General features: G+C 59.6%; 6 protein-coding genes across 12 annotated transcripts in view; 4 read left to right on the top strand and 2 right to left on the bottom strand.

Annotated features, from left to right (window-relative positions):
- Positions 1-2,873: 2,873 nt before the first annotated feature.
- Positions 2,874-24,184, top strand: C19H19orf47 (chromosome 19 C19orf47 homolog). Of its 7 annotated transcripts, none has more exons than XM_062177977.1 (11): positions 2,874-2,927; positions 4,422-4,543; positions 6,757-6,808; positions 11,938-12,025; positions 12,101-12,215; positions 13,268-13,349; positions 15,703-15,840; positions 18,026-18,178; positions 21,078-21,148; positions 23,049-23,394; positions 23,926-24,184. In XM_062177977.1, exons 3-11 carry the CDS (start codon positions 6,790-6,792, stop codon positions 24,000-24,002), a joined length of 1,089 nt encoding a protein of 362 aa, XP_062033961.1. In that variant the 5' UTR covers positions 2,874-2,927; positions 4,422-4,543; positions 6,757-6,789; the 3' UTR covers positions 24,003-24,184. The 7 variants fall into 7 exon arrangements, with proteins under 7 accessions (XP_062033961.1, XP_062033962.1, XP_062033958.1 ...); XM_062177978.1 differs by having other exon boundaries at positions 18,029-18,178; XM_062177974.1 differs by lacking the exon at positions 23,926-24,184 and having other exon boundaries at positions 23,049-23,545.
- A 9,778-nt stretch (positions 24,185-33,962) lies between these two features.
- AKT2 (AKT serine/threonine kinase 2) lies at positions 33,963-70,206 on the top strand. Its single transcript, XM_062177973.1, has 14 exons — positions 33,963-34,123; positions 48,783-48,912; positions 55,880-56,008; positions 57,270-57,381; positions 64,247-64,400; positions 64,796-64,927; positions 65,849-65,914; positions 66,309-66,377; positions 66,472-66,594; positions 67,423-67,551; positions 67,680-67,894; positions 68,092-68,179; positions 68,267-68,369; positions 68,796-70,206. The coding sequence occupies exons 2-14, from the start codon at positions 48,867-48,869 to the stop codon at positions 68,873-68,875; spliced, it is 1,446 nt and encodes a 481-aa protein (XP_062033957.1). The 5' UTR covers positions 33,963-34,123; positions 48,783-48,866; the 3' UTR covers positions 68,876-70,206.
- Positions 70,207-76,246: 6,040 nt separating this feature from the next.
- Positions 76,247-80,606, top strand: CCNP (cyclin P). The gene is made up of 8 exons (XM_062175962.1): positions 76,247-76,277; positions 76,556-76,671; positions 77,622-77,807; positions 78,881-78,970; positions 79,048-79,203; positions 79,641-79,799; positions 79,868-80,019; positions 80,423-80,606. Exons 1-8 carry the CDS (start codon positions 76,247-76,249, stop codon positions 80,604-80,606), a joined length of 1,074 nt encoding a protein of 357 aa, XP_062031946.1.
- Positions 80,607-82,513: 1,907 nt separating this feature from the next.
- TTC9B (tetratricopeptide repeat domain 9B) lies at positions 82,514-84,275 on the top strand. The gene is made up of 3 exons (XM_062175963.1): positions 82,514-82,934; positions 83,523-83,705; positions 84,175-84,275. The coding sequence occupies exons 1-3, from the start codon at positions 82,514-82,516 to the stop codon at positions 84,273-84,275; spliced, it is 705 nt and encodes a 234-aa protein (XP_062031947.1).
- Positions 84,276-84,519: 244 nt separating this feature from the next.
- On the bottom strand, positions 84,520-101,882 carry MAP3K10 (mitogen-activated protein kinase kinase kinase 10). The gene is made up of 10 exons (XM_062177971.1): positions 100,797-101,882; positions 93,695-93,875; positions 91,162-91,310; positions 90,584-90,759; positions 89,958-90,204; positions 87,990-88,106; positions 86,695-86,872; positions 86,496-86,608; positions 85,568-86,257; positions 84,520-85,108 (listed from the first exon to the last, which is right to left on the bottom strand). Exons 1-10 carry the CDS (start codon positions 101,479-101,481, stop codon positions 84,786-84,788), a joined length of 2,859 nt encoding a protein of 952 aa, XP_062033955.1. The 5' UTR covers positions 101,482-101,882; the 3' UTR covers positions 84,520-84,785.
- A 26,912-nt stretch (positions 101,883-128,794) lies between these two features.
- Positions 128,795-135,769, bottom strand: part of PSMC4 (proteasome 26S subunit, ATPase 4) — a 9,607-nt gene continuing 2,632 nt past the window's right edge. The window contains exons 4-11 of the mRNA XM_062176152.1: positions 135,042-135,188; positions 134,853-134,962; positions 134,677-134,770; positions 129,797-129,964; positions 129,636-129,712; positions 129,377-129,545; positions 129,123-129,178; positions 128,795-129,015 (exon numbers count right to left, since the gene is read on the bottom strand). Of these exons, the coding sequence (XP_062032136.1) occupies positions 128,902-129,015; positions 129,123-129,178; positions 129,377-129,545; positions 129,636-129,712; positions 129,797-129,964; positions 134,677-134,770; positions 134,853-134,962; positions 135,042-135,188 (935 nt within the window). The 3' untranslated portion in view covers positions 128,795-128,901. The remainder of the gene's footprint in view (positions 129,016-129,122; positions 129,179-129,376; positions 129,546-129,635; positions 129,713-129,796; positions 129,965-134,676; positions 134,771-134,852; positions 134,963-135,041; positions 135,189-135,769) is intronic.

Genomic DNA, 135,769 nt, shown 5'->3' on the forward strand with positions numbered 1-135,769 from the left:
GGTGCCCCTTCCAACACAGCTGCCTCTCGCCAGCCCATCCCTGTGCCCGCCCTCTGCCCCCAACCCTGCCATGGGCCCCCTCACTCAGAGCCAGCCTGCCTCACACTCACGAGGCCCCACACCACCTACTCCACCATCGCCCTGAACCCATCTCCCACCCTCTCCTTTGCCCGCCTCCCTGCTGTACCTGCAGTACTCAAGCATGCTCCGCCTCGGGGCCTTGCTGTTCCCAAACCCTCTTCCCCTGGGCAGCCCCGTCACCCTCTCCTTTCTCCAAGGCTTTGCTCAAATGATTTTTTTTTTTTTTTTTTTTTTTACTTTTTGACAGGCAGAGTGGACAGTGAGAGAGAGAGACAGAGAGAAAGGTCTTCCTTTTGCCATGGTTCACCCTCCAATGGCCGCTGTGGCCGGCGCACCGCGCTGATCTGAAGCCAGGAGCCAGGTGCTTCTCCTGGTCTCCCATGCGGGTGCAGGGCCCAAGCACTTGGGCCATCCTCCACTGCCTGCCCAGGCCACAGCAGAGAGCTGGCCTGGAAGAGGGGCAGCCGGGATAGAATCCGGCGCCCCGACCGGGACTAGAACCCGGTGTGCCGGCGCCGCAAGGCGGAGGATTAGCTTGTTAAGCCACGGTGCCGGCCTCAAATGACTTCTCACCAAACCTCTTTGCATCAGTGTTTTTCCGACCGTGACTGGGGCAGGTGTGGGGGCTCCATGTGTCGAGCCACAGCTTGGAACACCTGGGATTAAGTCCCGCTCTGCTTTCGATCCAGGTTCCTGATAATGTGCACCATGGGAGGCGGCAGGTGATAGCTCAAGTATTGGGGTCCCAGCCACCCACACAGGAGACCCGGATGGAGCTCCTGGCTCCTGGCTTTGGCCTGGCCCAGCGGTGGCTGTTGTGGGCCTTTGGGGAGTGAACCAGCGGGTGGAAGATCTCTGTCTCCCCAGTAAAGAACTATTTTTAAAAATCTGCAACCTTGGGGTGGGCAGTTGGTGCAACAGTTAAGGCGCCACTTGGGACGCCCACACCCTTCAGCAGAGTGCCCAGCTCTGCCTCCAATGCCATCTTCCTGCTAACGCACACCTTTGGAGATGATGGCTCGAATACTCATGTATTTGAGTACAAATACACCCGTGTGGGAGTCCTCAGTTGACTTCTGGGCTCCTGGCCCAGTCCCGGCTCTTGTGGGCGCTTGGGAAGGGAACCAGCAGATGAGACAAAAACCCTGCGACCTTGACCCTGTATGTCCCACCCCCCTTCTACGACACCACATAATCTACTTACCCGTTTGCCCACCGTCTCTGACCCCGTGAGAATGCAAACCCTAGGAGGCTCGGGCTGCTTGTCCGTTCAGTTCACTGCTGTACTCCCAATGCCTAGCAGCGGTGGGTGTACAGCGCCACACGCAAGAAATGTTTGTTGAATGAGTAACTTGTTTTCATTCTCATACTGCAGACGTAGTACCTGAGGCATAGCGCGGTCACCTGAGCAGGGTCGTGCAGCTAGTTAAGTAGCAGGTGGTAGAACCAAGATTGGATCAGGGCAATCCTGGCCCCAGGCTCCTACTGCCACCCCCTGTGTTACCCGTCTCCCTGAGATCTGCTGGGAGAGACCCTGACCTCTCCCCCTGGGGGCTCGGGACTGCAAGGACCCACCCAAGTGGGAGGGGTCTCATCTCTCCGTACCCCCAATTCTAGAAGCCCACCGAAGGCCTTGGCTACCTTTGGGCTCCCCCTCCCCCTACTTCCGGAGGGCAGGGGTCACCCGACCCAATAAGGTAAGGAGATAGGGGCTCCGTATGCACCGAAGCAAGCTTCGTGACAGCTGATGGACCACCCCTCAGGTACAGCGACACGGCAGACGAGAGAGCGACATGGCGATGGCGGGGTGGCCTGGCCACCGTGGTGCAGGTGACGCAAGCTGTGTGACCACACCAGGGGGACAGCGACTGTGGGCAGGTGATGAAGGTGACTGGGTGCCTGAGTGACCCGGTGAACAACAGGAGCCCCAAACGCCGCATCCAGCTGAGCGGGACCCGCAGGATCTCCGCACTCATCCCGGGCACGCGGAGCAGGGGCTGGAAAGGTGTGGAGCGATGGCCAAGGTTACCCCGGGATTGTGGCGCTGCCCGCGGCACGGGCTCCAGGACCCCACTCTGGGGAATGACGGGGACTCGGACGCAAGACGCGTGGCTCCTTGTGGAGAAAGCAATCACGAGGCGTGGAGGGTGCCGTCAGAGGGCGACACGGGAGGCAGCACCGTGAGGGCGGTGTGGGCGCGCTGGACGGGGGCTGTGGTGACCGCGGGAGAGGAGGAGGGCTTTGCAAAGGAGACATGGCAGCGAAAGAGCAGTGCGGGCGACACAGGAAGGAGACGACGATACACTGTGGCAATGAGGGCTCAAGGAGTTCAGGGAGCTGATTGATGTAAGAGGAGGGGTCACGACAGAAAGACCAAGGGCGACATAAGGGGAGGGACGCACTATAGACGTGGGGGAAAACACAAGGAGGACGGCCGAGACGCCGCGCCGCGAGGTCGCACGGTACCTGCGCTCCACGGCCCCCACTCCGGGCCCCAGCCCCGCACGAACCGTCCGGGCTGGAGCCCCGCCTGGCCGCCCCCACCTGCGCGCAGGCGCACTCCTGATAGACGGCGAGCCGGTGGGGGCGAGGCATGCGTCCTTCTCATTGGCCGCGCTCGTTGCCTGCGGGGCGGAGAATGGGAGGTCACGTGACGGTCGCCGCTCGTACTCTCGCTGGTGGCGGCCCGGCGGGCTAGAGCGGCCGCGGACGAGTCAGTCCGACTTCCGGCGGCGAGGGCAGCACTTCCGGGGCGGGCTGCCCGAGCCAAGGGAGGAGTGTCTGACAGTTGGCGCCGCCGGGAGGGAGGGCGGGCAGCGCGAGTGGGCGCGGGCCGGGTGGCCCAGGTGAGGCGCGGGCCAGGGGGGCGACGGGACTGGGCCGGATGCGGTGGGGATGGGTGGCATCTGGGGTCACAGTCCGGGTTCCACACCGCGGCTCGGGGCCAGCGATTTCTTTTCTTTGAGCCTCAGTTTCCTCCTCTGTAGGATGGGGGTCAGGATCCGCCTGTAGCCCCCGCATCCTGGGCTGTGCGTGAGAAGTCGGCCCGTGCACGTGGGCGCCCCCAGAGCCGCCCCTGCACAGCGTGCTCTCTTCGCTCCCGTGCTGTTACTGTTGGTACTGAGGATGTTGGCGCTGGGCGTGAGAGATGGCTGGGCTCGGAGGCCGGCGGACTGGGATCCAGGTCGCAGCTCCAGTGTGCGGCGCGGGCCTGTGCCTTCACCCCGCCGAAGCTCATTGTCTCTACAGCAAGGGCCCCTAGTGCCAGTTTCATCCGGTCATGGCGAGGACTCAGGCTCTGCGCGGCCCTGCAGGAGCTCCGCAGATAGGGACGACGGTGGTGGTGAGGTGCACTCATTGGTGTAGCTGGAAATTTCGAGGAAGTGGAGGGAGGAGGCGGCTCAGAGACAGCAGTAGGACACAGTTAGACTTGGAGCCGGGAAAAACGGACATCCCGTCACTATTCGGCCCCTGTTGCCAAACCTTGCACTGTTAGATTTTTTTTTGCTTGCTTTCTCTTGGAAACAACGGTTGCATTTTCCTCCCTTGATTTGAGAAGGAAAAGTTGCATTGCTACCCTAACGGAAATATCCCCATAGCGTGGCTGGCCATCGGAAGAAGGAACATTTAAGCTGCAGTACAATGGAGACCGAACAGTCCGTAAAATCATGGACAGAAACTGGAAGATTACTGAAAAGCGAATAGCTTGTGCATAGGAGTTCGTGTGGCAAGAACCCTTGGATGCAGTCAAGTTGTCTTGTGCTTGGTTGCCAGCTCACGCTACGCATATGACTGGCGTTGGGTGAGGGAGGCCCCGCTCTCGCCCTAGCTCACTGGAGATTTCTTTCCCTTAGTGCCCAAACATTCTCAGGCTGTGAGTTTACCAACTCGCTCAATCCCTGTAACGCCTCAGACTAGGAACTCCTGTCGTTCTTGGGCACCCTGGGGAAATGAAGTCGAGAACAATGAAGCCGCTTGCCCAGGGTCAAGGTTAGGAAGTGGTGAAAAATGGGATTTGGATCCAAGACTTCTAAGAGCTTAGTCCAAAGAGCGCTGGCGTTTTAGAAGTCACTCTTAGGTTATTTCCGCTATTCGGAGATGGAGATGGGCTTCCCAGATGGCGGAGAGAGGAGGCCGAGTTGAGCAGGGAACTCTGTAGGAGCAGGGGCGAGTACTGCACCTAGTGGTTCCGGAAGCATCCACTGAGCCCTCGCGACGGAGAACTCTGGATCTAGTGCCGGGCAGCACCTGGAGTAGCCTGCCTGGGGCCGTGGGCCCTGCCTCCTGACGCTGGACCTGCCTCTCTCTGCAACCCGGGCTAAGTGTTCCTCTCTCCCCAGGGTGGCTGTGCGGAGTCCCTGCGATGTGTATATTCTCAGTTCCTGGCACGTAGTAGACGCTCAACAGCACCTACCTCACGGCATCACGATCAAGGAGAACTTGGTTTCGAATCCCATTTAAGGTCAGTGGCTAGATGTGGCGTTGGGCTAATGGGCACTCTGTAGTGAGTCGGTTTCCTTCACTGATCGAAAGGGACGAATAATAGGCCCCACTCGGGAGGCTGTCGGGAGGCATCAGCGTGAGGCCTGGCTCTTTTCCTGGCACGTGGTATGTGAGTCATTCATTTGAAAGGCAGAGTGAGACAGAAATCTTCCATCTGCCATTTCACTCCCCAGTGCGGCTGCACCAGCCAGGTCTGGGTCAGGCCGAAGTCAGGAGCCAGGAACTCCATCCGGGTCTCCCACATGGGTGGCAGGGGCCCAGGCACTTGGGCCCTCTTCTGCTTCCCCAGGTGCATTAGCAGGGAGCTGGATCGGAAGCAGAGCAGCCAGGATGCAGACTGGCCCTCTGATGTGAGATGCTGGTACCACAAGCTGTGGCTTAACCTGCTGTGCGCCGTGCTGGCTTCTCTAACTTCCTGAGAGATGCCTGTCGTGGAGTCTTTGTCCCATGGTACACTGCAGAAGGGCAGGTGGGTCTGAGTGTCCGGTGCAGGGCTGAGTGATGTCTGTGCTCCTGTGTGATCCGTCAGACTCCACAGAAGCCGGAGCGGGCAGAGGAGTCTCACATGGGGGGGACTTAGGAAGAGAGTCACAAAGCAGGTGGCAGCCGAGCAGAGGGGAGGAGGTCTTGCCAGGAGGACTCGAGGCGCAGGCGACATCCTGTGTAAAAACCAGGAGGCAGGCAAGGCCCCTGGTTGGGAGGGAGGGCCGGAGGCTGGGGGTGAGACCAGGCACAGCTGAGTACGCACCAAGCACTGTCTCAGGTACCTTCTGCGTGGAAGCCACGTAGCCCTCACAGCTGTCTTTGAAGGTAAGTCATGTTCGTGCGGTCCCATTTCACAGGTGGGAACACTGAGTCCCGACTCGTGCAGTGACTTGCCAAGGCTACACAGCTAGTGAGTGGCAGAGCTGGGCTTGAACGCTGCAGCCTGGTTCCAGAGTCCCTACTCTTTACAGCTCTGTTATTCCATCAGAGGGGTGGGAGAGGTGGGCTCGGTGGGGGAGGGGGGATGGTGAATGCAAAGTGCTGGGCTGGGGGCTCCTGTAGCCCGAGGACAGGGAGGGGGAGGCTCGCTCCTGGGCTGGAGTGGGTGCAGGGGAGCGGAGTGAAGTGAAAGAGCAAGGGGTGAGGCGAGGGGCTCTGTCAGGAAGAGGAGAGGCTTGGCTTGAGGGTCCTGGCATCTGGGGTCACGGGTTGAATCCTCACCAGTGGAAGTTGTGTCTTTGGTTTCCTTGCAACACTGCTGTTCACAGCCAGAGGACGTCTCCATGGGCGCTCATGGGTCTCCGACAATCTGTAGCATCTGCTGATCTCAGCCAAGTGAAAATTGGTTTTCTGTTTCTGCTCTGGGAGCCCATGTCTCTGACCTGTCTCCTCCCTCGCTCGCGCGCCTGTGGCCACACTGGCTCCTCGCTGTCCCTGAGAGCTGGCTCCTGGCTCGGGGCACTGGGCTTGTGTGTTCTAGAAGAGCCTTCTTCCAGAAAACCGCGTGGCTCACTGCCTCCCTCGCCAGGTCTCTGAATGGCGCTTGAGGTCTTCCCCGATCACTCCAGGGACGGTGGCAGCCTCCTGCCCAGCCCTGCACGTCGCTCTGTGACATGATGGGTCTCCTGACGTTGCGCTGTTAGCTGTTTGCGTGGTTGCTTTCCCTCTCCTCCTCTGTCCCCAAACGGATGCTAAGTTCCATGCTTTTTGTTCATCCCAGTGTCCCAAAGTGCTGCACACTTTGTAGGTTCTAGTGTGTGTGTGTGCGTGCGTGTGTGTCTTTGTTTCCTTCTGATTTGAGAGGCAGAGAGACAGAGCTCGCACCTGCTGGTTCACTCCGAAAATGCCTGCAGTGGCCGGGGACTGAAGCCAGGACCCTGGAGCTCAGTCACGGTCTCCTGGGTGGGTGGCAGGAACCCAACTCTGCAGGGGTGTCTTTTTTATCTGTGGGGTGTGTGGGGACAGAGCTGTGGACACTTGCTGTCCCTGGGCCTCGTCCCGGGCACAGGCGACAGTTGTGGCAGCTCTGTCGCACGCTGACTTCCTGCCAGCTGCCCCAGCTATTCTTAGGCGGTGAGCCCCCAGCCCAGGAACGCTCCTCTGGCCCACGGACAGCCGGGCCCTGGGCGCGGGACACACGGCGGCCGGCAGCCACTCATGGCCCTTTCTCCGCGTTGTGTCTTCCAGGCTCCGGGGAGCAGCACCAGGGCGGGGGACACGATGGTGTCGGTGACTATGGGTGAGTCTCAGGCCTCTCCCCAGGGTTCTTCTCCCCACTGCCCTCTTTGAGGTGTGGCCTTGGCGAGGGGGAGGTGCGGGGGGGGCCGGATCACTGGCAGGGACAGCTGTGCTGGGAGGAACGTGGGGGCGGGGCGGGGCCTTCCCGGGGCCTCCTGACTGTGGGCTTTGGCCAGCAAGAACTTGAGTTGTGAACTCCGGTCTTGCAGAGCCTCAGTTTTCTCACCGTGCCCCCGCCACGTCCTGGGGTCAGGGAGGTTGTTCCATGTGAAATCTTGGGCAAAATTCTCTACAGTTGGTCGCTGCTGTTGTCATTGGGTGCCTTATTGTCAGGCTCCCTTTAGGTCTGTGTTTGCGTGTTGCCAGGACATAGAGATGAGCTGGTGGCTTTGAATAGTTTTTGGGATCTATTGGACGTGCAGAAGAGTGCATGAAACATACTTGGGTTGTTTTGAGAGCAGTTGGAAGGCAGGTGTCGGAGGGAATCGCGTAGGATTCCATCGCTGGAATCAGAGGCAGGACAGCCGGTGTGTTCTGTTGGAAGGTGGTAGCTGCCGGTGGGAAAGGGCAGTGAGCAGTGACAACAAAGCCAACAGGAGGGGCTGCTGAGTGGCTTTCTAGCTCATTTAGTTTTTTATATTTATTTGAAAAGCCAAGTGATGGAGTGACAGGGAGAGGCACAGAGAATCTTCCATCTGCTGGTTCATTCGCCAAATGCCTGCATCAGCTGGGGCTGGGCCAGGCCGAAGCCAGGAATCAGGAATTCTATCTAGGTCTCCTACATGGGTGGCAGGGCCCACATTCTTGGGCCATTATCTGCTGCCTCTGAGACGCATTAGCAGGGGGCTGAATCAGAATTGGGGGCCGACGCCGTGGCACAGTAGGTTGATCCTCCGCCTGCACCGCTGGCATCCCATTTGGGTGCTGGTTCTAGTCCTGGCTGCTGCACTTCCGATCCAGCTCTCTGCTATGGCCTGGGAAAGCAGCAGAAGATGGCCCAAGTCCTGGGGCCCCTGCACCCGTGTGGGAAACATGGAAGAAGCTCCTGGCTCCTGGCTTTGGATCAGCTCAGCTCAGGCTGTTGTGGCCAAGAGGGGAGTGAACCAGTGGATGGACGGAAGACCTTTCTCTCTGTCTCTCCCTCTCACTGTCTGTAACTCTACCTCCCAAATAAATAAATAAAATCTTAAAAAAAAAAAAAGGTGGAAGTAGGCCTGCGTTCCATGTACTTCGATAGAGATGCAGGTATCCAAGTGTCGGCTTAACCCATTGTGCCATGAAGGGTGCCCCTGAATGTTTGCAAATTCGTGAAATCAAGAAGGAAAGCGAGAGAGAGGGATTATGTGCTCCTACTGCTGATTCGCTGCCCAAATACCTGAACCGGCAGAGGGGAAGCTGGGAGTGGGGAACTCAGCCTCGGCCTCCCATGTGGGCGGAGTTGTCACTGCTGCCTCTCAGCATCTGTGTGAGCGAGGACGGGGAGACCAGGATCAGACCCAGGCGCGCCAACGTGGGCCAGCAACGCGCGCCCTGAGACCAGCCAGCCAGCTTGCTTCCTCCCTTCCTTCCTCTCTTTCTTCCCTCCCACCCTCCCTCCTTCCTTCCTTAGATTTATTTATTTAGAAGGCAGAGTTCCAGGGGCTGGCGCTGTGGCCTGCAGTGCCGGCATCCCAAATGGGCGCCAGTTCAAGTCCCAGCTGCTCCTCTTCCGATCCAGCTCCCTGCTAATGGCTTGGGAAAGCAGTAGAAGATGGCCCAAGTGCTTTGGCCCCTGCACCCACGTGGGAGACCTGGAAGAAGCTCCTGGCTCCTGGCCTTAGATTGGTGCAGCTCTGGCTGTTACAGCCATTTGGAGAGTGAACCAGCAGATGGAAGACCTCTCTCTCTGCCTCTGCCTCTCTGTGACACTGCCTTTCAAATAAATAAATAATTATTTAAAAGATAAATAAATAAAAGGCAGAGTTCCAGAGAGACAAGGAGAGACAGAGAAAGATATCTTCCATCCACTGGTTCACTTCCCGAATGGCCACAATGGCCAGGGCTGGGCCAGGCTGAATCAGGAGCTTCATCTGGGTCTCCCACCTGGGTAGTAGGGACCCAAGTATTTGGGCCATCTTTCCCAGGGAGCTGGATCAGAAGTGGACCAGGCGGGACGTGAACCGGTACCCATATGGGATCCTGGCATCACAGCTGATGGCTTAACCTTCTGCACCACAGTGCCAGCCCTGAAGGTTTATTTCTTGTTCTCAGTTCTAGTTAACAGGGCTTTGTTTGGATAGGAGGCTGTGTTGACGTGCATGCATTATAGCTGAATGAGAAGGCTGAGAAAACCACGTGAGACAGAGTGCTTGGGGTGGATGTTGTGGCGCGGCGGGTCCAGCCCTGCTTGGGACACCTGCATCCCATGTTGGAGTGCAGATCAAGTCCCAGCTGCTCCACTTCTGATGCGGCTCCCTGCTGATGCATGCTGGGAGGCAGTGAGTGATGGCCCAAGTGCCCAGGCCCCTGCCACCCACGTGGGAGACCCGGCTGGAGCTCCTGTCCTCTGGCTTTAAGCCAGCCCAGCCCTGGCTGTTGTGGGCATTTGGGGAAGTGAAGCAGTGGGTGGCAGACGCTCCTCTACCTCCCTGTGTCCTTCTGCCTTTCAAGTAGATGAGAAGAAACAAAGCATAAGAGGACACAGAACCTTGCCGGTTCGGGGAGAGTCCTGTTCCAGTAGCCTGCCCACTCCTGCCGTGTTTGTGCACCTGCTCCCTTGGGTTGTGTCCCCACTGGGAGCATCCTTGGTCTGTGGGCTCCGGCTTTGAGCTCACACGAATGAGACCGCCCCCTGTGCTCTCTTGTGTCTGATTGCTTTTGCGCCACATCCCATTGGAGGGTCGCCTTGGCTGCCAGGCGTAGCTGCACTGTCCTGTCCTTGCCCCTGCCAGGTCGCACTTGACCGTGTGCGTGACGGCCCTGTGCTTGTGGGGGCCGCCCTCAGTGGCTGTTGCTTGGTTTGCAGCAGGAGCACTTGTAGGTGCGCTGCGGGGAGTGTTCTGTGCGTGTCTGCCAGCTCACAGTCACAGCTCGCCAACGCCGAGGCGCACGCTGGCTGGCAATGGGACGTTTGTCCTGTGGGGTCACTGTTACAGCCGGCCCGTGTGAGATGGTGGCATGGGCCAGACGTGGGAGCTTCTGCACCACCGGGACCCTAGGTTTCAGTAACCTCGTGGTGAAAATCCCAGCCCAAGTCAGAGGCAGAAGGATCCCCTGTCCTGTGTCACACTCGTCACTCGCTTACTAGTGGCGGAGATCCGACCGCCTGTGACACGTTGTCCCTGCTGAAGGGCACAGTCCAGTGGCCTTTAGAGTCTTTCTTCAGAGCGGGCAGCCAGCACCACAGTGTTTCCACACATTCTTGTCACTTCCCTCATTACCCACCCCTGCCAGCCCCCTGCCCCAGCAACCCCACGTCTCCTTGCTGTCTCTCGAGCTGCCTGCTCTGGACACCCCGTATACCTGGGGTCGTTAGAGGGTGCTCCCTGATGCTGCGACAAAGGGGCCTGTGGCCGGGCAGGCAGACGGCGTCTGTGTGCAGCAAGGGCCCTTCCCTCTAGGCTGGTGCGTGCGCTCTCGTCTTTACCCAGTCCCCGAGGGTTGGGGCCAGACAGCACCCTGGTGGAGGAGCTGCTGCGCACTGGGCAGGGTCCTCGTTGTGAGAGGCCTGGCCCACGGCCCTGCCAGTGCCCCATGCGGGCTCCCCCCCTTACCTGGAGGCCGGCCCTCCCCAGCTCGGAGCCTCACTTGGCCTAAATCCAAGTCTTCTTCGGCAATAGCAGGGAGTGCTAAATACCAGGAGCAAGGAAGAAAGGGACTCCTCGCACCACGTCCCCCCCTCAGCCATGGGGTAGGTCCGAGAGCCTAGTGTCGCAGACGTTCAAGTGTGGGAGGCAAGCGATCCCCATGGACCCAGGCTTTTCTCCAACACCCAGCACCGGCCCCGCAGGGCTCCTGCCTGATTGGCCAGGGAGACGCTCGGACACAGGAAGGTTCATGGGTGGGGTCTGCCTGGCCTCGGCCCGGCCCGTGTTGATGGTGGTGGTAATGGTCCGGAGAGTCTGCCAGGCACCACGGAAAGTCGCTTGGTGAGATTTTTCATGGCGTCGGCACCGTGATCCAAGGACACGGGCACCAAAACGTCAGCTCTGAGGGCCGAGGCCCGGGCCGCGTGATGGCCCCGGTGCGAGGATAGGACCTAACCCGTGCCAGGTGCTCATGGGATGCTTGTTAAACGTGTTGTCCCCAGTGTGCAGATGAGGTCACTGAGGCCCCATGGGCTAACCTGCCCAAAGTCCCTCAGACAGGAAGTGGCAGAGCTGGGATTTGAACCCAAGCTCCAAAGCCTGTGTCAGCAGCTCCCACGGCTCTCTGTGAGGCAGGGCTGTGCCTGAGGCAGGGAGTGGGCTGTCTGAGGCTCGTGGGCTGGCTCTGTGACTTCTCTTTCCATCCTCTGGCTGTTGGGGACCGGGAGCCGTGAGCAGAGGGTGGTGCTTTGGGAGCTTTGCCCTGGTTAGCCTGTGACCTGGGGTGAGCTGCCCAACTTCCCCCTGCCGGTTTCCTTACTAGAAAATCAAGGGAGCCTTAAAGCTTTATTTATTTATTTATTTCAAATGCAGAGTACACAGAGAGAGAGAGATAGACAGAAAGGGAGGTCTCCCATCCACTGACTCACTCCCCAGATGGCTGCGATGGCTGGGGCCAGGCTGAAGTCGGGAGCCTGAAACTCGATCTGCGTCTCCCAGGTGGGAGCAGGGGCCCAGGCAGTCGGTCCGTCTCCCACTGGTTTCCCAGTTGCATCCGCAGGGAGCCCGATCGGAAGTGGAGCAGCCGGGACTCAAACTTGCGCTCATATGGGATGTTGACATTGCAGGCAGCCGCTTAACCCGCTACACCACAGCGCTGGCCTCCTCCAGGGGGCCATAATACCACTTAACACCCGGTGTAGAGAGTGCTTTGTTCCCTGTGGAGCATTCACTGAGCCTAGCACGTGATGGGCGTTTAATCTGTGGGAGCCGCTGCTGTTGCGGTTTTGCCACTGTGGTCTCTAAGGAGGATGCTGGGAATAACGAGCCCTGTCCAACCGCACAGCCACTTCCGAGTGGATCCAGTTCTTCAAGGAAGCCGGCATTCCTGCAGGACCTGCTGTCAACTACGCCGTGATGTTTGTGGACAACAGGTGAGGGTCGGGGCTCGGGAGCTGGCCGGCCCCGCGGGCGGGCTCTCTCGGCCTCACCGCTGCCCCCGCCCGCAGGATCCAGAAGAGCATGCTGCTGGACCTCAACAAGGAGATCATGAACGAGCTGGGTGTGACCGTGGTGGGCGACATCATTGCCATCCTCAAGCATGCCAAGGTGGTGCACCGCCAGGTGGGTGCCCTGCCGGCCCTGTCCCTGGCTGGGCTATGCGGGGGGCAGTTACAGAGCCGGGGAGGCTGGCAGCAAGTGCAGGCTGACCTGGTGCCGGGGCTGCTTCGTTCACGTGCTGTGTGACATCGGGCGTGTCACCTGACCTCTCTGAGACTAACTTCTCCGTCTGTAAACCAGAGAGGAAGACCTGCCTTGGAGGATTTGTACGTATGTATACGTGGGAGCCATTCCAGTCTTGCCCCTGCACCTACGGTCACCCCCCATCCGGTCTCTCTGAAACTCGGCTGCGTGGAGTGGCCCTGACTGTATGTGCCCAGCCTGCAGCACAGCGCTTATTACATTAAAATGGCAAACCTTTGCGAGCGCACGCTGTGACCTGCCACGCCCCGTCCCCGCCCCGCGTGCCCTGAGCCCCTCGGCCAAGGGAAGCGCACTGCAGAGCTGCACTCGCGGGCTCCCCCAACCCCCGAGCTGCGGCCCCTGCCACTGTGTGTCATCCAGGACGGGACCCCCCAGGGAGGGCTGTCTCGTGCCACTTGTCATGGAGAAGGCCACCAAGTGAAGCAGTTCTTTTCTGTAAGTTTCTTAACGTGGAGCCGCATTTAGATTTGTGGAAGAGAGCCAGCACCAGTGCAGGTGGTGTCTGTGGCTCCTCGGCCTGGTGTCCCTGGTGTTAACACCGTACACGGCCGTGATACGTGTGCTGAGACCAAGACGTGAGCGTGAGTGCGCAGCTGGTAACTAAGCTGCAGGCCCTGGATTTCTTCTGCTTTTCCCCCAGTGTGTGCCAAGATCCAGGCCAGATACCACTGCATGGCACTTCCCACGTCTCCCGGGTCCCTCCTGGGACGGGGTCACTTGTTTTTTGGTGACCCTCGCAGCTCTGGGGCGTCCTGGCCATGCATTTTCCGGGACACCCTTCCCTCCGAGTGGGCCCGATGCCGCCTCCTCTTTGGAGCCACGCGTGTTAAACACTCCTTTTCATCATCTTGGTGTCACCAGATCCCTGGGTCCCTGACTGCTGTGCTAACCCAGGTCCCTCTCTGTGACAGGACATGTGCAGAGCTGCCACTGAGTCTGTGCCCTGTAGCCCCAGCCCCCTCCCAGGCGACATCCGCCGAGGCGCCTCCAGTGGTGAGTCCCGTTGGTTCCGGCCGCTTGCACTCCAGGGAGGAGACACTGGGGTCATCCTGTAGGTGGCAGAGGGGACGAGGGTCCCCGGGGAGTGAGTGGCACACACACGGATCCTCCGTGTGGTACCTGGGTTCTGTGACATCACAGGCCCGAGCCATTGCTCCTGGGGGCACACGGGCTCAGGTTCCAACCAGCCTCGGGGAACAACATTTCCACACACAGCCTTCTTTTTTTTTTTTTTTTTGATAGGCAGAGTGGATAGTGAGAGAGAGAGAGAGACAGAGAGAAAGGTCTTCCTTTTTGCCATTGGTTCACCCTCCAATGGCCGCTGCAGCCGGCACATCGTGCTGATCCTAAGCCAAGAGCCAGGTGCTTCTCCTGGTCTCCCATGTGGGTGCAGGGCCCAAGGACTTGGGCCATCCTCCACTGCCTTCCCAGGCCATAGCAGAGAGCTGGCCTGGAAGAGGGGCAACCGGGATAGAATCCGGCGCCCCAACCGGGACTAGAACCTGGTGTGCCGGCGCCGCAAGGTGGAGGATTAGCCTGTTAAGCCACGGCACCGGCCACACAGCCTTCCTTTTTAATACTTGGATTTATTTGAAGGCAGAGAGACAGGGATCGTCCGTCAGGCGGTCCACATGCCCCACATGCCCAGAACCCACAGATGGCTTCTCAAATAAGATAACTAAGAAATGGGAAAAAATGCAATTAAAAAAGGTTTGACTTGGGCCGGTGCCGTGGCTCAACAGGCTAATCCTCTGCCTTGCGGCACCGGCACACCGGGTTCTAGTCCCGGTTGGGGTGCCGGATTCTATCCCGGTTGCCCCTCTTCCAGGCCAGCTCTCTGCTATGGCCTGGGAAGGCAGTGGAGGATGGCCCAAGTGCTTGGGCCCTGCACCCACATGGGAGACCAGGAGAAGCACCTGGCTCCTGGCTTCGGATCAGCGAGATGCGCTGGCTGCAGTGGCCATTGGAGGGTGAACCAACGGCAAAAAGGAAGACCTTTCTCTCTGTCTCTCTCTCTCATTATCCACTCTGCCTGTCAAAAAAAAAAGGTTTGACTGTACAGACTCCACTCTGTGGTTTAAAGCCCAGACGTTTATTTCATGATGGCATGAGCTGGCCGGTCACTTCTGCCCTGGGCCGGCTCAGTGGTGTGTGTCACCTGCGCCAGCAGGAAGGACCGGTCACGAGCTTCCCCCATCCTGCGGGCTGGCTCGGGCTTGTTCACCCGCTGGAGGCTGCCCATCCGAAAAGCAGCAGCCAAGGACAAAGCACCTGTTGAGTCTCTGCTTATGGAACAGTTGCCGCCATCCCATTGGGCGAAGCAAGTCACGTGGCTAGGCCCAGCGTCGGAGGTGGACAAGGCCCATGACCATGTCCAGCTGACTTCTGTGAGAGCTCCCCACGACAGCCAGGAAAGGGGTCACTGCTGCAGCTGGCTGTGGATGGCACGGCAGGCGGGACGCTGCTGTAGCCAGCAGCCAGGTCTAGAGCCAGAAACGTGACCCACCGCCTAGAATTCCCTCCAGATCACGCCCTCTCTATGGTTCCTGATTGACCAGATTTTAAAAAATAAAAATTCATTTGAGAGGCAGAGAGCACGTGCTCCCCACCTGCTGGTTCAATGGCCAAATGCCTGCAACAGCCAAGGCCGAGCCCAGCGGGGGGCTGGGAGCTGGACTCAGTCTGGGTTCCCGTGTGCGCCGCCAGGCCCGGCCACTTGAGCCATCGCTGCAGCCTCCCGCTCTGGGTGTCAGCAGGAAGCTGGAATTGGGAGCGGAGCGCGGAGTGAACCCCAGACGTCCCAGCCAGGCGCCTGCCCCATGGTCTTCGGGCATTTACTGAGGGCCTAGAAAGGGCCAGAAGCCGTCCTACGTGCTGGGGCTATGCAGGACTCCGGCCCTGCCTCCTCCTCAGCTGCTGGTCTTGGACTGGGCAGGAGGCCACCAGCAAACAAGCCCACCTCGGTGCCGGGTGTGATGAGGGTGGGTGGTGGGGTGGACAGGAGCTGCTCAGGGCGGCACTGCCGTCAGCCAGGAACCCCGGCGAGCCTGTGGTTCCCCACCAGAGGGGCCGCGGATGCCCTGAGTGGTGGTGCCTGTGGGGCAAAGAAGAGGGGCTGCTGCGATGTGGGTGGGGCGGGCGAGGTGTGTTGGGAGCCAGGCTGTACGGGGCCTCAGGGATACCCCAGGGCAGGGAGGGTGGGCTAGTTCCCAGGAGGAGTAAGTCACCCCCACCACCCAGTATCTCCCTCCTGGGGACAGTGCGGCTGCACGGGTGGCGCAGGCTGCCCTTCCTCCTTCAGTCCTGGGACCCTGCCCAACCGGCTTCTCCCTCTCGCCCTCCCCAGCCGCCTCCCGGATGATTGCCAACAGCCTGAACCGCGACTCCCCGCCTGGCACGCCCGCCCGGCGGCCGGACACCAGCACCTCCAACATCTCTGTCACTGTGTCCAACAAGATGGCAGCGAAGAGCGCCAAGGCCGCTGGTGAGGGGCTCAGGCAGCAGGGTGGGGGGCGGGGAGCAAGGTACCCAGGGCACTGGTGCCCCACCTTGCAAAGTGCTGTGACAGCCGCAGGGTGCACAGAGCATGATGGGCTTGGGCGCCTCTGAACTTGTCACGGCCGTGGGCGACGGCAGCAGCTCCTGAGGAGATGCAGGAAGAACCATGTCCCACACCCACTCAGTGCTCCAGTCTTCTTTTAAATTTAAAGACTGATTTATTTATTAGAAGGGGAGAATGGCAGAGAGAGAGAGAGTGAGAGAGAGAGAGATCTCCCATCTGCTGGTTCACTCCCCCAGATAGCCACAATGGACAAGGCTGTGCCAGGAGCCTGGAACTCCATCTGGGTCTCAGGTGGGGAGCAGGGGCCCAAGCACTTGGGCCATCTTCCAGTGCTTTCCAGGCACCTTAGCAGGGAGCTGGGTCAGAAGCATTGCAGCTGGGCCTGGAGCTGTCACTGATGTGGATGCTGGCATTGCAGGGCAGCCCAGCTCCCTGTCCGCATGGCTGGCCCAGTCTTCTGAGACAGATGTTGCCCGCTGAGTTGCACCTGAGGCCTGGGCTCAAAGATGGAGAACTCATGGCATCCCCTGAGCACCAGCGACTCCTTTGAGGCCTCCAGGGTGTCCCTGAGACGTTGTCTGCGACCCCCAGGGCTGCCTGAGACTTGGGGTGTCAACTCCAGACTCCCACGACCATCTGGGGTCCTGCTCTGCTCGCCTCCTTTCCCTCCGGGGCTTTGCTGCTCAAGCTGCCTTCCCCTGCTCCTCTTCCAGGTCTCAGCTCAGGCGCTCAGGTCCTCCCCCTGCTGCGTGGCCTGTGCCTCGCCCTGCCCACCCCATCCCTCAGGCATGGTGAGGAGCCGAGGCCACGGCCACGGGGCTTCAGTTTTCCACGCCCCTTCCTGTCACTCCTGTCCCCCTCCTGGCTGTTGGTTGGTGTGCTGTGAGCCCTGAGCAAGAAAGTTCAGGTTCATGTGTAAAGTGTTGGAAAGATGGCGAATCTTGGAGGGAGCTCTTTCACCCCTTGACCCATTTGAGGGGATTATTTTTTTATTTATTTATATTTATTTATTTATTTATTTGACAGGTAGAGCTATAGACAGTGAGAGAGAGACAGAGAGAAAGGTCTTCCCTCTGTTGGTTCAACCCCCAAATGGCCGCCACGGCCGGTGCTGCGCCGATCCGAAGCCAGGAGCCAGGTGCTTCCTCCTGGTCTCCAATGCGGGTGCAGGGCCCAAGCACCTGGGCCATCCTCCACTGCCTTCCCAGGCCACAGCAGAGAGCTGGACTGGAAGAGGAGCAACCAGGACTAGTACCTGCCGCCCCAACTGGGACTAGAACCCGGGGTGCCGGCGCCGCAGGTGGAGGATTAGCCAAGTGAGCCACAGTGCCAGCCATGGGGGGATTATTTTCATAAACGCTGAGGTACAATATAATTTGTTCCAATTTTTAGTATATGTGCTGCTGAAGCGAGCACAAGGTACAATATAATTTGTGCATTGTATTCTTTTTGAAAACTGGGCATGCCTGGGACCAGCACTCTGGCTCAGCAGGTAAAGCTGCTGCCTGCAGTGCCGGCATCCCATATGGGTGCCAGTTGGAGTCCCGGCTGCTCTACTTCTGATCCAGCTCTCTGCTATGGCCTAGAAAAACAGTGGAAGATGGCCCGAGTCCTTGGACCCTGCACCTGTGTGGGAGACCCTGAAGAAGCTCCTGGCTCCTAGATTCAAATAAGCCCAGCTCCCGTCTTGCGGCCATTTGGGAGTGAACCAGGAGATGGACGATCTCTCTCTCTCTCTCTCTGCCTCTCTGTAACTCTGTCTTTCAAATAAATAAATGTTAAAAAAAAAAGAAAACTGGGCATGCCTGTGAAAGCAGGGCCTAGACGGGTTCTAGAATGTTCCACCACCCCACAGCTTCCTTGTCTGAGGCGATTAGGGCTGGGGTGGGTGTGAGCCTGCTTGGGGTAGGGGACGGAGCCACAGAGAGCGTGGGGGTGGGTACAACCTGGGGACCTGGAGCCCTTTCTGTGACCCCATCTTATCCAGAGTTCGGAGTTTCTCGGTGGTTCCGTCTGTGGGAAGGTAGGGGATCCCAGGGCGGTCAAGGGCACCATGACCAGGAGAACCTCCCGTCCCAGACGGCTGACCCTCTCCCCTCCATCCCAGCAGCCCTGGCCCGCAGGGAGGAGGAGGGCCTGGCGATCCCCACCAAGCGGCGCCGGGTCACGGCCGAGATGGAGGGGAAGTACATCATCAACATGCCCAAGGGCACCACGCCACGCACCCGCAAGATCCTGGAGCAGCAGCAGGCGGCGAAAGGTACCGGCCCGGCGGGCATGCCTTGGTGGGGGCCATATCGCATGGCCAGGGCGCGGCGGGGTCCGCGGGGGCGGGGTCGGCCTGAGAGCGCTGGGCGGGGTCGTGTTGCGCTGCAGAGCCCTGGTTGAGATTCGCTCCTCGCCAGGGTTTGTGACCGGCGTAGGTGGTCTTCCTTGCGTAGGAGCGTTGTAGAACGTGCGGCCTGTTCGCACGGAGAGACTGTGGAAGGGTGCGCAAGTGGAGACTCAGGGTTCCCACCGGTGTCCCCTCGCTGCCGCATCCCACCTCTGCCGATGCCAGTCCACACCAGCACCTGTGGACTTGCGTGCGTTTTGCACAGGTACGATAGCATCCTCCTCTAGGTACTGTTCTGTAACTGTTTTATCAAGAGGTTTAACATTAGGGCATGTAGATCTACTTCAGTCTTTTCTTTAACATGTTTATTTATTTGAGATGCAGAGAGATTTCCCATCCTCTGGTTCACTTCTCAAACGCCCGCAATGGCTGGGCCTGAGCCGGGAGCCAGAAGCAATCCAGGTCCTCCATGTGGGCCCCAGCCACTTGAGCCGCTGCCCTCAAGGTGTGGGTTAGCAGGAAGCTGGAATTGGAAGGTCGGGACTCGAATCCGGGATTTTTTATTTTTATTTTTTTAAAGATTTATTTATTAATTTAAAGTCAGAATTACACACACAGAGAGGAGACAGCTGGTAAACTCCCCAAATGGCCAATGATGGGGACTGGGCCAAGCTGAAGCCAGGAACCAGGAGCTTCTTCTGAGTCTCCCACAGGGTGCAGAAGCCCAAGGACTTGGGCCATCTCCCGCTGCTCTCCCAGGCACATCAGCAGGGAGCTGGATCAGAAGAGGAGCAGCCAGGTCTTAAACCAGCGCCCATATGGGATGCCGGCCCAGCAGACAGTGGCTTAACCCACTGTACCACGGCACTGGCCCTGAATCCAGGCATTTCGATATGGGATGCTGGCATCCCAACTGGTATTTTAACCAGTAGGCCAAGGGCCTGCCCCGATGTCGTTCTTTGCTAATGATCATTTGTTATTTCCCTGGTATTTACACACAGTAATTCACTGAGCACTCCCTGTCTGTGGCTATTTATGTCGTTATGTAGGGAGCACTCGGCACCCGCAGAGCCTCTCGGAGGCCCACGACCCCTGGACACAGAGCAGAAAGAGTAGGGATGAAGAGTTCTTCCATGTGGTGGGCACAGTGGTGAAGACGCCACTCGGATGCCCGGTGCTGGGGGCCTGCTCCAAGTCCCGGCTCCACTTCCGACCTGAGTACTAGCAGGTGATGGTTCAAGTACCTGGGAGACCCAGACTGAGTTCCTGGCTCCCCGGTCCTAGCTGTTGTGTGTGGGTTTGGGAAGTAAATCAGCAGAGAGACTGCTGCTGTCTCTAATAACGAAAAAAGAAGATAAGTAAATATTTAAAGAAAGTGCTCTCCCATACTCATTTCGTGAACTTTTTTCTTTTCTTTTTTTTTTTTTCTAAGAAAGATGTATTTATTTATTTGAAAGTCAGAGTTACACACAGAGAGAAGGAGAGGCAGAGAGAGAGAGAAGTCTTCTATCCGCTGGTTCACTCCCCAGTTGGCCGTAATGGCTGGAGCTGCACCAATCCAAAGCCAGGAGCCAGGAGCTTCTTCCAAGTCTCTCACAGGGGTGTAGGGGCCCAAAGGACTTGCGCCATCTTCTGCTGCTTTCCCAGGCCATAGCAGGGAGCTGGATCAGAAGTGGAGCAGCCAGGACTAAACCGGCGCCCATATGGGATGCTGACACTGCAGGTGGCGGCTTTACCTGCCATGCCACAGTGCGCCCCCGCCCTTTAAGATTTATTTATAGGGCTGGCATTTAGGCAAAGTCCTTTGGTCCCCTACACCCGTGTGAGAGACTTGAAAGAAGCTCCTGGCTCCTGGCTTCTGATTGGCGTAGTTCCAGCCGGTGTGGCCAACTAGAGAGTGAACCAGTGGATAGAAAACCTGTCTCTCTCTTTCTCTCTCTATCGCTAACTCTGCTTCTGACTCTCTTTAACTCTGACTTTCAAATATACTTATTTGAAATAATTAGAGGGGCTGGCACTGTGGCGCAGCAGGTTAAAGCCCTGGCCTCAAGCGCCAGCATCACATATGGGCACCAGTTCTAGTCCCGGCTGCTCCTTTTCCAATCCAGCTCTCTGATATGGCCTGGGAAAGCAGTAGAAGATGGCCCAAGTGCTTGGGCCCCTGCACCCTCATGGGAGACCCAGAAGAAGCTCCTGGCTCCTGGCTTTGGATCAGCACAGCTCCGGCCATTGCGGCCATCTGGGGAGTGAACCAGCGGATGGAAGGCTTCTCTCTTTGTCTCTACCTCTCTTTGTAACTCTGTCTTTCAAATAAATAAGATAAATCTTTAAAAAAAAAAAAAAAAGAATTGGAGAGATAAAGAAAGACAGAGAGATCTTCCTTCCACTGGTTCACTCTACAAATGTCCTCAATCCCCAGAGCTGGGCCAGGCTGAAGCCAGGAGCCAGGAGCTTCTTCTGTGTCTCCATGTGGGTACAGGGGCTCAAATACTTGGGCCATCTTCCGCTGCTTTCCCAGGCGCATTGTTAGGGAGTTGGATCAGAAGTAGAGCAGCTGGGACTTGAATTGGTGCCCTTATGGGACGCCTGCGCTGCAGACAACAGTTTAACCCGCTGCGCCACGGCACCTGCCACATTTCGTGAAGTTGTACAAAGGTGCAAGGAGAGTGTCAGCTGTTGCTCTTTCCCGCGCTTGAGGCCAGCCAGGGCCGTGTGGGTCACGGTGAGTGTCAGGCAGCAGAACAGACACCTGTGGCGACGCGGCACAGCCTGCCCTGCCCGAAGCAGAGCTGATGGCGTCTGGGCCGCGTCTTGTCTCCTCCAGGGCTCCACAGGACGTCCGTGTTTGACCGCCTCGGCGCCGAGACCAAGGCAGACACGACAACAGGGAATAAAGTGAGTTGGGAACGGGTGGCGGTGCTGGACTGGCAAGCCCTTGTCTTTCCCGGGCTGCCTCCTGACGCCCCTGCGCTCTCTGCCCCCCGGCCGTCCCAGCCTCAGTTTCCCCTGTCTTCTGCCCTTTCCTGTCTCCTGACTTCAGTGCCAGGGCTCCAGCAGACTTTTGGATGCTGCCCACCCACCACGTCCCGCACTGGCCTCAGGGTCTTCCCCCGCCGCAGCCCCCTCCCGGCCCTGGCCCAGGGACGCCCGTCTCTGCCTGCTGTGCCACCTGGCTCTGTTTGGACAGCGCGACCGCTGCCCCCTGCTCCAGCCCCGCCCCCACCACAGCCGTGGTGCAGCCACAGGGCGGGCCCATCCTCCCACGCTGCAGACCCTCAGGAGACCCCCCCTTCTCGCTGTGGCCTGTAGTCCCATGAGCCCCAGGTACAGCGAGTGGTTAGAACACACCCAAGCGCCCATGCCGCCTGCACGTGTGGCCTCGGCCGTGTCATCTCTCCAGTGCTCAGCCCGTAGAGGGGTTGTGCGTTCCCCGCTGCGTCCCCTCCCTCCCCTGCCCACCAGGCACTGCCCCTCTGGCTTTCTCTCGCTTCCTGGACTCTCATCACGGGGATGAGAATAACACTCAAGCTCGAAGATGCAGTCACCTGAAGGGCTTGGCTCTTCGGGCTCAGTAAATGTGACCCCGTCCCCACCTGAGTGGCAGGCACCTGCTCTTCCCGCGGGGTCCCAGAGGACATGCGCCCGCCTCCTGCCCTCCAGCACTCTGCCCCCGGCTGCACAGGCCACTGTCTTGGGGTCAGCGTCCTTTCTGATTTCTGACCCTTGCCCCCATCCCCCCCGGACTGTGAGTGCCCTAAGGGTGGGGCCGGGGCTGTCTGAGTCACCACTGTGTCCCCAGCCTGCCCAGGACCGCGTGCAGAGCTGGAACTCAGGAAGTACTTGTGCAGTAAGTGACCAGGCTGGTCCTCTGCTCCTGCTCTCTCACGCACCCTGCGGTGACCTGCCCTCCGTGTGCTGTATGCCTTCTTCCCTCTCTTTTTTAAAGATTTATTTATTGATTTGAAAGAGTTACAGAGGGGCTGGCACTGTGGTGTAGTGGGTAAAGCCGCCACCTGCAGTGCCGGCATCCCATATGGGCGCCAGTTCAAGTCCTGGCTGCTCCACTTCCGATCCAGCTTTCTGCTGTGACCTGGGGAAGCAATAGAAGATGGCTCAAGTCCTTGGGCCCCTGCACTGCATTGGAGGCCGGGAGGAAGCTCTTGGCTTCAGATCAGCTCAGCTCTGGCTATTATGGCCAATTGGGGAGTGAACCAGAGGATGGAAGACCTCTCTCTCTGTCTCTCCTTCTCTCTCTGTAACTCTGATTTCCAGATAAATAAATAAATCTTTTTTTAAAAAAAAGTTATATAGAGAGAAGAGAGAGAGAGAGAGAGAGAGAGAGAGAGGTCTTCCATCCGCTGGTTTACTACCTCAATGGCCACAACAGCCAGTGCCGGGCCAGGCTGAAGCCAGGAGCCAGGAGCTCCATCTTGATCTTCCATGTGGGTGCAGGGGTCCAAGCATTTGATCCATCTTCCACTGCTTTCCCAGGCCAGTAGCAGAGAGCTGGGTTGGAAGTGGAGCAGCTGGGATACCAACTGGTGCCCACGTGGGATGCCGGCATCGTGGGATGCCGGCATCGCAGGCGGCTTAACCCGCTTAACCTGTTGGATCACAGCGCCGGCCCCTCTTCCCTCTCTTTACTGGACCCAGCTCCGTTGTCCCCTCCCCTCCCACAGGGAGCCTCCCCCAGGCCCTCCCTGCCGGGTGGGGGTCACCGGTGTGAGGCCAGGCACAGAGCGGGGATGTGGTGAGTGACCGCGTGGCTCACTCGTCCTGTCTCTGACCTCCGCAGCCCACGGGAGTCTTCAGCCGCCTGGGGGCCACCTCGGAGCTGGATGAGGACGTGGCTTGGGACAGTGACAACGACAGCAGCAGCTCTGTCTTACAGTACGCCGGGGTCCTGAAGAAGCTGGGGCGGGGCCCGGCCAAGGCCAGTCCCCAGCCAGCTCTGACTGTCAAAGCCAAGGCCACCAGCTCGGCAGCGAGCACCACCCCAACGCTGCGGCGCCTGTCGCTGTCCGCACGCCCCGGACTCGAGAGGAAGCCGGAGCCCCTGGCCAAAGTCAGCATCATCCAGAGACTGGGCAAGACTGCCCTCGCGCCGGAGGCCCAGGACAGCCAGGTCACGAGCACCAAGAGTAAGTCCTCCGCCGAAGTCAAGGTCACCATTAAGAGGACTCTGGTGGGGCCCCGGAGCAGCGGCTCCAGTGAGGGCCTTGGTGCCCAGATGGATCACGCCGGCAGCGTGAGCGTGTTCAAAAGACTGGGCCGCCGGACCTTCTAGCCCACATGGGGCGGGGGGGGGGGGGGGGGCGGCAGCTCCGCAGGGGTGCACCCCGTGCTCCTGGGCTGAGCCTTGCTGTGAGGCCTCCCTTGCCCTCCCGCCGGCTCCTGGACGTCGAACTTGCCACCCGACAGGGAGGGTGGGACCCGGCCTCATCCGCACTGGGACTCTCCCCCTCTCGTGCCCTCTGCTCTCTTCTCTGGCCATGGCCGTGGCCTTTTCTACCTCTCCCAGCGCCGGGTGCCCTGCCCTTGCCTCCATCCCCCTCCTCCCACCTGGAGGAGCTGCCCTGCGCCCGCCTCCCCCTCCCCGCGGCCGTAACTGCGCCCCGGCTGCCTCTGTCTCCTCTGCTCATTTCTCTTCTGTTTTCTGTCCCTGTGGCAAGGCCCGACTGTGCGCTGCGTCCTGCCTGACCCTCCTGCACCTGCGGCCTCCCGGCGGCCCCGGCGACGGTGGCGCTGAGCCTGTAGAGCCTGTAGAGCCTGTGGCCGCCCTCCGCTGCCCAGACCCTGGGCTGCGGCCGTGGCACCTCCGTTTTCCCGCCTGGGGCGTCTTGTTCTCCGAAGGTCCGTGCCGGTGGCGGGCGAGGGGCGCTGGGAAGGGAGGGCGGTGCCGAGAGCGGAGACCACGGCTGGTTTAATAGATTTTTGTGACTTCCAAACCGTTTCCTTCCCCTCCTTCATGGTGAGTCAGGCACAGGGTGGGTGGGTGGGGAGCTCTGTCCCCCACAGAGCAGCCTCCTCCCCCAGCAAGGCCTCGCTGCTGTCACTCGCCCCCCCCCCCCCCCGACTGCACCTGTTGCTGCCACTCTCCCTGCTGGCGTTGGCGGCTTTCCACCTGTGGGCTCCGTGTGCGAAGAGCTGGATTTCTGTCAGTTTGGGCCTCAGGCCCTGACTGCTGCACAGCCCCCACTCTGTGCTGGGAGCCCACACATGGCTGAGCTCCAGTGAGGGAGTCAGTGTGCAGGAGCCAAGGGTTGGTGGCACTGGTGGGCAGGGTCAGGTGTAAGAGGGCCTATGAGAGCAGGTGACGCCCAGGCTGAGTGGGAGCAGGTGGGGTGGACAGGAAGAGGTCAGCCAGTGTAAAGGCCCACAAGTGAGGGGCCTGCTGTCCAGCCCAGCGGTGAGTGATGGACAGGAAGCAGGTGCCCTGGGGCTCTGTGGGAAGTGGACTTGGCCTGAGAGCGAGGAGCTCGGGAGGGTCTGAGGCAGGGGCGATGGCCAAATTCCTGTTGTGACCGTGGCTCTGGCTGCTGTGAGGACAGCGAGGTGGTCGCCTCTGCAGTGTCCAGGCAGAACACAAGGGTGGTGTGGGGGGAGAGCAGCAGGAGGCGCTGGTGGGGAGGGTGTTGGGAGTCACTTCCTGTGTGGTTTAGACCTGAGCACCTGGTGGAAGGGTTGTTGGCTGGGATGGGGGCCGGGGTGGGGGGACGGGGACAGGAGCAGGTCATGGAGGCGGGAGCTCTGTTCTGACCGTGCTGAGGGGGTGCCCCCCGGGGCTCCAGGTGAACAGGTGGAGCCAGCAGGTCGGGGTGCAGCTGGAGTCAAAGCCAAGGCCTGGAGAGCCGAGCACAGGGACCGGGACCCCGGCCGGGCATTGGGGGTGTGATCAGGGAGGCAGCCAGGTGGTCGTCAGGAGAAAATGAGCTCAGACCTCATCCACTGATGGCGTTTTATTGTGGGATAACATGCACAACATAAAATTGACCATTTTAACCATGGAAATTTAGAAGGATTATTTGAAAGGCAGAGAAACAGAGACAGACGGAGACCTTCCCATGTGCTGGTTCATTCCCCAAATGCCCACGACAGCCAGGGCTGAAGTCAGGAGCCAGGAACTCAGTCCAGGTCTCTGTGTGGGTGGCTGGAACCCGAGCACTGGAGCCGTCACCTGCTGCCTCCCGGGGTGCGCGTTAGCAGGAGGCTGGACGGGGAGCGGAGGGGCCAGGACTCGGGTGAGGGCGTCCCTAGCAGCAACTTAACCGCTCCGTTTCGGTTGTTTTGAGGGCGTGGTTCCCTGCCATTCCGGGCCTTGTCACGTCCGTCACCTCCAGGATGTTCATCTTCCCAACCGGTCACCTGTTTATTTATGTCCAGATGCTGCGCATGGGGTGTGAAGGGCTGGACTTCAGGATGGAGGAAAGAGCAGAGAGCAGTGACAGACGCCCCTCCCGGTGAGGGCCCAGGCTGGACCCTCCCGGGACTGACCGGTTGAAGCTGTCATTTCAGAGTCTGCGCCTTCCTGTCAGTGCCACCAGGGGGCGCTCACACATGCCTGCGCTCCTTGCAGTGTGTCAGCCCTTATGGTTTCCCTAATTTCTTGGGTTCCACGGCATGGTAATTTTAACAGCAGCTTGGATCAACTGGAAGAGCCCCAGTGACTAAATTTAAGAGCATGCGGTAATTTCTTTATGTGTAACAGAAGCTACAGTGACATAAAACACCACAGACAGACACAGTTTAAAAGGTCACGGAGGGGAGGGCGTTTGGCGTGGCAGTGGTCAAGGTGCCCCTGTGGCCGCTCACCTCCCGAGCAGGACCACCTGTGCTCAGGGCCTGGCTCTCCCATCCAGCTTCCTGCTGATGTGCGTCCTGGGAGGCAGCAGGTGACGGCTCAAGGGCTGGGGCCCCTTGGCCCGAGAGCGAGATGGACGGCTCTCATGGGAGAATGGATGGAATTCCTGGCCCCTGGCTCTGGGCTGGCTCCACCTGAGCTGTTGCAGGCCTTTTGGAGAGAGAACCAGCAGATGGAAGATCTTTCTCTGTCTGTCTCCTACTCTCTTTCAAATAAAAATGAAAATGAAATTTTTTAAGTGCTGTCTTTAAAAGAAAATATATTTTTAAAAAAGCTCATGGAAAATGGAGCTAGAAGATAAGTTTATTTTGGTGCAAAATTTTTGAAATTTTTTTTTTCGTAACATGCACCTTTTATGAATTTTTGGAAGATTGTTGTCTACCTGACTTTGGAAGGCTCACCTACGCCAGGTGAGTTCTGCCAGTGTTGCTCTTTTTTTATTTCAATAACTTTTTTTTTTTTTTTAATTTTTTTATTTGTTTTATTTTTGACAGACAGAGTGGACAGTAGAGGGAGACAGAGAGAAAGGTCTTCCTTTTTGCCGTTGGTTCACCCTCCAATGGCCGCCGCGGTAGGCGCGCTGCGGCCGGCGCACCGTGCTGTTCCGATGGCAGGAGCCAGGTGCTTATCCTGGTCTCCCATGGGGTGCAGGGCCCAAGCACTTGGGCCATCCTCCACTGCACTCCCGGGCCACAGCAGAGAGCTGGCCTGGAAGAGGGGCAACCGGGACAGAATCCAGCGCCCCGACCGGGACTAGAACCCGGTGTGCCGGCGCCGCAAGGTGGAGGATTAGCCTACTGAGCCACGGCGCCGGCCCAATAATTTTTTTAAAAAAAGATTTACTTATTGATTTGAAAGGCAAAGTTACAGAGAGAGGGAGAGACAGAGAGAGAGAGATCTTCCATCCACTGGTTCTCTCCCCAGATGGCTACAATGGCCGGAGCTGAGCCGATCTGAAGCCAGGAGCCAGGTGCTTCTTCTGGGTCTCCCACATGGGTGCAGGAGCCCAAGGACTTGAGCTATTTATTCTTCACTGTTTTCTCAGGCCATAGCAGGGAACTGGATCAGAAGTGGAGCAGCCGGGTCTTGAACTGGTGCCCATATCTTCTTTTTTTTTTGTTTTTTTTTTTTTGACAGGCAGAGTGGACAGTGAGAGAGAGAGACAGAGAGAAAGGTCTTTCTTTGCCATTGGTTCACCCTCCAATGGCCGCCGCGGCCGGCGCACCGCACTGATCTGAAGGCAGGAGCCAGGTGCTTTTCCTGGTCTCCCATGGGGTGCAGGGCCCAAGCACTTGGGCCATCCTCCACTGCACTCCCTGGCCACAGCAGAGAGCTGGCCTGGAAGTGGGGCAACCGGGATAGAATCCGGCGCCCCGACCGGGACTAGAACCCGGTGTGCTGGCGCCGCAAGGCGGAGGATTAACCTATTGAGCCGCAGCGCCGTGCCCATATAGGATGCCAGCACTGCAGGCGGAGGCTTAGCCTACTACACCACAGTGCCAGCCCGTCTTTCAAGAATTTTTAAAACTATTTGAAAGGCAGAGTTACAGAGAGAGAACCCCACGGTCTGCCCCTGGTGTGTCCGTCCCGCAGCGCCTCGTGTGTACACCATGTTCCATTCACTGGGGGTGATCTCACCCCCAGTGAGAGTGGGAAGAGAGCCACAGGGCCCAAGGGAGCGTGCTTCTATTTTGCAAGGTTGAGTCCATAGTGTCTGTGTTGTGAGAAGTGGATGCTGGCCACAGCAGGTCTGTCTGAAGATGCTTCTGGTCTTTCCCCCAGCAACAGTGGCCAGCTGTCCAGTCACCTGGCGCCCGGCTGCCCCCTCATTTCCCTGTTTTGTTTTGGTGAAAGCTGGCATAAACCGACACTCATGGCTGCACAGATTTGAATGCTGGGCTGAGGCGGGGGCTTGGAGCCTGTGAACCTGCAGTGGCTGGAGCGGAGGTCCTCCTAACGCTGCCTCTTCACCCTGCACGTGCTTTGTAGCATAGCAAGTCCTGGGAGAGAAGCGGGGGCCAGGAACTCAATCCAGGTCTCCCGCGTGGGTGGCAGGGAGGCAGGGTCTTGTGCCGCCACCTGCTGCCTTCCAGGGTGCGCATTAGCAGGAAGCAGGGACCTGTGGGGAGCTGGGACTTGAACCCAGGCGCTCTGACACGGAACCGTGGGCATCTTAACGCCTCGGCCAAACACTGCTGCTTTTTGCCTTTTGATGGAGTGTAACGATGCAGAACTTGTGCCCTAGAGCTGTGTGGTCATGGGCAAGTTACCCAACTTCTCTGTTTCAGTTTCTTCTGCACTAACATGGGAACGATAATAGCAGCCACCCCATGGGGATGACTGCGGGTTGAATGAGTTGATTCCCACAAATGGCTAAAACCCCTGCTTGGGGCCATCTCAGATACAGCAGGTTAAGCTGCCCCCCTGCAGTGCCGGCATCCAAATGGGCACCGATTCAAATTCTGGCTGCTCCACTTCCAGTCCATCTCCCAGCTAATATGCCTGGGAAAGCAGCAGAAGATGGCCCAAGTGCTTGGGCCCCTGCACCTGCGTGGGAGACCCAGACGGAGGTCCAGGCTCCTAGCTTTGGCCTGGCCCAGCCCCGGCTGTTGCGGCCATCTGGGGAGTGAACTAGTGGATGGAATGTCTCTCTCTGTCTCCCTGTAACTTTGTCTTTCAAATAAATAAAATGAATCTTGTTATTTAATTTTATCTCTGAGAGGCCAGCATCGTGGTACAGCGTGCTAAGCCTGCACACCGACATCCCACACGGGCGCCGCTTTGAGTCTCAGCCGGCTCTACTTCTGATCCAGCCCCCTGCAGTGCGCCTGGGCAAGCAGCAGAAGACAGCCCCCCAAGTCGTTGCTGCCCTGCCACCCTGGCTCCTGGCTTCCTCCTGACCCCATCCCAGCTGTTGCAGCCATTTTGGGGGATGAACCAGTAGATGGAAGATTCTCTCTGCCCTTCAAATAAATAAGTAATCTTTCATTTTGTCTCTGCAGTCCGTGACTGCCAGCACCAGCATTAGCATCACTGTGGCAGGAACCCGAGAGCAGCATTCTTAGGGCTGTAGGAGGCGCTGCTGGTAACTCTTCACCACAGTTGTAAACTTGATGCAAAGTAGCAAGAGTGTCCCCATTCTTATACACTGTGTGCGCCTTACCCAGACCCGGCCACTGCTTAACCCTCTGCTGCCCTGACTTCCTCGGCGTCTCTCCACTGAGAGGCGGACATGGGCAGTGGGTCGGGGGGCACCATGCCCTTCTACATGGCAGTGCCAATGAGAACATCCTCTCGTACAAGCACAGTGCAACTCCGAGAATCAAGGAATATAGCAGGGGTACAACACTCATCCAGTGCACAGTTCACCTCCCCCCCACTCAGAGTCCAATTCAGAACCACCTGCCACGCGTGGTTGTCATTTCCACTAATCCCGTGTAGGCGTCACGCTTTAATTTTAACAGGAAATGTTAAGAAGCAGCACAAAGGTGCCCCAAAGTGCTCTAGAAAACACCAATTCTGGTGCCCGCGGGGCCGTGGCGCCATCTTGTGGCAGTTGCGGGAAGAGTCGGCTGTGACATGATTTTTTTTTTTAACTGAACATTGCATAGCCTAAGTATTATTTCATTTTTTCCTAGTAACACAAGAGATTGTTTTCAGTTGTTCAGTCTTCCAAACTTAGCATAAAACAGGCCTCTGCATACGTCCAGTCTGGGCCCACAGCTGAGTCCATGGGTAAAAGCGTGATGAGCATGGCCTGCACCTGCTTTGGGAACAGATCCGGAGCCGCACTTCTGGCTGTGAGAGCTCCGGCAAGAGATGTCACTCACACACACATAGACACAGACACACACACACACTCATACAGACACACACATAGACACAGACACACACACACTCATACAGACACACACAGACACACACGCACACCATTGAGAAGCAGAGAGACAAACAGAGCTCCCCTGTGCTGGTTCACTCCCTAAATGCCTGTAGAAGCTGAGGCTGGGCCAGGGCCAGGAACTCAATCCAGGTGTCCTGCGCGAGTGACAGGAAGTTCAGTGCGGGCGCCATCGCTGCTGCCGCCCAGTGCGTGCTGCAGCAGGCAGCTGGAATCAGCTTGGGGGGGGGGGAGCGGACCTCTTACCTGCCAGGCCGGGGGCTGCCCCCCAGGTCCTGGCTCGGCCAGGCGTTAATTCCACCTTCTAGAGTTAACCACCAGGGCCTGGGGTGGCCGAGGAAGCTCTCTACGGGGAGGAGCTCTGTGCAGACAAGAAGGGGCTGCTCGGGCGAAAGTCAGGGCCTGGGGGTGATGGGCCTGGGCAGAGGAAGCCACGGTGCAAAGGCCCTGGGGTGACGACAGACTCGTCTTGTTGGAGAGACAGGAGTGAGGGTGTCCGGAACATGGGTTAAGGGCAAGAGTAGCTGGGGATGAAGTCAGGACAGGCAGAGGCAGCTCACCCAGGGCCCAGCGGGCCATGCCAAGGCCGCTGGCTCCCATTGCGCACCCGCCGGGAAGCCATATATGGCTTCCGGAGAACAGAGCGAGTGGCACGGCACGGCGTCTGCCCATGGCACCGTAGCCACTGCTGCGCCTCGGGACTCGCCGCTGCAGGGCAAGGCTGCCTCGTGCGTGGCATCCCCCATGAACCCTTTCGCGAGTGAGGCACAGCTTGTATAAAGAGGAAACCAGAAACAACATTTACGGATTCCCCAGGCTGCTCCGTACCTGTGCCAAACATGTCACACTGCTCCAAAGGATGTTCCCAGCCCAGGAGTGGCTGTGGAGGTTAGAGAACCAAAAGACAGCATTTCAACATCTCTCAAGAGCATGGGAAATTCTTTTAAATTAAAAAAAAATTCTATTTCTTTAGTTTTACTTTATTTGAAAGACGGGGTGTGTGGGGGTCTTCCAGTCCTTGGTTCACTCCCCAGATATCCGTAACAGTCTGGGGTAGGCCAGGCTGAAGCCAGGGACCGAGTTCAATCTGGCTGTCCCATGTGGGTGGGAAGGACGCACGTACTTGAGCCGCCAATGCTGCCTTAGCTGGGAGCTGGACCAGAGGTGGAGGAGCCGGGACTCAAGACAGGCACTGCAGTACGGGCTGCAGGTGCCCTAACCATTGCACCCAATGCCCACCCACTCCATTTTTTAATGGTTTTAGAGCTCTGGGACCGATGCTGTGGGCTTTCTTCTCCCCTGAAGCATGTGCTGGGGGCGGGGTGGGGGATGAGCACCTGCCCATATGGAAGGGAGGGGTCCTCGCCCCATGGCCACCTCCCCCACTGCCAGGGCCAGACCCCAGACCTCACAGCCGTGAGTGGGCTGCTGAGAGGGCTTTGGGGCTCGTCTGATCTCAGAAGGGCTGGACCAGGCTCTGGGTCATGTTTCCTGCCCCTGGGGACAAGAGGGCTTGGGGAGAGGTCCTCCCTGCCCCTCAGCCAAGGGCCCTGCATCGAGAAGTCTTTTCAGACCTCAGACGACACGCGCCCGGCACCCTTTCCCGGGATGCAGTGATGGGTGGGAGTTCAGGGAATGGAGGGGAGGGCGGGACTGGGGCTTCAGGGACTTGTCCATCAGTCTTGATGTTGAACTTGAGAGCCTTTGAGATAACCAAATACCGGGCACGGGGTGGGATCCAGACTCTCCATCCCCTAGTGCGGCGGGGTTAACAGCAGAGGCCTCGGTGCCTGCCTGCTGGGGTCAAACCTTGTTTCTTTCCTTTTTTAAGATTTATTTATGGGGTACAAAAAAAAAAGACAAAAAAAAAAAAAAGATTTATGGGGCCCGTGCTGTGGTGCAGCGGGTTAATGTCCTGGCCTGAAGCACTGGCATCCTATATGGGCGCCGGTTCGAGACTGGCCGCTCCACTTCCAATCCAGCTCTCTGCTATGGCCTGGGATAGCAGCAGAAGATGGCCCAAGTGCCTGGGCCCCTGCTCCCACGTGGGAGACCCAGAAGAAGCTCCTGGCTCCTGGCTTCGGATTGGCGCAGCTCCAGCCGTTGCAGCCATCTGGGGAGTGAACCAGCAGGTGAAAGACCGCTCTTTTTTTTTAAAGATTTATTTATTTGTTTGAAAGGCCCAGTTACACAGAGGAGAGGCAAATGGTCACAACAGCCAGGGCTGGGCCAGGCTAAAGCCAGGAGATTCCTCTGGGTCTTCTACACGGTGCAGGGACCCAAGCACTTGGACCATCCTCTGCTGCTTTCCCTGGCGCGTCAGCAGGGAGCTGGATCGGAAGTGGAGCAGCCAGGGCTCGAACCAGTCAGTGCCTATATGGGATGCTGGTGTTGCAGGTGGCGGCCTCGCCCACTGTGCTACAGCACCGCACAGTGCCCCCCATCCCATTTCTACCCGTAACCTGTCCTAGGAGCTGGGCAAGCCCCCCAGCGTCCTGCCGGCCTTGACCTCCGGGATAACTGCACAGCACCGTGGGCCCGTAGCACTAGCTAAATCCTGTAGCATTGGCTAAATCAATGCTATTGACACTGCTTTGCAATGCAGAAATGCAGGCTCCAGAGAAGTTATTCTGCCAAGCGTACGGAAGAAATGTGATTAGAACTTGGGCCCGCGGCTCCCAAGGCCCCTGAAGCCCTGTTTTTTCAGATCGCAGGGCACAGCTTCTTGGTGGGTCAGAAAATCAGTTCAGCCGTCTCAGCACTGAGGGCGGGGCGGGGGGGGGCGTTAACCATGAGAGCGTCACACAGGTGAACACCACTGGCTGACACTGCTCGTCCACGGGGTCTGATACACGAGTCTGTGTCTGCACACACCAGGGCTTAAGGTTTGACAGGCGTGGCCCTTGGCTGCCAGGCTGCGAGGGAGAGAGCTCGGGTGTGCCCTCCACCAGTGCCCGGGGAGACCGCGGCTCGGGCAGGAGGGCCTGGGAGCCAGGCGCCCCGCAGCTGTCCGCGGCACTAGCCGATGCACGGGCCAGAGCCGCGCGGGGCCGCCGTGGGGCCGGGCTGCCCCCGGGAAATCGGGAATCCCGCGTTGCTTGCTGTGTCTTAGGTAGCAAGGGAGACGTTAGCCCACGTGTGCGACAGGGGCCGAAGACAAAACCAGGGAGGCCTGGGCGCGGGGTGAGAGGAGGCACCGGCCCGGCGCGCACACGCGGAAGGTCCCGCCACGGCCCCCGGCCCTCCGCCGGCGCCAGCGGACCCTCTGGGCGCGGGAGGGACTGCTCGAATTCCACGGCCGGCGACACCCCAGCAGCGGGAGGCGCGGAGGACGGGGCGCCCACGCCCACGGAGCCGCGCCGCTCCGCCGAGGCGACGCTCGTCACGCCGCCTGCCCCTGTCGCCCACGTCCGAGGGCCTCCACTCCGCAGGTGGGACACTGAGGCCCACGAGGCGGCCGCGCCCGCTGCCCACAGCCACCCGCGAGGCGGGCACGCATTGTCTGGGGCCGTGAGGCTTCAGGGCCCGAGCTCAGCCGCGACGCACACGCAGAAATTCCCGCGGCCGGGCCCTTTAAGAGCCTGGGCGCCGCGAGCCAAGGCGAGCGGGAGATCAAAGCGTATGTAAATCAGGAGCAGGGGCTGCCGGGAAGTAATCGCCGCGGCCGGCCTCGAGGGAAAGCGGGCGGCGGAGCCCTGCCGCGCCTGCGCATTCCGGTCTCCCCTTTCCGCCCGGCGCCGGAGCCAGGCCCAGCTCTTAGCCACACCGCCCCCAGCCGCCGAGTGTACGCAGGCGCCCCGCTGTGAGCCCGCCTCCTTCCCGGGCCCGCGCTTGCGCTGTCGCGCGCTCCGGGCCCGTCGCTCGCTCTTCGTACGTCAGTTCCTGTTTGTGGCGGCATTTCCGGTCGGAGGGTGGGAGGGGGCGGTGAGCGGGGGCCGGGGGGAGGGGGCGGGGGGGCCGCGCCGCGCGAGCCGTTGGGCCTGGCTCGGAGAAGGCGTCGCTGCCGCAGCCTTTGCCATCGCTTGGGAACAGAAGTAGCGGGAGCAAGCGCAGCGTGGCGATGGGCGGGAGCAGCGGCCCGCCGGAGAGGCTGGGCGGCCACCGGTGACAGGTGAGTGCGCCAGCGCGTGTGCCGAGCGTCCCCCACATGCGATGGTCGCGTCCGGGCCCCCCGCGGGGCCGCGCTGGGCCGTACCACCCGTGCCCGCCGGGCGGGGGCCACGGTCCGCGAGCCCCCCCTTCCGGAACTGAGAGGGGCGGCTGCGCGGGGGCGCCTGGACGGGCCCTGAGGGGCCGGGCGGGGGCGGCGGGCTGTACCACTGGAGCGGCCTGGGGGAGCAAGCCGAGTGTGCGAGGCCCGAGCCCCGGACGTGTGCGGGCTGGGAGGCCGAACCCGAAGAGTACGGGGAGACGGGGTGTGCGATGGCCCAGCCGTGAAGGGGGCGCCCCGCACCCAGAGTGTGCCGCGTGGGGGCCGTGGGAGCCGTTCCTCTAGTGTGTTCCGAGGCGTGGGGGCTGTACCAAGTGTGGCCGCGTTGGGGGGGGGCCTGGGTTGTACCATCCAGGCTCGGGGGGAGCCCTCCGTGGAAGCCGGGCTGTGATGTTTACGCTCCGAGGGGCGGGACGGGCTCCAGCGGGTGTCGAGGGGCGTACTTGGGAGGACCCTGGTGCCCGGAGAAGAGGAGGGGCTTCTGCTGTCTCTACTTGAAGTGTGGGGCTTTACCCTGAGCCCACTCTTGATTGGTTTTGGGGAGAACTGGGTGATCACGGGGCTGCCTTGAACAATGGGATCGCCAGTTCTCGACTCCCAGAACCCTTTTAAAGAAAGCTGGTTTCACCTGATTCTAAGGAATCTTTGGACGAGGGGTTGCGGCGGAGGGAGTCCTAGGAGTCACCGAGGTTTTCTGCTTTAGGCTCCGTCTTAGGGAGAGGGTCCTGGGTTCGAGGAGCTGTGCCCCGGATCTGCTCGTTAAGACTTGGGAGGAGGGGGTGTCCCCGGGGCACCGTGATCCTCGGCCTTCCCACGACCCCTGTTTCTCATTTCTTGGGGCTCAGCAAGAGGCCTGGGCTGGAGTAGTTAGGACTTCCCTGAGGCTGCTGTCCAGCCTGGGCCACTCTCCCCTGCCCAGAGAAGCAGAGAGTTTGGTCCCGGCCTGACTTTGATTGGCAGTGCTGTGAAGGGCCAGTCCTCTGGACCCCTGAGTGGGGGGCTGTGTGCGCTCCGGGTTACCAGCCCAGCCGGCCAGTGTTTGCGTTCTCCACCAGCTGAGCGATAACAGTTGGCCTCGCATGGAGGCTGAGGGCTGTTTTCTCAGCTGTTCTTCTATACATAGGTCAAGGGGACTTGGAAGGGGGTGTCCCTGGCCCAGCCCGGCCCAAGGCCGAAGTCTGCTCTGAAGGGCTTGGGGCAGCCGGCTCCCCCCACGCATGTAGTTTGTCGTTGTGGCTGCTGGATAGGTGCTTGGAGCAGCCAACCCTGGAAGCAAGTGGCCAGTGCCCCTGTTCCCCGGGCCAGCTTGTGACCTTGGCTTGCCCTGTAACCTTTGCCCTAGGTCTGGCGTACCTGGGAGACCGGCTACTTTTCCTGATTGACCAACCTGAGCTGGGCTGGTGATGGGGTCGGGGGGCAGCCGGGTGCTGAGCTCCCCGGCGTCCGGGGGTCATGGCTGCTGGACAGACGGGTCCCTGAGTCTGTGAGAGGACAGGGGGGAGCTCTCGGATTTTCCTCCACCAGGGGTTTGCTCCCAGCTTGACAGCAGCGGCAGAGGCTGTCCGAGGGCGTCCCGTGGGCCACACGCCGTTCAGAAAATGCTCCACTTCCGGAGTGGGGCGCGCCGTGGGTGTCATCTCCCGACTCCCTGGGCCCCAGGCAGGCAGAGCCTTCCCAGAGCGGCCTCCCTGCTGGGCCTTCTGCACACCTGAGCTCGTTTACGTCTTGAAATAATACACATGGTTAGCCGTCCTGAGAGAGACAGAGGCAGGCTCTGACGGCAGGTCTCGGAGCTGGAAGCGTGGAGCTGGGATGCAGGCCCTCAGCGCGCCTTGGCCTCCGGCTTCCTGGAGCACAGGGGCTTGTCTGAGCTGTGTGCCCAGCCCTGGGCCCACCAGGGCTTTGCAGGGTGCAGAACCAGAAACGGAGCCTCAGAGGAAGAATTGTCTTCCCCAGATCCTGTGGGACCCTCGGGGGCCAGGTTGGGGGTTTGAGCCCAGGTCCGTGAGCCCCTGGTGCCACGCGCTGTGCCCACAGAGCCCTAGGCAGGGGTGTCTGCCACCTCTGACCCGGGTCCTGGGCGTCTGAGTCTGGGGCTGACAGAGCGCTCCCTCCTGCACATGGCTGTGGGAAGCGGGCAATCTCTCTGCCGTGCGACCTTGCGCCAGCCATCGTCTTCACGCAGTGGGCTCAGCGAGGCAGGCGCCTCGCACTGCTCTGAGGGTCAGATGAGTCATTGGACGAGAAGCTCCAGCATGGTGCCCGGCACTGTTGTGGGACCCAGGCACCCAGCTTCCTCCACACCCCTCCGGTGTCCCGAGATCCAGCTCCCTCGCTGAGCCCAGCCAGCACGCAGGAATTTGATGTCTCTGAAGATCTGCACTGAAGAGGTTCAGAGCACAGGGTTCAAATCCAGCCCTGAGCAGACTCCTCCACCCCTCTGAGCTCATCTTGTCATCCGTTCCGACAGCTCCACCTGGAGGGGCTCCTGTGCGGGGGATGGGGGTCGATTGCGGAGGACTTGTGTGGCTGCTGGCCTAACGGTGACCCTCGGCCTGATCACGGCCTCTCCCTGTTCAGAGTGGTGGATGGGTGGACACGGTGAGCCCCAGCCTGTCCGGGATGTTGGGGTTCTCATTTCTGCGTGGACGCCGAAGTCTCTGGCTGCCTTGGAGAGCGCCCCAGGACGCCAGGACTGAATTAGCGTCTCTGTTTTCCAGCTGCGGCAACAGGTGGGGGCGCTCTGACGCGCCTGATCTCCTGCTGGGTAGAGATCCTAGACCTGACCCTCAGACCGGGGCTTGGGCCTGGGGCGGGGAGCGTGCTCCCTGGAGCCAGCTGGGCTGGTGGGCTGGTGGGCTGCTGAGCTGTGGCTTTGTGCCAGAGGCCACTGTGGAGCTGAGGCAAGTGAGGTTTCATTCAGCCACCAGCATTGATTGAGCGCCTGCTGTGTGCACTTGCCAAAGTCCCTATCTCCTTAGAGCTGTAATAGGTTAACGAGCAGGGAGCAGGTTAGCGGGGAGGTGCTGGCCGTGAGTTCAGATCGGGTGCTAGAAATTGCCTGGGACTTTGTCAGACGCGTCAGATGGGCACAGCAAGGTGGTCGCTCGGGATGGGAGAGGGCCCAGGGTGCCCAGGTCCCAAGGGAGGACGGAGCTTGGTGAGGGCTGGGCTGTGTGGTGGGAGAGAGGGGCGGGCAGGGCCTGGGTCACCCCGGGTCGGTTGAGGTGCCAGGAGAGGGTCTCGGGCTTCTGGGGTGGGGTGGGCAGGGAGTTCCCTGTGTCTCCCACGCACCCTGGGGCGTGGCTGCCTGCCTCTCCTGTGATCCCCTGCCTGTTCCCGGGATCCATGGCTGCTCCCCTCAGGGAGACAGGCGCGAGGCTCTCCAGGCTGCCTTTCCTGCCCGGTCCTCCTTCCCCAAGCCAGCCTGCTGGGCTGGCGTCAGGTGGCAGTCACACCTGGGGAACACAGACCTTGCTGACCCCGCCTTCTGCCAAGTTGCTGTCTCCTGGGCTTGCCTTCTAATGAAGACAGGTGCCGGCAGAAGGCGGGTCGGGGGTCGGGGGTCAGGGAAGGAAGTGAGGGGCAGTTACTCTCTTCTAGCTAATCAAGGAGGGCCTCCCTGAGGCGGTGACCCGTGGGCAGGGCCTGGAGTGCAGTGAGGGAGCTGTGGGGTGACCTGGGCGAGGAGCCTGCAGACCCTGGAAGAACTGGCTCTGATTGCCAGTTCGGGGGGCGGGGGGTACAGGCCCTGCAGCCAGGCAGTCAGCTGCAGCGTTCCCCAGCACGTGGAGCTGCTTGGCAGCCCCAGGTGAGGATGACGCTGGTCCCACGCGCCCACTCGCCCGGAGGGTTTAGTGCAGTAAGTGGGAGCCTGGTGTTTGTCTTTCTGGAAGCAGAGTGCCCTCAGAGGGACCCCCGGGACGGTGAGGGGAGGGTGTGTGTCCTGCAGCCGAGCTCAGCCGCGAGAGCACTGGGGCCACCCCTCCCCGGGCCTCATGCAGCCTCCCAGCACTCGGCGGAAGGCCCTCCACCGGCGGCCTCTGGGCTGACGCGGGTGGTTCCGTGGCAGGCTCTTCTGGACAGGCAGCCAAGCAGAGAGGCCCAGCTGGGGGAGCCGACGGGAGCGGGAGCGGGACCAGGAGGGAGGGAGCGGGCGTGGGAGGGGCGCGGGCTGGGATCTCGGCCTGGCCCCCTGGGGCAGGACCCACTGCCAACTCGGCACCCACGGCAGGGCCCGGGTGCCCCGGGGCACGCCGGGCGGGCTGAGGGGAGCCCACACGGGAGAGTTGGTGCAGGAAGCTGTTGGAGCCCCCACCGTCCTGCCCGGGAAGCGTGGCCGGCCGCAGACGTTTCTGAGGGTGAGGCCAGAAACCCGGGCTGTGCTCGGTTTGCCCCATCGCGGGCCCGCTCCCAGCACACTGGCATGGCTGCCGCGGCCTCGCTCCCCACCCCGCCCAGTTCCAGGCTCTACGTGGTCTGGTGGGCTGCTGGGCTCTCCCGCCCCGCCTGGACTGCTCAGTGAGCCGGGCAGTGCCCTGGCACTGCTGCCTGGGGCCTTGCTCACCGCCCTGGGGTGCACGAGACTGCGGGGTTGCAGGAGCCAGCATGGCCTCCTGGGAAGGACGTTGCTTGGTGAGGTGACCCTGAGGGCCGAGGGGCGCGGGGCTGGGGCTGACCAGCTGAGGGGCCTTCCCGGGGGCTCTAGAGGGGAAAGGGAACCGGCCCCACATGTTAGCCTGTGGGGTGGGGGGGTCTCGCCCCCGTTTTACAGCTGCGAGACGGGCACAGCAGGCTGCCTTGGAGTGGTTGCTGGTGCCGGGCACTGCTCCAGAGCGTAGCCTCTGTTCTCTGCACCCCATTTTACAGGTGAGAGAACCGAGCATAGGGGCCTTACCGGGTTTGCCCAGAGTTGAGGGGTTTCCAAGTGACAGACGGGAAACTTACACCCCGCTCTGTGTGGGCTGGAGTCTGCCTTTCAGGGTGGGCCCTTCTGCTTGAGCCCACAGCCCCGGGACTGGGGCATTGCTCTCCTCTCTCAAGTAGAGCTGGCGCAGGGCCGGCCTCAGTCAGCCCAGGAAGGGCTCCATGGGGGTTGGCTGTGTGCCCCCTCCCCCACCAGTGCTCCCGGAGCCCTGGCCTTGGCCCTTTCTCTCTCCAGTGAGCAGGGGGAGTTTCCCCCGCCTTGGGGTCAGATTCCTGAAGGCCTCTGGGCCCCGGGAGCCAGCCTTGGCGATCTTGGGCTGTTCGAACGTTCTGTCCTGGCTCCAGATAGTAGCCCTGAGTTCCTACAGCCCGTGTGCCGTTCTGGGCACCGGGTGCCCGCCCTGTGAGTGCTGGCTGTGGCTGGGGAAGGGTGCAGCCATGGAGCTGGCCTTGGCGCCTTGGTGACAGCCCTGTGGCGGGAGAGCCCGGGTGTTGCTGTGAGCCAGAGCGGGCCCTGTGGCTGGAGCTGGGGGCGGGGACAGAGCAGTGTGGCAGAGTGGCAAAGCCCCACCTGGCTGGGGCTTTGATGCCCCTAGGAGGGCCCGTGTGGGACAGCACTGGCCCTGGGGGGGTAGGAGTGGGAGCAGACCCTGCCTGCTGTGCTCACACAGGAGCAGAAGCCTTGCACTGCCTAGCAGTTGATGTGTTCAGGGTGCCAGCCATCAGGGCGATTCCTCCGTGACCGGGGGTGGGGTCGTGTTGACCTGGGCTGCCCTGCAGCTCGCTGACGGAGCCGCACGGAGGCCTTGGTGTTGGAGTTCACTTTTCCCTGATTGCCACCCCAAGCGCTGCCTTCACCCCCACCCCCACCCCGGGGCCTGTCTCCCTGGGTCCCACAACAACCCTGGCTTGTGCAGAGAATTGTCTTTGGAGATGACAAGCCACGCTCGGTGGGATGGTATTAGCGTGGGACAGGCAAGGCAGCTGAGATTGACACAGGTCTGCGGCGCGCCCAGAGGACAGGAGTCGGGATTTGAGCTGACGCGGGTTGGGAGAGATGGGTACAGCAGGGGCTTCTCCCCCGGCGGCCCTGGCCCCTCTCAGGTCCACGGAGGTCACCCCCAGCCCATCCCCTCCTGCCTTCAGCTCCCGGCCCTGGGAGCACCGCACCTCCACGTGGTAGCTGCTGGCCACGTAGTCCGTCTTGTTAACCGCGTTCAGATGTTAGTGACCTCACCGCCGCAGCTACGGCTCTGTGAGCTCTCACTGAGATCAGCCACGGTTAGGGCCCTGCCGTGAGCTCCTCGTGCGTCCAGGTGGTGGTGACAGCAGCCCGTGTCGGGAGGTGCTGTTCAGATGGGGGTCCTGCTCCCGTGAGTGGGAGTGTGCTGGGGGCCACTCAAGCCTGCAGGGCCTCAGAGAGGGAGGGCCGGTCAGAGGGGAGAAGGCGGCTATGAGCGATGGCCATGTAGAGGAAGGCTGTGACCCAGCCTCTGCCTCACAGAGGGCCCCGCCCCGCACGGCCCTCGCACCTGCCGCTGTCAAGCCAGCTGCTCCCCTTGTCGCCCAGGCAGGAGCCACAGCCCTCACCTCAGTCCCTGAGGCCCTGCCCAGTGAGACCCCAGCCTCCTGTGGCCACACCTCCTACCTCTCCCCACGCTCCCACTCTGCCTGGAGCTCTCCCTGGGGCTCAGAGAGACCCACCCTGCCCCGTGGGCCTTGGCCCTCCACCTGCCACTTCATCCTTCCGTGGGCCAGCTGTGGCCGTGGCCTTGGTGTGCCTAAATAGCTGCCTGTGCCCCCGCCCCCAGCGTAAACACCCCAACAGCAGAGAGTTCCCTCTGGTACGCAGTGTGGCCAAGATGAGTCGGGGCCATCCTGTTCATCTTTGCCCAGCAGAGCTCTGAGCACGGAGGCGGGATTCGGTTAGCCACCCCCACCTGGGGTGGGTTAAAGCCCCGGGCCCAGGCTGCACGGTGCTGTGGACACAGACTCCGCACCTGCCCAGTGGAGCCCAGGCCAGAGTCCAGGTGATTGGACGGTAGAGGCCAGTGCTGTGAGGGGCGGGAGGCTGAGCTCTGTGGGACAGGGCGCACAGTCAGGAAAGACGCCCACGAGGGAGCAGGGGTTTGGCATGTGAAGGTGGGCACTGGGGAGAGAGCAGAGCCCCTGAGGGACCCAGAGAAGGGGGAATTGTGTGTGTGGGCTGAGAGCGGGCGGGACGGAGGCAGGTGGGGCCTGCGACCTGGGGCCTGCTGCCTGTGTATGGCGGAGACGGAGCTGGAGCCCAGGGCTAGGCAGTCTGGGACGCCTGACATGATCTCTGTGGGTGCCGAAAGGCCCTGGGCGGGGTGGCCGTGGGGAGAAGGAAGTGTGTTCGGTGCGTGTTCTTGTCCCAGTTTCTTTGCAGCCTGCTCCGTCTCCGTGCTGCTCCAGTAGACAGATGGGGCCGGTGGGTGCGTGTGTGGTGTGGAAGAGAAAATCTCAGCACATCTCCTCACCAAGGAGGCGGAGAAGGTGAAAACGCGTCCAGAAATACCCAGCGTAGGAAGTGCGGCTCCCACATCCCCAGCCGCAGCGGACGTGGGCATCACACCTGTCTGCCCTGCGGGGCTTTGTGTGGATGAGCTCGCTCAGCCTTGGGGGTGTCCCGTCACCGTCCCTCAGCCCCGGAGGAGGCAACCGAGGTGAACGAAGACCCCAGAGCGGGGGCAGGAGTGGCAGAGCACAATGTGGGGTGTGGTTCCGGAGCCCACCTTGCCTCCCGTGCCCACCCCGCCCACCCACGTGTCTCCTGTTTTCCCCTGCCGCCACCTCCCCTGAAGTCCAAGGCACCGCGCCCCGGAAGGCGCACCGTGGAGCCCGTGGCGGTTGGCGGGCTGTGGGAGCAGGTGGCCCAGGGCACACGTTGGCGTTTCAGGGGCTTTTTGTGCTTAGGCTGCATTGTGACCCTCTCCGTGGGCTGGGGGCCGTGCTGCGCCCTTGCCTGCACGAGGCGGGATCCCTACTGCACAGGGGCTCGGGGAGCACAGTGTAAAGACGAGTGATACGGCACGGCGAGGCCGGGCTGCCTGGGCCGCGTCCCCGCTCCCCACCGCTGGGCTGGCCTGAGCGTCTCGCGGCTGCGCCTGTTTCCACAGTCAGGTAAAGACAGGGGTGACACAGGCTTGTTGTGAGGGTTAGACTTGTACGTACGAGGCACGCAGTGGGCCGTGCACGTGGCTTCAGTGGTTGTGGGATTTGTCTTTGTGGTAGCAGCCCCCGTGTGGCGTGGAGGCATTGCCAGGTGTTTGTTGATGGAGCGAGGTTCTTGGCGGGGACGGTCATGTCTGAGACGGGCTTTGACCACCACAGCTCGGGGAGGAAGCGCTGTTGGTGTTGGTGTGCAGTCCCCGGGGTGCCGTGGATGGGGCAGCCCCCCGCAGGGGCCCCCTTGCCGCGCTGTGGGGCTTCGGTGGCACTGGTGCTGCCGCAGAGACATTCCTCGCCCAGCTGAGCGCTCCCCTGCTTTCAGGGTGGCCAGGAGAGGAGCCGCTGCTCTCCTCTTCCTTTGGTATTTGAGAGAGAGACACACACACACACACAAAGTTGCCATTTGCTGGTTTGCTCCCCAAATGCTCACAGCGGCCCTGGGCAGGGGCTGAAGCCAGGAGCCCAGCACAGGCCTCCCGCGTGAGAGGCAGGAACCCAAGAGGTTGAGCGGTCACTGCTGCCTCCCAGGGTACACGTTGGCCGGAGTGCGGGTGGTCCATTGCGGCACCCAAGAGGTTGAGCGGTCACTGCTGCCTCCCAGGGTACACGTTGGCCGGAGTGCGGGTGGTCCATTGCGGCACGCGGGCGTCCTTGCCGCTAGGGCCCGTGGCTCTGGGTGCCTTCGCCCCACTTTGCCACCAGCAGACACCGCCATCACAGGAGTCGTCTTTGACTCTGTCTCCGGGGAGCCCTGCTCCTTGGGGTCGCTGCTGCCACCTCAGCTGTGCCAGGAGGGGGACCCAGCACCCTGCCTTCTTCCATGCCTGCCTCCTGTGTCCCACCTCTGCTCCCAGACCAGGTCAGGGAGAGGGAGTGAGCGAGAAAGAACCTGGTGAGGAAGGGAATCGAGCTTGCTTTTAGCTTGTTCGGGGCACAGGGCTTCCCTCTGTACACATTCGCTCTGCAGATTTTATGTTTTAATGTTATTTAATTATTTTCATCTGTGAGAGAGAGTGCACGTGCTTCAGTCAGCTTGTTCACTCTCCAAATGCCTGCAGCAGCCCGGGCTGGGCCGAGCCAAAGCCAGGAACCTGGAGCTCCATCCAGGTCTCCCAGGGCCCAAGCACTGGAGCCAGGAGGCTTAATCTGCCGTGTGCCACGGTACTCACCTCTCCACAGATTTTAGTAAGTGCCCACTGTATACTCAACACCATACAAGGCTGTTGGGGTCCCGTGGTGGTCAGAGCGGCAGGAATCCCTGCCCTGACTGCCGACATCCTAGTGGGAGACGCGGGCACTGAACTGATGAAGATGCAGGTATGTGCGGTGATGGTGGTGGCAGTAAACCCTGAGAGAGAAAAATAAGGCTAAGGTCAGGGAGGTGGGGGAGGTGCGGTTTTGCCTGGAGGTTAGGGAGTGACATGTGAGCAGAGATTGAAGCAAGTGGGGCTATTTATTTATTTGAAAGGCAGAGTTATAGAGAGGCAGAGGCAGAGAGCAAGAGAGAGGTCTTCCATCCGCTGGTTCACTCTCCAGTTGGCCAGAACGGCTGGAGCTGGGTCAATCAAGCCAGGAATCAAACTTCTTCTGGGTCTCCCACACTGGTGCAGGGGCCCAAGGACTTGGGCCATCTTCTGCTGCTTTCCCAGGCCACAGCAGAGAGCTGGATCAGAAGTGGAGCAGCCGGGACTCCAGTCAGCGCTCATATGGGATGCTGGCACTGCAGGCCACGGCTTTACCCGCTACACCACAGCGCCGGCCCTTGGGGCAGAGTGTCCCAGGATATCTTGGAGCCACAGGCACAGGCTGTGCTGGAATGGAGTCCATGTGGAGGAGTGAGGGGAGAGGTGCAGGCCTCACCGTGGTGGGGCTGCCGTGCGGACTTTGGCTTTTCCCCAGGCGAGGAGGGACGTGCTCAGACTCAAGTGTGACCCTGTGCAGACAGGAGGGGAGAGCCGGGACTCAGACAGGAGGGGCGAGCCGGGACGCAGACAGGAGGGGAGAGCCGGGACGCAGACGGCCCCTCCAGCGCTCGTCTTGCAGATGAACAGGCTGGAGGTTGGAAGGATCCGCCCCTTCCCAAGGCTGCCCAGCTGGGACAGGGCTGGCACCCGAGGGCCCCCTGCCTAGGAGCTGCCTGTGCAGGCCACGCCTCTGCTTCTCAAGGACCGGCCCAGTGCTGCGAGGTGTGGCTGTGCGGGCCTCACTCTGGTCACTGCTGGAGAATAGACCCTCGAGCTGGACAGACAGAAGTAAAACGGTCTCAAAGGACTTTCAAAGTCCTGTGTTCTAGAGTGTTAGACGTAACGCGAGCCTTGGTGATAGCTATTAAGCGACCGGAAGGGCTCCCTGGGGACTGGCAGCTGCTGCCTGGCCCTTTCCTGGGGTGCAGGACCTCCAGTGGGGCTCACTGCAGCGCCTCTGGCCCGTGTCTGCTGCTGGGCCTGCCTGCTCGAAGGGAAAGCCCGGGGGAGTGCAGCCCTGCCTTGGGGGCAGAGGCCTAATTTCTGTACCCCTGCGCCAGCTGGGCTCCCAAACCTGGGCTCCTTGAACAGTCACAGAATCCTGGAAAGCGGCATTAAGCACACTCCCTCAGCGGCGGGAGCGGGCAGCGAAGTCCGCCCTGGTCCTCGCTGGGATCCCCACTGCCTTCCTGATGCTTGTGGCTGCAGGAGTGAGCGAGAGGCGACCCTCAACAGACAGCGTAGGTCTGGCTGGGTAGAACCCGCTGTGACCACATGCCCCGGCCTTGCCGCTGCCCAGTGGGGCTCCGCTGTGTGCGCTCTGGTACAGTGATCGTTCTCTGGGGGGTGAGCTCCTGGCCTGACTGTTCGGAGCTTCTGGCGACCATGGCTGCTGCGAGCCACGGTCTGTGGTGAGCAGTCGGGCTGCTTTCTGTCGGGGAGCGCTGGCTTTGCCAGGTCGTGCGGCCAGCACGCGCCAAGTTTTAATTCTTACTGCTGGGTGGTTCTTCACCCTGAGAGCCCTGGTGCGCCTGCAGCCTTCTGGACTCGTGGCCTTGGTTTTCTGAGTTGTAGGCGTTCTGGGGAGGTTGATGGTTTTAGTTTGCACTTGTCCACACTCCCGGGGTTGTGTCATTCCTTGGTTCTCCTATGAGACGCTCTCGCTCCATGCTTTGTCACGCAGGCGACTGGAATCCAGTCCACAGAGAGCGGGGAGGGGGTCGGGCAGACCCCGTGCGCGGGCCGGGCTCCCGAGGCAGGTCTCTGTCTCTGTGCTGTGCCGGCAGCTCCCCAGCGAGCGGGCGTCCTCGCGGCTGCCGTTCCGGGTGTTTCATCACCTTGGCTGAGGCGCCTCCCTCGGGGAGGACGGGGCAGGACCCAGGCGGGGCCAGGGGATCTTCCCGTTCCTTCCCCTGCTGCTGCTTCGGAGTCAGGGGCCGTGGGTCTAGAGCAGTGGGCAGGGCCATCGCTGCCGCGCACCGGGGAGACCCAAGGTAACAGCTTCCCCTCCAAGCCTCCGTCCTCACCCGGGCACGTGGGCCCCAGTGCTGGGGTGGCGGGGGGGCATTGAGGAGTGGCTGTGCAGGAGTGCCGACACGCTGCCAAGGCCACCCAGCTCACGGCTCTCCAGCTCTGGAGCCTGACGACTCTTGGCCACACCTGGCCGCCCTCCCCACTCTTGCTGGCAGTGGCCCTGTAGTTGGTGTTTCCCGGGCAGCAGGCTGTAGGCCGAGCCCTGTGCCCGCAGCGGGGACTTCAGAGTTGCCCATGACCTGGTGCCACCGAGTCAGGGAGGCTTTAAAGGTGCCGTCGCTGGGCCAGCACTGGACACTGGGCTCCTCTGTCTTCCTTCCGTGTCGTCCGCCCCTCCTTCCTGCAGACCCTTGGGTCTCCAGCCCAGCCCTTTGGGAAGAAGTCTGTTCTGAGCTCATGGCAGGGGAAAGTGTGCTGTAGGCTCCGGGGTCGGGGTCGGGGCCGGGGGGAGGGCTCCCCTTCCTCCCAGGCTCACATTCGCCCAGGTCCTTCCTGCCTCAGTCTTTGCTTCCGCCGTTCCCTGTTGGAAATGCTTTTCCCTGCACACTGCTTTCTCGGGTCACTGCGTGTGTCTGCTCACATGGCCTGCGCTGTGCCGCCCTCTCCCACCTTCGCTTCTCTCCCAGTGCCCCCACGTCGTGCCGTCCTGTGTGTGTTTGTGTGTGGTTTTGCTTCCCTGCCACACTGAGTTTCATGAAGCCAGGGACTGTGTCTTGGGGACGCTGTGTGCCCAGGACAGCGGCGCCGTGGGCACACTCAGAAGTGGGATCTACAAGTGTTCCCAAGGGTCCTTCACTGGGGGCTCAGCAGGTCCTGACGCTGTGCTGGTCCATTCAGCACCCGGAGGTGCGGGAGTGTCGCTAGGGGCTACACAGAAAGCACCCAGTACAGCCTCTGAGTCAGGAAGGCTTCCTGGAGGAGGCACAGCCGAGACTTCGAGGAGGCGGGCAGGCCCAGGGGCTGGAGGGAGAGTGTGAGTGGGGCAGGGAGGGCTGCAGAGGCGCGATGACCACTGTCAGGTGTGGTTCTTGGCTGGCGCTGGAAGGGTGCTGAGCAGGGAGGGGCAGGGTCCCGTTCTGATACAGTTAAGGGTTGGCCACAGACACGGGATGGTGGGAGAGCTACCGGGAGGCCCAGCCCGGCTGTGGGACAGAGGACTGAGTAGGGGGAGGTGTGCGGGGTAAGGGGCAGTGCGCGGCTCCTGCAGGGCCTTGAACTGCAGGCTCTGAGCAGGGACATGAGAGGGTCGGACCTGCCGGAGGGGGGCCGTGGTTGGGGCAGGCGCTCACTGGCTCCGAGCCAGGCTGTGGTTTGGCAGGGCTGGGGTCGGGGAGAGGCGGGCGCCATGGGGTAGGCTGTTTTGGGGGTGTGGGTGTCGGGCCAGCTGCCCAAGGGTGCCTGTGTTGCCGCGCCTGGCCCTGAACGTTGCCTTGGGAGCTCAGAGTCCACCTCTGAGGCCCCCCCGCCCAGCTCCGTCGCTGCCGTCCCCTCTTCCTCCCGCTCACCTCCCTCCTTCTGCCCGCCCGGGCAGCCTGCCACCGTCACATGCCAGGCAGTAGTGTGTCCGGCCCACCAGCTCCCCTGGGGCACGAGAGAAAGCTGATGCCCACGGTGTCCCCAGAGCCAGCTGCCACTTTTCCGGGGGCCAACGGAGCTCCTGACCTGCTGTCCGCAAATAACCCCGGGCCGGGTAAGGCGAAAGGCGCCTGGGGCTCCATGGCCCCCAGCCAGGGCCCAGGCTCCAGGTAAGGGCCCAGCTGGCGGCTGCCTCGCGCCCTTCTCTCTGCTCCGGGAACTTGAGACGAAGCAGCGGCCTCGGCGTCTGTCAGTCTGTCGGCTGCTGGTCCCTGAGGACAGAGCGGAGGTCTTGAGAAGGGACGGGGCCTGCTCGAGCCCCCCGGACAAGGGTGTACGCAGTAGGTTGCTTGTGCATTCGAGATCCTGGCGTGTCCCAGACCTGCTTCTCTGTAGTCAGCTGGTGGGGACCGGGGAGCCGAGAGGGTCCTGGGGGCCGGCCAGGGTTGGGGGGTGGGGAGAGGGAAAGGCACCTGGCTTGCTGAAGGTGACAGGTGCGTGGCTCTTTGATTTGGAACAGAGAGAATGAGTGAGAACGCCCGTGAGTGTGTGTGTGTGTGTCTGTGTGTGGGGTGAGGGGTGTGAGTGTGTGTGTGAGGGATGTGTGTGTGGAATGTGAAGAGGGTATGTGGGGATGTGAAGGGTGTGTGTGAGGTGGTTTCTGTGTGACAGCATGAGGAGTTTGTGTGGGGTGAGGGCTGTGTGTGGGTTGTGTATGTGTGTGAGTGTGTGAGGGCTGTGTGTGAGTGTGGGGGGTGAGAGTGCCTGTGTATGGGTTGTGAGGGCTGTGTGTGAGGGGTGTGTGTGAGAGTGAGTGTGGGGGGTGAGAGTGCCTGTGTAGGGGTTGTGAGGGCTGTGTGTGAGTGTGGGGGGTGAGAGTGCCTGTGTAGGGCTTGTGAGGGCTGTGTGGGGGCGTGTGTGTGTGTGAAGGGTGTGTGGGTGAGTGTGAGGTGTGTCTGGGGGGTGGGAGCGCCTGTGTACGGACTGTGTGTGTGCGCGTGCATGTGAGTACAGTGGGGGGGTGTGGGCTAGCAGCTGGGTGCTCCCTCAGGTGCCTGGGCCTGTCTGATTCATCCTGGATTACCTCAGCAGTGGCGCCACAGCCACCTTGACACCCGCCCAGGCGAGGAGGGGCCGTCTCCGCCCCGCATCACTGTGCATGGGCCAGGGAGCTCTGCTGCCCCAGCCTGGGGCCCCGGGGGACAGGAGCGCGTGTCCCCCTCAGACTGGGCCCTGAGGGCAGCGCTCCCTCGCATCCTCCCTGGGCCCACGGGAGCAGCACAGGCCACACAAGACCTCAGAGTGTGGGCGTCGGAGAGGACGGGACTAGGGCGGGGTTTCTCCCCCTAACTTCCTCTCTTGTCTTGCAGACTGGGCTCTGTCCACGGTGCCTCCTGCATGTCCTGCTGCCCTGAGCTGTCCCAAGCGAGGTGACAGCGTGTCGCGCTGCCACCATGAACGAGGTGTCTGTCATCAAAGAAGGCTGGCTCCACAAGCGCGGTAAGCGGCCGCTTCTCCCCTCCAGGCTGCAGGTGTCGCCGTGGAGTCCACGTGGCGGTGGGCGGGGGGACAGACAGTGAAGCAGCAGATGGGTGACAGGCGGAGCTGGGCTGCTCTGAGGAGGTGAGGACAGGCACTACACACAGCTCCCAGGGAGCACAGGCTCCATGGTGGGCACGGGCGAGCTGGAGCAGGTGCGGCTGATGAGCGGCTGTACTCCAGCCTAGGTGGGCCCGCGGGCCGCGGAGGGAGGACCTTGGCTGTAAGATAGGACCCAGGGTGCTGTGGGCTGGGACGTGACCCGATCCAGGTGTGCCAATGGGAAGCCCAGGCCAAGTGAAATCACGGACAGGAGACCGAGAGCCCAGGACCCTGGGTGGAGGCGGGGCGCAGAAGCACGAGCTGGGAGTCAGCCTGGTCCGGTCGGCCCCTGGGAGAAGGCATCAGGCCTGCTGGTGGTGTTCTGTGTGCGCGTCATTCGCCTGGCCAGCTCCTGTGGGCCTGCTGTAAGAGGGGTGGACGCAGCAGTGAGCCTACAAGGCCAGCACCTGCCTTCACATTGGTTTCTCTCACTCTGGCCTTGGGTGCAGACAGCGCCTGGACAGACAGATAGGCCGAGAGAAACATGGGAAGGGCGAGGCGCGTGGGCAGGGGCTGTCATGTAGAGGGTCTGGGGCAGGGCTCTGGAGACCAGGAGGCCTGCCCCCCCTCCTGCCTGAGCTCCAGTGAGGGACAGAGGCCCTCTCCAGGCCAGCCCTCCCCACCAGGTGCAGCAAGGGAGACTCATTTCCCACTGTCCTCTACAGGAACCCTGACCCAGCCCAGACTGAGCCCTGGGCTTGAGGCTGTGGTTACAGTTCTCTGAACCCTGGCAGGTTCTAACCCTGGCTCTGCCACTTCCTCTTGTGTGAGCGAGGGCAGGCTGTCACCTCGCTGAGCCTTGGTTTCACATCTGTAAAGTGGGTTAACAGCTGTTGTCAGCACCACAAGGACAGGCTTTTTTTTTTTTTTTTCCCCAAATGGTCACAATGGCTGGAGTCGGGCCTGTCTGAAGCCAGGAGTAAGGAGCATCTTCCAGGTCTTCAGTGCGGGTGCAGGGGCCCGAGCGCTTGGGCCACCTTCCACTGCCTTCCCGGGCCGTCAGCATGGAGCTGGACTGGAAGTGGAGCAGCCGAGACTCGAACTGGTGCAGGCAGTGGCTTTACCTGCTGTGTCACAACACTGGCCCCAAGGACAGGGATTTTTGTGTGGCTTGTTCACTCTGCTGTCCCCAGTGCCTCTGAAAGTACTCACTGAACATTGTTGCCTGAGTGATTGGCACTGTGGCTGTGTGGGTGTGCTGGGGTCTTCGGCTTCTGCTTGTCAGACTGAGTCCCACTGGACTGGGGTTCGAGGAACCGTGGAGGTGGCCAGAGAGCACCTGGGGCTTGGGAGTCTCTGGCCTGGACTCGGCTGGTGGCGTTAAATGAGTCTTGGTGGCTTTTAGGACCTCGCTGTCTCCCTTGTGCTACACGAGGCCAGAGGAGCTGGCCACAGGCCTGGCCAAGCTTGGACACACATGTCTCAGATGTGCATCATTGACAACACGCGTGTGCACATGCCCTCGGGGCCCCACTGGTGCTCATCATTCTGCCTGCCACTGTCTGGGCACCTGCCCCTGCCCCCTGCCCCCCCATAGCAGCCGTGGTTTCCTGAGCAGCCGCTCTGGCCCAGGCAGGCCTGCGTCTGAGTCTTCAGTGCTGCCCGTGGGGTGGACGCCGCCGTGTGGACTTGAAGGCAGAGGTTCAGCAGGAAGAGGGACTGCTGGGGAGTTCAGGGAAGGGGCCGAGCCAGGAGCTGCCTCTCTGCAGTGTCTGAGAAGGTGGTCAGACGGCCTCAGTGCACCCCGGTCACCCCTACTCACGAGCACCCACCCCCGCCGGCCCACGGCAGGCCTAAGGCCAGTGTGGAGACGGGCGGAGTCGCGGCCAGGCATGGCTCTGGGCTCCAGGCCTCCCTGGTGCCCGCATGTGCCTCAGTTTCCCTGTCTGTAGGGGTGAGAGTGTGAGGATGTTTTCCTCCCCACAGGTTTCTTTTCCTGTAACAGTCAGGTAAGCGCCTGCCTCAGTAACTCACCTCCATGCTGAGCCCAACAGAGATGAGGTGTCCTCCCCGTTTTCTTTTTTAAAATTTAGGGTGAAGTTTACTTAACATGAAAGTGACCATTTTGGCCAACGCTGTGGCTTAACAGGCTAATCCTCCACCTTGCGGTGCCGGCACACCGGGTTCTAGTCCCGGTTGGGGCGCCGGATTCTATCCCGGTTGCCCCTCTTCCAGGCCAGCTCTCTGCTGTGGCCCGGGAGTGCAGTGGAGGATGGCCCAAGTGCTTGGGCCCTGCACCCCATGGGAGACCAGGAGAAGCACCTGGCTCCTGGCTTCGGATCAGCGCAGTGCGCTGGCCGCAGTGCGCCAGCCACGGCGGCCATTGGAGGGTGAACCAACGGCAAAAAGGAAGACCTTTCTCTCTGTCTCTCTCTCTCACTGTCGACTCTGCCTGTCAAAAAAAAAAAAAAAAAAAGAAAGTGACCATTTTAAATGGTACAATTCAGTGGCCTTTCGTACATTTGCTGTGTTTCGTAACCACCACCTCTGGTTCCAAAACCTTTTCATCACCCGGAGTAAAACTTTGTACCCGTCCAGCAGTCCGTCTCCCAGCCCGCTTCTTGTGGCCGCCCGGCTGCTTCCCGTCTCCATGGGTGTGCCTGGATGGGCCCTGTCACTGGACTCCTGCAGTCCGCGGCCTTCTGTGATGGGCCGCTTTCACGGGGTGTGTGTGCCGTTGCTTCTCTGTGGTAGCACTTGTCAGCACTTCACAACCCCCACCTTTTTTATTTTTTATTTTTTTCAGATATATGCCACAATTTTTTTTTTTTTTTTTTAAAGATTTACTTATTTGAGAAGCTAGAGAGAGCAAGGTCTTCTATCTGCTGGTTCAGTCCCCAAATGGCTGCAATGACTGGAGCTGAGCTGATCCAAAGCCAGGAGCCAGGAGCTTCTTCCAGGTCTCCCACGTGGATGCAGGGGCCCAAGGACTTGGGCCATCTTCTACTGCTTTCCCAGGCCATAGCAGAGCACTGGATCAGAAGTGGAGTAGCTGGGACTCGAACCAGTGTCTATATGGGATGCCAGCACTGCAGGCGGCGGCTCTGCCTGCCTCGCCACAGTACTGGCCTCTTTCTTCACCCCTTTTTGTGGCCAAATAACCCACTGGGTGTCTGTCACTTCATTAATAATCCCTGGGTGTCTGTCACGTGCCATTCATCCGTTCATTTGGGATACGCCTGCCCTTTGGCTATTCATGGGCTGCGCTGCGATGAACAGGACCTGTGTCTGTTCTTTTGGGTATACCCAAGAGTGGGACTGCTGTACTCCGTCTGTTATCTGATGTGCTGTGTGTAGTTCAGGAGCTCATACCTGAGCGTGTGTGGTTGTGTAGTCTGGGTCCTGTCTCCCAAGGTTACCGTCTCGTATCTCCTGTTTTAAACTCTGTGGCTGTGCCAAGCTTTCCACAGGGGCTGCACTGTTCCAGAAATGCAGAGGGCTTCTCCACACCCTCGCGAGCACTTGCTGTCTTTTGTTTAATGCTGTTGTTGCTGCGTCCCAGAGAGTGAGAAGGGCTGCCTCATCTTGGTGTTGATTTGTGTTTTCTTAAGAGCTGATAGTATTGGATCTCTACGGCTGCTTGGTGCCCATTAGAGAAATGTCTGTTCATGTCCTTTGTTCATTTTTAGTTAGGCTGTGTGTCTTTTTGTTGCTGAGTAGCAAGTTTTTTTTGTGTGTGTTTATTTGAAAGGCAGTTACGCACATGTGCACACACACACGTGGAGGGAGATCTTCATCTCCTGGTTCACTTCCCAAATGACTGTGACAGACAGGTCTGGGCCAAGCCAAAGCCAAGGGCCTAGAGCTCCATCTGGGTCTCCCACATGGGTGCAGGGGCCCAAGCACTTGTGCCATCTTCTGCTGCTTTCTCAGGCCATAGCAGAGAGCTGATCAGAAGTGAAGCAGCCAGGATTCAAATCGAATGGTCGTATAAAGATGCAGATATTGTGGGCAGTGGCATAACCCTTTGTGCCATAGACCTAGCCCAGTCTTTAGTTTTTCATCACCATTTTATAGTGTATAAGACTTTCACCTTTTTTTTTTTTTTTTTAAAGCAGAGTGATGAGTTACAGAGATCTTCTATCTGCTGGTTTACTCCCCAAATGCTGGGCCTGTGCCAGGAGCCCAGAGCTGCTTCCAGGTCTCCCATGTGGGTGTCAGGGCCACAAGCACTTGAGCCATCCTCTGCTGCTTTTGTAGGCTCCTTAACAAGGAGCTGGATTGGAAGTGGAGCAGCGAGAATTTGAACGGATGCCCACATGAATGTCCGCATCGCAGGCAGCAGCTTGCCCCCCATGGACTGTACCCGGATTTTCATGTATGGTATCCTTATGGAGGCTGTTATAGAGGGAATTGTCTGAACGTCCTCTTGGGTTGTTTGTTGCAGGTGTATAGAAATACAACTGGTTTTTGTGTGTTGATTTTGCTAACTTTATTAACTCTAGTAATTGTTTTGTGGATCCCTTGTGATTTTCTATATCTAAGGCCCTGTTATCTGCTAATAAAGGTAGTTCTGCTTCTTTGTTTTCAGTCTTAATGTGGAGTAGCACTGTGGAAACAGGCGTCTTTGCCTTGCACCTTTCATCACAGGCTTGAGGTCCGCTGTGGACTTCTCGATGCCTGTTACCACGTGGAGGGAGTGCCCTTCCCTTTCTAGCTTGCCAAGTGCTTTGTATCATGAAAGAATGTTGGGTTTTGTCAGGCCTTTTCTGTGCGAGGTGATTATGTCTTCTTCGTTCTGTGATTGTGCTCCATGAATATCATACCCAGTGATGTTTGCATCTTGAACCGTCCTTGGTCCTGATATGTAATCCTCTCAATATGCTATTGAGTTTGGAGTTTTGCTACTTTTTTTTTTTTTTTTTTTTGGACAGCAAAAAAGTGGACAGTAGGAGAGAGAGAGAGAGGGAGAGAGAGGTCTTCCTTTGCTGTTGGTTCACCCTCCAGTGGCCGCCGTGCTGTGGCCGGCGCACCATGCTGATCCGAAGGCAAGAGCCAGGTGCTTCTCCTGGTCTCCCATGCGGGTGCAGGGCCCAAGCACTTGGGCCATCCTCCACTGCCTTCCCGGGCCACAGCAGAGAGCTGGCCTGGAAGAGGGGCAACGGGGACAGAATCCGGTTCCCTGACCGGGACTAGAACCCGGTGTGCCGGCGCTGCAAGGCAGAGGATTAGCCTGTTGAGCCACAGCGCTGGCCGAGTTTTGCTACTTTTTGAACTTTGTGTAAACAGAATCATTTAGTGTCTCCATAACAAAGAACTTAGTAAGTTAAAAACCTGTAAGATACTCAGGGCAGTGCTTGGCACAAGCACATATAATTTCCTCATCTCTGTCTCCATCTTCATCATTAATTAAAGGATTATCCCAGAAGCAGAGACATTGACTCTGACAGGGGAAGTGACTTCCTGGAGGTCACAGCCTGTCCTGCCCTCCTGCCTCCCGTGTGTGCCCTGCCACGCTGCGTGCTCCTGTAGTGGGCGACGGGCAGGTGCTCAGCCGGTGCTTCCTTGCTGCTGACTCAGTTGTTGTTGTCTTTATTTGGAAGGCAGAGTTACACACACATACACACACACAGATCTTAAATCTGTTAGATCACTCCCCAAATGGCCACAACTGCTTGTGCTGGGCCAAGCTGAAGCCCGGAGCCTAGAACTCCATCTGGGTCTCCCACGGGGGTGGCAGGGACCCAAGCACTGTGGCCATCCTCCACTGCTTTTCCAGGTGCATTAGCAGGGAGCTGGATCAGAAGTGAAGCAACCTAGATGCAAACCAGTGTCCATATCAGGTGCTGGCATTGCAGATGGGGGCTTAACCCTCTGCGTCACAGTGTGGGCCCCGGCATCTTGGTTTTTAAAGCACTGCTGACACGTAGCCCACACACTGCAGGACGCGGCCGTGTGAACCATGCAGTTCAGTGGCCACTGTCGCCATGGTAATTTTAGGGCACTTTTTTTTACTGCCTTAGAAAGGAGCCTTGCCTGTTGGCCATCACCCTTGAGTCCCTGCCCCAGATCCAGCGCCTCCCCAGCCCTGGGCAGCCCCTGCTCTACTGTCAATCTCTGTGGACTTGCCCGTTCTGGACACTTGACAGAAATGGGGTCTAGGGTTTGTGGCCCTGGGAGTCAGTTCCTTAGTCAGTTTGTGGTACTTGATGGAATTGATGGGCCACGTTTCATGTGTCCATTTGTCAGTGGGCATTGGAGGTGTGGCCGCTGGGAACACAGCCACTGTGGACATGCATGTGTGTTCTTCCATCTCACTGTGCATGGTGTGTGTGTGTGTATGTATGTGTGTGTTTTCTTGTGCTCCTGTGCGCGCACACAGGGTGCCGGGGTCCTCACGGTCAGGACAGACTCGGGGGGCCGGGTCGCTCGGAGGGCGAGGCAGCAGCTGCCCCGCCGGGTGCCGAGTGCTCTGCGTCACCCGCTGTGTGTCTGTGTTGGTGGTAAGGGGCCCTGAGGTCCGGCCTTACAGGGCCACAGGGCGTGTGCTTTCGGGAGCCTGGGCCTCCCCCAGGATGAGCCTCAGGCTGGCAGGGATGCCTCGCTGCTGGCCACAGGCGGGGACAGCTGGCGCCCGGGGCACTGCTGCAGGCGCCTTCCTGCCAGGCGTGAGCTCCGGGTCGCTCGGGCCAGCGCCTCTGCCTGCGTCAGCAGGGGCCACCTCAAGGGCTCCCCTGGGAGAGGTGTTCTCTGTCCACCCTCCCCCCACTGTGGTGCCCCTTGTGAGTCACTGTCACACCAGCTGCTTGCCTGCCCCAGCCCGCATGCCTGGGCCACTGTTCAGGCTCGCTCTGCCCTCTCTCCCTCCCCTCCTGCCTGGTTTCAGGTGAATACATCAAGACCTGGAGGCCCCGGTACTTCCTGCTCAAGAGTGACGGCTCCTTCATTGGGTACAAGGAGAGGCCCGAGGCCCCCGACCAGACCTTGCCCCCCTTAAACAACTTCTCCGTAGCAGGTGCGTCTCAGGACAAGAGGGCTGAGTTCCCGAGCTCAGAATGATTGGAAGGTCTCGGGAGCACATGGGGTTCGGCATGCCGGAACTGTGGGCCTATGCCAGTCCTGTTTGCCCTCAGAACCATTTCCTGCCCTTCCGTGTCAGGTGGGCCCTGGGAGCTGTCCTGGTGGAAGAAGCGAGGGGCTGGGGTATCCCCTCCCCCCCCCCGCCGCCGTGCCTCTGTGTGGCTCCAGCTCCTGCTGGCTGGGCCCTGGGTTCTCGCTGGTGTCAGGGCCTCCTGACCCAAGCGTGGTTGTAGCACCCCGCTTGCTCCCTCTGACCAGAGGTGCAGAAGCGTCTCAGCATTACAGGGCTGACCTCCTTCCTGCCATGCCTCCACGGCACCTGGAGGGCACCTGCCAGCCGACCCCAACCAGGGGAAGCCTCACAGGCCCAAAGCCCTGGCCTGGGCCTTGCAGAGCCCAGTCCACCCAGGCCCTGTGCTGCTTCCTCCCCTGCTAGCCTGTCGGGCACTAGGTCCTGTTCCACCTGCTGAGAACGTCTCAAAGGCAGCCCTGTCCCCGCTGCCTCGCTCGGCAGCCCCCTCCCGCCAGGTTTCTGACCAGCCCCGCCCAGGTGCCCCCAGCCACTCTGTGGAGTCCTCAGAATCCCACTCTGGTCTCAGAAAGCTTTTCCCTGGCTGCCGGGCCATCTGCTGGTGACCCCAGAGCCTGCTGCCCACGCTGGCTCACCGGAACTCCCAGCCTGTCCCCAGCGCCTCGGATCAGGTCCCTTGTGTCCTCCAGGCCCGTCCCTCCCTTCCCCTTCTCTCCAGCTGGGTCCCTGCCTAACTCCCTCCCCATGGGGCTTGCCCCCCCGAGTCTCCATGTGTTCTCTGCTGCCCTGAGGATGAAGGCCACGTCCCACCTCCACAGGCACATCACTCCACACCCCTCACTCCTGAACAGGCCTTGCCGCCCCTGCCATGTGAACCCCTCTTCCCTTCACCTCTGCCTTTGATCTTTCTCTTCAGGGCTAAGCTCAGAGAGGCCCCTTCCTCCTGGAAGCCCTCCCTGTCTACATAGTTGGGTTGGCTGCCTCACTAGATGGCTCCAACCTCTGGGGCTCCTCCATCACTGTCCACCAGGGTCTGGACCTGGAGCTCTGGGAGGGCAGGACCGGGGTCATGGAGGGTCCTCAGTACTGGCAGGGGGCTGGGTGCACAGCCGGCTCGAGGCCGTCTGCTCACCTGCTCTCTTGCCACTCCCCTGCCCACCTGCAGAATGCCAGCTGATGAAGACCGAGAGGCCGCGGCCCAACACCTTCGTCATCCGCTGCCTGCAGTGGACCACGGTCATTGAGAGGACTTTCCACGTGGACTCCCCAGACGAGCGGTGAGGCTGCCTGGCGAGAGTGGCCGAGGTGGAGTGAGGAGGAAGGGCATGGATGGGTGACTCCCCTGGGGCCCTACAGAGGCGCTGCAGAGAGCTAAGGTCCTCTACCCGCAGCCTCAATGGCTCGGGGGAGCCTGGGCCGGGCCTCTGGGTCCCTGCAGCTCTGCAGAGGGGCAGGGGATCATCTCGGAACCAGAAGCAGTGATTTAGGTTCATCTTGTTCAAAACTGAAACTGCGGAGCCGGGGCTGGAGAAAGGCCCCTCCCACACCTCTGCCCCAGCAGGCCGCCCCCCACGCCCTGCTGCTGCCCTGCCACGTGTGGAGGGCACAGAGACCTTGTGCCGCGCTCGCCTTGTCCACACACTGTTCTGAGCTGGTGTTTTGCGTAAGGCTGCGCCGTCTCGGGGGGGCCTGCTCCCCTCGGGCGTCGCGTTCCCAGGTTTACTCAGCGGTTCCTCACCGAGGGTGACGGGTTGTCTCTGGGCGTCGGCCCGTCACAACAGTGCTGCAGCGAGGTCCGAGGTGTGCGCCTCGTTGGACGTGTGTCGGGGAGCCCTTGGCTGTGGCAGTGCTGCTCACAGGAACGGCACTCGTCGTGGGTGAGGAGTTTCTGTTGTGTGGAATCCGAGCGCGCCCCCGGCCAGTGTTCCCGTGCCGGGCCTGCTCCTGGCTGCCTGGTGGGAGCCGCACCGCGTGGTCAGCCCTCCGGGGCCAGGTGAAGCTGTTTTCTGCTGGGCCGTTCTTGCTTGTTTATAGCTGAGGCTCTTTTTTTTTTTTTTTAAAGGGTTTATTTTATTTATTTGAAAGAGTTACTGAGAGAAGTAGAGCCAGAGAGAGAGGTCTTTCATCTGCTGGTTCACTCCCCACAATGGCTGTTCTGAGCTGATCCGAAGCCAGGAGCCAGGAGCTTCTTCCCGGTCTCCCATGCAGGTGCAGGGGACCAAGGACTTGGGCCATCTTCTGCTGCTTTTCCAGGCCGTAGCAGAGAGCTGGATCGGAAGTGGGGCAGCCGAGACTCAAACTGGAGCCCATATGGGATGCCAGCACTGCAGGTTGGGGCGTTACCCGCTGTGCCCCAGCGCCGGCCCCCTGAAGAGTCTTTACATATGAGGGAGCCTCACCCTTTATAAAGGCCAGCGAATGTTCTTTTGCCCTACGTTGTCCTTGTGGGCCTTGCTCTAAGAAACTCTCCTCCAGGCTTCCACTGAGCCCTGGAGAACCGCGCATCTTCCAACATCTTCCAACAGCAGTGTTTTCCACAGTGATCCGGCGTCTCGTGTCGTGTGGTCCCTGACAGGAGCCACGGGCTGCGCGTGCCTGTGAGTGCTGTACATGCGGCGCCGAGGGCTCGGAGCTTTAGGTTATATGACTTGAACTGACCTAGGTAGCCACGCCATGGCGGCGGCTGCCCTCTTGAACATGGCAGCTCTGGGGGCTGTACTGACCGTCAGCTACCAGGCGTTACCACGGTCTGTGCTGGAATTACCGTTGCATATCTCCCCGGGGTTAAAAATACACTCACCGCACCGAGGGGAACAGAATTACCACCCCGGCCAGCTGAGGGTTTACTTGGTTGAAAACCAGGGGCCTGATGGTAAAAGCGACTCCACGCCAGCAGGTGTGTGGGTGCTAGGTGCTGCCGCAGGGATAGGAGGAAGACTCCAGAAGGGGGACCGGTGCAGCGGAGGCCTGCAGGTAGAACGGCTCATGTGCCCGGGGCCACCAAGGCTTCTGCGTCACAGAGCACCGAGGACTGGGAGATGGGGGCGGTGGACGCTGGAGAGCTCAGCTGTGGCCAGGGCTCCTTGGCAGGCGCTTGTGAAGTTGGGGTTTGTCACAGGCTTGTTCATAGGCCCAGGAGGTGGATAAGCTGGAAGCCCTTAACCCAGCTGTTCCTGGTATGAGCCTGGCCGCGTGTCTGACTGGGCAAGAGAGGGAACCTAGCTTCTGGCTCCCAAGACAGCTCGTCCTTGCGTGGGTCCTCCCTCCTCGTCTCGGCACCTCTGCCGCTGCCCTCGCTGGAGAGGAGGCTGACCCAGGGACCAATCCCCTGGTGCCTGCCCTTAGCTCTGGGGGGAGATGGGAGCTGCTGTGGCTCCATGTGACCCCACCGTGCCAACCCACGTTGGGAGAGGGTGCCCAGACTGGGGTCGGAGCCACTGCTGTGCTTGCCCCTGGAGCTCAGTCCTCAAGCTGTCGAGGGCCACGGACACGGTGAACATGAAAGCAGCAGGGGCACGGCCTGCCCCGTGGAGTCCTTGGGCACCGGGGCTGCGGCCATCTCCCTGCATCCCCTCTGTGGCCGGCACCTCTTGCCTCTCCCACTAGCCCCCTCCAGTAGCCACACAGAAGCTATCGATGTACAGCAGACTGGAGCCCATCGCCCCCATGGGAAACCCCTCATGCAGTGGCACACGGAGCCTGGAGTGGTCCGGCAAGTCCTCCATGTCGCCCTCGCCGCCTCCACTCCGTTGGCTCTGCCATACTCACCTGCTGGGGCTGTGCTGGGCTGTTCCCCTGGGCTGTTCCCTCCTCCCACCCCGGCTGCCTCCAACTGTGCACCTCATGGATTTCACAGCCACGGCCGAGTGCCTGCTCCAGACCCGGGTGGTTTCGGGTTCTGCGGACGCCCACGGGTCCTGGTGTGAGGCGGCCGCCCCTGACTGCTCTCCGACAAGGGCTTCCCTCTCCACTCCCTGCCCTGGCAATCGATGCTGTCGTTCTCGCTCTGACTGGGAGCCCCACTGGGACTTGCTCCCCACTCTGTACTCAGCACCCAAAAGAAGCCTGGCACAGAGGAGGTGCCAGTGAGTGCTCACGGCAGCCCGAGAACTGCCGGAGCGTGTGTGTGTGTGTGCATGTATGTGTGTGAGCGCATGTGTGCGCGCGTGTGTGTGAGCACGTGTGTGTGTGTGTGCGTGTGTGTGTATTTCAGATTTATTTTATTTAATTGAAAGGCAGACCTACAGAGGGAGAGAGAGAGATCTTCTATCTGCTGATTCACTCCTCAAGTTGCCCCAGTGGCTTGGGCTGGGCCAGGCTGAAGCCAGGAGCCTGGAGCTCCTTCCAGGTCTCCCATGTGGGTGCAGGGGCCCAAGCACTTGGGCCATTCTCCAGTGTTTTCCCGGGCGCATTAGCAGGGAGCCAGATCGGAAGTGGAGCATCCGGGTCTTGAACTGGCGCCATGTGGGATGCTGGTGTCCCAGGTGGCGGCTTTACGTGCTGCACCACAGCGCCAGCGCCTGCCGGAGCGTTTTCTGCCCAGCCTCTGCAGTGCCATTCCCCGAGACAGCCTCTGAGGCCCAGAAGCCACTCGGCCTGCCCGGTGTTTCCTGCAGGAGGAGGCCGAGCTGGGGCTGGGGCCCAGGACATTGGTTCCAGTGCTGGAAAAGCCGGGCTGCTCACGGCCATGTGGCGAGCCTGCTGCAGAGCTGAGCCCCCGGCCGCGGCTCCTGCTCCCGGGCCTGTGCTGCCCACCACTCTGTGCCCTGCCTGGTGTCACTGGGGTGAAGGGGGCTCTCCTGTGTGCCCTGCCCTGGCCCTGAGCCCGAGGGGGGGATGAGAAAGTTCTGAAAAGTAGCCCTGGTAGGAGCAGTGCTCTTGGGAGAGGTGGGAATGCTTGGGCTTGTTAGTCCCCAGGCCTCTGCTGGCCGGGAGGTGGAGCAGTGTCAGCCCGTTCGGCCCAAGCCCCTTACTTATAACAAAGCAAACAGTCGCGCCTGCTGTGTAGGACTGTCGCGGGGTTTCAGACCTGCCTGGGGGTGGCGTTCGCACTGCTGCTGTGGATTAGCACAGGGAGCCCCTGTGCGTGGCAGCCCGTGGTCTGTGCACAGACCTGAGACGGAGCCACACCTCTCCAGCTACTTCTGAGGCTGACACTTGGGCATCCTGCACAGGGAGGGGCCGGGTGGTCCGGAGGGAGAGCCGGCTCTGCCTGGACTTGAGTCCCGGCCTGTGACCCTGACAGTGTGACCTCCACAGGCGCCTCTGTCTCCGTGTCAGAACCACGGCCCCCTCCCCATGCTCCTAGAGGGGTGGTGCCGTCTTTCTCCGCTTGTGTCTCCGTGGGGGTGGAGGCTGGCTTCCCAGGGCCCTCCTTTTGGGGGGTTAGAAGGTACTTGAGCCCCAGCTTCAAGTGCGAGCTCCCCTCTGCCCCAGACACTGTGTTGCAAACCCTTGTGGAGTGGCCTGGACAGAGGCCCTTGCTTTTCCTCTGGAATTCCAAGTGCTGCAACCTTGCAGCCTTGGTCCAGTTGGAGCAGGATCGGGGCTCGTTGGGGCGGAAGGGCCCCGGTCACCCCTGGCCAGCCTTCTGCCTCGCCTCCCCATGCACTGGGCAGCTCTTGAGGCCCTTTGTGAGGGGGGTTTCTGAGAGCCCAGACCTGCCCTGGGGTGCTGCCGGCCGCGGAAGAGGGCCGCACTGGGCGTGTTTGCTGGGTTCGGTGGCAGAGCTGCCACGGGAGCCCCACCTGGGTGGCTCCGGCCCCCCTTCCTGCCGGGGCTCCTGGGGGGACACACTCTGGTTCCTGATCCAGCTGACTGTGTTCTTCCTTCCACCCTCGCTTTGTAAACCACCTTGGTGTTGCCCTGCGTGTCCCGGTCTGCAGCCTGCTGTGCACGTGTTGTGCTCTCCACGGCGCTGCCGATGTCACGGATTCTCAACACGGTCACCGTATCGTGACTGTGTTTTCGGTTTTTTTTTTTTTTTTTTTTAAGCCCAACATCTTACACTCAAGGTCGGCGTTTTAAAATTTGTAAGAGAACAGCTCTGGTCTGATCAGGCATGAGATAGGCCCCTGCCCCTCCATACTGTGAGAATCAGGAATGTGGATGCTGGGATTGGGGTTTAGGCCGCAATTCGTTCCCCCAAAGGGGACATAGGTTAAAGCAAGTTGAGAAATGTTGGCTGGAGGCGCGGGGTCAGGGCAGAGAGATGCCACACTGCTGTGCCCCGGCCCTGGGGCTGTGCAGACGTGAGGTACCTCGCTGGGTAATGAACCCAGTGCCTGCCGAGTACCTGCAGGTAGAAACCCCTCCCTCACGGGGCTGGCACACGCAGCTCAGGCGGGGAACGGTGGTGTTCAGCCGTCGCTGTGGGTGCACCCGTCTTACAGAGCTGTGGCATCGCACATCCGTCCCAGCGAGACGTGGGTGAGGCCCGCTGGAGAAGGCAGAGCCTCCGGTGCGTGAGCTGGGCCTCGGTGTCGCTGCGGCTCGTCAGCCGCCCTGGCCCTCCGCCTGGGGGAGGCGTCAGGCTGGGAGCAACGGCTGTGTTTCTTGAATTGATTTTCTAACCCGTGCCTCTGTTTCCTGCTCTGTGAGGCAGGGGGAGGGGCTGGGGGTGGCGGGCGAGCGGTGGGTGTTGGTCCTGAGGACTCCTCCTTGTCCCTGACTCCCGGCTCCGCTCCGGCCAGGACAGCTCCTGCAGAGACGGCCGTGCTGCCCTGAACGTGTGTGCGGGAAGTCTTGGCTTCTGCCTGCGGCAGCACAGGGCTTCCCCCGAGGCTGACGGGTCCCCGGCGAGCGCCCAGGTCGCCGCCTCCCAAGCTGCACTGGCTCTGCACGCTTTCTCTGCCCGGAGCAGCCCCGGCTTCCAGATGCCATCTGGATGGCACACCGTGATTTTTAATCTCGTTTATTTGTTTTTTAAAGATTTATTTATTTGAGAGAGTCAGACAGAGGGAGAGACAGAGAGAGGTCTTCCATCTGCTGGTTTACTCCCCAAATGGCTGCAAAGGCTGGAGCTGAGCCAATCTGAAGCCAGGAACCAGGAGCTTCTTCCGGGTCTCCCAAGCAGGTGCAGGGGACCAAGGACCTGCTTCCACTGCTTTCCCAGGCCATCAGCAGGGAGCTGGATCGGGAGGAGCTGCTGTGACTCCAGCCAGCACCCATACGGAATGCCGGCACTGCAAGCAGAAGCTTGACCTACTGCGCCACAGCGCTGGCCCCAATTTTTATTTTTTCAAAAATACTTATGGGGCTGATGTTTTTGGCGTAACAGGTTAAGCCTCTGTCTGTGACACTGGCATCCCATAGAGTGCTGGTTCAAGTCCCAGCATTTCAGTCTCTGGTGATTCCCACAAAGAACGTTTGCACTTGTCACACTTTGTTGCCAGGACGTTCTAATTCTCAGTGATGGAACTCTTTTGATCTCTCTCTCTAAATATTTATTATTTATTTGAAGGCAGAGTTACAGAGAGAGGAAAAGACAGAGAGAGATGTTTCATCTGCTGGTTCACTTCCCAAACAGCTGCAACAGCCTGAACTGGGCCAGGCTGGAGCCAGGAGCCAGGAACTCCATCTGGGTCTCCTACGTGAGCGGCAGGGGCCCACGCACTTGAGCCATCTGCAGTGCATTAGCAAGGAGCTGGATCAGAAGTGGAGCAGGCAGGACTCGAACCTGCACCCACGTGGGATGCTGGCTGGAGGCTGCCCCTGTCTGCTGTCCTCCACCCCCTGCCCTGCTGCTTGCAGGCTGGCCAGCTCTTGCCCGAGGAGATCGTCAGCTTCTTTAGCCTGGACTCTTCCTTCTCTCCTGGTTTTCCTTGGCAATACATTGGTGACTCGTGAACTTGAGCTTGGCATTGGTGCTGAGGAATTCGGCTCCCCCATGTCAAGGGGCGGTCAGCCGTCTGCCCTCTTGGATCCCTGCGTTGCTGTGTGGAGGCCACCCAGGGGAGATCAGGGATCTCTGTCCTTGGTCCACTTTGCAGCCACAGCCCCTCGAGGTTTCAGTCTGCCCTGTCAGTGTGGCTGAAGACCGCACCACAGTCCCCAAAAGCATTTCCTCGGCTGCTCGCCCAGCAGAGGGGCCAGGGCGCTCGTGTGGTGCAGCGTCGGGGCTCATGTGTGGTCCCCATGCAGGGAGGAGTGGATGCGGGCCATCCAGATGGTCGCCAACAGCCTCAAGCAGCGGGGCCCAGGCGAGGACCCCATGGACTACAAGTGTGGCTCCCCCAGCGACTCCTGCGCTGCTGAGGAGATGGAAGTGGCGGTCAGCAAGGCTCGGGCCAAGGTGGTAAGTGCGGGGGCAGGGCTCACAGTGCCTCCGGCCCAGCGCCAGCCCTGCCCACCCTGGTCTCCCTCCTGCATGTGTGGGAATCCGACCGTGGGCCACGGCTACCCTGCAGGACAGGTGATTCCGTGGGGGAGGAAGCCCCGGGGCAGCCCTGGTGCCCGCTCCCCTCTCAGAGCTCAGCCCCACCCTCCCCAGGCCCTGTGCCCGGCAGAGCCCCGAGGCAAGAGAGCCTTGGTCTGAAGGCCACTCTGGGGCACGCAGCCGCGGCCCAGAGCCTCCCTTCCGGCTCCGGCCCAGCCCTGTGGCAACAGTGTCTGCCAGCGTCCCTGCTTCCTTGTCGGGTTTCCTCCCACGCCATGCCCAGCGCTGACCGCCTGCACTCCCCGTCCCCGCAGACCATGAACGACTTCGACTATCTCAAACTCCTGGGCAAGGGGACCTTCGGCAAAGTCATCCTGGTGCGGGAGAAGGCCACCGGCCGCTACTACGCCATGAAGATCCTGCGGAAAGAGGTCATCATCGCCAAGGTGGGCAGGCCCCGCCCGTGCTGGCCGCACAGCGGGAGCAGAGCTGATCGGCAGCCTCGGCCACGGCTGCTGCTGTTCTCGTGAGGGCGAACGGGGCTTCCCGAGGCTGACTCAGGTGGCCCAGACTTTCATTTCCAGGAAGCGCTGATCTCTTTAGGGGTCCGCCTGCTTCCGTGAAGGGTCTGTTGGGTCCCGTGGCGTTTGGTCTGGTGTCCTGGGACCCCATGCAGGAGCTCAGCCTGTGCACTGCTGGTGTTTGGGGCCAGATCTGTCTCTCCGCGGGCTACATCCCTGGTTTCTGCCCACCAGAGCTCGCCACTTGTCATAAGCAGAAGCCTCGTGGCTTCCCTGAGTGCCCCTGGGACAGATTCGCCCCTGGGGAAGCCAGCGTCCAGGGTGTTGGAGGTGGCCCTGGGGTTTGGGGAGCTCTGCTGGTGGCTCAGCTGCCCACTGCGGGGTCCGAGGTGCTGGGCCCGCCTCGTGTTTCTGACTCCGTGGGGCTGGGGTGGGCCACAAGAACCGGCATTTCCACACGTTCGCAGGCAGCGTGCCTGCTGCCTGCATGCGACCCACACCCTGAGAATCTGCTAGTCAGCAGCCTTGGTCGGGGCTCGTTCCCACTCTGGGCAAGAAGGCTCAGCAGTGGCTGAGTCCCAGGTCCCATGGTGGCCTCGGGGCTCTCAAATGCCTGCTTGCTCCCCCTTGAAGGAGGTTGCACCTGGCCTGGGGGTCCAGTGGTGGCAGCTGGCCCCTCTGCTTCAGGCCCTGTGGACTTAACACCTCGTGGCCCCCGCTTGTCCTTGTCTGGAACCGTTTTTGAATCAGGGCTTGCAGACAGCGTCAGTGGGTTCCCCCAGCTGCTGCTCCCCTGCTTCGGGCCGGGGTGGGCTGGGCAGCCCCTCACGAACACTCTGTGTGCAGGATGAAGTCGCCCACACGGTGACCGAGAGCCGCGTCCTCCAGAACACCAGGCACCCGTTCCTCACAGTGAGTCACTGGCCCCGCCCCGTCACCTGCCCGAGGCCTGCATCACTGCCTACACTCAGCTCAGTGGAGGGAGCAGAGAGCGCGGTGGCCGCCCGCTGGCCGTGTGCCGGGTCTCTGCGGAGCTCTGGCGGGCTGCTGAGAGCCGTTGGCGTGTCTGAGACCCTGCGTGCAGCCGTGTGCGGCCGCGCACTCCAGTTAGGTGGGGGCAGCCCAGCAGCCCCGGTTGCTCAGAACCTGCTTTCTCCCTGGCTGTGCCAGTGCAGGTGGAGCCACGAGTTCACCCCCCACACCCCAGACATGGCGTGGGATCTGAACCGCAGGCCAGGGCGGGGAGGGGACGTGCAGAGTCAGCAGCGCCCCCTCCCCCGGCCCCGGCCGCCCTCCTTGCCCATAGGCGCTGAAGTACGCATTCCAGACCCACGACCGCCTGTGTTTCGTGATGGAGTACGCCAACGGCGGCGAGGTGAGCGCCGGGCCTCGCTGGGGCTCCTTCCAGACTGGGTGCACGCCCAGGATGGGGGCACCGACTGACTGTCCCCCGGCCCTTCTGCCGCCAGCTGTTCTTCCACCTGTCCCGGGAGCGTGTCTTCACGGAGGAGCGGGCGCGGTTCTACGGCGCGGAAATCGTCTCGGCTCTCGAGTACCTGCACTCACGGGACGTGGTCTACCGCGACATCAAGGTGCGCGCGGGGCCTGGCAGAACAGGCTGGGAGCAGCCTGGCACACACGGGACTCCCCCCAGGGAGCCAGGGCCGGGTCTGGGCAGTGCTGGGGGGACCTGTCCCTGCTGCCTGCACGTACCCTAGGCCGCCAGTGGGGGTGTCCATTAGTGCACACCTGCCCTAGTTTGGTAGTGTCCACCAGAACTGAACACTGGCCGTCTGCCTCCAGCGCGCACACAGCGGAAACGGGCACTGTCCACCTCAGCTGTCCAGACCAGCACTGGCCGGCTGGGCCAGAGTGGGGACAGGCCCGTCCGCAGCTGCGGGGCAGGCAGGTGCTGTGCCACGTGGTGCGTCCACAGCGGGGCTCCACATAACAGTTCCAGAGAGCAGTGCCCAGGCGGGCGTGGCAGCAGGGACACGGCTCAGGCTGACATTGAGGGCAACCAGAGGAGACGCCATGGGTCCAGTGCTGCTCCCGGGTCTGACATGCAGCTGGGGCAGTGGAAGCCACACTTGGTGGGGGCAGGGCGATAGTGGCCAGGGGGCAGGGGTGGGGAGGGCTTGGGGGTCGCAGGCATTGCTGGTGTGGTTCTGCACGTTCAGAGGCCTGGCTGCTCTATGTTCTGTGCTCTTCCTGGTGTACGATTTACACTTTAGAAAAAAGTAAGACGGAGACACTGTCCTTTACCTTGGGACCCAAGAATGGCAGCCCGTGATGGGGGCAGCGGCCGGGGCTGGGGCCGGTGCTGGCTCCTCCAACTGCCAGGGGGTGGCCAGGGAGCAGGGAAGGTGGGGGCTTCGCCGTGTGCAGCGTGGCCGTCCCCAGACACTGGCGTCCTACAGCTGGAGAACCTCATGCTGGACAAAGACGGCCACATCAAGATCACGGACTTCGGGCTGTGCAAGGAGGGCGTCAGCGACGGGGCCACCATGAAGACCTTCTGCGGGACGCCCGAGTACCTGGCGCCAGAGGTGTGCGGGCCGGGGCCCCAGGGCGGCCGGGGCGGAGCAGCCTGGGAGCTGGCCCCAACCCCCACCCCCACCCCCCCCCGGGCAAGGCTTCGCTCCCTCGCCCCTCACCACCCTCCTCCCCGCCCCAGGTGCTGGAGGACAACGACTACGGCAGGGCCGTGGACTGGTGGGGGCTGGGCGTGGTCATGTACGAGATGATGTGCGGCCGCCTGCCCTTCTACAACCAGGACCATGAGCGCCTCTTCGAGCTCATCCTCATGGAGGAGATCCGCTTCCCACGCACGCTCAGCCCGGAGGCCAAGTCCCTGCTCGCCGGGTTGCTCAAGAAGGACCCCAAGCAGAGGTGAGGGCTGCCACCGCCGTGCCCCGCGCCTGCCGCACCGCGAGGCCATGCGGGCCCTGAGCTGGGTGGTGTGCGCCCCTCCCTCTGTGGAGTGGGAGCTTCGTGGCTGGCAGCCTCTGCATGTCACAGGCTGGGGCCTGCCCGACCCCCACGCCCAGGTGCGTTGGGAGGCGGGGCTGATGGCCGTCTCTGCCCAGGCTCGGTGGGGGGCCCAGTGATGCCAAGGAGGTCATGGAGCACAGGTTCTTCCTCAGCATCAACTGGCAGGACGTGGTGCACAGAAAGGTGAGAGCCCGCGCTGGCCGCTGGCGGGGCCCCGGGCCGAGGCCGCACGTCCTCGGGTCCGTGACCCAAGGCCCCTCTGCTCTGTAGCTCCTGCCACCCTTCAAGCCCCAGGTCACCTCTGAGGTTGACACGAGGTACTTCGACGATGAGTTCACCGCGCAGTCCATCACAATCACACCTCCCGACCGCTGTGAGTGTGCCCGGCCCTGCCCAGCCGTGCTGGGGGCGGGGCGGGGCGGCTGTCGCTCCCTGTGGAGCTCTGCGGGGAGGACTCGGGCTGGGGACTGGCTCTGCTGTTTGTATCTTTAGCCAGCGGTAACCAAGCCTGCCCCGGGGGGTCCTCGGTGTAGGGGGCATCGCCCACGTCAGCTGAGGAGCACTCCTGGCGGTGGGGGAGCGGCCATGGCAGGGCCGACGGGGCAGAGGAAGGAGGGCAGGGCACATCGTGGGGGCCGTGGGGTAGGTGGTCGTTGTGCACAGGGGGAGGGACAGGGCTGCCTGGAGGACGTGTGCTCCGGCAGAGAGAGAGGAAGAGGGGGTGCCCTGGCCAAGGCCACCGTGGGGCTCCCCGGCTGCTACCGGGCAGCGTCCCCAATGCCCCTCCCGTGGCCCACAGATGACAGCCTGGGCTCACTGGAGCTGGACCAGCGGACGCATTTCCCCCAGTTCTCCTACTCGGCCAGCATCCGCGAGTGAGCAGCGCCCGCGCCATAGGACACGCACGGCCGCCACCTGCCACCCCGTGGCGGTTTTTTAAAGAAACTGTATTTTGCCTTTTTGGTTTGTGTCCCCAGCCCTCACCACCTCACCCCTGTTCCCAGTTCCTCTTTCCTCCTCTCCCAAACTCAGCGATCAGTGCCAGCGGCCCCGGCCTCCGGCCCTACCTCTGTGCCCAGGCCCCGGCCGTGGGGAGGAGGGAGCCCCGCGGGGGTGACCGTTTGGCCTGCCCGAGTTCCCGGCCAGGCTGCGGCACACGCGGCCTGCAGGCAGCTGCCCCTGCGTGGAGGCTGCCTTTGGGCTGCGCCTGCGCACAGCGTCCTGGTGCTGCCTCCCGTGCCCCTCGGCCCCCATGGGGGCAGAAAAGCAATAATGTCCAGGGACAGGCAGGGCTTCTGGAAGCTGCCGGGCTGGGGTGAGGGCTCCCTCATGAGTGGAGCCAGTCCCAGGATCCACGTTGTGGGGGACCGGGAGGGGCCGGGGTGGTCCCAGCCTCCCCACCCTGCTCCCCCTAAGCTGCTCTCCTGCCCCCATGGGCCAGGCAGCAGGAACATGTGGGGGCCTCTCTGCCTGTCCCCCAGCCCCGTGCCTTACCAGGGCTTCCTTCTCCTGGCCCTACCTCCAGCTGGACCCTGGGCCTGGGGGTCCCGGCCTGTCCACCTGGGGGCGGGGCGGCACCAGCCCGGCTGTTACACATCTCCCTCTGAGACAGTATTGGGCCCTGCAGACCTGGGGAGGGGTGGAGGGGGAGTGTCTGGTACGGGTTGGGGCGGGGCCTCTGAGAAGGGAGCTCCTGCACCACCTCCCCTCTCCCCTCCCCAGGACCCCACGTCCTGCAGCCTTAAGGGGATCGTGAGCGTGTGTCCGAGTCAGTGCTGTGGCCATGTGTGCGTGCCTAGGACTGTGTGACAGCGACGCCCTGAACCCCCGGATGCAGGCGTGTGTGTGTGTGTGTGCGTGTGTGTGTGAGGGCAGCCCTCGGCTGTGCATGCATGGACGGTGTGGGCACGGGCCCCTGCCCGGCCCGTGGGGAGGGGTGCTGACCCAGTGAGGAGCCCCGCCTGGGGTCCACTGCTGCCCCCTCGCCTCCTCTGCCCCCAGCATCTCTGGGTGTTTGGAATTCGGTTTCTGTGGTCTGGATCCCCCACCCCGTCCCTGTTCTAGGCAGTTGACAAAGGCAAGTGGGGTGGGGCGGCTTGGGTGGGGTCTTCTTTCCTGTGTGTGTGTTGTTCACCGGACAGTTCTGCCCGTCCCCACTGGCCTCCCCCTCCTATTTGTACGGTACGAGCAATAAAGACACTCATTTCAGACAGGCTCAGCCTGCACTTCCACCGCCCGGCCTCGACCTGCCCTCGGCCTGAGTGCTGCTGCCACTCCCAGTGCTACACGCGGGGTGGGGGGGCACAGGTGGAGGTGTGCACGGGGTCAGGAGTTGGGCAGTAGGTGGGCATTTGCTCTAGCTCAGGTGGAGAGGGAGATGGTAGACCGTGGTGTGGGAGGGGCCTTGTGGTTTGAGAGCTGAGGAACTGGGGAGGCTCTGGGCTGCAGGGCGGGGGGTGGGGGTGGTGAACAGAGACCATACTAGGCACTCTGGTGCTGCTCTGGCTAAAGGGGGGGAGCATGGAGGGCTGGGTGGCTGGAGGGTGGAGGATGTGTGGTGTCACAGTCCGGGAGCCCCGTGTGGGAGGACGGCAGCCCTGGCAGGCACCGTTGGCTACACGGCTCCTCCTCCCAGGCAGCCCCGAGGCCCCCACAGCCCAGGACAAGATGTGTGTGGTCTTGGTGGTGCTTGGGTCGATGCTGGCCAGGAGCGCCTGAGCTTGTGGGTGCTGGAGCGCTGCCCATCACTCCTCTGGTGGCCTGGCTGTGCACTTGAGTCACTGGGACGCGTGGGCTGGGTCCCAGTGCCATCCCCTCTTGAGGACTGAGACCCGAGCTGTGCCCTGCCAGAGGGCCGAAACTCTGGATTTTGCCAGAAGATGTCAGGGTTTCACACGCGTGGGTCTGAGGTCTTGCTTTTTAAGATTTATTTTATTTATTTGAAAGAGTTGAACACAGAGAAGGAGAGGCAGAAAGAGATCTTCCATCCACTGGTTCACTCCTCAGCTGGCCCAAGTCCGAAGCCAGGAGTCAGGAACTTCTTCTGGGTCTCCCATGCAGGTGCAGGGGCCCAAGGATGTGGGCCATCTTCTGCTTTCCCAGGCCATAGCAGCGAGCCGGATCGGAAGTGGAGCAGCCGAGACTAGAACCAGCGCAGGCCATAGCAGAGAGCTGGATCGGAAGTGGAGCAGCCGGGACTAGAACCAGCACCCATATGGGAGGCCGGCCCTGCAGGCGGCGGCTTTACCCGCCTCAGACCTCCAGGGCCTGAGGTCTTAAGGGAGGAAGTGTCAGATCCAGTTTGCAAAGTCTTCCTTGAGTGCAGCAGACTCCTGGGGTTTGTTGATGTGTTTTTCTCACTTTCTCTGGCTGTTGCTTGTGTGACTACAAAAGCATGCCCCAGTGGTCATGAGACCGTAGGCCTGTGCGTCCCCTGGGCCCGCCCGGAGGTGGCCATGGGCGCGCCCAGCGTTCCTCACCGTCTGCTTCCTGCTCTCTGTGGTCGTCTCATGCCCAGTGGGAGGGGGTCTCATGGTTTGATCAGCTGCTTCCCAAAGCTTAACATACGAGGGTGTTTCAAAAGGTTTGTGAGACAGTCCAGTTAAGGGATGTTTGTTTTGGTGCAAAAGAGCCTTGAACTCCACGCGTGATAACGCGTTTTCCGCAGACATTTGAGGATCCTCCCGTGAATGGGTTCCACATTGCCACACTTGGAAACTCCCAGTGTGGGTGCTTGGTGCAGAGGTAGCAGCCGCTCGGCACGCCTGCATCTCATAGCAGAGTTTGGGTTCAAGGCCCAGCTTTGCTTCTGACTGTGGCTCCCCCCTAACACACGCCCTGGGAAGCAGCAGATGCTGGCTCAGGTTCTTGGTCCCTGCCGCCCACATGGGAGACCCAGATTGAGTTCCAGGCTCCTGGCTTCGGCTTGGTCCAGCCCTGGCTTCTGTGGGCATTTGGGGTGGGCACACTTGCACATGCTCCCCCTCCCCAACCTCCTTTCAAATAAGAGTTTTAAAAATAAACTTTTAATTCCATTTTCCATGAGCTTCTGCGGTACCCTTACACATCGTCATATGTACTGCTGTTTATTTCTGTGGAACTGTGCCCAAGGAGGCAGTTGGGGCTGAAGAATTTCAGTGAGGTTTTGATCAGTTCAGTGTTGAGTCGACTGTAGCTCTGGTGTTGTGGCGCAGAGGGTAAGCCTGCTGCTTGCAAAGCCAGCCTCCAGTTTCTGAGTTCGGGCCATTCTGCTTCCAGTCCAGCTCCCTGCTAACTGCCTGAGAAGGCAGGGGAAGACGGCTTAAGTTCTTGGGTCCCCACCACCCATGGGAGACCAGAATGGAGTTCCAGGCTCCTGGCTTCAGCTTGGCCCAGACCTGGCCATTGTGGCCATTTGGGGCATGAACCAGTGGAGGGAAGATCCCTCTCTTGTGAATCTGCCTTCCAAATACAAAACATTTTTTTAAGTAGGCATTTTTTTTTTTTTTTTTGAAGATTGATTTATTTGAAAGGCAGAGTTGCAGAGAGAGAGGTCTTCTGTCCAGTGGTGCTCTCTCCAAATGGTAGCAATGGCCAGAACTGAGCTGATCAGAAGCCAGGAGCTTCTTCCAGGTCTCTCATGTGGGTGCAGGGGCCCAAGGACTTGGACAATCTTCTACTGCTTTCCCAGGCCACAGCAGGGAGCTGGCTCGGAAGTGGAGCAACGGGGACTCAGACCGGCACCCTGGGTTCTAGTCCCAGTTGAGGCGCTGGTTCTGTCCTGGTTGCTCCTCTTCCAGTCCAGCTCTCTGCTGTGGCCCAGGAGTGCAGTGGAGGATGGCCCAGGGGCTTGGGCCGTGCACCCGCATGGGAGACCAGGAGAGGCACCTGGCTCCTGGCTTCAGATCGGCGCAGCACGCCGGCTGTAGCAGCCGTTTGGGGGGTGAACCAATGGAAAAAGGAAGACCTTTCTCTCTTGTCTCTCTTTCTCTCTCACTGTCTAACTCTGCCTGTCCAAAAAAAAAAAAAGACTTTTGAGTAGGTTAATCAGGGTTTTACAGTGTGTATCTTAAGAATTCCTGAGTTTTGTTCATGTGTACATTGAGCAACATAAGCGAAACAGAAGAGGAAGAAAGTCGAAATCAGCGCAGGCCCAGGGCGGTGAGGGTGGGTGTTGCCTTTCCCTGTGGATGGATGCTGTGTTTGGAACCCACCCTCGGGGAGAGAGCCAGGCCCGGGGTGGGTCCTGCCACATCTCACCACTCCTGCCTTCGGCTGCTGCCTCACCCACGGTGCGGGGTCGCTGGTAAGAGGAGATCCTCTTACCCACTCCTGAGCGGTGTCTGGGGAGGGCAGAGCCCAGCTGCTCCCCGTGGACAGAAATTTACTGTGGATTTTTTTGGTTGAGAGCATCCAAGCTTTAATAAACCTTCCTTGATCTGAACTACCGTGTCTGTGTGTGTGTGTGTGTGTGGTTTTTTTTTAAAAGATTTTTTTGAAAGGCAGAGTTACAGAGAGATGAGAGAGATCTTCCATCTGCTCTTTTACCACTAAAATGGCTGCAGTGGCTGGAGCTGCTTCCGGGTCAACCACACAGGTGCAGGGGCCCAAGCACATGGGCCATCCTCCAATGCTTTCCCAGGACATAGCAGAGAGCTGGATCGGAAGTGGAGCAGCCGGGACTTGAGCCAGCGCCCTTATGGGATGTTGACACTGCCAGCAGAGGATTTACCTGCTATGCCACAGTGCCGCTCCCCAACCCAGAATTTTAACACGTGTCAGCTTTCAAAAACTGCAGGGGGTGAGCACTCACGGGAGGAGACGCTCCCATCCCGTGTCGGGGTGCCGGAGACAGTGCTGCCTCTGCCTCCAGTCCAGCTTCCTGCTAATGAGCACCTGAGAAGCAGCCAATGATGACTTCAGCCCTTGGGCTCCAGGCTTTGGCCTGACCCAGCTCCCGCTGTCGCGGGCGTTTGGGGAGTGAATCGGAGGGTGAAAGATGGGAAGATCATTGTGTCTGTGTTTCTGTGCTGTCACTCCACTTTCATATAATGAAGGTGCAAATAAGCATGTGTAAGTAGGTCTGCGGCCGGCATTGTGTGGTGGGTAAAGCCACCACCTGTGGCACCGGAATCCCATATGGGTGCCAGTTTTTATCCTGGCTGCTCCATTTCTGGTCCAGCTCCCTGCTAGTGTGCCTGGAAAAGCAGCGGGACATGGCCTAAGTGTTTGGATCCCTGCCACCCACGTGGGAAACCCAGATGGACTTCCGGTCTCCTGGTCTTGGCCCGGGTCAGAGCTGGCTACTGGGGCCATCTGGGGGTGTGAACCAGTCTGTAACTCTGACTTTCAAAGTAAATAAGTTTTTAAAAAAAGGTATGGCTCACATAGTTTAAATTTTTAAAATAACAGATTTGCTGAAAACTTTTGAAACTCGAAATACTATTAAGATGATTGTAGAAGTGGTGCAGATCGCAAGCTGAGCCTGGGCGTCTTGGAAGTTAGGAGCTGCTTTGAAAAAACCAGAACACAAAACCTCAGCGGTGGGTGCGGCAGCAGAATCCAGCAGCCAGCAGAAGGGGGCACAGTGGCTGAAGCGGACAGCCGGTCAGCCGGTTGACTACCAAGTGTGTAGGAGAGTTTTAGATGTTGCCCAAAGTGTAAAATCATCCGTGCACCTGTACCGTTAGATCTTTGGTATGAAAAATACCATTGACCTCTGTAGCCACTGCCTTCCAGGAGGGGTGCCTGGCCCTGGCCCTGGCCCTGGCCCTGGGGCGAGCTCTCCAGAGGGCAGGCTGTGGGTGGTTTTACAGTGGAGAAACCTGGCAGGGACTGGCGTCAGCGTGGACAGCAAATCCTACCAGCCATGAGTGCCCAGTAGGATGTCACGGCCATAGGCCCTTCCCTGCGGCCCACCTTCTGAAAACAGGTACCCCAGTCTGACTGGGGATGGTGGGCAATCCCAGGCGCCCAGCTCATTCACTTGCGAAGTCCAAGAACTTTGGGGGCAGCTCGGAGAAGCCTAGGGCATATGGTGACTGAGGGTGGATCTGGCACAGGAGAAGCCGAGGAGTTAGCTCACGTGCAAACCCCCGCCAGCTCCTTGGCTGCGACAGTGAGGATCCTGGGGGAGCGGCATGGGGTGGGGAGGACCCCATGTGGGGTGAATCTCGAGAATGACAGCCTTAGGCGAGTACCCACGCAATGCGCCCTCCACCGGAGCTCCCCACGGCGTTTCCACGTCGCGGTTAACTGCGCCTCCTCGCTGGTCGCTTTCACTCCCTCCCTGCCTTCCTGGCTGTCCTGATCCGGGCTTTCTGCCAAGGTCAGGAAGTGACCTGAAGTGCTCACCGTAGACCATGTTTAGCGTCCTTGGGGGGTGGGGGGCTCAGCCCAGGCGCGTGCTGCCTGGCGGTGCCTGCACACTCCTCGGTCGGGGCTCGATGCAGAACATTTTTCCCTGAGGTCACGGCCATGCTCTTTTTGGTGGAACCCAGAAGTGCTGTGCTCGCCTCAGAGCATCCTAGCAGGAAGCGCCTTGGTGCCAGTGTGTCGCATAACCAGCGGTGACCCTCAGCTGACCAAGATGGGCTGGGCCAGGGCTCCAGCTGCCCAGAGGCATTTTGAAGATGCGTTTTTAATGGTCCTGTCTAGTGTTTGCTCACTTTAAAAAAAAAGATGTTTATTTCATTTATTTGAAAGGCAGAGTTACAGAGAGAGAGGTCTTCTATCTACTTGTTCAAGCCCCAAATGTCCACAGCAGTCAGGGCTGGGCCAGGCCAAAGCCTAGAGGCTGGGACCCCCTCCAGCTCTCCCACGTGGGTGCAGGGGCCCAGGCACTTGGGCCATCTGCCACTGCTTTTCCCAGGCTCATTAGCAGAGAGCTGGACTGGAAGTGGAGCAGCCAGAATTCAAACCAGTGTCCATATGGGATGCCGGCAACACAGGTGGCGGCACAGTAGCCCTGGTTGTGTCTAGTGAAGAGCTGAGTGTAGCGGCCAAGGTCTGGGCTGTCCCTGCTCCCAGGCCCAGGCGAGGGAACACATGAGTGCGCGCAAGGTGCCCATTGCCATGTGTTACCCACCAGCCATGTATTCACACCGTCTCGTCTCCAGTTCCATTGCAGCCCCACCAGGTTCACGGTCACCTCTGCGTGGACCTGCGCGTCCGTCCTCCGACAGTGCCACACATGACACCCCCAGACCGCAGCAGGGCTACGTGGTTGCTCCGTCCTGGAGTGTGGTCCAAGCATTGCTCAGTGGCGCCACCATGGGGCAACAGCCTGCCCTGGAGTTCAGTGGTGGCTGATGGTGCTCAGTGCCTGTGTCAGTCCCTGCCGAGCCTCCCTGGCCCCCATCGGCCTTCAGCCCTCCTGGGAGCACTGTAGGGAGCTCCTGTGCACCTGTCCGCCTCCCGTGGACTCGGGCATCCACTTGTTGAAGAAGATTCCCTGGGTCCCCAGCGTTGTCTGCTGCTCCCCAAGGCAGGAGCCACCTCCCCCCCCTCCCCAGAAAAGACCAAGGCAAGGAGGGATGGGGGCAGGAGAGGCCTCACCCCCCCCCTTGACCTGTGGGGCAGCTCGGGTAGACCAGAGCCAGCCCCTTCATTCCTCAGTGTCTGTCCTGCACCAGCCACAAGGCGGGCCCGTGGCTCAGGTGTCAGGACCAGGGAGAGGCCAGGGTCCCAAAAGCGAGGTGAGGGGGCGGGAGGACGCTGTGGCCAGTGTAAGGAGTTGGGGTTTTACTGTCTGACAGGAACCACTGGCCCAGCGTCCCCCTCACCTCTGCCCCGTTTCCCAGCCTCTCTGACCTCTCAAGGCTCGCCCATAGTGAAGCCTGTTTCCCGCCTCAGGGCCTTTGCTCAGGCTGTGCCCACCGCTTGGAACATCCCCCTGCGTCCTCTCAGGGTTCGGCTCCAGTGTCCCCTCCTCAGAGTCCCTCCTGGACCTCCGGCTCTAAATTATGTCCAACCCTGTCACTCATTCGTTCTGCGAGTAGTGACCGAGCACCTGCCGGGGCCCTGTGCTAGGCACTGGGGATGCAACCATGACAAAGCCACGACAGAAATTCCTGCTCTCGTGGGGCTGACGTTCAAGCCAGGATGGGGGTGGCTAAGAGGGCAGTGAGTGGGGAGGGAGAGGAAGCGCTCGCGGCCCTGACTCTGCAGGCAGCGGCGGCTGAGGGAGCCCCTTACAGGTGGTTTGGCGCCGGGAGATCCGACTGCCTTTCCGGGAATGGCCAGTGCGAAGGCCCTGATTAGTAGTTCCCAGTCTAGAGCGTTTACATCGGGTTCTGCGTTGGACCCTTCAACACAACCTTAGAAAATCCCCAGGACAGCCCTGTTGGCCAAGCTTTGAAATAGTCTCGAGGGCAGGGCAGAGTGTGGCTCAGAGCGGCAGGACGAGGGCTTGGCTTCAGCTGCTGCCGGCCTAGCATTCACCTGTGCGTACACACCTGCTGAGGCCCTCCGTGCGGACGCGCGCAGGCGCACTTAAAGCACCTGCCGCGGGTCGCTCGCTCTCCTGCTAGAAGCGGTCGGCGCTTGGTTTCGTCCCTGACGCGGGTCCTGAGGATGCTGGTGAGCGACAGGGGCCCCTCACGGCTCGGACCTCTCCCTCCAAGCGCTGACCCCCTGTCCCTTGCAGAGTCCCTGTGCCTCCCTTGATCCAGAGCCCCGGGGTGGTCCCACCCCCGCGGGCACGCGGGTCTCCCCAGGACGCCCGGAGAAACCGACGGAGCCGTGCGCGCCGCCGGGGCTGGAGGAGGCGCTGAGCGCGCTGGGGCTGCAGGGAGAGCGCGAGTACGCCGGGGACATCTTCGCCGAGGTCATGGTGAGCGGTCCCGCGGTGCAGCCGACGGCTTCGGGGCGGATGAGGCCGGAGCCCACGTGCCTGCCCCTCACGCGCCCGCGCAGTGACCGTGCGGTTCCCACGCCTGGAAACCCTTCCGCCCCACCCCTGGCTGTCTGCAGCCCTTCAGTTGGTCTACTTAGCCACCTACTCATTAGCAAATGCCCTCGAGCGGGTTCCAGGCACTGGGGAAGCTGGGGTGAGCAACGCAGCCTTCTTCCGGGGAGACAGACAAGCAACCGCTGTGATCACAGACGGCCACGTGGCCCTCAGACACCTGTGTGAAACAGCCCGGACCTGGGACATGGCTGCGGGGCTGGGCTCCTCGAACACCTGCCAGTGCTGCCTTGGAGCCCGGAGCCCGAGTCTCATCTAGAGCTGGGCTACACCTGAGATATGGACAGTGGTGTGGACAGCCTAGCGGGGCAACCATACAGCCCGGGGCCGCACTGGATGTTCTAGGGTGGGAGTGAGGGATACTAGGTAGGAAATAAAGTGAGAGAGTGATGGGATGAGGAGAAGGGTATGGGCAAAGGCAAGGAAGCTCCAGTTAAGACTGGAATGAGTGAAGGTGCTGGGGAAGACCTGGGTCAGGGAGAGGAACTATGCAGAGGTCCTGTGCAGGAATGGGCTCGGGCAGCCTAGAGCCAAAAGGCTGGGGTGTGGGGAGGAGGGCAGACGATCCTCCATCCTCGGGGAGAGAGAGAAGAGGCCTGGGAGAGCCTGAGAGGAGTTGGGGTCTTCAGCTGAGGAGTTCCCTGGGCAGACAGGATCGGTCTTTGGGAAGAGCCTTCTAGGTACGGGGAGGGGGGCAAGAGTGGAGTTTGTGAACCCAGAGGGAGGCACTCAGAAGGCCAAGTCAGGGGACTCCACACTGGCAAAGTGGGTGGGGGGCAGCCAGAACCAGCCCAGGGCTCCACGTGGGGACCGTGATGCGGGGGCCAGTTTGCCTGTGTGGCTCCTGGGACAGCCAACTTGCGCTAGGAGGCTGCTGATCCCAGGGCACAGAGTGAGGCACAGGTGTGGATTGTGAGGCTGGCCCTGCCCAACCCCAGGTGTGCCGTGCGCTGCCCCGGAGGGCCCTGCCCCGCCCTGTGACCCCGGAGATGCGCGCGCTGGTGGTGGACTGGCTGGTCCAGGTGCACGTACGTACCGGGCAGGACGCAGGGCTGGGCCCACGTCTCCATCTGGATCCACAGTGGTCACCCGTGCCCCTCCCCAGGAGTACCTGGGCCTGGCGGGGGACACGCTCTACCTGGCCGTGCACCTGCTGGATTCCTACCTGCGCGCCGGCCGAGTGCGCCTCCACCGCCTGCAGCTGCTGGGCGTGGCCTGCCTGTTTGTGGCGTGCAAAATGGAAGAGTGCGTGCTTCCGGAGGTATTTCCGGCGGGGGGTGGGTGGGTGGGAGGGCGACCTGGCCGCAGCTACCATTAGACACCTGCCGTGTGCGGATCCCGCCGCACCGCATGTCTGCGCGAGGCAGGGGCTCCTAGGGCGCAGGACAGAGAGGAGGGCGGCTACTCCGCCTGGCAGCCTTACGTGGTCGCCGTAGTTACTGGAACTTAACCAGTGAGGAAACTGAGGCAGAGGTGACTGGAGCGTCCCAGCTACACCCGGAGTAGGTGGTGGGAGGGCCCAGGTCTGAGGCAGCGCGTCCCCTCCACGGCTTGGAACACAAGGCAATGTTCCCGTTTTACAGAACAGGAAATTGAGGTCTGGAACTCGGGCCGAAGCGACCCCAAGTGCTCCAGGGTAGGCACTAGAGACCCCAGAGCCACGGCACCTCCACCTCTTTTCCCCCCACCAACCCGCAGCCGGAGTTCCTCTGCCTCCTGGGCGCCTGGTCCTTCTCGCGGGCGGAGCTGCTGCGCGCCGAGCGCCGCATCCTGAGCCGCCTGGACTTCCGGCTGCATCACCCGGGCCCGCTGCTGTGCCTCGGGCTGCTGGCCGCGCTGGCCGGGAGCAGCGCCCAGGTGCGCACCCGCAGGGGGCGGGGCTTGCGCGGGGGCGGGGCCTGACGTTCGCCCCGCCTCGCCGGCAGGTGACGCGGCTGGCTACCTACTTCCTGGAGCTGTCCCTGCTGGAGGCTGAGGCCGCGGGATGGGAGCCGGGCCGCCGCGCAGCTGCGGCTCTGAGCCTGGCGCACCGCGTGGTGGACGGGGCGGGCTCCAGGCCCGAGCCGGCGCTTTACAGGTGCGGCCTTGGCGGAACACCGGTGATGGGGTCCGCGCCCCTGGCCGGCCGCTGCCTTTCCTGTCTTAGACTACACTTAGTCTTAGGCGCTCGTTGTGCGGGGTGGGGGTGGCGCACCTACGCCTGACCCTTCTGCGCGTGGGAGAGCCCATCGGCCTTTCTCTGGGGGTCGCGTTTGTCCAGACGCAGGGACCCCACCCTTGCCTTAGGGCGAAAGATAGAGCATCTCCGGGGCTTGGGAGACCCTCACGGCATCGCAGCCCCGCGTCCGCTAGGAGGGGTAGCCCAGTCACGCCCGGGGAGCACAGGTGCAGTGGGGCCTCCCGGGCCCCGTACTCCCCTCCTGCGTGTCCGGGTCCCCGGTGGAGGACGGGCAGCCTCAGCCTCTGCGTCTCCGCCGCAGCCCTGCCGAGCTGGACGCCCTGGAGCCGTGCATGGCCCGCGCCGCGCTCCGAGGCCCCGCGCCCGGCCGCGCCGCCGTCTTCCTGAAGTACGCGCGGCCCCAGCGCCAGGGCACCAGCCTCGCCGCCGCGCGCCTGCTCCGCCGCCTGCAACCTGGGCGCCCGCAGAGCGCCGGAACCCAGTAAAGGAACAAACTGTGTTCGTGTCTCCTCTCAATAAAAGAAATTTATTTTGAGCGCTCTCTGTCCTCATTGGTCGAATGCCTGCCCTCTCCTGCTTTTGATTGGTCCCTCCCCGGTCTCTCTTGTCTCTGATTGGATGTTCTCATCAAGTCCCTGAATGGTCCCTGGAAGTGGAGACGCAAACTCCGGACGCCTCCGCGAGGGGGCGCTGGCGGGCTTCCCCACGCGTCTCCCCTGGACAGGAAGCTGGGGTTCCTGTCCGGGTGGGCGAGGAATTGCAAGGGGTTGGGACCCTGGGGGACAGAACGTCCCCCACCCCCGCCCCGGATGGGAGGGATGCTACCTGAGGCTGCTGGATTTTCGGATCTTAAACGAAGCTGAACCGCTGGGATTCTGTAAACATCTTGCTGCCACCTGAGTAGTTGTGCAAGCCCGGCCCATCACCTGTGCTGGCCCGCGAGGGTCCTCACAGCACGACCCCATCGTGGTGCCGCGGTGAGTGAGTATGTAAGAAAAGCTTGAGGCAGGGCCAGGCCCCTGGGACATGTCCTAGAAGACTCAGCATTGCCTCACCCTAGGACTGAGCTAGCCTGGGTTTGCAGGTGGAGGGAAGAAGGCGTTGGTGAGAGTTCACCGAGGACGCCTTCCATATCCCGAGGTTGGACTCCGGGATGCTGGGGGGGGTGGGTAACTTTACAAAAGCTCTTTACTGCACTGGGTAGGGGTATGGGGTCTATGTTTCTGCCGGATGGGTGGGGCCTCCTGGGGAGGGCGGAGGGAGGGGAGAGCTACAGGCTCTGCGTTCCCTGCCTCACTCACCCTCACTCAGCGACCATGTGTGGGTGCTGCGTCCGAGCCAGGCGTCTCAATCCAACAGCGGTGATGCCCCACTAGTGCGCCAGGCCCTGCGCTAAGTGCTTTGCCGCCATGGCGTGTATTAATACAGGATATAAATCAGCTCCTACAGCCACTCTGAAGCCAACTCACCTGCTATCGCGCAGGCAAGTCCAGGTGGAGGATGATCAAGGGACTTGGCCAAGTCCCAAGGCTACGGAGGTTGGGGTCAGCTCGCTCACCCTCAGTCCTGCTCTCAAAGGCTTCCTGCGGCTCGCGCTCTCGCACTCCTGGTGTTGGGATGCTCAGGCTGCTGGGGGCTGGCCTGCTTTCTCACCCAGATGGAGAGTTGGTGAGGGCAGGAAGCGCCTCTTTCTTGTCCATAAGCTTTGCCTATCCCCCAGGAGGCCGAGCGTCACCTGCTGAGCCGGGGGCACGTGCCTCCCCCATCTGACCTGAGCCCTCTGCCTGTGCTTCCCAGGCTAGCCCACCCTTGGAAGTTGGTCTGGGCCCCGAGTGAACTGGGGGTCCAGCCATGGTGGGGTCTAAAACTTTTAGTGTCTGGTGTTCCAGCCCCATCCCGTGCAGAGCTGAGCAGATATTTGTTGTGTAAATAAGTGACGAATCCCGCAGGTGATAGCAGTGAGCTGTCCGAGTCACAGAACGAACCGGCGAGAAAACAAGCAGGGATTTGCACTGGGTCAGCTGGAGCCTGCATCCTGTGTTTTTATCCAATACCCACATGGCCAGTGGGCTGAAAACCAGCTTCCCGCGAGACTGATATGGTCCTGCTCTTCCAGGCTCGCCCTTTTCTTTTGGAAATCTCTGGAGCTTTGGGCACGGGGGAGGAGAACGGCGCGAGGCTGGGGTGGGGAAGAGGACAGGGAGCAGAGGCGAGGCGGCTGGAGAAAGAACCAAGCCGGGGGCTGATTTGAAGGTGAGCGTAGGGGTTTCTCGAGACCCACAGGGGGCAGCGGGAGTCGGCTGCTGGAGGTGCGGGGGCGGAGAAAGGGTGGGGACCAGCCCCGCGGGGGGCGATGCGGTAGCTGCGGCGGCGGCCGCAGGAGTTTCCCACAATGCAGCGCGGTGCGCTGTCCCCGGTGCTGATGCTCAGCGCTGCCCCGGAGCCTCCGCCGCGCCCGCCTCCCGCCCTTTCCCCGCCCGGCCCGGGCCCCGGCCCCCGCCATGGCTCAGCTCGGCCCGGCCCTGCCCCAGAGCCGTCGGGGGGGCTGGCTGCGGCGCTGGACAGCAGCCTGCGGGCCGCCGTGGCGTTCAAGGCGGAGGGCCAACGCTGCTACCGAGAGAAGAAGTTCCGGGAAGCCATCGGCAAGTATCACCGGGCACTGCTGCAGCTGAAAGCGGCGCAGGGGGCCCGCCCCGGCGGCCTGCCCGCCCCCGCCCCCGGGCCTTCCGCCAGCCCGGGGCCGGCCCGCCTCAGCGAGGAGCAGCAGCGCCTGGTGGAGAGCACGGAGGTGGAATGCTATGACTCGCTCACGGGTACGGGGCCGTCGGGGGGCTCAGAGGGGCGTGTGTGAGTGGGAGGGGTAAGGAGCAATCGTGGGGTCCTGGGGACTCGGGTAGGGGTGGAGGCTGAAGGGGCGAGGGCGGAGGTCTGTTGAGGGAGACTTCCGAACTTGAGCAAGGAAAGGGATGGGGGTGAGTAGGGGATCACAGGGTCTCTGCACGGAGCAGGTTGGGGGCCAGGAAATGGGCTTTGGGCTGTGTCGCTGGGGCCCCCTGCCACTTGTGAACCTAAGGCTAGGAAGCCCCACCCTGGATGAGACGTGCAGGGCTGCGTTCCCTTGCCTCTGTGATTGCACTTCATGCTCTTCCTGCCCAAACCTCCCGGCAAAATTGCCCGCAAGTGCTTGTCTGCATCTTTCGCGCACCCTAGCGGCGGCGCAGATGGGTTCTAGTCTGATGGGCTAGCAGAATGGCGCCCCCTGGTGGCCAGAGCAATCCCTTCAGCAGGGTTTCGCCGTGAGGCAGGGGCTTACGCCTGGAGGCGAAGCCAGGCTCCTGCAGGTCGGGCGGGTTCGGGGGGAGCCGGCCAGCTCTGAGAGCGCCGCCCCGGTGCCCCCGCAGCTTGCCTGCTGCAGTCGGAGCTGGTGAACTACGAGCGGGTGCGTGAGTACTGTCTCAAGGTGCTGGAGAAGCAGCAGGGCAATTTCAAGGCCACCTACCGCGCCGGCATTGCCTTCTACCATCTGGGCGACTACGCACGCGCGCTGCGTTACCTGCAGGAGGCCCGCAGCCGGGAGCCCACAGGTGAGCGGCGAGGCGGGGCGGGCCCGGGGCAGGACAGCAGAGTGCTCCGCCTGCAGAGCTGCGGCGAGGGAGAGCCGCACCGCCCACCCCGCAGCCCGCGTCCCCCACCTACTCCTTACTCACTCGCCCAGTCGCCCGGCGTTCATTCACCCGCCATTCAGACGCCCGCAGCCGCTTCTCGGCTGTGCAGTCACTGACCCTGATCGTCCCGTTCACGTAGCCACCTCCGGACCCGCCCCCTCCTCATCTCCCAGCTCACACTCCTAACCCCGACACCCACCCACTCGCTTCGCCAGCCATGCCCGGAGCCACTCAGGGTGGGCAACGTCAGGAGGGCAGTCTGTGTGCAGGCCCTGGGAGGGGCCGGCAGAGCCGGAGGCGGGCTCCTCCTGCCGCGGGCCGGGGCCCTGGGGGAGGGGGCCCAGGGGAGCAGGGACCCCGGACAACGCTCTGCCCGCCTCCCCTGCAGACACCAACGTCCTGCGCTACATCCAGCTGACTCAGCTGAAGATGAGCCGCTGCAGCCTCCCGCGGGACGACCCTGGGCAGGGGCCCGGCCTGGGGGTGTGAGGGCTGAGGCCGACTCCGCCCCTCACCGTGTAACCTCCTGGCCTCCCGAGTGTGCTGGTAAAGCTCTTGTGTCCGTAACCTCCTTGTGTGGTGTTCCGTGGGGGCCAGGGCGGGGACACGGGCCTGGCCTCATGCCCTGGACCGCAGGGACCCAGAGAGGCGTGGGGAGGGCCCGGTGCCACTAGGGGTGACCCAGCCTCCGCGGGACCCGGAATGACACACAGCCAAGCGGGGTAGGGGCAGGGGTTACCTTTAATGCTGCATGTTGTGCCAATCCCCCATGATGCCCTGTCCCTGAGTATCCCGGCCCACCCTCCCCCCACTGCAGGGTGGGCACAGGGCTCCACCCCCCTGGGGTACAAGGGAATAAATTAAGTGTCCCCCCTCCCTCCTTCCCCAATAAATAGAGTGTCCTGCCCGGGGCCTCCCCCGCCTTGGGGCACAGCGGGCTGAGGAGGGGCCTGGGGCGCTACATTCATGGCTGCCCAGGCGGGCGGCGGCGGGCAGGCCTCAGGGGGCGCCGTGGACCCCGCACAGGGGCACGGTGCTGTCCTGGCTCTGCCCCTCCATGTCCATGTCTAGCAGCGTGGGCTGCATGCTGGGGGGCCCAGGGCTCTCCGGCGTGGTGGGCCCGCTGGGAGGCGAGATGCTGAGTGTGTGGCCGAAGGAGACCAGTTTCCAGGGGTCCAGGCGGGGGCGGCTGGCTGCCGGCCGGGGTCTCGGCGCGAAGGTCAGGGTGGTGGGGCGGCCAAGGAAGTCGGGGGGCCGGCGGCGGGGTGGGAACAGGGCCTGGGGGTCAGGCAAGCGGGGAAAGTCCACGGGGTCCGGAGGGCCTGCGGAGAGAGGGTGAGATGCCGGGTGCGCACAAACGCCTTCCAGCAGGGCGCCAGCACCTTCGGCCTCGCGGCCCCGCCCAGCAGCCCCTAGCCACGCCTTCGGGCCCCTCAAACACACTGCGGAGGGGGGCGGGGGCTGGGTCAGGGGAGGCGTAGAGGAGACTCGAGGCAGGGCGGTGTCTCTGAACGGGGTCCAAATACCACCGAGGGTTACAGAAAATAACCAACAAGTGGGCAGGCGCGGGCAAGCGCAGGTGGCGGGACGCGGCACCTCCCGGGCATCGCACCCGCAGCTGCTGATGCAGGTACAGCGGCCCCGCTGCCGCCCGCCGCCCCCGATCAATTCTCCAGCGGCTACACGGGCGGGGACCCCGCCCCTCCCGCCGCCCCCACGCCGCCTTAGGGGTCTGGCTGGGCCTGGAGCCAGGGCGCACGGGCCGGGGGCGCTTCACTCACCCGGGCCGCGGCCTGCGGGCTCCGGGGGCCCGCGCTGCCCCAGCGCCCCGTCTGACGGCGTCCGCCGGTGCCCGCGGCTGATGGCGCGGGCGGCTGTGACGTGGGTGGGCGTGAGCGACTGGCGGGGGTCCTTCTTGAAGCTCTCCAGCTCCAAGTCCACCAGGGGATTGGCGCTGGGCGCGGGCGTGGGAGGGGAGGGCGGCGGGGAGGGCGCGGCCGGCGCTGCGTCGTCGCTGTCAGAGCGCAGCAGTGAGCGCGTGGAGTTGCAGTCCGACACGGACGACAAGGACACGAGGGTGGCCGAGGGCGCCAGGCCCGGGCCGGGGGCCACGTCGTCGCGGCGGCCCGGGAGGCGCCCGGGCGGGCTGAGGCCTCGCGGGAAGCGGCCGGCGCGGGGGAAGAAGAGGCCGTCCAGCCAGCGCCGCTGCTCCTCGCCGTCGGCCGCGCGCGCCTCGGCCACGTCGGCGCCCAGGCCCACGGCGCCCAGCAGCGTGGCGCAGCCCAGCAGCGCGAGGTCGCAGCGCCGCCGAGTGCCGTGGCCAGGCCGGGCTGGGGGAGCGGCCGGCGCGGGGTCCCAGGGCGCGCGCGCCCCCGGGGAGGGCTCGGCGGGCAGCGGCACTGCGAGGTAGGATGGGGTGGTGTTGGGGGAGGGGGACACGCTGCCGCCGCCGTCGGCCTCCGCGAACTCCTCTGCAAACGGAGAGGGGCGTCATCAGAGGCTGCAGGCTGGCCCGGGTGTCCGGGTCCTGCCGCCCTGGACTTGGTGGCCAGGGGCTGGCCCCGGTGACCCCCAAACTGCGAGACCGCCAGGTGCCCCTGAACAGCACACTGAATCTCCTCCACGGGCCTGAGGGAAGTGACCCCGGAGGCAGCTCCTCCACTTCCCGCCCCTTCTCCCCTTCCGCCCGCCAGCACCCTCGCCCCTTACCCATCTCGCTGAGGCTGGCGAAGCCAGGGGCGATGGGTGTGTGTTTGGGGGACTTGCCCAGGTTGGGGGCGCTTGACGACCACTGCTTGCTGCCTTCCCCCAGGGCCTTCAGCCTGCAGGGAGCAAGCACCGAGAGATGGGGGGGTCAGCCACAGGGCTGCCTTGGGCCTGGGCACAGGTGGCACCGCCCGGCCAGTACCTCTCCTCGCCTCCCGCGCGTTCCTTCTGCAGAGTGGAGCTAGGGCCCCACGTCCGGCCCTTCTTCTTGCCCCCAACCAGTTCTTCCTTCTTGGGAGGCCCACTGCGGCTCCAGGTCCCACTGGTGCCACCGCCACCGCTGCCGCCGCTGCCGCTACCTCCACAGTCCACGGGAGTCACTGGGCCGGGAGAAGATACTTGGTGGCTGGGTCTTGGTGTCGGCTGCCTCTGTGGCACCCCGGGCCCTCCCACCTCCCCCTGGAAGCCCTCCTGCAGCTCCCCAGTGCTCAGCAGAGTCCCAGCCGCCCAGCCTGGCATCCGAGGCCCCTCATGAGCTAATTCCCTGCCACTTCCTTGGTCTCGTCTGTGTCCCTCCTCACAGCGGAGTCCTCAACTGCCCGTCCTGGTGGCCGCGGGCCCTGCAGCCCGGCTCTCTGCACTCTGAACACCCTGACACTGGCATTTCCTCCACCCGGTGCTTGTCCTTGGTCCCCTGCCAGACTGGCTTCCTGGGCCTCCTACAAAACAGGTGTCCCAACGGAGACATGTGGTGGCTGGGGGCCTGGGACGGCCGGCAGGTTCCATGGCTGTGCCCATCTCTCCTTCCCAAGCCCCCCACCCCACCCCCAGGACCAGCGCCATCATCTCACTGGCCGCCTTGCCTGTCTTTGCCCCACAGCCAAAGGGACAGGGTGGACGTGACCCCAGCACAGGGGCTCCCCATGTGCAGGCCCTGCTCAGCCCCCAGACCCATCTTCGTGAAGTCAGCAGGACCCCCTGGGCTGGGCAGTGTCATGTCAATGGAAAAAACAGTACGGAGGGTTCTGGAAGAGCTGACCCCCTGAGCCCCTGCTCTCACCCACTGCGTGTGGCTGGTGAGGGCCAGGCCGGGACACACGGCGGGGAAGAGGCCTCTGCCCCTTCTGTTTGCACTGGGGGTCACCGTCCCCAGGTCTTTCGGCCTGGACTGGAACTGGCTGCCCCAGGCCTCCGGCTTGCAGCTGCCGAGGTGGACTCCCTGGCCGCCCTCATCACACAAGCCCACCATGATCAACTTCTCTCTCTCTCGCCTACTGAGCTGTCTCTGGAAAACCCCATACCCTTGTCTTGATTCCTCATGGCAACTGGAAATTACGACGCTTGCTGGCTGTGGCCTCGCTGTCCGTTCCCCTTGCTGAATGAGGGCGGGGGCCTTGCCTGTCTTGTTCCCTGCCGATGCTCCAGCCTGTGCCCGTCTGTGCTCAGGGTGTTTGCGGACCGCCCGCCCGAGCGCTCAGAACCTGGGGAGATACTCACGGCGAATGGCCCTCAGCCGGGGGATGATGCTGGGGCTGGCGGGGGGGCTGGCCCCGTCCGACCCTTTCCGCTTGTCCAGGGTGGGAGACGCTTGTACTGTGATCTTGTGCTCGAAGCCTGCAAGAAGAGACTTCCCTAAGCACAGGCGGCAGGAGGCAGCCAGAGGGAGCCGCCGTTGCGCAGGTGCCGCCGGCCCGGCAGGAGCGGTGGTGGCGGAGGACCTGCGCCTGAGGGCCCATGTGCCCGCCAGCAGCCGCGGCAGAACTGAGCACACCATGCAGCGTGTGACCAGGAACTGGAGTTGAACCCCCCGCCCCCTTAATTGTAATGAGCTTACTTTTAAAGTTAAAAATGTATTCAGTTGGGGACTGGAAGTATTTAAGCATGTCTGTCTGGGACAATCTGGGTTTGTGAATCAACTTTTTTCAACTACAAATTTTGTGAACTCTAAGTACACATCAAATATATCTGTATACATTTAAATGTTTCATCTACTTTCATTTTGTTTGAAAGGCAGAGAGAGACAAAGAGTTCGATCTTCCATCTGCTGGTTCACTCCCCAAATGGCCACAACAGCTCCTGCGGCCAGGGGCCCAGAACTCCATCCAGGTCTCCCACAGGGGTGGCAGGGGCCCCCGTGCCTGAGCCATCGCCTGCTGCCCGCTGGGGTGCAGGCCGGCAGGAAGCAGAGCTGGGACTTGGACTGGGCGCTCTGATCTGGCTGCGGACGTCCCGAGCAGCGTCTTATCAAACATTTTTGATGAAAATTGACTGCCCAGATTGAGACGTGTTGTGAATATAAAATACACATTGGATTTCAAAGATTTAGTGTGAAAAAAAGAAGGTAGAGTATCTCCAAAACTTTTTTTTTTTGTATCGACTGCCTGGAGATGTGGGGCTAAATATATGCACACTAACACCATCTGCTTCTGCTCACTGGGATGGGGCCAGTGGAGAATTTGAAATCCCACACGTGGCTTCTGTGACATGTCCTTTGGCCAGTGCCGCTCTAGGCGTGGCTCCGTGAGCTGGCACGTCACAAAGAGAGACACACCAGAGAGTATCTGTCTCTTGGCAGGGACACGTTACCTGGGAAGCAGTCTTTGTAAAAAACAAATAAATAAACAAATAGCAAACCTGAACCTGAATCTGATTAAGCCTTGAAACCCACCCGCTGGCTTTGTCCTGTGAACCTCTGTGGAGAATGGTGGGGCAGTGGCAGCATGCCCCGGTTTCCCCTAATCGTGCTTTGGGCACCGACCAATGACGCAGCCCCTCCACAGAGGGCCTGCGTGGGGGGGTGGGGGAGGCAGCCTAAAAGCAGCCTGGCGCTCAGGCCGGCCACACCCCCCTCCGCAGCGCCTGGGCTGAGTTCTGGATCCTCTCCTGAAGCCCACTTCCTGCTGATGCGCACCCTGGGAGGCAGCGGTGATGGCTCGGATAACTGGGCCCCTGCGCCCATGGGGGAGGCCGAGTTCTGGCGTTTGGGGCTTTCTCTCTCTCTGCCTCCCAAATAAAACGAGCTGGGAGATAAAACCCAAGCACGGAAGACTGCCCCCAGCCGCTGGAGACGGCTGCTCTGAGGGGCTGGCCCTTGGCTGTGTCTGCGAGAGGCTTGGGGAAGCAGCTGTAGGCTCCCCAAGCTCTCCCGGGGGTGGGGGATCAGAACGCCTCACTAAGCTGTGCAGTTAACTTGATTTTTCTACTTGTGACAGATCAACCAAAAAGGTTTCAAACTAGGAGGAAGAGGGAAGCCTGGGCCTGGGCGTGCGCTGCGGCCTGGGGGCGGTACCGGAGAAGCCCGGCCTGGGGGCGGCGCCGGGGCCGGGGCGGTACCGGAGAAGCCCGGCCTGGGGGCGGCGCCGGGGCCGGGGCGGTACCGGAGAAGCCCGGCCTGGGGGCGGTGCTGGGGCCGGGGCGGTACCGGAGAAGCCCGGCCTGGGGGTGGCGCTGGGGCCGGGGCGGTACCGGAGGGCAGGCTGATGTGGCTGCCGCCGTCCCGCAGCTTGAGCAGGCGGCTGCGCGTGAAGTTGCCCTTGCGTTTGCGGACCCTGGGCTTCTCCTGGCTCAGCTGGCACATGAGCAGGTGCAGCTCCCGCTCCACGATGTCCATCTCGCGCTCCGCCAGCTCCTGCTCCCGCCGCCGCAGCTGCTCCTCCTGGAAGCGCTGCTCCTGCGCCGCCCGCAGCAGCTCCTCCTCCCGGCTGCGGAGTTCCTGCGGAGCAGACGCGGGGGCTGGGGGCGGGGCGGGGCCTCTGCCAGGGCCGCTGGGTCCGGTTGGTGCCCTGCACCCAGCCGTGGGATACGTTAGGTTCACAGTCCAACTCCCATTTCACGGTCACTCTGGGTGCCAGGGCAGGGGACTGTGTGAGCCCAACAAGGTACCCCTCTCTCTCTCTTTTTGAATTACCTGTGTGATTCGCGAAGCTCAAACATCCACAAAATCAGATTAGTGGACGCCCTCGAGCCCAGGGCCGCCGGGTACCCCCTCTCCCTCTCTGCTGTGGTGCTTTAAGCCAAGCCTCGGCATCAGCTCTAAACGCCTCAGTAACCCACCCACAGGAGAGCCCCTCGCTCCCTGCGCCCGCCGTCACCTTCTCCTTGGTCCGCAGGTCGTCGAACATGTGCTGGATCTCCAGCTTCCAGTCCTCCTGCAGCGAGTGGAAGGACTCCAGCGGCATCTGGAACAGGGCTGACTGCTCGATGACCTCCAGCCGCTGCAGGATGCTGCCGAAGTCCGGCCGCCCGTGCGGGTCTGGGTCCCAGCACTCTGGGGCAGGGTGGAACGAGGGCATGAGGGCCGTGCGTGGGGGCCCGAGCCTGCTCACAGGAAGGGGGTCACTGGGGACTGTGAAAGCGAGCTTCCACGGAGCCGAGGCCGAGGAATTCCAAGCCAAGCTCCTGGCCATACGCTGCTCAGGGAAACGCTGGGAGATAAACCCAGGGACATGCTCCCTGTGGGCCTTGACGCAGGAGGAATCCCAGGCCCACGAACCCTACCAGGTTGCCCTCAGTCGCCCTGGACTTGGCCAGAACAGGGGTCTGGGGGCCCAGCCCCTTCTCCTTCACTCCTGGGCCCACTGGCATAGCAGGGTATGAAAGGGGATGGTCTAGGCCCAAGGGCCCTGTCACCCCAAACTGAGCCTACCCACTCCATGGGGCCCTGGCTCACCCTCCAGTAGGCGGGCAAAGGGCTCAGGGCACGTGGAGGGGATGGGCAGCGTCAGCTTGTTCATGGCCACACCATATGCCACGGCCAAGGCGTCGATTTCACGGTAGGGGACCTCACCCGTCAGCAGTTCCCAGAGCAGCACCCCGAAGCTGCAGGTGGGGGAGAGGAGGTGATGCCACAGCCCCCCCACCCCATCCTCACCCATGCCCGAGCCCTGCGCCTGGCCCTGCAGGGGCCTCCCTTACCCCACATCAGGCCCTGGCTGATTTAACCTCCACTTTCAAAACAACTCTTGGGGCTACGTCGCCCTCTGCTCTGCCTCCTCCCTCACCCCTGCCTGAATTCCCTGTCACCTGTGCCTGCGTGGTGCCCCAGCACCTCTCCCTCCCTCCTCTCTGTTCCCACACCCACCCTGCAGGCCAGGCCCTCTTGGTAAGCCTCACAACAGCCCAGTGAGGCAGATGGTATCCACGTGACCCCCGTTTTATCCACTGAGCAGGTGCAGGCTCACAGAGGTTAAGCTGTTGCTCGGGGTCACACAGCCAGGAAGCGGCGGAGCTACCCTGGGGCTCAGATCTGCATGACGCCGACACTGTCGCCCAACGTGCACACGATGCCAGCGCGCATGCCCCTGTGCTGCGTCTCCTCCCCAGGAAACTGGAACCTTCTGGATCCTGACCGCATCTGCAGTGCCCAGCTGCAGCAGACGCGGGCTCTCCCAGCGTTCTGCTCAGCCGACATGCACTTATTAAGTGCCTCATGTATGCTGGCGCTGTTCTAGGCACTGGACCCACAGACTCCACTTCTGCCCCTACACAGTGACGGCCTCCCTGCCTCCCCAGGGACTGCACTGGCGGATCGGAGCTGGGCATGGCTGCCTGCGGCGGCCCCACCTTCCCGTGGCGCTCAGTCCGCCCACACGACCCACACTTCTGCGCGGGAGGGTGTGTGGTGGCATCTAGCTTCCAGGAAGTGTCCTCAGGACAAAGGAGCGCCCGTTCCTCTTCCTCTCCCCTACTGGCTGGAATGTGGACACACAAGCTGGAGCTCACGCAGTCATTTTGGACCACAAACAAACTTGGGGATGGCGGCTATGCAAGGTGGAGGAAAAGAACGGGGGCTTTCCCCGGAGGTGGCCTCATCCACTCCTCTGCCCCGTGTCCCTGGAACGCTGTGGGGATCTGCGGTTGCCACAGTACATCTGGTGGCTGGGAGCCACAGGTGTTGTCGTCCTGAGAAGGCCGGGACAGACCCGCCCCGGGAAGAGTCGTCCTGCCCCAACACACGAGACTGAGTCCCTCGCACTCCTGGGCTCTGTGTGGACGAGCACAAACCTCTCCTGGTTCTGGGGTTCTCCCTCCTTGCAGCTGAACCACGTACACACTGGGAGCCGCAAACGAGACCTGACCAGTGGACCTGGGTGGAGCCGGACACTTCCTGATTTCTCTCTGCCCCGAATCTGTTAATTCCTGCTTGGACAACCTGGAGCCCCAGCTAGGGACTGACAGGGACTGAAGAAGGGGAGGCCTGGGTTTGGCTCCAGTCAGGGAAAGCCCTCCTTCGCCTCCCCCTCCACCCACTCCTCTGATCCATTCCCCACCCAACAGCCAAGGGGGCTTCCAAAAGGCGGGATCAGATCCTGCCACTCCTAGATTCACAGGACAGATGCTGCGTCCGAGCCCTCACAGCTCCTGCTCCGTCGCCTGCTTCCCGCCTCCTCCGCTCTGGCCACGCTGGCCTCGTGCTCATTCCTGTCTGAGCGCCTCCTCCGGGCAGCCTCTCTCCTCACACCTTGCACGGCCGGCTCCCCGCTGTCCAGAACTCTGACTGGAGAGCCGTCCCCAGAGCAGTCCTCCCCCGCCCCAGAGCGCCTCCTCCAGCCTCCTCACCTCGGCACTAGCTCTTTCTCTGGCAATGCACTTACTATCTTTCCAACATTATCTTAGTTTTCTTCACTTAAAATACCTTTTTATTCTTTTAGCTTCTGCTGTAGTAATTTATTTATTATTCCCAAGGGCATGAGCTATGTCTGGTTTTGTTCACTGCCATGTCTCTTAAACCCAGTGCCATTGGATGGATGGACAGACAGATGATGGATGGACGGACGGACAGATGAATGGATGGATGGACGGACGGGTGGATAAATGAGTGGATGAGTGGACGGATGAATGGATGGACAGATGGACGGGTGGACGGACGGATGGGTGAGTGGACAGGCAGATGGATGAATGGCTGGCTGGCTCTCTTCAAAGGCTCGCATCCCCTGACAAACGGGAGCTGGGTGCTGGGGGTGCCGAAGGGGCCCTTTGACGCTGACACCGTATCCATCTGCACCTTTTTTTAAGATTTCTCATTCTAATCTGGGTCGTTCTGCAGTCGCTCCTCCTGCTAGTGAGGCGGGCACCTGCTCAGCGCCTGCCTGGTGGCCTGGTCCTGTGGGCTGGGCCCCTCCCGGGAGACCATCCCTCCCCCGCTGCCCTCACCCTTCTCCCTGCCCCACTGCCTGCCGGCCGTCCTGGCCGCTTCTCAGCACCTCCAGACGTCACTGCTCTTGGAGAAGAGGGAGAGGCGGATGACCTCCGGCGCCATCCAGGCATAGGTCCCCGCGGCGCTCATTTTGGTGGTCTTGTGCCACTCGCGGGCGAGGCCGAAGTCTGTGATCTTGAGCACCGTATCTGCGAGGTTGTGGTTCTCGATGGCCTCCAGGATGAGGACTGTGTGGCAGGAAGAACCGAGGGTCAGGAGACGGCCTGCGTGCGGGGCTGCGGCCCCTTGCACCCTGGCCCTCTGCTGTCCCTTCCCTTCACCGCCTCAAGCTGCCCTGGCCCGTGGCGGCTACTCTCCGCCTGGAACACATGGGCCTCCACAGCAGCCCAATCCCAGTCCCAGGCCCCAGGAGGCATGAGGGCGCCTCCCCCGGGTCCTCTGACTCCAACGATGAACAGCCAAGAGGCAACAGCCAGGGGCGAGCGCTTGGCACAGCAGAGGCCGGCGCTGTGGCGCGGCGCTAAAACAATATGGGTGCTGGTTCGAGTCCTGGCTGCTCCGCTTCTGATCCAGCTCCCAGCTGACGTGCCTGGGAAAGCAGCAGAGGGTGGCCCAAGTGCTTCGGCCTCTACACCTGGAGCTCCTGACTCCTGGCTTCAGCCTGGCCCAGCCTCAGCCATTGTGGCCATTAGGGGGAGTGAACCAGTGGATGGAAGACCTCTCTGTCTCTGCCTCTTCCTCTCTCTGTAACTCTTTCAAATAAATAAATAAATAAATCTTAAAAAAAAAAAAAAAAAGATGCTGCGTGAGACACCAGTTCACTTCCCACGTGCCCACAAAGAGCTGAGGCAGGGCTACGCTGAAGGCAGGAGCTGGCTCCTCAACCTGGGTTTCCTGCGTGGGCAGCAGGACTCCAAGACTTGAGCCCTCACCTGCTGCCTCCTAAGGTGCACACGAGCAGGAAGCTGGGGTCCGGAGCAGAGCCAGGACTCAAACCCAGGCGCTGGGTGTAGGGTGCCGGCATCTCAGGCAGCGTCTCATAGTGGATGGCAGCTCTCTGCCTCTCTCACTTCCAAATAAATAAATGATTTTTCACAAGAGTTAAAATAAAGAACCATTGGTCAAGGTAAAACAGATGTTGTCCAAATTCTCATCATTTGGGGCCAGCGCTGTGGTCTAGGTTAAACTGCTGCCTGTAGTGCTGGGACCCCATACCAGTGCCAGTTTGAGTCCCAGCTGCTCGACTTCCCATCCAGCTCTCTGCTATGGCCTGGGAAAGCAGTAGAAGATGGCCCAGCTCCCTGGGGCCCTGCACCCACGTGGGTGACTCAGAAGATGCTCCTGGCTCCTGAATTTGGAACAGCACAGCTCCAGCCATTGTGGACATTTGGGGAGTGAACCAGGATAGGAGATCCCTCTCTCCCTCTGCCTCTGTAACTCTTTCAAATAAATATATTAAATTTATTTATTTATCGGACCTGGGCCAATCTGAAGCCTGGAGCCAGGAGCTTCTTCTGGGTCTCCCATGTGGGTGCAGGGACTCAAGTACTTGGGCCATCTCCCACTGCTTTCCCAGGCTCTTAGAAGAGAGCTGAATCAGAAGAGGAGCATCCAGGACACGAACCGGTGCCCATATGGGATACTGGAGCTGCAGGCAGAGGCTTAGCCTACTGCTCCACAGCGCTGCCCCCCACTAAATTATTATTTCTTAAATATTTATTTGTTTACTTGTTTGAAAGGCAGAGCTACAGAGAGATGGAGAAACACACAGAGATCTCCCATCTGCTGGTTCACTCCCCAAATGGCTACAATGGCTGGGGCTGGGCCAGGAACTCCATCCGGGTTTCCCCCACAGGTCCAGGGGTCCAGGTACTTGGGCTATCTTCTGCTGCCTTCCCAGGTCATTAGCAGGGGGCTGCACAGGAATGGAGAGCCAGGACTGGAACTGGCACCCACATGTGACACTGCCCTCAGAGGCGGTGGCTTACCCTCCTGCGCTGCAATGCCTGCCGCTGCCCCCGCCCCCCGCCCCCGTGGGATTATTTTAAGGAATAAAGGAAACAATGTTTGCACTGCGATTAATACAGAGTAAATGGTCAATGTGGTAATAATTGTTATTTATAAATAACAAATAAATGTAAATTAGACTTCCGCCTCCATTGGCTTGGCCAGCATTCATTCATTCAAGGACGTTGATAAAGCTCTGACTGTGTGCTTTAGCACCGTGACAGGTGACATGAATGTCAGAACGTAAGGAAGAGCAGGGGCTCTCCTCTTGGCCTGCGAGATAAACCTAACACCACTTACAACACGATGCAGTAGGAGTCAGGAAAGGAAGACCAAGCGACTCCATCTGTCTGAGGCCTGAAGGAAGCTTCCGGATGCAGGGGCCAGCGCCGCGGCACAGCAGGTCAAGCCTACGCCTGCAGCACCGGCGTCCCATACGGACACTGGTTCCGGTCCTGGCCGCTCCCCTTCCGATCCAGCCCCCTGCTAATGCCTGGGAAAGCAGTGGAAGATGGCCCACGTGCTTGGGCCCCTGCACCCACGGGGGAGACCCGGATGAAGCTCCAGGCTCCCGGCGTTGTCCTGACCCAGGTTTTCTGTTGCTCTGCCTTTCAAATAAACAAAAAATAAGCCTTGAAAAAAGAGCAAGAGGTGGGATGTGTAAAGCAAAATGTCTCTGTCGCCCCTGAGGGCTACTGGATTCAGGACCCGGACTCTGCGTCCACACCCTCTGCCACTGAGGAGGCCGTGTGGTGCTCGACCCTGTGGCTCAGGGTTGGTCACAAGACTCACTTTGGTCAGGAGTGAGGCTGATGCGACAGGGTGCCGGTTCCTAGCCCAGACCCTGGGCGGCCTTCTGTGTCTGCTGTCCCCATGACAACACACTTCAGCCAGCCTGAAGCCTACTCGGGGTGAGGCCTCTCCAGCTGAGCCCAGCCTTGATCAGTTTACCCTCAGCTGGCCTGCAAACGCACGCACAGTAACCAACGACTGTTGCTTTAAGATGCTGAATTTTGGGGCATTTTGGGACAAAATCTGAAACATTCCCCAAGTATTCCAAAGAGCTCTAGTTTACCTGCTGCCTAGATCTACCCTGAACAGAAATTATAATCTTGGCTACTGTTTGCAGTGGCCTCCATGAATTGACCCACAAAACAACCCATTGTTATTGACTAGCAAACTGAGGCTCAGAATGAAGATTACATAGAAGACGGCAGGACAAGGACGTGAACTAAATTCTGTCATCAGAGTCCAGTGTCTTAACCATTCAACTACAGAACTGGGTGCGATTTACTGTATCTTTCTTTTCAAAGATTTATTTATGTATTGGAAAGGCAGAGTTAGAAGGGAGAGAGGGAGAGACAGAGTGATCCTCCATCCGCTGGGTCACTCCCCAGATGGCTGCAAAGGCCAGAGCTTGGCCAGGCTGAAGCCAGAAACCGGGGTCTCCCACATGGGTGGCTCTCCCGGGTGCACTCACGGTGGAGCAGCCAGGACCGGAACCTGCATTCTTATGGGCTGCCAGCATGGAGGTGCCTGCCCCCACTCTGTTCTTCACCCCGCGAGTTCTCTGTACACAGGGATGGTGACGTGCTCACCCTGCAGCAGTATACTAAGGATTCCCTGTGAAACACGCACAGCAGGTCCTCCCGAGGTGCTGGCTGCAACCGCTCCTGACTTCCCTGTCTTTATCTTTCACCACTGCTGGCTACTTCCCCAGTCATCAGAATAACGGGCCGGCGCTGTGGCGTAGCAGGCAAAGCTGCTGCCTGCAAAGCCGGGATTCCACTTCCAATCCAGCTCCCTGCTAACGGCCTGGGAAAAGCAGCCAGGCCCCTGCTACCCACATGGGAGACCTGGAAGAAGCTCCTGGCTTTGGCCTGGCCCAGCCCTGGCCATTGTGGCCATTTGAGGAGTGAACCAGTGGATGGAAGACCTCTGTCTCTCCTTCTCTCTCTGTAACTCTGACCTTCAAATAAATCTTTACAAAATAATAACATTATGTTGTGTCCATCTGGCCAAGGAAGGAGCTGAGGGTTGGAGGCGTCAGTGAAAGCTGGGCTCCGGGCGGGCACTGCGGCACAGCAGGTGAACTTGCTGCGCGGGGCGCCCACATTCCTACTGGGCTGCCTGGTTCGAGTCTCAGCTACTCATGCTTCAAATTCAGTTTCCTGATGAATGTGGCTGGGGTGGCAGATGGCCCAAGTACTTGGGTTCCAGCCACCCATGTGGGACACCTGGATGGAGTTTGAATCAGTCGCCTCTGTGGCAGGCATTTAGGGAGCGAACCAGCCAATGGAAGATCTCTCTCTCTCTTCTTCTCCCTACTCTTTCAAATAAATAAAATGCATTTTTTTTTTAAAAGCTAAGCTTCAGTACTGCCTCCTCCTGGAAGCTGCCTGTGACTCCACCTGCCCAGACATCCTTGACTTGTGGGTTCCCACCTGTCCTACAGTGCAGAAGGCCTGTGTCACGGGGAGCGCCTCCTGCCCTGACACTTTACAGCTGCATCTCCTACAGCTGACCGTGACACTCCCTGCTCAGAACCCTCTCATGGGGCCAGTGCTGTGGTGCAGTGGGGTAATCCTCTGCCTGTAACGCCGGCATCCCATATGGGCGCTGGTTCGAGTCCTGGCTGCTCCTCTTCCCATCCAGCTCTCTGCTATGGCCTGGGAAGGCAGAAGATGGCCCAAGTCCTTGGGCTCTTGCACCCGTGTGCAGCTCCTGGCTCCTGGTTTCAGATCGGTAAAGCTCTGGCCAGTGAGGCTAACTGGGGAGTGAACCAGTGGATGGAAGACCTCTCTCTCTCTCTCTGGCTCTCCTTCTCTCTGTGTGTAATTATGACTTTTAAATAAAAACATACATAAACCAATCTTTTTTTAAAAAGAACCCCCTCTAATGGCTCCCACTATACCAGTGGAACGCCCACGTCCCCGCCATGACCCCACGCACCTGTCAGCATCGGGCCCTGGCTTGCCTTGGTGAGTGCATCGCTCACTGCCTCAACTCTTGCGTTTCTCGCACCAGCACGTCCATTTCGCCTCAGGACCCTGCTCTGCTGTTCCCTCCCCCACACCTTTGCAAGGCCAGCTGTCTGCTCAGGTCTCTGCTCAACTGCTGCCTTCCACGGCCACCTGATTCCACGATCCCCACTGCCCGCTCCTCGATCTGCCTTGAGCGAACCTGGTGCTTTCTGAAATTTCGATATTTATTGATCTGGCAATCCATCCATCCATCCATCCATCCACCCATCTGTCCGTCTACCCATCCATCCATCCATCCATCCCCCTATCCCCCCCATCCATCCATCCATCCATCCGCCCATCTGTCCGTCCACCCATCCATCTATCCATCCATCTACCCATCCATCCATCCGCCCATCCGTCCATCCCCCTATCCCCCCATCCGTCCATCCATCCATCCATCCGCCCATCTGTCCGTCCATCCATCCATCCATCCACCCATCCGCCCATCTGTCTGTCTGTCCATCCGTTCACCCCCCCACCCCCTCATCCGTCATCTGTTCTTCTTCACTAGAATGCGGCTTCCGTAACAGCAGTGCCTTCTTCACTTCTGCAACCCCAGAGCCGAGAAGTGTCTTGCACACAGTAGGTGCTTAACGATTGCTCTGATGAACCAATGAATGAATGAATGACACCAGTGGGGAGCTCCTTGGGGAAGCAGGAATGGGGAAGGCTGTGCAGAGCAGGCCCTGTGTCCCCCGTCCCAGGGTCTGCTGTGGCACTGGCTACAGAAAGACTTGGGGGCATGGGCGCACTGTCAGCCAGCAGGGGTGGGGTGTGTGTGTGCTCCGTCTTCCCAAGCAGCATGGCTGGGGCTCCTGCCTCCAGCTATGGGGCATTTCCGAGGTGTCCCGCCCAGTCTCCCGGTCGGGGCACGGGCCTGGGTGTTGCGGGCACACGGTAGCTGTCTGGGCCTGGGTGTTGCGGGCACACGGTAGCTGTCTGGGCCTGGGTGTTGTGGGCACACGGTAGCTGTCTGCCGAGCGGACGAATGCCAGGCCAGGGAGGAGAGGATGACTCAGCCCCTCGGCTCTGGGGCTTACAATCGTTGGCAGAAGCCTAGCATCAAACATAAAGGTGGTGGGGTGGGTTCAAGCAAACTTCAAGATGCCAAACTGACGGGAACCAGGAGCAGATGAGCCGTGATCACCGAGGGCAAAGGGAACCCCTGCATTTCCGGCTTGGGCGTGAACCCAGGGAGCACACCGGCCTCACTCACAGTGCATCCCTCGTGTTAGCGCGTGACCTGGCCGGGTGAACACCAAATGCAAGAAGAGGTGCGAGGCAGTGAGATGGGGCTAGGGTGAGGATGGGAGGACCAGGAAGGCGGGATTCCCCCCTGCTGTATCCCAGGGACAAGGGCTGGCACGCGGGACTCCAGAAATACCTGCGGAGCAAAGGAACGAGACGTCTAGTCGGTGAGAACCATCGGGCAGACAACGGCTGCCCGGGTCCTTGCTGGGCTCCTACTTAGTAGTTGCTCAATTAACATTGGCTGATGCCCTGAGAAGTCTCTTGGTCTAAATAAGGCTTCTGGGCTCCACCTTGCCCCATTATTCATTCAACCAATCAACTTTTGAGACCCTGTGACGGGCCGGAGGCCCAGGAGGACTCCAGGACATGGGACCGACTCCATGGGCCGACTGCTCTGCAGGGACACCTGGCATCACCCGGGATATCTCTGGTGATCAGGGCGGCAGGGGCAGGGGGTGCTGCTGGCACCTACTGGGTAGAGGCCAAAGATGCTGCTAAGAAACCTACAATGCAGGAGGCCCCTACTGCAACCTGGTCCCCGATGGCAGTAGTGCCAGGGCTGACAAACCCTGGTGGAGGCGAGCTGGCTCTCTCTCCATCCCTGCCTGCTCGACTCTGGCATCGTGGCTGCATGGTGAGCACCACGAGGCCAGGCAAGGCGCGACGCCTGTCTTTGCCAAGGCAGGGCACTCAGAGCCATCGCCCAACTCCTGGATGCAGGCTTCCTGAGCTGCCAAGACTTGGGGGCGGGGAGTCTTTTGCTCCCTGACTGGGGGCAAGGCCTGCCCCACCTGGCCGCCCTCTCTGGCCCAGTGCCATTGGCTTCCCACCACCTGGGCTGGGCGGAAGGAAGTTTTGACTTACTGTTGATGGACTTGAGGTCCCGGTGGATGATGGGCACAGGGGCGTCGCTGTGTAGGTAGTTCATGCCCCGGGCCACCTGCACGGCCCAGTTGACCAGCACGTGAGGGGGCACCCGGCGACCGGCCAGCACCCTGCTCAGCGCGCCCCCTCGGGCATATTCCATCACCAGGCAGAGGTGCGGGGGGCTGAGGCAAGCGCCCCGAAGGGCAATGATGTTGGGGTGCTGCAGGGCTCCAAAGAGCCGGGCCTCCTGGCGCACCTGCTCCGCTGTCACTGCCGGGTCCCGCTCAGGGTCCAGCCTGGCGGCCTTCACGGCCACCTCGTCCCCGCGCCACAGGGCCCGATAGACTTTGCCAAAGCCCCCGACACCGATGATCTCCTCCAGCTGCAGTTCGTGGAAGGGGATCTCCTGGGGCAGCTGGAGCCCCGCGGGCGCGGCCGGCGCGGCGGGGGCCACGTAGTTGCTGGGGAAGACCCCCACGCGGCCGCTCGGGAGCCGCCCGGTCCACCAGCCCTCGTCGCCGGACACGGCACAGTCCTGGGACAGCACCTGGACGCGGTCGCCCCTCCGCAGGGTCAGCTCCTCGTCGCCCACCGCCTCGTAGTCGAACACCGCGGTCCAGACGGGCCCCGCGGGGGTCGCGCCCCACTCCCTGGCCGCCGCCGCCCCTTCCTCCTCCTCCATGGGGGAGGGGCCGGGGGCTGCGGGAGGCCGCTTCACACTGGCTGCCCGCGGGATGCAGAGGGCGGGCCCCGGCGGCCGGGACAGGGCGCAGTCTCTGCGGGCTCTAGGGGGCTCCTGGGGGCCATGGCTGGGGGGCCTCCCGCAGGAGCAAGCAGCAGCCTCTGTGCGAGGGCAGGGTCGTCCCCTCTGATGCGTTTGTCCAGGCGGCGCGGGGCGGCGGGTTCACCTGTCTCCCCCAGGCGTCAGGGCGCTTAGAGGGCCTGGCCGCACGGTCCCCCGACGTCTGCCGGGGCCCGCCGGCGGCGACGAGGGGGAGGGCAGCAGGCCGCCCCCTCTCCCCGCGCCTCTCACCCCGCGCAGCTCCACCGGCGGCCCCCGGCTCCGCATCCCGGGCCACCGCCGCCGCGTCGGGCGTGGGTAGCGGGACCCCGGGGGCGGCCGCCCCGGGCTGGGGTGGCGCGCCCCTCGGCCTCCTCACGCGCGGGAAGGCCGGGCGGCCCCCATCCTCGGCACTGGCCTCCCGGTTGCCCCAGCCCCTGCCCCCGCCCGCGCCGCTTCCCGGCCTCCGGCGGTGCCGAAGTGACGTTCGCCGCCGCCGCAGTGTCGCCTGGGAGTTGTAGTTCCCGGCCTCGCGGCCTAGGGACTCGGGGCAGCCTCAGGCCGCAGTGGGAACCCCGCGGGGCCGCGTGAGTCCTGCGGGGGAGAGCTGCTCGGCCTCTGGCCCTCCCTCGGCCGCCGGAAGGAAGAAGCCAGCGCGCCTCACAGACCCCGAGGGGGCTGCGGCTCGGCGGGTGGGGTTAACCGTAACGGACGTGCTTAGCAAAGAGGAAAATAGGCGCCGGACGAGCGACAGTCACGGCTCGAAGCCCCGAAAGCAGCCTGGCTGAGGTACCCGCGGCTGCAGGCCCCGTTGGGCCCGGACCCGAGATGCATGCCGGGAGATGTAGTCCGCCCTGGGAGGGGGACCCGGAGCTGCGGGGGGCGGGCTTGTGGCTCCCGCGGGCTGGGGGTCGGGCCGGCGGCGAGGGCTCTGCGGAGGAGACGGGGCCTCACCACCTCGGGGGTCAGCTGCCCCGTCTGCGGTGGGAATTCTTGTGCGCACGAATCCACTTCCCCACCCCGCACCCCTCAATTTCTGAGGGGCTTCGTGTGCACCTTGCGCCCGTGTATCACCTACCACGGGACCCTGAGAGAGGTGAGGTCGCTTGTCCCAGGTGACCGGGCTATAAACAGCACAGCGAGAATCCAAAAGCAGTTTTAGAAGTTCACCATCACCATGAAATTTTTTTTTTAGTTTATTTTTTAATTTTTTATTCAATGAATGCATTTTTACATAGACACAACTTTAGGAATATAGTGGTTCTTTTCCCCGTACTCCCCACCCCACTCCCATCCCACACCATGAATTTTAGAAACACCGCCTTGCCATTTAAAGAGAAAGCCGAGTCCGGCGAGGGTCCACCGGCCTGCTCGAGGTTTGCAGGTTGGCCAGAGGTGGCATTGTGGGCCTTTGCTGGCCTCCGGGATGGACCCGGGGGTCTGCAGGGGGCGAGGCGAGGACAGCTCGGGGGGTCGCGGTTCCCCGGGCTCCCAGCGACCCCTGCTCGGTGGAGGAAGAGCCGCCTGGCTTCGCTCTGAGTGCAGTGTCCTTGCTGTAGCCTGCCTAGGTGTGTTCTGGGGAAGCGCACCAACTGTGCCAAGACTTAGTGGGGAAGTTTTAGGGCCAGACTGGTCCCACAGGATGCGGCTTCCTCCCCGGGGCCTCAGAGCCCCGCGATGGCGCTCAGCAAAATGCCGACGCAGGTGAATTTCCATGGGCTGTGAGCTCAGCACCACTTTGCCACCTTCAAGACTGGGGCTTGTTACCTCCTTCTTGGAGATGCTGGCTTGGAAATATTAAATGAATATTGTTTAATGGAAAGGGAGGGGGTGAGCGAGGGAGCCCTTCCACCCGCTGGTTCACTCCCCACATGCTCACAATGGCTGGGGCTGGACTGGGCTGAAGCCAGCAGCTGGGACCTCAATCCAGACCTCCCCGTGGGTGGCAGGGATCAGTCATGTGATCCATCATGGCTGCCTCCCAGGGGGTGCGTTAGCAGGGCTGGCGGTGGGGGTGCTTAACTGCTAGGCCAAATGCCCACCTTGGAGTTACTCCCTTTTAAAAAAAAAAACCACACTTTTTATTTATTTGAAAGGCAGGATTACAGTGAGGGAGAGAGAGAGTGAGAGAGAGAGAGGTCTTCTGTCTGCTGTTTCACTCCCCAAATGGCCGCAACAGCCCGGGCTGGGCCAGGCCAGAGCCAGGAGCTATGTCGGTGGCTGGACTGGAAGCGGAGCAGCCAGGACACAAACTGGCACCCTTAGGGGATGCAGGCACCACAGGCTGCAGCTTCACCTGCTCTGCCACAACGCCAGCCCCAAAGTCATTTTTTTTTTTTTTTTTTTGGACAGCCAGAGTGGACAGTGAGAGAGGGACAGAGAGAAAGGTCTTCCTCTGCCGCTGGTTCACCCTCCAATGGCCGCCGCGGTTGGCGCGCTGCGACCGGCGCACCGCGCTGATCCGATGGCAGGAGCTAGGTGCTTCTCCCGGTCTCCCATGGGGTACAGGGCCCAAGAACTTGGGCCATCCTCCACTGCACTCCCTGGCCACAGCAGAGAGCTGGCCTGGAAGAGGGGCAACCAGGACAGAATCCGGTGCCCCGACCGGGACTAGAACCCGGGGTGCCGGCGCCGCAAGGCGGAGGATTAGCCTAGTGAGCCACGGTGCCGGCCCCCAAAGTCACATTTTCTAACATGTTTAGTTTAGTTTTTATTCTTAACTATTAGTTCTCAGATATATCTAGATTCCTAAAAGACTTACATGCTTTGTCTATGCTTTTAATTTATTAAAATGGTACTAAATGTACTTCTATTTGTGTTCAACATTATTTTTTCAGATTTATTTGAAAAGTAAAATGACAGAGGGAGACACACACACACACACACACATCTTCCACCTGCTGGTTCACTCCCCAAAGGCCCACAGCCAGGGCTTGACTAGGCTGAAACTAAGAACCAGGACCTGTATCTGGTTGTTCTGCATGGGTGGCAGGGGCCTAAGCACTTGGGCCATCACCCGCTGCCCTCCCAGGCACATCAGCAGGAAGGCACATCAGAAGCAGAGCAGCTGGGACTCTGATAGGGGATCATTGTAACTTCTGATTAAGTGCAATCCACGTCATTGTTTGTACATCATGTGTGTTGCTTCTCATTGCTACAGAGAACTCTAATTTTTATTTGTAATTTTTTTTTCTTTCAACTCAATATCAGCCTTTAAGCTTTTAAAGGTTTAAAATCGTCCCGGGGTAGGGGGATGCTTTCCAACGCTTCTCATGTAAACTCAAGTTCCAGGGTCTTCTTGGGTGTAGAACAGGCTTCTCTGTTTACAAGGTTGCCCTGATTTGCAAAAATTCCCCATATTTTCCCGCTGTATTCATCAGTTCAAACTTGGCTGCCACATCAGACAAGCCAAACGCGTGAGGATGCTTTTTCTTGCACGAGTAGTAGATCACTCCAATGTGTTAGCCCATTATACTTACTAACGAAGGCCTGCATCCCTCTTTGAAACAACATTGCAATCAGCACCCTTGCATTTGAATCCTTTGGGACTTATGTGAGACTCTCGTGTGAGACTCTCTGGATTACATACCTAAAGTTGGAGCGATTGGATTCTGAGATACGCGTGTTGAATTGCACCACTAGGGGGCTCGGCTAGTTCCAAATCCGCACAAACCACTCATGGTGTTTTGTTTTTTTTTTTTTTTACAGGCAGAGTGGAGACAGAGAGAGAGACAGAGAGAAAGGTCTTCCTTTTTGCCTTTGGTTCACCCTCCAATGGCCGCTGCGGCCGGCGCATCGTGCTGATCCGAAGGCAGAAGCCAGGTGCTTCTCCTGGTCTCCCATGCGGGTGCAGGGCCCAAGCACTTGGGCCATCCTCCACTGCCTTCCCGGGACATAGCAGAGAGCTGGCCTGGAAGAGGGGCAACCGGGATAGAATCCAGCGCCCCAACCGGGACTAGCACCCGGTGTTCTGGCGCCGCAAGGCGGAGGATTAGCCTGTTAAGCCATGGCGCCGGCCCGGACTTCGTGGTTTTTGCCTCCCTTATGGATGCGCACTGATCTGTGATTTCCTAACTGAGAATGCATGACGCCGAGCGGTTCTTCAGACTTCTTAGCCATTTGGGTTTCCTGTCCTACTAATTGCCTTTGTATCTTTTAAATTTGTATATTTCACATTTTTTTTAAATAAAGATTTATTGGCCGGCACCTTTCTCTCTGTCTCTCTCTCACTATCCACTCTGCCTGTCAAAAAATAAATAAATAAAAAATAAAAAAAAATAAAGATTTATTTATTTACTTGAAAGAGTTACGGGGTGGGGGCACACAGAGAGAGAGAGAGAGAGAGAGAGGAGAGGATATCTTCCATCCACTGGTTCATTCCCCAGATGGCCACAACAGTCAGAGCTGGGCTAGGCAGAAGCCAGGAGCCTGGAGCTTCTTCCTGGTCTCCCCCATGGGTGCAGATGGCCCAAGTACTGGATGGGAAGTGGAGCAGCCGGGACATGAACCGGTGCCCAAATGGGATGCTGGCATTGCAGGTGGTGGCTTTACCTGCTACACCACAGTGCTGCTCCCCCAATATAGTTAATGATAGTCAATTTATTGTTCACTAGATCTCTATTTTCCTATGGAATTGTAGGACTTTGTTTAATATTCTGGGTATTAATCACTTGTGAGATTTTTTTTGAGGTTCAAATATCTTCTCCCAGTTTGTCATTTATTCACTATTTTTCCCAAGCTTTATTGACAGTTAGATATTTTATGTTTAACGTGTGCAGCTTGATGATGTGACATACATATGTTATAAATATGCATCACAAAAGAGCTAATATACCACGTGTCACCTCACATAGTTACTTCTTTTTAAAAAAAATATTTATTTATTTGAAAGGTAGAGTTACACACGGAGAGAAGGAGAGGCAGAGAGAGAGAGAGAGAGAGAGGTATCCAGAGTCAGGAGCCAGGAGCTTCCTCCAGGTCTTCCACGCAGGTGCAGGGGCCCAAGGACCCGGGACATCTTCCACTGCTGTCCCAGGCCATAACAGAGAGCTGGATGGGAAGTGGAGCAGCCCGGTCTCGAACCAGCGCCTGTATGGGATGCTGGTACTGCAGACGGCGGTTTTACCTGCTTTGCCACAGCACCAGCCTCTAGCATTTTTTTTTCTTTTGTAGTGGGAACAATTCAGATATAATTGCCAGTAAATTTCGAGTACCCAATGATAAAATGTTAACCACAGTCACATTGTTCTTTATGAGGTCCTTAGAATTTATCCGCTTGTAGACCTGAAATGTTGGGCTCCTGATTGACACCTAGTGTTTTCACTGATGCCCAGTAGCTTTGTTTGGAAGAGATTTTAACATTGTCAAGTCCATCCCCCTCTCACCATATGGTGTATGCCTTCTGGGCTTCCGAGCCTTTACTCCAAAGTCATGCAGACAGTCCCCATTTCTCAGTTAGCCACCTTGTGTTGCTTTGTGTCCCCCCAAAAAGACAGGAAGTCCTAACCCCCGGTACACTGGATGGGACTCTCTGGAGGTAGGGTCGTTGCAGACTAATTACTAAGGATGAGGCCATGTGGAGTTGCTAACGCACTGTGATGTTACAACAAGACACACACACACACACCCTGCCACATGGCGACAACCACAGACACTGGAGGTGTGCAGCCACAAGCCAAGTAACTCCAAAGAATGTCAACCAAGCCACCAAAGCTAAGAGGAGGCACGGAAGGACTCTCCCCGGGCTCGCAGCCCTGCCGGCTCCTTCAGATTGGACCTCTGGCCTGCAGAGCTGTGAGACACTAAGTTCCTGCTGGGTTAGGCCACCGGGTTCGTGGTACATTACAGCAGCTCTCGGAAGTGAGTGCTCTAAAGAGCTCTGGCTTTCATATTTAGGTCTCTGATTCATTCGCTTGACCTTTGAGTTACGGTGAGAGGCAACCGACTGCTCTTAGGCAGAGCCAGGTCTCCCAGCACCACCCTCTGCCCCTTCTCTTCCTTGCCCACCGGGATGCTTGTCCTCACGTCTACTTTTGCTCTCTCTGTCCTGCTTTATTGGTTTCGCCCTGCTGGGTCGTATCTACTGCCTTGGCTTTCTTTGAAAAATGACTGTTTTTTTTCTCCCTACATCTTAATCTGATAGCGAAAACTTCTTTTTTTGCCATTCTTATTTATTTGCCATTCTTTATTATTATTATTATTATTATTATTATTATTATTATTTGCCATTCTTATTTATCTTGATTCTTCTGCATGCATTTTGAAATAGTTTATTGTGTTTCTAAAAATGTTTCTGGAATCTGGGCTTGTACTGATGTGAGAGGGTGATTGGCTGGAAGAGCATGTCAATAATATTTAAGGATTCTACTAAGGAACCTGGGTCATCCCCCCACTGTTAGGTTTAGCGACACATACATTTTTATTTATTTTAACTTGTCTTTGCTTGACAGGCAGGGTGACAGAGACATAGAGAGATTTTCCATCTGCCAGTTCTCTGCACAACTGTCCATGATAGCTGAGGCTGTGCCAAGCTAAATCCGGGAGCCCAGATCCCCACCTGGGTTTCCCAGATGGGAGGAGGAACCCCAGTACCCGAGTCCTTACCTGCTGCTCCCGGTGTGGGCATTCACAGAAGGCTGGAACAGGCAGCAGAGCTGGGGCGTGAACCCGGCCCTCCGATACGGGCTGCCGCGGGCCCGGGTGGTACCTGAATTGCCGGTGCCAATTGCCCGCCCCCCCAGGCTTCCCATTTTTGTTTCTCCCTGTGCTACACTTCGTGTGGTTTCTTCAAATGCTTGTTCTGGTCGCACCTTTCAGCCATAATCTCACCAGTTTAAAACTTTCATTTACGTAATTTCCATTTTTTCCTGTTAAATATCCTTGCTAATTTAAAAAATGTATGTATGTATGTATGTATTTTCACTTTATTTGAAAGGCAGAAAGAAAGAGAGAGACAGAGAGAGATCCTCCATCTGCTGGTTCACTCCCCAAAAGCTGACAAGAGCCAGGACTTGGCCGGGCTGAAGCCAGGAGCTCCATCCTGGTCTCCCATGTGGGTGGCAGGGACCCAAGGACTTGGGATATCAACTCTGTATCCAGGAAGTTGGATAGGAAGTGGAGTAGCCAGGACTCCAGCCTGGTGCTCTGGCGTGGGATGCAGGAGTCCCAAGTGGTGGCTCGACCAGTGCCAACACCTGCCGCCTTGGTTAACCTTTTATTTATTTGTTTGTTTGTTTGAAAGGCAGAATCACATACACACACACACACACACACCAGTCCCCAAATGCCTACAACACCAGTCTGAAGCCAGGAGCCAGGAGCTCCATCCCGGTCTCCCGTGTGAGCAGCAGGGATGTGCACTTTGGCCTGGCGCATTGTCAGGAAGCCGGTTGGAAGCAGAGGTGGGGCTGCATTCCAGGCGCTCTGTTAGGGGCTGTGGGGGTCCCCAAGGGTGGCTCGACCCCTGTGCCCCATGTCTGCCCTGCTCCCTTGCTTATTTTACCAGTCTGTTTTTTTTTCCCAGTATTTTTCCAATTCCATCATTCATTTCTTTAAATATTTAACATGTGTGTTTTATATTCTGTACCTAATAATTCTAGTACCATTTGTGAGTCTCATTCTGGCTTTTATTGCTTCTGATTATGTTGCTTGTTTCCGTGTGTTTAGTGACTTTAATGTTTTGGAAATTGAGAGGACAAAAGCGACAGCACACTCCATCCTGTAGGCCACTCCCCCAAAACCTGCAGCCATGGAGCATGGGCGAGGCCAAAGCAGGGAGCTGAAGCCGGGAACACAATCCAGGTGTCCTGTGAGGGTAGCAGGGATCCAATCCAATCATCTGCTGGCTCCCAGGGCCTGCACTAGCGGGAAGCTGGAATCGGAAGGGGAGCCAGACTCAAACACAAGCACTTTGATATGGGGACACAGGCGTCCTAACCAGAATCTTAACTACTAGGCCAAACAACCCCCTCTCCTTAGGAACTTTAAAAGATATCAACTCATAGGGCTGGCACTGTGGTGTAGCAGGTAAAGCCGCCGCCTGAAGCGCTGGCATCCCATATAGGTGCTGGTTCGAGTCCTAGCTGCTTCGCTTCCGATCCAGCTCTCTGCTATGGCCTAGGAAAGCAGTAGAAGATGGCCCAAGTCCTGGGGCCCCTATACCCGTGTGGGAGGCCCGGAGGAAACTCCTGGCTCCTGGACCCTGGCTTTGGATTGGTGCAACTCAGGCTGTTGTGGCCAACTGGGGAGTGAACCAGTGGATGGAAGACCTCTCTCTGCCTCTCCTTCTCTCTGTGTGTAACTCTAACTTTAAATAAATAAATCAATCTTTAAAAAAAAAATCAACTCATATATATTGGGATTTTATCTGTGAATATTTTTTTTAAAGATTTATTTGTTTATTTATTTGAAAGACAGAGTTACAGAGAGGCAGAGGCAGAGAAAAGAGAGGTCTTCCATCTACTGATTTACTCCCCAAATGGCCTCAACGGCTGGAGCTTCGACAATCCAAAGCCAGGAGTCAGGGGCTTCTTTTGGGTCTCCCATGCAGGTGCCGGGGCCCAAGGACTTGGCCATCTTCTAATGCTTTCCCAGGCCATAACAGAGAGCTAGAATGGAAGTGGAGCAGCTGGTCTTGAACTGGCACCCATATGGGATGCCGGCACTGCAGGCAGCTGCTTTACCCGCTACACCACAGTGCCAGCCCTATCTGTGGAAATCTTTTAAAGCCTACATTTAAATGCATTTTCCGGGGTCTGGTGCTGTGACACCGCCAGCATCCCATATGGGCGCCAGTTCCTGTCCTGGCTGCTCCACTTCTGATCCAGCTCCCTGCTAATGTGCCTGGAACAGCAGTAGAAGATGGCCCAAATACTTGGGCCCCTGCCTCCCACATGGAAGACCTAGATGAAACTCCTGGCTCCTGGCTTCGGCTTGGTCCACCCCCAGCGCTGTTTGGGGAGTGAACCCGCAGATGGAAGATCTCTCTCGATCTCTCTTGCTCTTTGAATTCTGCCTTTCAAAGAAATAAGAATAAATCCTAAAGAACAAATGAAATGCATTTTCCTGGACAGGTAGTGTTGCTTATCGTTATGTATATGTGGAAACAGCCCAGTGGAGACCGCTACAGTTTTCAGTGGAGGTTTTCCAGGCTACACAGACAGTGCGCTGGAGCTGTTGTGCCACAGGAGCGTGGCTTCCTCTGGCAGTCTCAGGGGAACCCTCCTCTTGCTGTCCTCATCAGAGTCAGAGACCAACACAACTCCGTCCTGTCGTCCTCGGGGAGGGGCCTCTGGCTTTACCCACCTGTGGAGAGATGCTGGGGGTCTTTCCACAGGTCTCTGATACTCCCTCTCACACGGCCTGGGGCCCAGGTTCTTCTTCTACAAACACCCACACTTTAGGCAAATAACCCTAGAAAAATGAAACGTCAGGTCTGGCTCTCTTTTCTTCTCTGGATTAACACACTCTTGTCTTTCCTCCGCAAGGACCTGCCACCAGCTCAGCTGCGGAGTGGAAGGGATATTCCGTCACCTCTTCCAGGCTGGCCTTGGCGTGCCCACTGCCTCACTGGCAGGCACGGTACAGTTACCACGTGCTGGCTTTCTCATAGGTCTTCTATTTACCACACTCTCCGTTCTCCTCCTTCCCTAACTTCTATGGATAGATTTATTGACTTGAAAAATTATACATACTTAAAAATTTCTCTAGAAGTTATCCATATATTATTATATGGATAACATGATATATTTAGATTAAATTGTGTTTATTGTTCCCTGTAAAACTCCTCTGCTTCTGTTCTCTCTCTCTCTCTTTTAAGATTTATTTTTATTTATTTGAAAGAGTAACAGAGGGAGGTAGAGAGAGAGAGAGAGAGAGAGAGAGTCTTCCATCCACTGGTTCACTCCCCACATGGCCCAAATGGCTGGGGCTGGACCAGGCGGAGGCCAGGAGCCAGGATCTGGGAGCCAGGAGCCGGGAGCCGAGAACTCCATTTGTGTCTCCTACATGGGTGCCAGGAACCCAGGTACTTGAGCCGTCGCCTGCCTCCTCCGACGTGTGTCAGCAGGAAGCGGGGACCCAGCGGGCTCTCCCGTGGAATGAGAGCACCCAAGCTGCAGCCTCACCTGCTGGGCCACAACACCTGCCCCCCAAAGATTACTTTGAAGGAAGTCTTTGTGGAGACACTTTCTGAGATCTTTATTTACCCCCAGTTAAGTGACCCCTGGCTAGACATCAAATTCTCTAAGTTCCAAGTCTTGTCCTTTAATTCTTCCAGATGCTCCTGGGTTCCCCTTGCGTCCACTGCGAATACCAAAGAGGCTCATGTCTGGTTTCTTTCCGAAAGCGTTTAGAATATTTTCCCTGATGTTTTTCAAACTAATTGGGTCCTGGGGAAGACGCGTATCCTGGAGCCGGGCCTCCCGCCACCAGGTGGCAGCACCTAGTGTCCTGCTGGAAACAGAGCCTCCGGCCCCCATCCAGCCCTGGCTGTCAGTCTCAGATAACTTGAGCTGGCTTGACCACCCCCCCCCCCCCTCAGAAACTCCTGGCCTTGGGCCTGGCACTGGCGCAGCGGTTAAGTCACGGCTTGGGATGCCTGCATCCCGGATCAGAGTTCTGGAGTGTCAGCGCCACCCAGCTTGGTTTCCTACTGATGCACACCCTGGGAGGCAGCAGGTTCCGGCTCAAGTCCTCTGGTCCTGCCATCCATGTGGGAGACCTGGGTTGATTTCCGGACTCCTGGCTCTGCCTGGCCCAGCCCCAGCTGTTGTGAGCATTCGGGGAGTGAATTAGTGGACAGCCGAGCTCTCTCTCTTTACCTTTAAAACAAATTAAAATAAAAACAAAATTTAAAAAGGAGTCCTGACCTACAAAAAACAAACAAACAAACAACAAACAAAAAAACAACTGTGGTAGAATAAATTTTACTGTTGTTTTCAGCTGCTGAGTTCTGGGGTCACAGCCACCAACATGTGACACATGCTAGCAACCGCACAGGCAGAAAACGAGGCGACCGCTACCCCTGAAGGTTGGCGGCGGCTCAAAATCCCTAGGCTGAAATCCTGAACCCAAAGTGAGGTTGCCGGGGTGGGGTGGGGGCAGGGCCTTCTGGGGGTGGAGCAGGCCACGAGGGTAAGGCCTCACGAATGGGAGACGGGCCCCACGGAGCTGGCCGTGCCACGCAGGGGCGTGAGGAGGTGCCGCCTGCAGGCGTTCGCCAACCACGGGCTCTGCTGGTGCCCAGACCGTGGGCTCCCGCCCTGCGGGGCGGTGAGAAGCGAGCCACGCTGCCTGCGGCATTATCTACAGTGTTCTGGTGGCCTAAGACAGGAGGGAGGGGACACGGTGGCCCGCCAGCCGCTGGCAAACGATCCCGGGCCTGCCCCGAGCCCTGGCATCCCCACAGGAGGAAGAGCTCGGTCTCCCCAGCCCACCCCGGGGGACCACCGAAGCCACATCTGCGCATGGGCGGGATCTGGGCCCTCCGAGGTGTGGACCGCACAGCCAGGCCCGGCGGCACCGCGCCTCCTTCCTTTGTTCTGCAGTGTAGACCTCAACCCTCTGCACAAGCACACACAGATCACGTGGCACAGAGAGCAGAAGCCTTTCATCTTCATCGCCGCCCTGCCAGGTGCTGTTTGGGGACAGGCTCTCCATTGTCACGTTGATGGAGTGTTCCTAGCACTTCTGACCCACCAGAAAGTGTCCCAGGCCTCTGGAGAGATTCCCGGGGTCCCGCGATCCAAGGCTAACCCGGGGCAACTCTGCAGCTCATTCTTTGGGATTCTCCCGTCTTGGCAGACACTTAATGGGGCCTGCTCCCTGAGCAAGGGTGCCATCAAAATGCACACCATGGGGCCGGCGCTGTGGCGTAGCTGGATAAAGCCGCCACCTGCAGTGCCAGCATCCCATATGAGCGCTGGCTTGAGTCCCAGCTGCTCCACTTCCCATCCAGCTCTCTGCTACTGCACCTAGGAAAGCAGTGGAGGATGGACCAAGCACTTGGGTCTCTGCCACCCATGTGGGAGACCTGGATGGAGTTCCTGTCTCCTGGCTTCAGCCTGGACCAGTTCAGCTGTTGCAGCCATTTTGGGAGTGAACCAGTGGATGGAAGATCTCTCTCCCTCTCTCTCTCTGTAACTCCACCTTTCAAATAAATAAAATAAATATTAAAAATAAAAGTGCATGGTGGTGCTGATCTTTGGGGAGGGAAAGTTTGCTTTGCTGCCGAGCCCTCAGGCCTACTTCCCAGTTCCACTGGGACTGAAGCTGTCTGGAGCTGCTAATTCCTGCAATGTGGTCTCCTGCCTTTAAACCTTCTCTCCTACATCTCTCTAAGGCCCCTGTGTCTCTTTCAACAGGGGCATAACTGAGGGGCCGGCGCTGTGGCATAGCGGGTAAAGCCGCCACCTGCAGTGCTGGCATCCCATATGGGTGCCAGTTCTAGTCCCGGCTGCTCCACTTCTGATCCAGCTCTCTGCTATGGCCTAGGAAAGCAGTAGAAGATGGCCCAAGTCCTTGGGTCCCTGTACCCACATGGGAGACCCAGAGGAAGCTCCTGGCTCCTGGCTTTGGATCAGCCCAGCTCCGGCCTTTGTGGCCAACTGGGGAGTGAACCAGCAGATGGAAGACCTCTCTCTCTTTGCCTCTCCTCTCTCTATGTGACTCTGACTTTCAAATAAATAAATAAATCTTAAAAAAGAAAAAAAAAAAACAGTGTATAACCAAGAGGTAGGACCCAGGCCCCCAGCCCTCGCCTGCTCTTTGTGAGTTAGAAAGCTACCTATTTGCTGTCTCTCCCAAGAGTCCCTGCTGACAGCAGGCTTGGCCATCTGACTTGCTTCAGCCAATGACAGGTGAGCACACGCCACACGCCACACGCCACATGCGTCACTTCTGAACCCAGGCCTCACGAGCCAGCTCGTGGCTGTCTGGGGGACTGACCTGGGGCCATGCATGGAGATGCAGAGCAGAGCCCAGGTGACCGGCGTTGGACAGGGCACCCGGGTGCGTCTGACCCCTTCTGCGAACCACCAAGACTCGGGCTCACTTGAGTATCAGGCCTACTCACGTGTGGTGAGTTGGAGGAGGGAGACCTACCAGCGCTGGTCCTGTGGATGGTTTGAGTTAAGGTGAGAGGCACAGGGAACAATTGGCGACAGGTGTACCTGTCCCTGTGACAGGTGTGGCCGAGGGAGAGCTGGGGAGGGTGGCGGGAGGAGTCGGCTGGAGTGCAAGTTGCTGTGTAGCGGGTTCAGCTGCTGCTGTTTGTGTTGCTGGCTTCCCATCCCAGAGTGCCAGGTCCAGTCCTGGCCGCTCCACTTCCGATCCGGCTCCAGCTGCTGTGCCTGGGAAGGTGGCGGAGGAAGATGGCCCAAGCACGTGGGCTCCTGCCACCCATGTGGGAAACCAGAATGGGGCTCCTGGCCTCTGGCTTTGGTCTGGCCCAAACCCAGCCATTGCTGCCATTTCAGAAGCGAACCAGCAGATGAAAGATTCTCTCTCTGTCTCTCTGTCTCTCTCTTTCAAATAAATACATAAACCTTTAAGAATTTGAAACAGCAGTGGAGATGAGCGTTGCGGAGATGAGGGGTTTGTACTTTAGGGACCGCCAAGGAAAACGGAGATAGCAAATGCACGGAACACGGCCGTGACGCCCCTGGAGGGCAGGGGGATCCGAGATGCAGTTCTCAGTGCCGAGAATCTTGCCTGAGCTGTCCCTGGCTCCCTGCCCACCCCTCGCCCCGACGTCCAGGCACAGAGCTGCTGTGGTTCGGGTATGGACGGAGTTTGTTCCCCTAGTGCTTCTGCGTTGGAGGCTTGGTCCCTAGCGGGGCAGTGTCTGCCTCGGAAGTCTTCCCAAAGGAATTCATGCTGGCGAAAACCCAAACAAGCCCTGTCGAAAGTCACCTGATGGAAGAATGGCATGAACAGAGAAAACGGGGAAGGTGTTTGTCCCGGGGCCAGGACGCCAGGCCATGAGCCTGCATCCCGCACGGGCAGAACGCCTCGGGGCAGCTGCTGGCTCTGGGCTCCTGACCCCAGCTTCCTGTTGATGGCTCAAGTAGTGGGATTCTTGCCACCCATGTAGGAGACTTGGGGGGAGCTCCTTGCTCCAGCCCAGCCCAGTCCTGGCCACTGTGGGCACTTGGGAATGAACCAGATGATGGGAGCGCTAGTGGTCTGAGAATAAAGGCAAATGACTTTCCTAGCGACAGAACCACACAGGTGAAGAGCCTTCAGGACAAAGCTTGGTAAACAATGCAGAATCATTTCTGTCGCTGGTGTAATCCTATAGTCCATCTGCAGCTTTCAGACCACCATTGTCTTTCATTTATGGAATTCATCTAACGCTGCTTCAAGCCTTAAAAAGGATTCAGATATAAATATCCCTAACAGGAAAGAGCTAGCAAGTTTCCTCGGTACTGGAGCATTCTTATCTTTTTTTCTCCTTGGTGTCAGATTTGAGAACAGTAAATGCCGTATAAATCAGAAATACACTTGCTGTGAGATTTCCTTTGGCTTTCAAATCCAGCTAACATTGCACGGAATGGAAACCAACTCCCATTCTTAAAGGGGAAGCGCACATTCTGATCTTGTCTTCTAAAAAAGGGACTTGGGCTCATTTTTTTATCCAGATGCAGAAATGGTGTATGCAAAACAGAGAATCTTGAGACGATGACTTGCTTTAGGAAATCCAAAGATGTATTTGTTTTTGGAATATAAAGTCCAGGAGAGGTGATGAGACTGGGCCGGAGCTGGAGCTCATTTTTTTAAAGATTTATTTATTCATTTATTTGAAAGGCAGACATAGAGAGAGAGAAGGAGAGAGAGTGAGCTTCCATCTGCTGGTTCACTCCCCAAATGGCTACAGTGGCCTAGGCTGGGCCAGGCTGAAGCCAGGAGCCTGGAGCCTCTTCCGGGTCTCCCACCTGGGTGCAGGGGCCCAAGCACCTGGGCCATCCTCCACTGCTTTCCCAGGCTCATTAGCAGGGAGCTGGATGGGAGGTGGAGCAGCCGGGACTAGAACTGGGGCCCACACAGGATGCCAGCACCACAGGTGGAGGCTTAACTTCTACGCCACAGGGCTGGCTCCCTGGCGCTAATCTTAAGCAGACTTGTCTGCTGCATTAAAAAGAGTTGAAGTTTGGGGCAGGTGAACACCGACCTGCGCCCCATAGTGGAGGGCCTGGGTCTGAGTCCCGGCTCTGCTGCCGTCTCCAGCTCCCTGCTCATGCAGGCCCCGGGAGGCAGCAGTGACAGCATGGCGTTGGGTCCTTGCCTGGGCTGAGTCCCTGCTTCCCCACTTGGGCCCTAGCTGGGGGCTGTTGTGGGCATCTGGGGAGTGAGCCAGTAGATGGGAGTGCTCTTTGTCTCTGTCTCTCAAAGGAAAAAATAAAAAGTTGAAATATCGCACTGATTGGCTGGTAGGCAACTATTGAAAACTTGTGACAAGAGTCTGCAGTGGTCCATGTTATTGATTTTTTTAAAAATTTTTATTTATTTGACAGATAGAATTATAGAGAGAGAGAGAGAAAGGTCTTCCTTCTGTTGGTTCACTCCCCAAATGGCCACTACACCTGGCGCTGCGACGATCCGAAACCAGGAGCCCGGTGCTTCCTCCTGGTCTCCCATGGGGGTGCAGGGCCTAAGCACTTGGGCCATCCTCCACTGCCTTCCCAGGCCAGAGCAGAGAGCTGTACTGGAAGAGGAGCAACCGGGACTAGAACCGGTGCCCATATGGGATGCTGGCCCTGCAGGCGGAGGATTAACCTAGCGAGCCACGGCGCCAGCCCATGTTATTGATATGTAAAGCTTCTCTCTCTCTCTCTCTCTCTCTTTTAAAGATTTATTTATTTATTGAAAGGCAGAGTTACAGAGAGGTAGAGACAGAGAGAGAGATCTTCCATCAGCTGGTTCACTCCCCAGATGGCTGCAATGGCCAGGGCTGGGTTGATCCGAAGCCAGGAGCCAGGAGCTTCCTCGAGGTCTCCCACAAGTGCAGGGACCCAAGCACATGGGCCATCTTCCACTGCTTTCCCAGGCCACAGCAGAGAGCTGGATCGGAAGTGGAGCAGCCAGGACTTGAACAGGTGCCCATATGGGATGTCGGTGCTGCAGGTGGAAGCTTTACCCACTATGCCACAGCGCTGGCCCCAGAAAGCTCCTCTTGATGGCAGCCCAGAGAGCCCATAAGGAGTCGTGAACGATCACGAAGTTGTTTTCTCTTAGCACAAAATTCTTCCGCCCTCATGTCCCGGTGCTCTGCACTGTGTGACTGGGACCAGAAAACCAACTGCTGCCTTGCCAGATGGTTCCGCGCTAGGCTCTGGCACTGGCGTTTGCCCAGAGTCTGCAGAAATAGAGTTGCGCTCCTCCCGGCTTGCCCAGATAGTGCCCAGTTCTGGCCCTGAAACTTCCCCTTGCTGAGGGCTCCTGCCAGGACAGCCGGTCACCTTAGGCAGAAGGCCCGCTCTCCCTGTCTGCCCGCTGTGCTGGGAGCACGGCCAGCGGTTTGGCAGGCGCGGTGAAGTGATCTGAAAGTGGTCCTGGGGCGGGTGAAGGCACCACGCGGGACGCCTGCTCCCGTGCTGGAGTTCCTGATGCTCTGCTTCTGATCCAGCTTCTGGCTAATGTGCACCCTGGGAGGCGGTGAGGATGGCTCAGGAGCTCCGTCCCTGCCACTCACATGGTAGATCCAGAGGGAATTCTGGGTGTCTGGTTCCCGCCTGGTCCAGCTCCGGCCGTTGAAGGCACTTTGGGCAGTGAATCAGTGGAGGGAAAATCTTGCTTTGGCTGTCTTTCAAATAACAATGGAAATAAATAAATTAAAAAAAAAATGGCTCTCCAGGGGCCCAGCTCTGTGGCACAGCGGGTTAAAGTCCCAGCCTGAAGTGTCGGCATCCCATATGGGCGCCAGTTCGAGTCTCGGCTGCTCCACTTCCAATTCAGCTCTCTGCTGTGGTCTGGGAAAGCAGTAGAAGATGGCCCAAGTCCTTGGGCCCTGCACATGTGTGGGAGACCCGGAAGAAGCTCCTGGCTCCTGGCTTCAGATCGGCACAGCTCCGGCCGTTGCGGCCATTCGGGGAGTGAACCAGCAGATGGAAGATCTCTCTCTCTCTTTCTGTTTTTCTCTCTGTTAACTCTGTCATTCAAATAAATAAAATGAATCTTTAAAAAACAAATAAAAGACCCCAGGCGTGCGGGCTCTGAGACTCCAGTCACCGTGTTTGAAGAGGCGAGCCGTGAGTTCCGCAGGTGACCCAAGGGGTTTCTGGGCCCCAGGGGCAGCGCGAAGGCTGATGGATCTCCCAAGCTCCACAAGGCCCCCAATCGAACACTAATTCTGGTCTGCTGGGGCTGGTTTTCATCTTGGTAGAAGCAATCGAGTTACCCAGTTAGCGTTTATTTGTTGGCTAAAGGCAGGCAGGTCTTCCCTGGAAGGCGGTCCTGTTTTAGAAGCGTCCGCCTGGGCTTTGGGAAGGAGCGGACAGCACTGTGCTGACGTCTTCTTCATCCTACTGCTCTCGCTCTGAGGACTCCCATACCGTGTAACACTGTAGCCGCTGGGAAGCCCTTGTTAAATTCTGCAGTCCGTCCTCTCTTTGCTTTCAGTCTCTGTGGAGCGCCCCCCCCAACAGTCTGGCCAGAGCTGGGAGCGGGAACTCCATCCAGGTGTCCATGTGGGTGGTGCGGAGCCTCTGCCTCCAAGGGTGCACATCAGCAGGAAGTTTGAAGCACGAGGAGAGGTGGGACTCGAACCTGCGCACTCGGATACGGGACGCTGGTATTTTGATGGGCGTGGTAACTGCCAGGCCAAGCCTTGCCCATGGTTTTTTGGTTTTTGACAAGAGGAAAGAAGCTTATCTTCTGTTTGAGCCCCTGCTACTATTTTTTCCTCTGTTAGTGCAGAGCGACCTCTCTCTGCCCACTCAGAGCATCCCGAGAGCGCTGCCCTGATGAAAGGAGCAGTGCACGACCAGTGTTGAGGCCCGGCCGGGCGTGCGGCCTGCAAATGGGATGTGATCACTATGAATTATGGTTACTTCCCGACACATCTTTTTAACTTTTTTTTTATGATCATACAAGTAATTTATGTTCATTGTAGAAAATTTGGAAGCTACAAACCAAAAAACAAAAATAAAACCGCCCCGACGGGCATTAAGAATTACTGATAACTCCACCGTGAGGCTCAGTAAGTATGTGCAAGAAAAAAGGGAATGCAGGATGGTGGGTAGCAGCTCAGGACCACAGAGCTGCGTGGCTTGTGTCTCCCGGGGGCCACGTCCCACCCCCCCACGCCCCGAGTGGGTCCCGACGGTGTCCGGGTGCCCCCCCCCCCACCGCACACGGCTGCGCCTGCGCAAAGCCTCGAGTGTTTCCCGAGCACAGAGCGGGGCTTCCCGCGGGAGAGTGGAAATCAGGGAGGATGGAGAGTCCTCATGCACCCTCAGCCCACGCTCCCTTCGCAACCGCGCCACCTCCTGGCCCGGAGCCGCACTGCACTACTCCAGGCCTCTGCGGGCTCTAGGGTGCACAGGCACACACAGATGTCATTCTCCCAGCCGCTGCGGGTCTCCACGAGAGAGAGGTCTTCCATCCACTGGTTCACTCCCCAAGTGGCCACAACGGCTGGAACTGGGCCAATCGGAAGCCAGGAGCGTCTTCCAGGACTCTCACATGGGTGCAGGGGCCCAAGGACTTGGGCCATCTTCTACTGCTTTCCTAGGCCACAGCAGAGAGCTGGATTGGAAGAGGGGATGCTGATGCCACAGGTAGAAGCTTAGCCTACTATGCCACAGCGCTGGCCCCATCTTTTCTTTTTTAAAAGGATATGGTAAGGGACCTGTGGTCAATAGTAGGGTTGTATGGGTTGTGCACTGCACAAATTTGCTTGACCCAGAGGGCACAGGAAGGCTGGTAGGCGGGGCGAGGTGGGGGGCTGTGTCCACTCAGAGGAAGAGAGCAGCCTTTTCCTAATCTGCACGGTCAGGATGTGGGACAGTGCCGGGCAGCCCGAGGGTCCTGAGGTGGCCATTCCAGGAGCCTGCTCTGATGGCCCCAGTGGTGTGTGCTGGGTGTAGGTCTGAGACCTGGAGGGTAAATACATCAGCCGGCTGAGGGGAGCCGCACGTCACTGTGAGGCTGGGGGGAGGTGAGGCAGGGCCGCCAGGGATCCTGATCCCCCGTGGCAGGGGGACTGGCAGATGTGAGGGTGGGAGAGGGCCTGAGATGATGGGGCAGCGAGGTGAAGAGGGGCAGGGGTGCAGGGCGGCGCCTGGCGCGGTGCCGGGGGCACCAGCCCGGGGACAAGCGCTCGGCCTGGGGCGGGCGTCTCCTGGGCTCAGCCACCCTGGCTTTTGCCACCGTGGGGGTCCGCGGGTGCCTCGCGCTAACCCTCGGCCTGCAGGCTGCAGGGAATGCCTCGCCTCTGGACGGGAGCCCACGTCTCATCCAGGTAGGGGGTTTTGGGGGGAGAATCCGCGTGACTCTCAGGAAACGCGGCTCTCAGAGAAGTCTTCCATTCGCCGGTTCACTCCAGCACATGGCTGGGCTGGACACTAAAAGTGCATGAAAAGGTGTTTAGCATCGTGAAGGTCCAGTCCAGGGCTCGGGCTCTCCGAGACGTCTGCGCGCCTCAGCATCTCCTCGTTTACAACAGGGAAGCAATACTCCACGTCGGCACGGCTACGCTCTTCTGCTTTGCTTTGGATTCTGTGTTGGCGGCGATTTTTGCTTTCTGGACAAGAGCAGGTCAGCTGGCTTACGAATCTTTCCTCCCAGAAAAACGTTTCTTCTCACGTAGGGATGGATTCATACCCTAGAAACTCGCTTTTGGAAAAATTAGGACTGGGGGCGGACGCTGTTGCCCACAACGCCAGCATCCCTTGGGGGCACCACTTCGTGTCCCGGCTGCTCCACTTCCAGTCCAGCTCTCTGCTGATGGCCTGGGAGAAGCAGCAGCGGATGGCCCAATTGTTTGGGCCCCTGCACCCACATGGGAGACCCGGATGAAGCTGCTGGCTCCTGGCTCCAGCCTGGCCCAGCCCTGGCCATCACTGCCATCTAGGGAGTGAACCGGTGGACGGAAGACCTCCCTCTCTTGCTCTCTCTTGGTCTCTGTCTCTGCCTGTAACACAGACTTTCAAATAAATAAAAGAAGAAAAGAAAAACTAGATACTCTATTTCTTTAACCACCGGAAGATCTTAAAATAGGAGTTTCTGAACCTCACCAGGAACTCACATTGTGTTATTTTAAGCACATCCAAGTCGAGAAATAGAATTTGCCGGCTAGCCAGAAGCTCTGCTGTACGCCGGTCCAGTCTCGACCCCTCCCTCCCTAATGAACCAGCAGCCTGGGCCCCCCGGGGAGCCCCGCTGGGTGTGTTCCAGGAAGTTCTCTCCAAGTGTGGGGCCTGGGGGTTGGTCTTGGTCTTTACCAGGTTTAAGGTGGGTGGAGTCCCAGCCCCACTTCCCATCCACATCCTGGCGGGCAGCAGGTCATGGCTCAAGTCCTTGGGCCCCTGCCGCCCCCAGGGGAGAGCTGGTCCTGGGCTGCTGGCTCCTGGCTTTGGCCTGGTCCAGTTCTGGCTGTTGCAGGTTTTGGGGAGCAGCTGATGGGTGGAAGAGCTCTGTTTGTCTCCCCTCAAGAGTGGAAATAAATCTTTCCCGTTGTTACTATTGTGTCTTTCTTCTTATTCAGAAAATGTTGATTCCTAGTGATATTAACACAATATTCCGCTTTACCCAAACCCATGGGAATGCTTCAGAAAGTTCCTGGAAAATGGAATTAAAAGATAAATTTATTTTGATGCGAAAATTTTGAAAATCCATGCTTAGCTTTTCTCTGATACACGTTACCTTGAACTTTTGGACATCCTTCTGGAGACACAAGTTTTTTTTTTTTTTTAAAGATTTATTTATTTATTTGAAAGGCAGAGTTATGGGGGTGGGGGGGAGACAGAGAGAAATCTTCCATTCGCTTGTTCACTCCCCAAATGGCTGCAATGGCCAGGGCTGGGCCAGTCTGAAGCCAGGAGCCAGGAGCTTCTTCCAGGTCTCCCACGCGGGTGCAGGGGCCCAGGGACTTGGGCCATCTTCTACTGCTTCCCCAGGCCATAGCAGAGAGCCAGATCGAAATGGAGTAGTTGGGAATCTAACTGGTACTCACATGGGATGCCGGACCATAGGTGGAGGCTTTACCTGCTACGCCACAGCACCGACCCCAACATTTTTCTAAAGATTTACTTATTTATTTGAAAGTCAGAGTTACAGAGAGAGGGAGAGACAGAGAGAGCTAGAGAGAGAGAGACACACACACACACAGAGAGGAATGTTCCATTTGCTCATTCACTCCCTGAATGGCCGCAACGGCCGGAGCTGTGTTGATCTGAAGCCAGAAGCCAGGAGCTTCTTCGGGTCTCCCACGAGGTGCAGGGGCCCAAGCACTTGGGCCGTCCTCCACTGCTTTCCCAGGCGCATTAGCAGGGAGCTGGACCGGAAGTTAAAACTGAGAGCAGTTCAATTGAACCAAGTTTCGGTGAACAAGAAAACCGTTGCAGATCCAGGCAGTATTCCACACACAGACGGTCCCTGCTCTCCGCTCCACCACCCAGCGGTGAGCCACTTTTAGAATTATAGACAGGAGCTGACCTCCAGGGCTCGCCTGATCGGTGTGGTCGGTCGGGCATTTGTCTTATTTAGGCATAATACAGCAGCGTTCAGCCTGGGGTTGGCTGAGGCTCAGCTGCTTAGACCCAAGGGTTTGCTATCAGCCGAGGGGGAAAACAATCATGTCCAAGCCCTCGTGCACTCCTTTTTATTTGAAAGGCAGGGCTGAACAGGAGATCCGCCACCTGCTGGTCTCCACAAATGCCTACAGCCGCCAGTGTTGGGTCAGGCTGAAGCCAGGAACTCTGAACTCAGTTTGGTTCAAGCACTGGGGTGGTAGGACCCGTGTACTCGAGCCATCGTCTGCTATCTCCCAGGGTGTGCATTAGCAGGAAACTGAGTCAGAAGCAGAAGAGCCAGGACTCAAACCTGGGGCTCCGGTACGGGATGCGGGTGTCTCAAGTGGCATCTTAGCCGCTGTGCCGAACACCTGCCCCCCTCGAGGTCTTAAAATAAAATGATACGAGAGCAACAAAGGAAGCTTGTAGGAATGGCTCCTGTGGATCAGTATAGTCTCGATGTGTGTCCCAGGGTAAACCCCACAGGACCATCACTTCTCCCTTCGTCCCTGAAACAGGCCATTAAATGCTAAACATTGCCAACTGCAAAACACACATGCAGACATGGACAGACACACTTTTTTTTTTTTTTTGGACAGGCAGAGCCAGACAGTGAGAGAGAGAGAGAGAGAGAGACAGAGAGGAAGGTCTTCCTTCCGTTGGTTCACCCCCAAAATGGCTGCTATGGCTGGCGCACCGCGCCAATCCGAAGCTAGGAGCCAGGTGCTTCCTCCTGGTCTCCCATGCAGGTGCAGGGCCCAAGCACTTGGGCCATCCTCCACTGCCTTCCCAGGCCACAGCAGAGAGCTGGCCTGGAAGAGGAGCAACCGGGACAGAACCAGCAACCAGGACTAGAACCCGGTGTGCCGGCGCCGCAGGCAGAGGATTAGCCTAGTGAGCTGCGGCGCCAGCTGACACACACACTCATCTAGGGAAAGCAGGGAGTATTACCTGGCACCTGCCCGTGCTGTTCAGGATACAGATCTTTTGCAATCTAAGTGCAAAGTAAGTGTAAGAGCCAGTTTTTTAAAAAATCAAATGTATTTCTAAGAAAACATCGCTAAGGGAGAGTAATGCTAATTCAATCATCTGGTGAACAGGAACACCTTGAGATTAGCCTCAGCATTTGATCACTGATGTTCATTATTTTCTTTCTGATGAAAAAGTGCAGCTCATACACAGAGTCTTGATAACCCAGGTTGCATTTTTAAGTCCGTTTATAACTGTTCAGCAAGGTTACACACTGGGCTTCTTTGTGTCACACCGGCTGAAAAGTGGTGAGTGCATCATCCAATTATTAATTTGGAAAGTCTGTAACTTATGATTATAAATGTATAAAACCCTGCTTACTGTGAGCAGTTGGTTCATGTAGGTTTGTTTTCCTCTGTTCAGCTGGAATAAATTGGTCCAAACCAGTACCTGTGTTTCAAGAGCTGAGTTGGCCCAAAATGAACTACAAGCTGTCTTCATGTGTAAGCAAATGGTAGACTGTATGCAGGAGTAGCCGTTAAGGACAACAGAATGGAAGTGCCTCCCAAATTTAAGAATAGAGGGGCTGGCGCTGTGGCGTAGTGGGTAAATCTGCCACCTGAGTGCCGGCATCCCATATGGGTGCTGGTTCGTGTCCCAGCTGCTCCTCTTCTGATCCAGCTCTCTGCTATGGCCTGGTGTTGAGGTGGATTTGTTCTGAGAGGAGGAGCGTGGTGGGGGCAAGAGGCGCGGAGTCACCACACAGACCCTGGGAGCCCGGTGAAAGCAGGCCTGAGGCGAGCAGCCCGCAGACTCGTCTATTTCAGTTGGTACAGCAGCTTAAATAGCCAAGGCAGCCAATCCGGTCAAGGGGCAGTGTATGCCCTAACCAATCACAGCCTGTTGCCAGGCAGGCTCCATTGCCAGGTGGGTTTTGAAGCCATCCTGAGTAACTGACACTGGCTTTCCAGCAGCCATCTTGGCATGGCCTTCTCATTCCACCACAGCCTGGGAAGGCAGTGGAGGATGGCCGAGTCCTTGGGCCTGCAGCTGCGTGGGAGGCACAGAGGAAGCTCCTGGCCACGGCTTTGGACTGGCACAGCTCCAGTTGTTGCGGACAATTGGGGAATGAACCAGCGGATGGAAGATCTCTCTTTCTCTGTTTCTCTCTCTCTCTCCCTCTCCTCTCTGTGTAACTCTTTCAAATAAATAAATAAATCTAAAAAAAAAAAGAAAAAAAGGAAATCCTGCCACTTTATTATCTTTGTTTTTTAAATACCATTTAATAATTTTTGATAATGCCATTTTAATAAATGTGAGATATCTGTGGTTTTGATAGGCTTTTCCCTCAGACAAAGGTTGAGGGAGGGGCAGGAGTTTAGAGCAGCGGTATGTCCCCCTGCGTCCCATATTGGAGGGCCTGGGTTCAAGTCCCATCCTGCTTCCCATTCCAGCTTCCTGCTAATGCCCTGGGAGGTGTAGGACCGCGGCTCAAGTGGCTGACTCCCTGCCAGCCCAGTGGGAATCTGAAATTGGGTTCCAGGCTCTGGCTTTGGCCTGGCCCAGTCCTGCAGTTGAAGCATTTGGCGAGTGAACCAGTGAATGGGGTGTCTCTCTTGTCTGTCACTGTTTCACTACGTTTCAAATAAAAATTTTTGAAAAATTTATTTATTTGAAAGGCTGAATTACAGAGAGAGGGAGAGGGAGAGGGAGAAGGAGAAGGAGAGGGAGGGAGGGAGGGAGGGAGGGAGGGAGGGAGAGAGAGAGAGAGAGAGAGAGATCGTCCATCTGCTTGTTCATGCCTCAAATGGCTGCAATGGCCGGGGCTGGGCCAAGCTGAAGCCAGGAGCCAGGAGCTACTTCTGGGTCTCCCATGTGGGTGCAGGGGCCCAAGCACTTGGTCCATCTTCTGCTGCTTTCCCAGGCCATAGCAGAGTGCTGGATTGGAAGCAGAGCAGCCGGGATGTGAACCTGTGCCCATATGGGATGCCGGCACTGCAGGCGGCAGTGGATGGAAAGTCTCTCTCTGCCTCTGCCTCTCTGTAACTGGCTTTCTTTCTTTCTTTCTTTCTTTTTTTTTTGACAGGCAGAGTGGACAGTGAGAGAGAGAGACAGAGAGAAAGGTCTTCCTTTTGCCATCGGCTTACCCTCCAATAGCTGCTGCGGCCGGCGCACCGCGCTGATCCGAAGGCAGGAGCCAGGTGCTTCTCCTGGTCTCCCATGGGGTGCAGGGTCCAAGCACCTGGGCCATCCTCCACTGCACTCCCGGGCCATAGCAGAGAGCTGGCCTGGAAGAGGGGCAACCGGGACAGAATCCAGCGCCCTGACCGGGACTAGAACCTGGTGTGCTGGCGCTGCTAGGCGGAGGATTATTAGCCTATTGAGCCGAGGCGCTGGCTTGTAACTGCCTTTCAAATAAATAAAATCTCTTTTTTTAAAGATTAACTACTATATTTTTTAAAAAAGATTTATTTATTTGACAGGCAGAGTTACAGAGAGAGGTAGAGACAGAGAGAAAGGTCTTCCATCCACCGGTTCACTCCCCAGATGGCCGCAATGGCCGAAGCGGTGCCGATCTGAAGTCAGAAGCCAGGAGCTTCCTCTGGGTCCCCTACATGGGTGCAGGGGCCCAAGCACTTGGGCCATCTTCTACTGCTATCCCAGGCCACAGCAGAAAACTGGATCGGAAGAGGAGCAGCTGGGACTTGAACCAGCGCCCATATGGGATGTTGGAGCTTCAGGCAGGGTGTTAACCCACTGAGCCACAGCGCCAGCCCCTCAATTAAATAAAATCTTTAAAAAAAAAAAAAAAAACAGTTTAAGGCCCAGACCCCCTCATTTCGGTGTACCAGGTGTCAGAAATGGAAAAGAAATCATTACATAAACATGAAAACCCAAAGCGACCCCACATCACCTGGGAAGCGGAGTGGGCCCACCCTGAGCGCAGGCTGCCTTAGTAACTGCACGCGGCCCCTGGCGCAGGGGAAACCATTTTGCCTCTTGTTTGTGTCCCAGATGCCATCACTCTCTCAGCAGACATTCAGCTGAATGGGTTTTGGTGGAAGTCACCAGGTCTCTGGTGATATTACACAGGGGCTCGATTTGCCCACTGTTTTACTACACATCTCTATTTTGGGCACCTTTGTGTGTGGAGTTGTTTTTTATAATCAAAAACAAACACAAAGTTTTATAGATATTTTTAAGTTCCCTGCTGTTGTCCTTGCGGAGTGAACAGAGAAAGGTGTGCGTTCCCTTTGGCAGGGGAACACCTGCTTCAAAGACTGCGCCTCTAAACGGCAGCGTGCCCAGCGCCTCAGCACACGGCCCCTCCCCAGCCCCCAGCCCCCAGCCCCGTGGCATGAGCCAGGACTGAAGGCAGCCCCACCCCCAGGACTGGGCTCACACTTACAGCAGGCCGGGGTGCTGAAAGCTGGCCTGGCACAGCTCGGCCACATCATTCTCCTGTTGGGCAGAGACCACCCTGGAATATCAGCTTCAAGGCCACTGGAGACCACGAGGTCAGCAGTGTGGAGCAGAGCATGGACAGGTGCCCGGAAGCACAGAGGGTGGGTGGGAAAGGAGATGCGAGGTGTCTGAACATCAAAGCCGAGCTGGACTTGGCTCCGCAAGGCTGGATGGACAGTCAGAGAGGGGAGCGCATGTGAAGGGCTGGGGTCAGCCTGCACCTTGGGGCCTTGCATGGTGTGGACCGCATGGGATGGACTAGAGAGCGGGGCAGGGGAGAGGTGAGGGGAGGCCTGACCTAGCAGGGCCTGGTACGCCACGCTACACTGTGCCACCTGGGGCCGAGCGGGCCGCAGTATAGTGTATCACAGGCCTCACCACACACACATGGACACAATCGAGTACTCTCTGGGGAGGGGGGCAAAGCTGGGTGAAGCTTTAACCAGAAGTCAAACCACAGCAGACACAAACGGACACACTGAAGGGAAGGCCTCAGTGTCCGGGGCGTTTGGGAAAGGGTTTGCGAGAAGTCGCACGTACTCGGGGAGGAGCTGGAAGCTCCAGCTCTTCATGGGCAGGGCGCACGCCCAGCAGACACTGCCCGCGTGGGACAGTGTACTCTGCTGGGCACGGATCAGTCAAGGCTGCAGGAAACCGCGCAGCAACCGGGGGCCAGGAACACGCAGCGCAGGCCCTAACACCCCCCCCCCCCAGCCTGCTCTGGGGGGCTCCGGGGGCCCTCTCTGTGTCCCCGCTACTCTGAGTGTAAGGATGGGAGGAACTAAAAGCCCAGCGGTCTCTGACCTGAGGGAGTGGGGGTGGGAGTTGCACAGGGGCTTTATCCTGTGGTCAAAGGCTTTGGGGTGGGGGGGTTCATTTTCCATTCCTTTTCCAAACGTTGAAGTTGTCGGGAAGCTTTGCTTCTCTCTCCAGCTGCAACCCTGGCCAAGCCTCCGCCTTCTCTGAGATCGGAAGACCAGCACATCCTACAGGCCCTGGTTCTCCGAAGGAGTTAACACTTTCAAGAAAAAGTTCAGCAAACTCAAGCTTACCTTCTTTACTGAACAAACCAATCCTGGGTGAAGGGACTACTGAGACAGGGGTACGTGGGGAGGGGGTGGGGGAAGCCCTGGCGCGTGCGGGGGTGGGGTGGGGGTCATTTGTAAAACTCGTGCTCCTGCTCATCCTTCTTAATGACGGTCTTGTAGGCTTTCTCGAAGTCCTTGGCCAGGACGATGTAGCGGTTCTCACGCACGGCCAGCATTCCGCTCTGTCGAGGAACAAAAGCTACAAGCTGCTCCCTGCACGCCCTGCCGTGGGTGACGGCGGAGTGTGGCACAGCAGCCTCGGGGAGAAGGGCCCTGCCCCGCCACTCACCTCCTGACAGATGGAGTTGATGTCGGCTCCCGAGATCTTATCTGGCCGGGCCACGTCTGTAGCGGTACGTTAAGGAAGCCACTTCCCGTGGGGGGGGGGGGGTGGCGGGCGCCTGGGCCGGAAGCCATCCCCGGGCCATCCCTGTCATACCCCTACTCGCCGGGCCTTGGGCCCCGTCACAGCTGGGATGCAACGGCAGGGGTGGGGCTGCAGATGGACCTGACCGCGGCCCTCCCCCTCCCTGAGCAGGATACAGTCTTCCAGGTCAACCTCCTCCGACAGGTTCATCTTGCTGGTGATGGTGGAGAAGATCAACCTCTTCTGGCGGCGGTCAGGGAGCGGGAATTCGATTTTGCGGTCCAGGCGTCCCGGCCGCAGCAGAGCAGGGTCCAGGGTGTCTGCTCTGTTTGTGGCCATGATCACCTGCATTGGGGGCGGGCCGGCTCAGACGGCTGTCCCCACACCCTCCCCGACTCACACGCCACCCCTCCCCGTGCCCACCCGGCCCCCAACCTTGACGTTGACGTTCTGGTCGAATCCGTCCATCTGGTTGAGCAGCTCCAGCAGGATTCTCTGGACCTCCCTGTCCGCTGGGGAGGGCAGCACAGTCAGTACCGGGCACCGGGTCTGACGAGGCTGCCCGAGCCCTCAGGCCGCGCGTGGGCGTCACTCACCCCCGGTCTGGGCATCGAATCTCTTGGTGGCGATGGCGTCGATCTCGTCTATGAAGATGATGGCGGGCGCGTTCTCCTTGGCCAGGCGGAACACGTCGCGGACCATGCGGGGGCCCTCGCCCAGGTACTTCTGTACAAACTCGGAGCCCACGACGCGGATGAACGCAGCTGCGGGCAGGAGGGCGAGGGTTGGACGTGAGCCTCCCCTGGGCCCGTTCTGCTTTAACTGAAACCGGGGTTCTCTAAAGAGGTCCGTGGACACCCACTCCCAGCGGCTGGCTCATTCTCTCACGCGAGGGCAGGGCCCCAGCTCCAGCCCCAGGGACCGGTCCTCTCCTTGTGCCCCACGGCGACCCAACCACTTGAACCCACAAGTGTTCTGCCCACAAGTGTGATTTTTTGGCCCCATATTTAAACAGGGATGTGGTCCACACAGTAAGACTTCACATGACCCCATGACAAGCTCCAAGTTCCCGTCTGCTACGTGGACTTGCTTTTCCGTCCCTGAGTCAGGGACCACGGGCCTGTGTCCTGACGTAGCTGACAACCATCAGTGGGGCTGAAGACGGGTTTGTGGGGACTCTCCCTTTGGACTTGTTTCTTACAGTTCAAGCTGTTTCTTAGTGACTGTGTGGCATGCAGCCATCACACAGGGGACACTGTGCAGATGCATGGGCCAGTGGTTTCTGTCGTGAACTGCAGGGCTCAGCCCGGCTCAGGTGTCCCTCCTCCCCAGCCCTACATCAGCCAGGGGCTCCCCGCGCATCCTACTCTCAGGTTTCTTTTTCTGCTCTAAGCCTGCCCAACCCCCTGCTGTGACCACAGGCTGATGCGGCTGCTCTGCAGGTGCCCACCCCATCCCATGTGAGTCTACCTCCGCCCCTCTGGTTGGACCCAGTCCGCCTGCTGGCCTCCACCTGCTGTTTCCTGTGCCTCCCGCACCCCCTCGTCCTCCCTGTCTCTTAGGAGCTCCACCACTCCTTCCGTCCAGCCACCCTGAGAGACTGAACTCCTATCTCAGCTTGGTCTTCCCTGTCCTCCACGGTCAGCTGGCTCCCTGGGCAACATTCCCTGTTGCTCCACACTCCTGCCCCCTCCCGGCCTCCCTACCTCTGCCGGGGACAGATCACCCTCAGACCCACGCAGAAAGAAGACAGGACACCGAGCCAGAGCCCTCAACCTCTGCCCCTGCTCGGCCAAGCGGTCCGTCTACACTGCCCTGGCGCTCGGGACAGGAGAGGACACGGCGGTAAGCAGACCCGTCTGGTCGACTCAGAAGTCCCCAGGAGTGCACCACGGTTCATTTCCTGGTTTTCCTGATTGTTCTGTGGTTCTGGACCAGGAGGGATCCAGGAGAAGGATCACAGGAACTCTCAGAAATCATTCTCTTCAAAATTATTTTCAGAAAATATTTAACAACAAAAAGTTTAAAAAACTAAAACACTTCTACTTATGAAGAATTGCCTGATCACAGAATTGAAAATAAGGCCAATGAAATGTTAAACAAGCAAAACATCAAAAAAGCTAATTTAAAACAAGGGGGCTGGGGTAGTAGCACTGTGGCACAGTAGGTTAAGCCTCCGCCTGCAGCACTGGCATCCCATATGAGCGCTGGTTCGAGTCCCGGCTGCTCCTTTTCTGATCCGGCTCCCTGCCATGGCCTGGGAAAGCAGTGGAAGATGGCCCAGGTGCTTGGGCCCCTGCAGCCATGTGGGAGACCCGGAAGGAGCGCTTTGGATTGGCCCAGCTCCGGCTGTTGCAGCCATCTGGGGAGTGAATTAGCAGACAGAAGAGCTTTCCCTCTGTCTCTCCCTCTCATTGTCTGTAACTCTACCTCTCAAATAAATAAATAAAAATCTTAAAAGGCCGGCACCGTGGCTTAACAGGCTAATTCTCCGCCTTGCGGTGCCGGCACACCAGGTTCTAGTCCCGGTTAGGGAGCTGGATTCTATCCCGGTTGCCCCTCTTCCAGGCCAGCTCTCTGCTGTGGCCCGGGAGTACAGTGGAGGATGGCCCAAGTGCTTGGGCCCTGCACTCGCATGGGAGACCAGGAGAAGCACCTGGGTCCTGGCTTCGGATCAGCGCATTGCGCCAGCCGCAGCGGCCATTGGAGGGTGAACCAACGGCAAAAAGGAAGACCTTTCTCTCTGTCTCTCTCTCTCACTATCCACTCAGCCTGTCAAAAAAAAAAAAGAAAAAAGAAAAAAGAAAAAAGAGGGGCTGCCGGGTTTCCTGGACCCTCCGCACACCACCAGCGTTCTGGGCTGGTTCTCATCCCAGGGGCAGGGCCTCCGGCAGGGCCCTCGTGCCACTTTTCTTGCTCACACACAAAGCCAACCCCCATCCCTGGGACCTCCGAGACCGAGGACTCACTGGAGTGCTTAGGACTCAGAGGTTTGGGGTTAGCCTGCTTGCGACCCAATCCTGGCCCTCTCGTTTGCCAGCTGGTGACCTTGCACAAGTGCCAATGCGTAAAGTGGAGATGACAAAAGTACCCTGGGGGCACATTCTCCTGGGGGCTTCCGTGAGAAGGCGATGTTAATCAAGTAAGACGTGTGGAGGCTGAGAGCCGCTGCTGTTCCTCACCGCAAATGGCATCGAGACCCATCCCCCAGCACGAACACCCTGAGGGCTGAGGGCGAGCTGCGACAGGACAGCGGGCACCACCACAGCTCCTCCCCGCCGCCTCCCGCTACCTCCCGCGTCCGCGCTCTCTTCCAGCGCCCACAGCAGCTCCGCCAAGCCCTGCCCACCATCCACACACTTCGTCTACACTGCCCCTCTTCCTGGCCAGCAGACGGCCTCAGCTGTCACCCCAGGGAGACACTGGAGCCCTCACATCAGAACTGCTCAGCTCCCTGTCCTCACCAACAATGGGCTGGCTCTCGCTCCCCCCTCGTCCTTGCTCCCCAGGGGTCTCTTCCCACCCATCACCTTCCCTGCAGCCGGCATCATGCCCGCCACCTGCCCTGTCTTAGCAAGGAAAACCTCCAGGCAGTCCCTTCGTGACTGCTCTCCCTTAACGTAAATCCCACCCATGACCAGACGCCTTTGCCGCTGCGCCCTCAGGAACCGGGAGCCCCCGTAAACACCAGCTTGGCCACGGAAGTGAAGTGCATACGTGAAAACGGCTGAGCCCTCCAGCTGCCCGGCAGCCTTTACTCCGCATTCCTGTTAGCGTCAGCCGCTTTATTTTTCAACAAGTCTAGTTCTCACACCCTAACGTGACTGCCCGGTAACGCGTCTCCAGCCACAGCATCGAGTGCACACCGGTTCTTTCCATGTTCCCAGCTGAGTGTGTAATGGTCAGTGAAACTCGGGGATGCCCCAATCCGCTGTCCCTCAGTCCTGCAAGGGTCACCAGTGACTGCTGGCTGACCGAGCTGGAACCTGGGACCCGCCTGGCCTCGCTCCCTCTTCCCGCCCCGTGTGGTCAATCAGAAAGCCTGCCTCTTGCACCGACCTCGAGTCTGCCTTCTCTCTCCAGGGCACCCAGGACCTCTACACACGGCTGCCGCTGCCTGCCCCTGGGGTGAGAGTCTTCTACTTGGTTGTCAGGCGCCTCGCAGACCTGTCGTGGTCTATACAGCCTCGCCTCGGTGCCAGTCACACACCACTGTCTGAGTCTGGGCCCCCACCTCAGCGGGTACTGGCTGGGCACCAGGCAGAGACCAGAAACGAACCTCGTGGCACTCACAGTCGCACTCCGGGCCTCTGCCGGAGGCCTCTCCCAGCTCCCTGTGTCACATGCCCTCCTGCTGTGTGCCTGACCAACTCCTCCCTGTGCCTCACCTCCTCCGGGAAGGCCTTCCTGGGGACTCCTGGGGACAACAGAGCACCCCGCTTAGCCGTTCTCGCCACGCCCAGCACCTCGAGACACAGACTCCGTTCCCTGCCTATCTGTTCCAGTGCTGCCCCACGGAGATCCCGCCCCTCTGAGGGACGGAGGCTCTGTTCGGTCACCGCCCTGTCTCCAGCACCTGGAACACATCCCAGCACACAGCAAGCGCTCGATAAACGGCCACTGCCTGCCGGAGCCCCAAGCGTTTGGTTCTCTTTTCCCCCAACTGAGGCACCTTTGCATTCCAGTACAAGTCCTGGCGTAGAGGAAACGCGGAACAAAGCGCTGAGCCAGAGTCCCGAGCGCAGCGGCTGACGCCTTCCGCCGCTAACACGCGCCCGGTGCGGACCTGGACGGTTTACTGCCAATCTGATTTTCTGAACATTCGAGAAAAGCAGGCGCTGCGATCACCTCCCCTGGCGGCCGAGGACGGAGTCACAGAGGGGCTGACTTACTGAGGGGCGCGAGCCGTTGGCAGATCCGCCAGCTTTCAAGCCCAGGCAGCCCGGGCCGGGAGACACGCGGCTCAGCCCCGCCTCCACTGCTCCCTGGCTCACGGGTGCAGGTTATGAGGCTTTTCAACAGCAGTACAGTCCTTCCTGGCACTCTGCTCCGGCACTTCCAATAAGAGACGCGCTAACAAACACGCTAAGCCCATAGGTGCGCGCACGAGTGCGTGACACGAGTTCACAACACAGCAGGCACGCACGCTTGGCGGAAGCCCTTGCCGTCTCCTGTTCTAGCTCGTGTCTTACAAAGCCTGGCTGGGACCCACCAAGTTCAGGTCTGATTACACAGGTCACGACCCTCACAGGAAAAGCCCTGGCTACGCCGTGCGCTCTGTACAATCACCCTGTGGAATGGGCCTCGGCTTGTGAGGCACCGAGGCACTGCACAGGCAGGGAAGGCACGTGTGCGCTATGGGCCCAGAGCCCTTGTTTGGGAACACGGTGCCTTGGCGCTGCCTGGGGAGACCGAGCCAGCCTGGAGCCAGGTGAAAGGGGCGGGGCAGAGCTCGGGGTCAGGGGGAGAGACTCACCTGTCGTGTGGTGCGCCACCGCCTTTGCCAACATGGTCTTCCCGCAGCCGGGTGGGCCGTACATGAGGACGCCTCGGGGAGGGTCGATGCCGATCTGAAACCCGGAGCAGGAAAGATGAGCCAGGGAGTCCCACGGCCCCCACCCCGCCCCGCAGGGCCCCTCCCTGCCGCCTCACCTGCTTGTAGAGCTCAAAGTGCGTAAGCGGGAGCTCCACCGCCTCCCGCACCTCCTGCTTCTGGATGTCCATGCCACCGATGTCCGCGTACATCACGTCCGGCTTCTGGTCTGGTGGGAAAGCAGAGCTGGGGCGCCCGGCCTAGCCCTCGGGGGCCTGGGGGCCCCCCGGGCCAGGCTCCCCACTCACCCGAAGTGAGCATCATGATGCTGCTGTCGGCCTCGGGGGGCAGCACGTCCACCAGCGCGTTGCTGTGCTTGTGCAAGGCCACGGAGGCGTTGGGCTTCAGCAGCTCCCGGTCAATGGTGCTCAGGATGCGCACGTAGTAGTTGGAGCCTTGGGCAGGAGACAGGAAGGAACGGGGAAGATGAGAGAGGCCAGCGCCTTGCCGCTGACACCCTCCCATCCCGGCGACCTCACGGTGACACCCACTAGGCTGCCAGTCTCTCTCACTCACACTCTGCCGGGCCCCGTCCTGTCCATCCCACATGGCCACGCTAATGACTTCCTTATCTGTCTGCGGCCCTGACTCTCCCGAGCTCCAGGCTGCGTGTCCAGCAAGCTTCCCCTGGAAGCCCCTGGATTTCTGTCACTTCCTGGGTCCCAACATGACCTCAGCATCTCAGCTGCTCCTGGTTCTGTCTCAAAGAGACCCCGTGCCCCCCAGCCAGAGCCCCAAGCCTCATCCTGGACCTTCCCGCCCCACACCCCCCACAGCCCATCAGTCACTACAACCTGTCACCCGGCCTCCCTGTCTCTACAACCAGCCCCCCGCCCCTGCTCGTCTTGACCCTTGTCCTGATTCAGCCTCGTTCCCTCCATCTCAGTCCCTGCCTGACTCGTCTCTGGCTACGCAGCCTCCATCCACCCCCTCCATTTATGCTAGCGATGCAGGCTCAGTCTGCCGCCTGACAGTC

This window comes from Lepus europaeus, chromosome 19 (assembly GCF_033115175.1).
Source record: "Lepus europaeus isolate LE1 chromosome 19, mLepTim1.pri, whole genome shotgun sequence".
NCBI classification, from domain to species: Eukaryota; Metazoa; Chordata; class Mammalia; order Lagomorpha; family Leporidae; genus Lepus; species Lepus europaeus.

Coding starts and splice junctions, on each gene's coding strand:
- C19H19orf47 (XM_062177974.1), top strand. Junction 13,350..15,702: donor CCGCCGAGGCGCCTCCAGTG/GTGAGTCCCGTT, acceptor CGCCCTCCCCAG/CCGCCTCCCGGATGATTGCC. Junction 21,149..23,048: donor ACACGACAACAGGGAATAAA/GTGAGTTGGGAA, acceptor TGACCTCCGCAG/CCCACGGGAGTCTTCAGCCG.
- MAP3K10 (XM_062177971.1), bottom strand. CDS start 101,481: ATGGAGGAGGAGGAAGGGGCGGCGGCGGCCAGGGAGTGGGGCGCGACC. Junction 93,876..100,796: donor GGACCTCAAGTCCATCAACA/GTAAGTCAAAAC, acceptor CCTGCCACACAG/TCCTCATCCTGGAGGCCATC. Junction 85,109..85,567: donor GCCCGCAGGCCGCGGCCCGG/GTGAGTGAAGCG, acceptor CTCTCTCCGCAG/GCCCTCCGGACCCCGTGGAC.
- CCNP (XM_062175962.1), top strand. CDS start 76,247: ATGGGGCAACAGCCTGCCCTGGAGTTCAGTG. Junction 76,278..76,555: donor GCCTGCCCTGGAGTTCAGTG/GTGGCTGATGGT, acceptor CCTGTGGGGCAG/CTCGGGTAGACCAGAGCCAG. Junction 76,672..77,621: donor GCCAGGGTCCCAAAAGCGAG/GTGAGGGGGCGG, acceptor TGTCCCTTGCAG/AGTCCCTGTGCCTCCCTTGA.
- TTC9B (XM_062175963.1), top strand. CDS start 82,514: ATGCAGCGCGGTGCGCTGTCCCCGGTGCTGATGCTCAGCGCTGCCCCG. Junction 82,935..83,522: donor ATGCTATGACTCGCTCACGG/GTACGGGGCCGT, acceptor GTGCCCCCGCAG/CTTGCCTGCTGCAGTCGGAG. Junction 83,706..84,174: donor CCGCAGCCGGGAGCCCACAG/GTGAGCGGCGAG, acceptor CCTCCCCTGCAG/ACACCAACGTCCTGCGCTAC.
- AKT2 (XM_062177973.1), top strand. CDS start 48,867: ATGAACGAGGTGTCTGTCATCAAAGAAGGCTGGCTCCACAAGCGCG. Junction 64,928..65,848: donor AAGAGGTCATCATCGCCAAG/GTGGGCAGGCCC, acceptor CTCTGTGTGCAG/GATGAAGTCGCCCACACGGT. Junction 66,595..67,422: donor TGGTCTACCGCGACATCAAG/GTGCGCGCGGGG, acceptor GGCGTCCTACAG/CTGGAGAACCTCATGCTGGA.